The 116,434-nt window shown below is 43.2% G+C and overlaps 2 protein-coding genes, 1 long non-coding RNA gene and 2 pseudogenes across 9 annotated transcripts in view; 1 reads left to right on the top strand and 4 right to left on the bottom strand.

The window, feature by feature from the left end:
• Positions 1–6,927: 6,927 nt before the first annotated feature.
• LOC311108812 lies at positions 6,928–17,089 on the bottom strand. 2 transcript variants are annotated; one of them, XR_014610536.1, is made up of 4 exons: positions 16,915–17,089; positions 10,688–10,798; positions 7,685–9,218; positions 6,928–7,516 (listed from the first exon to the last, which is right to left on the bottom strand). It is a non-coding gene; the product is annotated as an uncharacterized lncRNA (long non-coding RNA). The 2 variants fall into 2 exon arrangements; XR_014610537.1 differs by lacking the exon at positions 16,915–17,089 and adding an exon at positions 11,032–11,050.
• A 1,619-nt stretch (positions 17,090–18,708) lies between these two features.
• LOC311110383 (chromodomain-helicase-DNA-binding protein 4-like) lies at positions 18,709–48,176 on the bottom strand. 4 transcript variants are annotated; one of them, XM_084153003.1, is made up of 42 exons: positions 47,979–48,176; positions 47,355–47,484; positions 45,842–45,951; positions 45,438–45,692; positions 44,831–44,949; positions 44,260–44,638; positions 42,026–42,173; positions 39,478–39,647; positions 38,942–39,175; positions 38,455–38,658; positions 38,003–38,211; positions 36,478–36,609; positions 36,260–36,359; positions 35,828–36,019; positions 32,912–33,112; positions 32,571–32,708; positions 32,182–32,303; positions 31,778–31,951; positions 31,359–31,500; positions 30,999–31,130; positions 30,690–30,807; positions 26,855–26,979; positions 26,478–26,570; positions 26,102–26,255; positions 25,921–25,944; positions 25,423–25,598; positions 25,035–25,224; positions 23,772–23,861; positions 23,577–23,668; positions 23,286–23,419; positions 23,013–23,157; positions 22,689–22,857; positions 22,426–22,485; positions 22,101–22,207; positions 21,626–21,875; positions 21,460–21,513; positions 21,137–21,346; positions 20,839–20,947; positions 20,179–20,311; positions 19,797–19,992; positions 19,077–19,246; positions 18,709–18,979 (listed from the first exon to the last, which is right to left on the bottom strand). In XM_084153003.1, exons 2-42 carry the CDS (start codon positions 47,416–47,418, stop codon positions 18,965–18,967), a joined length of 6,039 nt encoding a protein of 2,012 aa, XP_084009129.1. In that variant the 5' UTR covers positions 47,419–47,484; positions 47,979–48,176; the 3' UTR covers positions 18,709–18,964. The 4 variants fall into 4 exon arrangements, with proteins under 4 accessions (XP_084009129.1, XP_084009130.1, XP_084009131.1 ...); XM_084153004.1 differs by lacking the exon at positions 25,921–25,944; XM_084153005.1 differs by lacking the exon at positions 25,921–25,944 and having other exon boundaries at positions 23,772–23,858.
• Positions 48,177–61,740: 13,564 nt separating this feature from the next.
• On the bottom strand, positions 61,741–80,960 carry LOC311110422 (cell division control protein 42 homolog; annotated as a pseudogene). The gene is made up of 6 exons (XR_014615256.1): positions 80,872–80,960; positions 76,926–77,030; positions 64,543–64,615; positions 64,018–64,127; positions 63,201–63,398; positions 61,741–62,881 (listed from the first exon to the last, which is right to left on the bottom strand). The product of XR_014615256.1 is annotated as a cell division control protein 42 homolog (transcript).
• On the top strand, positions 80,945–106,398 carry LOC311110411 (gamma-enolase-like; annotated as a pseudogene). Its single transcript, XR_014615255.1, has 13 exons — positions 80,945–81,005; positions 83,034–83,223; positions 91,056–91,140; positions 91,363–91,457; positions 91,566–91,624; positions 92,317–92,386; positions 92,546–92,679; positions 92,942–93,164; positions 94,237–94,434; positions 94,868–95,069; positions 97,231–97,339; positions 97,748–97,806; positions 105,699–106,398. The product of XR_014615255.1 is annotated as a gamma-enolase-like (transcript).
• A 4,900-nt stretch (positions 106,399–111,298) lies between these two features.
• LOC311110431 (triosephosphate isomerase A-like) overlaps positions 111,299–116,434 on the bottom strand; it is a 12,954-nt gene continuing 7,818 nt past the window's right edge. Inside the window, exons 4-6 of the mRNA XM_084153008.1 lie at positions 115,498–115,583; positions 112,353–112,440; positions 111,299–112,001 (exon numbers count right to left, since the gene is read on the bottom strand). Of these exons, the coding sequence (XP_084009134.1) occupies positions 111,883–112,001; positions 112,353–112,440; positions 115,498–115,583 (293 nt within the window). The 3' untranslated portion in view covers positions 111,299–111,882. The remainder of the gene's footprint in view (positions 112,002–112,352; positions 112,441–115,497; positions 115,584–116,434) is intronic.

Raw genomic sequence — 116,434 nt, 5'->3', positions numbered from 1 at the left:
CATTATCATAATTTTCACAATTTCAGTATTATTCCAACCTCATAGTGTAAAAACATATACAGTATATATAAATCACAGGAAAATCATGTTTTGGACTGCACTGGCCCTTTAAGAGGATCAACAGACCTTATGGTCACTTAGCTGAGATTCTTTATCAGGTGTGCCTTTGCTTGAGAATATGAGTTAAACTCTGAAAATCTAAATGTGGTCAAGAAGTGTCAAAACCGTACATGTATAATTTCTCAATTATATACACATTCGGATATTCTGGATTGTATTATATGATTTTCGGATTGTGTATCTGTTGATTTGGAAAAGTGGAAAATACGCAGAAATTGCCAAACCTGAAACGGTCAATACTGATACAAAACCGGTTAATATTGATACAGAATTGTATTTTGTTGCGGTAGTGACACTTTTGATATTAACAAACGGTTGTATTGTTGTATACAGTGCATTCGGAAAGTATTCAGAACCCTTGACTTTTTCCACATTTTGTTACGTTAGTCTTATTCTAAAATTGATTAAATTGTTTATTTCTCCTCATATATCTACACACACAACACCCCATAATGATGAAGCGAAAACAGGTTTTTAGAAATTGTTGCAAATGTATAAAAAACGGTGGTCGATGGTCACTCTGACAGAGCTCCAGAGTTCCTCTGTGGAGATGGGATAACCTTCCAGAAGGACCACCATCTCTGCAGCACTCCACCAATCAGGCCTTTATGGTAGAGTGGCCAGACAAATGGACAGTACCAGCTACAAATGGACAGTACCAAAACAAATGATCTAATGATTCTGTCTCTTCGCAGCAAAATCTGCAGAGCTGGGAAGATTGTATCCCCCATATAAATGACATTCTATTGGTAGCAAGATTTTTATATAGTAATTAAAATTCGAAGTTTTGAATCCGGCGTCGTTTTGCGTATCAGTTCATAAACACTATGCCATGGAATCGGTACGTCAAAAATCTCTTCCCAACTATTTTGCAATCTATATGGGATGGCTGTCAATCCTTTGGTCCTTAAGTGAAACTGGCGCCTCCAGAGTGGTTCGAATCCAGGCTCTGTCATAGCTGGCCATGACCGGGAGACCCATGGGGCGGCGCACAATTGGCCCAGCTTCGTCCAGGGTAGGGGAGGGAATGGCCGGCAGGGATGTAGCTCAGTTGGTAGAGCATGGCGTTTGCAATGCCAGGGTTGTGGGTTCGATTCCCACGGGGGGCCAGTATATATATATATATATATATATATATATATATTTTTTTTTATAATAATGTATGCACTCACTAACTGTAAGTCGCTCTGGATAAGAGTGTCTGCTAAATGACTAAAATGTAAAAAAATAATGTAAAATGTGGTATACTTTCTTTATTTATCAGTTTTCTTTAACTAATTAGGTTCTTTAATGCAAGGCTGACAGACAAGTTCCTTACTTTTTCCCCCTTCCACTTTGCTCTTCCATTTTTGCGGTAATGCTGCAATTATTTGGTTGTAATTTTGGGTAGAGCAGACATTTCCATGTTTTTGTTAGCTGCATGTGTGACATAACTTCACCAGTCCTACCTATGATATCATTTACAAAGATTATACATTTTTTAAACATTTTGTATCAATTAGTATATTTGAGTTCAACCACAATATTTGTTGCAATATTTGTTGCATTATTTACATGAATCATCAGCGTACAATGACACCTTTGTTTTTAAGCCCTGGATTTCTAATCCCTTGATATTATTGTTGGATCTGATGGCCATAATAAATAGATATGCCGATAGTGGACAACCTTGTTTCACTCCTCTTGACAGTTTAAAACTTTGAGAAATAGCCATTATTTACTATTTTACACCTAGGGTTACTATACATGATTTTAACCCAATTTATAAGAGATTCTCCTAAATTGAAATGCTCCAGGCATTTATATATAAACCCCAGTCATACTTTATCAAATGCCTTTTCAAAGTCTGCTATTAATAGCAGGCCTGGTTTCCCAGATTTTTCATAGTATTCTATTGTTTTCAGTACTTGCCTTATATTATCTCCAATGTATCGTCCATGTAAAAAACCTGTCTGATTAGAATGAATAATGTCCGACAATACCTTTTTAATTCTATGCACTATACATTTTGCATCACAATACTGAAGTGTAAGGGGCCTCCAATTTTTTTAATGGACTGGATCTTTATATTTTCCACTTGTATCCTGTTTCAGTAATAATGAAATCAGACCTTCTTCTTGAGAGTCTGATAATCTACCATTTACATAGGAGTGGTTAAAACATGCTAATAACGGTCCTCTGCGTATATCAAAAAAGGTTTGGTATACCTCGACTGGTATGCCATCCAACCCTGGACTTTTCCCGGACTTAAAGTCTCTAATTGCATCCAGAACAACATTGGTTAGGTGTACCCATTAAAATGTTGAGAGCATCTTTAGTGTGCAACTTTCTTATTATATTTTTGTAATTTACCCTCCATTAGTCAGAACCTCCACAAACGTTTTGGGGTGTGTGTCAGCTCATGCATTTTAATCAACTTGTGGAACCCAATTAATATGACGTAAAGGTCTAATAATTTGTGCAATGCGACTGAAACACGGCCAAAACCAATTAAAATAAACAGATGCCACACCAGCCATACCCATGCCTCTAAAATACCATTAAATAAAAATCACATACATAACGTCCTTGTTTTATTTGTACAAAATCCATCATTGTAACAAAAAACTAACATCGGCTACTGCTCCGTTGTTTATATTGTTGTTGTCACTTTGTAAACAAATGCTTTTTCTTAGCTTCATATTATTTTTTGATGGTATGCACATCTTAGAGTGTGGCTTAAAGTTACAGGTCCAGTTCTGTCAGTCAGGAAACCCTTTAATACTGCCTTAAATAAAGCCAAGAGACATTAACGCCAGAAAAGCATCAAGCTAATGCTCATCAAGGTCAGTGTTGGGGATAATGTGGTACAATAGTAACGCATTGCAGTAATAGATTATTCATAAGTAACGGTGTAATATAAATGAGTTACTGTCTTCAAACATTTCAATATTATTAGTTACTTTTTAAAAGTAACGAGTCTTACTTTCAGAATTATATCTGTGTGTTTATATATATATATATATAGTACCAGTCAAAAGTTTGGGCACACCTACTCATTCCAGGTTTTTCTTTAAGACATCAAAACTATGAAATAACACATATGGAATCATGTAGTAACCAAAAAACTGTTATATTTTAGATTTTTCAAACAGCCACCCTTTGCATTATAATAATAATAATAATAATAATAATAATAATAATAATAATAATAATAATAATATGCCATTTAGCAGACACTTTTATCCAAAGCGACTTACAGTCATGCGTGCATAATTTTTTTTTTGTGTATGGGTGGTCCCGGGGATCGAACCCACTACCTTGGCGTTACAAGCGCCGTGCTCTACCAGCTGAGCTACAGAGGACCACGCATTGATGACATATTTACACACTCTTGCCATTCTCTCAACCAGCTTCACCTGGAATGCTTTTTCAACAGCCTTGAAGGAGTTCCCACATATGCTGAGCACTTGCTGGCTGCTTTTCCTTCACTCTGCGGTCCGACTCATGCCAAACCATCTCAATTGGGTTGAGGTCGAGGGATTGTGGCGGCCAGGTGATCTGATGCAGCATTCCATCACTCTCCTTCTTGGACAAATAGCCCTTACACAGCCTGGAGGTGTGTTGGGTATTTGTCCTGTTGAAAAACAAATGATAGTCCCACTAAGCCCAAACCAGATCGGATGGCGTATTGCTGCAGAATGCTCTGGTAACCATGCTGGTTAAGTGTGCCTTGAATTCTAAATAAATCACAGACAGTGTCACCAGCAAAGCACCCCCACACCATAACACCACCTCCTCCATGCTTTACGGTGGGAAATACACATGCAGAGATCATCCGTACACCCACATCACGTCTCACAAAGCCATGGCAGTTGGAACCAAAAATCTCAAATTTGGACTCTAGACCAAAGGACACATTTCCATCGGTCTAATGTCCATTGCTCGTGTTTCTTGGCCCAAGCAAGTCTCTTCTTCTTATTGGTGTCCTTCAGTAGTGGTTTCTTTGCAGCAATTCGACCATGAAGGCCTGATTCACACAGTCTCCTCTGAACAGTTGATGTTGAGATGTGTCTATGACTTGAACTCTGTGAAGCATTTATTTGGGCTGCAATTTCTGAGGCTGGTAACTCTAAAGAACTTATCCTCTGCAGCAGAAGTAACTCTGGGTCTTCCATTCCTGTGGCGGTCCTCATGAGAGCCAGTTTCATCATAGTGCTTGATGGTTTTTGCGACTGCACTTGAAGAAACTTAAAAAAGTTATTGAAATGTTCCGTATTGACTGACCTTCATGTCTTAAAGTAATGATGGAGTGTTGTTTCTCTTCGCTTATTTTAGTTGTTCTTGCCATAAATGGACTTGGTCTTTTACCAAATAGGGCTATCTTCTGTATACCCCCTACCCACCCACCTTGTCACAACACAACTGATTGGCTCAAACGCATTAAGGAAAGAAATTCCACAAAGTAACTTTTAAGAAGGCACACCTGTTAATTGAAATGCATTCCAGGTGACTACCTCATGACGCTGGTTGAGAGAATGCAAAGAGTGTGCAAAGCTGTCATCAAGGCAAAGGGTGGCTTTTTGAAGAATCTCAAATATATATTTTGATTTGTTCAACACTTTTTTGGTTACTACATGATTCCATATGTGTCATTTCATCGTTTTGATGTCTTTACTATTATTCCACAATGTAAAAAAATAAAGAAAAACCCTTGAATGAGTAGGTGGTCCAAACTTTTGACTGTTAGTGTATATATATATTTTTATTATTCTTTTTTAAGCCTAAGGGAATTCATGCTGTAGCTAGAGTAACTTATTTCTTAGGCTATCGTAAAGCCGAAAATCAAACAACGGGGCCAGTTCTGTCAAAGTCAGGAAACCACTTATTATTATAATGATGTGTTATGTAGGGGACTTGTGTGCCTATATGAACACCTCTTGGTTTGTTGGTGTACCCTCAAAACCTCTTCACGGTTGAAAGCCATGCCACATACTTGACATTTGAACGGCTTCTCTCCAGTATGGATGAGCATATGTAGTTTTCTATCTTTGCTGACATAAAAGCGTTTATCACACACGGTGCTACTCTGTTAAGTATTTATGCATAGTCACTTTAACTCTACCCACATGTACATATTGCCTCAACTGCCTCAACTGGCCGGTGCCCCCGCACATTGACTATGCAACGGTACCCCCCTGTATATATAGCCTCCCTACTGTCACTTTATTCTATTGTATATATAGCCTCCCTACTGTCACTTTATTTTTTACTTCTGCTCTTTTTTTCTCAACACTTTTTTGTTGTTGTTTTACTCTTACTTTTTTGTTTAAAATAAATGCACTGTTGGTTAAGGGCTGTAAGTAAGCATTTCACTGTAATGTCTGCACCTGTTGTATTCGGCGCATGTGACCAATAAAATTTGATTTGATTTGATTTGATTTGATTTGCATGGATACAGCCACTCTCCTGTGTGTGTCCGCCGATGACTCTGCAGCTGACACTTCTGCCTACAACCTTTGCCACATTCTGGGCACTTGAATGGCCGTTCTCCAGTGTGTGTCCGGGTGTGTAACCTCAATTCAACTGTAGATTTGAAACCCTTCCCGCAGAGGTCACATAGGAACGGTCTCTCGCCAGTGTGCATTAACATATGCCTTCTTAACCATACCAACTGAAAAAACTTCCCAGTCTGGGCAGATGAAAGCAGCATCTTTGTGATGTAATGTGTTGTTTCAATAGCTCTTTTCCATTGCAACTTTTCCCACAATGGGAGCAAGTGTGGGGTTTTCCTCGACATGAATCTTAGTGTTGTTCCAAGGTTTTTGCATCCCGGAAACTCTTTCCACACTCAGCATAGAAGTAAGGTTTTTCCCGTGTGAATTCGCTCGTGAACAGTCAGCTTATCGAGTGATAAGAATGATCGTTGGCACACATAACACTGGTAAGGAGTGGACTCATTTCTCTGATGTAAGCGCAGCTCAGTTATTTAAACAAAAGTCTTCTGACAAGAAGGGCAGGAAAACAGTCCTGTAAATTGTATGACAGTTGTGGCTCTTCAGGTCCATGCCGCAAGAGAACATCGCTTCACAAATGGTGCACTTCAAGATGTCAGGGCACTTGTTGCTTCTCACCAAAAGGAAAGTCTCAATGTGCCTTACCATGGTAGCTTCAAATTTAAAAGTCTTATGGCATATAGGACATGCTTTGGGAATAGTATTTTTATTAGAGGACTGTGCTGTAGTGGTGGGAACTTGAGAGGTTGTTGGTTCCTGGGTTGCTGTACTGGAAGGCTGAGGAATCTCATATTTTCCCTAGGAGCCAGTGACCATGCTGGCTTACTCCCATTTTTGTGCACTGTAACTGACAACCTCTTTTGCTCTGCTGGTGTCTCTTCATTTGACTGTGGGATACAAAAGCCTTCAAACATCAGGGACACTTAAAGCAGCTTTGGTCTGGGGCATGATGGTAAAAATAGTATATTTTCAAACTAGACGTTTGTGAAAAAGTCACATGGCATGTTTTGGAATTATTTGTATTTAAGGAAAATTCTGGAATGACACTAGCACAAGTTTTTTAACCTAGCTCCCTCCTTTTTTTCACAGTGAGAAATGTGTCCAGGTCAGAAAAAAATAGACACGCTCGGTTACTGCTTGGGCTTCATAGTGTTTGTCTGTGGTTGTACTTCAAGTCCTTTATCTTTAATTGGCACTGCTTCCAAAAAATTGACGCCATGGTCCTTTAGCTGCTTTGACATTTCGTAGTAGACTGTTTTTATATATATATATATATATATATATATATATATTCTCCAACTCTTGAAGTATCTGTTTGTTTGACCATACAGAGATCAGTGCTTTAGTCTCCTCGTGGGTCCATTTCCCTCCGACTAAGTTTTCATTTGACCATAGCTCCCTCTTATTGATGATTTCACTTGAAGGACAACCTCTTTTGTTGCTCTGGTGTTTCTTCAAAGCACTGAGGAAGGCAAAACCATTTAGACAGAGATGACACATAAAAATGCTTCTGCCTTTTTGAAATACAATAAGATGCTTTTTCAACACATATTGAAATAAAAAAAAAGTCTTATGGCATAGATGGCATGTTTTGGGATCACTACTTGCATTACTGGACTGTCCTGAGATCCTGTCCTTTCCATGCTGGTGTTCATTGGCCTCCTGTTGGTTCATCATCTCATCACACTCATTCTGCTGATGTTTTTGTAAGTCGTCCTGATGTTCAAAGCCTTCCCCACACTGGGTGCACTGGTGAGGGCTCTGCTCAGTGTGAGTTCTCATGTGTGTTGTCAAATCTTTTGCTTCAAAAAAACTTTCCCCACATAAGGAGCATATTTTGGCTCGCTTGCTTCTTTTAGAAGACTGCCCTGTGGTATGGGAAACAGGACGAGGAGCACCACCTGGTGTTGAGAGGAGAGAAGTACCATTGTTAAAGGACACAGAGGATAGAGATGTCACTCTCAACCTTAACTTGAGCCTTGGAATACATTTATTACACATATAAGTTCAATACATACAAAACAAATAAATAAATAAATATATTATATATATATATATGTTTTACTCACCCGTCATCAGAACATTGTTGGGTCAGCAGCACTACGGGCTTAAGTTCCAAATTACACGTTGTCAACCACCTGTTGGCAACAGTGGGTTTTTCTTCCAATATTCATACTGTGACATTGAGGACTGTGAAACACTTCATGCCCCTTTCTCTCTTTGGTTTGCTCTCCAGTGAGTGTCTTGTCTTTCACTTTTCTAGAAACCATTTCCTCATTTAGATGCTCCAACTCGACATCCACAGAAGGCCCTTCATCCTGATCTGAAGACATGACTTCATTTGAAACCTTGACAGTTTCCTTGGACCCAGGCATTTTAGTCATGGCAGCAAGAAATGTGTACAGTTCAGAAAAGAATGGACAGGTCACTCAGCCACTACTGCTTGGGTTCCTCAGTGTTTGTCTGTAGCTGTACTTCATGTCCTTTATTTTAGTTTGACACTTCTTCCAAGTCCTTTTAAAACCAAGGTCCTTTAGCTGCTTTGAAATGTTGTACATGTTTTTTTCTATAACTGTGCTCCAACTCCTGAAGAATCTGTTTGTTTGACCATATGGCGATAAGCGTCTTTGTCTCATGCAAGTTCCAGTTCTGTATCCGTCTGTCATCGTCTGACATTGTCGATGATGTTGAGGACATTACTTCTTTATCTGAAAGCTCTTCTATGGGCTGAAGGGACAAATCTGACTTGTCTTCAACCATCTGTTCACAACGGTGGGATATTCTTCTGATTTTCATTCTGCTGTGACATTGAGGGCTGTGAAAAGCCTCATCCCATTTCCTCTCTTCTGTTTGCTCTCCGGTGAGTGTCTTGTGTGTCTCTTTTCTGGAAGCCATTTCCTCATGTAGATTCTCTAACTTGACATCCACAGAAGGCCCTTCATCCTGATCTGAGGACATGACTTCTCCATCTGAAACCTTGGACCCAGGCATATCAGGCATGGCAGCAAGAAATGTGTGGAGTTCGGAAAATAATGGACAGGTCACTCGGCCACTACCGCTTGGGTTCCTCACTGTTTGTCTGTTGCTGAACTTCATGTCCTTTATATTTGTTTGACACTGCTTCTAAGTCCTTTTGAAGCCATGGTCGTTTAACCACTCCAAAATGTCGCTATACACGTGTTTCTAGAACTTCGCTCAAACTTCTGACGAATCTGTTTGTTTGACCATCCTCCGGAGACCAGGTCCATCCGACATTGTCGGCTGTTGTCGATGACGTTGAGGACATGTCTTCTCCATCTACAATCTCTACCTGTAAAACATCTTAAGCCAACTGATGTTGCAGTCTCTCCTCATAGTTGTTCTCTCCCCATTCCTCTGTCCTTCTATCCATCATTTCCACTGCCTTCTTAACCGTGTCCAAACTCATCCCCCGCTCCTTCTCTGCATTATCTTGCTCTATCAAAGTGTCCCTTTCATTTCTGGGTGCACATGTGGCTATAGACTGGCTATGTGAGCGTGCTTCATCAATGTCCATTTCTATCCTCTCTGAGAGTGAGTGAGACAGAGAAGAGAGGATGCAATCATCGACACAAAATGAATGACCTGAAAGGAAAAAGAAAACATACGTAATCAAATATTTGTATTTTCTTTGTATTATTTTGTATTTTTATCCCCTTTATCTCCCCAATTTCGATCTTGTCTCATCGCTGCAACTCCCCAACGGCCTCGGGAGGCGAAGGTCGAGTCATGCGTCCTCCGAAACATGACCCGCCAAACCACGCTTCTTAACACTCGCCCGCTTAACCCGGAAGCCAACCGCACCAAAGTGTTGGAGGAAACACTGTTCACCTGATGACCGAGGTCAGCATGCAGGCACCCGGCCAGCCACAAGGAGTCGCTAGAGCGCGACGAGCCAAGTAAATCCCCCCCGGCCAAACCCTCCCCTAACCCGGACGATGCTGGGCCAATTGTGCGCCACCCTATGGGACTCCCGATCACGGCTGGTTGTGATACAGCCCAGGATCGAACCCGGGTCTGTAGTGATGCCTCTAGCACTGCGATGCAGTGCCTTAGACCGCTGCGCCACTCGGGACGCTCAATATTTGTCTTTTCTAAACTAAAACCAAAACATAATTGCAATCTTAGGCCTAATTTCTCTGAAAAGAAATGCAACTACACTCTGCACACTGTCAATGTCCATTGTTTGACTGAATATTACCAGAGGCACGTCTTACAGATCAAAATCAAAACCACTCCATCAGTCTTAGAGACACATGTCGTCTGCGGCCGGTATAACAAGTGTCATTGATTACTGGGAGCTTTTTAATTGTGGCTGACTTGTGTGAGTCTCTAGCAGGTGGTATGCAACAATGATTCGAATGTAATCAATCTAATTTGCCACTGTATGAAAACAGAGATGGAAACATTTCAACAAAAAGCCTACCATTAGTGAACAAATGGTCATGGCATCTGTGGTGCTGGAGAAGGGTCTTCAAAGGCTGAGGTTGAGTCACAGACTGTGCACACTCCTTCAGCATAGAGGGGGCAGGTCTGAGCCATTTACATTTACATTTTAGTCATTTAGCAGACGCTCTTATCCAGAGCGACTTACAGTTAGTGAGTGCATACATTATTTTTTAATTTTTCATACTGGCCCCCCGTGGGAATCGAACCCACAACCCTGGCGTTGCAAATGCCATGCTCTACCAACTGAGCTACATCCCTGCCAGCCATTCCCTCCCCTACCCTGGGCCAATTGTGCGCCGCCCCATGGGTCTCCCGGTCACGGCCGGCTACGACAGAGCCTGGATTCGAACCAGGATCTCTAGTGGCACAGCTAGCACTGCGATGCAGTGCTTTAGACCACTGCGCCACTCGGGAGGCGCAGTCTGAGAACGGGAGGTGGTTTTAAATATGCAACAAATTAAATTGACCAAATAACAACAACAATGTATGGTAGACAATATGACAACATAATACACAGTGGGGCAACTTCCTGTTAGTACAACCAGATATCAACGACATCAGAAATTCAAGATTGCCACTATTGTCTCTTCCCAAATTGCACCTACCTGTTGAAATGTTGGTGTTGGAAGCAGCTTCTCCAGCCTGGAGAGGAACTCCCACATCAGAGTCTGCAGTGCTGTGTCATACATGGGGCCGAATTCTTCTGGAAAAACTTCCTAGAAGACAGGACATCAAATTACAACCGGTGTTTTGATCAGAAGCAATCGTCCAGCCGTCGTTTTGGCACATTTCCTTTCTAATGCATACAAGTTGAGGTTCAGCAGTACCGAGTAAGCCAGTAACTAGGATTTCAATGGAATAGGATGTGGAATCGATTGTGCATCCACTGCCGTTCAGTTAACCTCCTTGATTTAAATGTCTGTTTTATAAATATTGTTCTCACACCAACCTGGAAGAAGTGTTCCCTCTTATTTGGGTCATCTAGAAGCGTTTGGACAAGTTCCAAGAAGTTTGATTCTGATGCCTCGACCTCTGTATCTATCTACAGCAAGTATGTATAACACAGTTAGTAAATTAACCTAGCCAGCAGAGTTAGTGGTAAGAGGACGTTTGTGAACCCTTTAGGATTTTCTGTATTTCTGCATAAATTTGACCTAAAATGGGATCAGATTTTCATCTAATTCCTACTAATAGATAAAGTGAACCTGATTAACCAGTAAAAATCTGAGCGGTTGTTTTGCGCCCCGTACAGGGCCCGGTGAGGTTTTGAAAATAGAAAGTGACATTATTTGAAAGTTACAGGCCTTTTTTGGGGGGAAATCGAACTCAAATCTTACTGTCATAAGAATCCCCCCCAATGTCCATAAATGCTGCGCTATGGACATATTCATAGAATATGCAATGTAGGTCAAGTCACCAAGAGTGCAAACATTTAGTATGCATGGAAAGGGTCCACCCTGATGGTCATTGTAAAGCAATGCATTTCCTTCTCCATCCACATTACCTTGGATGCATCCTCCACATGCACCATTAAGCTAGCTCAAACGTTTACAATAGGAAAAGTGAATGGGAAAAGAAGTTTGAAGTTTCTTCACCTTTGTCTTATTTTTTTACTCCTTAACTCGAAAGCACTGACTGCTAAGGTAATTTTAAAAGATGTCATGCTTGAAAATCCGTTCAGCCATTTTGGCACAGTGACTCACTACCCAAACCAGACAACTGGTTTCAAGTGGCCAAGAGACGTCATGTGATCTCCTACTGCTGTCTAGTGGACGAACTGGGAATCAGACCGAGGATATATTTACATCAATGGATAGATGGAGACTTCAGCTTTCTCCTCATATGTATATCATTCCTGTAAGATGAAGGTATGGCACGTTGCACAAGCCCTGCACTTTTAAAGTGGATGTGTTCCAATGGGGATTTGCACATGTTTAGAACACCACCATTTGGTAAAAGACCTGAGATTTTAATTTATTTTAGAACAGTAATTGGTGACATATTTTATCTAGACTTTCAAATATCTTATTCCCCAAAATCCCCCCCCCCCCCCCCAAAAAAAAAAAAAAAAAATTACTGGTTTATTTGTTGAAAAAATAGCATCTTGGGCTCTGTAGTAGTCACATTGTTCTGACACCTTTACCTGAATCCCACAGTGTTTACCTTTCTAACAGTACTAAGCATGTGTTTGTAAGACTTATAGTTTAGAAACCTAAATGTACTTAATGAGGGTAGTGTACAATAGTATGCGTAATTTAGAAAATGCCACCAGAGGGAGTCAGAGTAACAATTAAACAAAACACACAAAAACGTGTACCTTTTCATTTCTTTATTGAGCAAATTGATCCAACATTCAATTTCTTTGTTGGAAAAAGTATGTGAACCTCTAGATTAAATCAGCTCAATAAAGTGTATTAAGGTTGTCAAAGGTTTAGAATTTGGCTTGTGTGGTCCTCTGTAGCTCAGCTGGTAGAGCACGGCGCTTGTAACGCCAAGGTAGTGGGTTCGATCCCCGGGACCACCCATACACAAAAATGTATGCACGCATGACTGTAAGTCGCTTTGGATAAAAGCGTCTGCTAAATGGCATATTATATTATATTATTTGTAACTCAAACTCGTTGGATGCATTTGCAGTTTTTGTTTTGGGTGTTTCTGGTAGGGTTGTGACAATTATGGAATGTTTCTGAACAATTCTACATTCATGTGGTTGCTACCATGATTATGGATAATCATGAAAAGACTGAATAATGATGAGTGAGAAGGTTATAGAGGCAAATTAAGATCATACCACCCAAACAATGCTAACCTCCCCTGTTATTGGTGAGAGCATGTTAGCATCCTTTCTGACAGACAATAAATACATGAAAAAGGACCTTCGTTTTTGTGTTATTTGCTTACATCAGGTTTCCTTTATCTATTATTAGGACATACATCACACTATATATACAAACACAAGTATGTGGACACCCCTTCAAATTAGTGTATTTGGCTATTTCAGCGACACCCGTTGCTGACTGGTGTATAAAATTGACCACACCGCCATGCAATCTCCATAGACAAACATTGGCAGTAGAATGGTCTTACCGAAGAGCTCAGTGACTTTCAACGTGGCACCGTCATAGGATGCCACCTTTCCAACAAGTCAGTTCGTCCATTTTATTTTCCCTGCTAGAGCTGCCCCGTTCAACTGTAAGTGACGTTATTGTGAAGTGAAAAATGTCTTTGAGCAACAACGGCTCAGCCGCGAAGTTGTAGGCCACACAAGCTCACAGAACGGGACCGCCGAGTGCTGAAGCACATAAAAATTGTCTGTCCTCGGTTGCAACACTCACTACAGAGTTCCTGCCTCTGGAAGCAACGTCAGCACAAGAAAAATGTAAGAACTGTTCATCGGGAGTTTCATGAAATGGGTTTCCATGACCGAGCAGCCGCACACAAGCCTAAGATCACCATGCGCAACGCCTAGCGTCGGCTGAAGTGGTGTAAAGCTTGCCGCCATTGGACTTTGGAGCAGTGTTCTCTCTGGAGTGACGCAAACCAATCTGGCATAAGCCTACAGTGAGTAGGGTATAATAAAGTTATAGCAGGCAGTAGTTGGTATAAAGTATAGTTGTAGGGGCCCCTACTGTAGAGGAATAATCAATGATTATGGCGTGTGAAATATAATATTTGACACTGAATCCACAGGCAATTTCTACAAAACAATGTGAAACAACTTTTTACAAGCCTGTTACATTGGAAGCGTAACTCTTCTTGCCAGGAATGAGCTCCCATTATTTTCAATGAAACCTTGGTGTGAGCAGTGCGGCTCTGCGAGTGTTGGTGCTCAGAGTAAAATTACGTTCTGGTTCTAGTTTCAAGAATTGGATGTGTGGCTCACGCCTGTGAACACTTAATAAAGTGGCTTATAAAATTACTGCCGGCATGCACTTCAGCAGTGGCGGCTCCTGAAAAAATTCTCAGGAGGGGCAATTTTTCTGATGATTTAGGTGACCTACACACATTTAAAAAAAGATATGTCCAGCAACAACATGAAGACAGGGGCAGCATATAAGTCAATACCAGAAGCATTTATTGACTGATCTCAAAAGTGTTGGCTTACCAGGGTTGGTGGAGCCCTCAGTTTCATCTTTGCCTCGCAAAGCTAACTCAAACACTCCGCAAAACTTCACACACTGGATTAGCCGGCTGAGGATGTGGCGGTTCTTGCTAATGTCGTAGTAAATATATTTGTTATAGTGAATATGGAATATGATATGTTGAGTAAAATGTTGTGCTAAGATCTATTTAGGTCAGGAGCTGGTTATAAGTTCTGTTCCTATCCAATAACAATGGACAAAAGGGTCCTATCTTGTCAGCCTTGTCAGCAGGTGGCCAAGGACAACACCCACGCCATAGGCCTCTCAGTTCTTCCAACTCACGAGTTCTTGCTCTGAGGACACACACACACACAAACACACACACACACACACATCATCACTGTTAAACACACACACACACACATCATCACTGTTAAACACACACACACACACACACACACAAAAATCCCCTCTCTTAGGCTGAACATTTGAAGACAGAGAACCCGACTCAGAGCCAATGCAACAGTGACAGTAGCCTGCAGGGGACCTCGCCCAACTCATCAGGACCAATCAGAAGATCAGAACTACTAGATTGAACCTACTTCATTTATTGCATAAAATGTCTGCACACAATGTTTCGGGGCTCTCTTCAGATAATAATAATAATAATAATAATAATAATAATATGCCATTTAGCAGACGCTTTTATCCAAAGCGACTTACAGTCATGCGTGCATACATTTTTGTGTATGGGTGGTCCCGGGGATCGAACCCACTACCTTGGCGTTACAAGCACCATGCTCTACCAGCTGAGCTACAGAAAGTGGATACTCATGGATGCGCATTGCAATTGTAAAATGTCAACACAATTGGAGACACCACGTCATTTTTGGAGACATGTTATTGACAGTAAACTATTGTAGATGCGACTGCTAACTAAATAAAACATTTTAGCTGGCTAGCTAATCATCTTAGCTAAATGTGGGGCAAACAATTCAGTTATTTACCGTTAATTTGAGGGATTGGGGTGAAAGAAATCGAGTTACATAGTGATACTTTACGATATACTGTATTGACAATATCGCAATATTTTAGCGCTAGTTGGCTGTACCTGCACCAAAACACCATTATTGTTCCTTCATAGCTTGTTCTCAATCTTTTCACATTGGGAGCAAATTTGTTTTCAGCACTTTTATTTCCATGACTGATCAAAACTCGTTCTCATGGCTTTCTGATCGCTCTGCAACAGACATATGGTGCGCAATAAAATCACAGTATCGAATCGCAATACGTATAGAATCATGAGACTCGCAATGCTGATGCATATATCTTATCGTGAGGTTCCTGGCAATTCCCAGCCCAAGTTCATTTGCCACAACAAATCTCTTCGCTAGCAAACGCGATGTCTTCTCCAAAACGGCAATGTGTCTCCAGCAATGTTTACTTTTTTGACGTTCTATGGCATCTCCACTTTCCAAGCATATATGACCACATGTAATATTTTGGTAAGTGATGCAAATAGTGAACTATGTAGGGCCAGGATGTAAAATATATGTAGCTGCAGCAATTTCTCTTATCTGATATGGTAAGTAATGGGGCTTAATTTATAGCTCCCTAAGAGTTTGACGAACGGGTCCGTGAACGCGATTCCAGATATATTTACCTCTGAATAAACTGCCTTTATTACACCATATCCACATCCAGTAAACTTGTGATTATCAACACTAACCTCATCGTTGTGGCGGCGGACAGCTAGCCTGTATCCCTCGTCATCCAGTTGAGTGAGTGGCAATGTCTTTTTTCGTTCGTACCAATTTTTGGAAAATCCTCGGGTGTAGGACTTTCCGCCTTTAGTAGAAACCTGTTGAATTATTAAATTTGGTCTGGGAGGTCCTAATTGTTTCGTTGCCAATTTATCTCCATTTGTTCGCCGACAAAAAGGAACTTCTTTCAAACAATCCACTCTTTTCTCAGTTACGTTCATGGTTACGTAACGTATGACGAAAGCGCGTAAGTGCAAGCCCACAGACACCCATTGAGATTGTATTGAAGGCTCTGAAATTTGAAAAAAATAGATTTTACATGGGAGTCTATTACAGACTTCTGGGCGATTTTCAACCTGACTGAAATCGCCCCAAAAGGGGGGGGAGCCATTTGAAGCACGACTTTAGCCTGATTCGACATTTAGTGGCAGTGTGGCACTGTGGCAGATCAGACGTATAGATTACAACACTGATAACTACTGTTGCCGTGATATAATTGATTAGAAAAAAAATCCCTTCCTTTTCCCGTTTGGCAGTGCGTCGCCCATATCGCCCTATTGAACAGGCCGCCCCTGCACTTCAGTGTAACAGACTGCTTTCACAACGCCTCGGTGTAGCAGTTATGTCATAGCCTACCCCTCATGAATTTGACACACCACTAACATAAAATATGTCCAACCGTGCAACGGAATTGCTAACTTTTCAGTGGCTAACTGGCTAGGACATTGTCAAGGAGGGCGGTCACGTGATTGCGAGGCAAGGGTCCCGGGTTCCAGTTTTGTTTGAGCTGGTGCGGGAGGAATTGGTAGAATACGGCTAAGCAAGCACAGTGACATCTGTTACACACAAACGCCCGATAACACTTGATCAAGTGTCTCACTGTGCTTGTGCTGCCTCCAGGATACACTTCCCAGGTAGCAGCTGAAAAACCTACAATGACAGGCTGTGTTTGCGACACCCCAGTGTAGTAGGTATGGTATCTCTCACCTGTGCTCATAGCCCGATGATGAGTTGGACTTTCTCTCATCAGATCAGGGATTATCTCCAACACAGTGGTTACAAACTCCTCCACCAACCCGTAGTCCATTTGTCTCTCCGCTGAACAACTTGCCATAGAGCTGCAGAGGAGGAACCAAAAGGCACAGAGGTGACAGAGGAAGAGGACGACCTGGTAGGAAAGTAAACATTTAGTGACTTTCCAGCTCACAGTTTTTGTTTGGCATGACAATGATCGAGTGACAAGGAGTTGACATGAGAGCACAGACAGACTGGCACTCAGGCTAGTGTTACTGCAGTATGTTGTCAACAGTGCAGTAATTTTGTAGCTAGTTCACTGCGTCCAAAATAATACATTTATACTGCAAATAACTGAAGTTTCAATACTGTTACTAGTGCAATACATTTTAATAAAGTAACTGAGTGCTGTTAAGTACCGTTAACTAGCTAATTCAACCAGACGCTAACCATGATAGCAAATTCAACCAACACTAGAAGGTCTTGATGTTATAGCTTCACATAGCTGAATTTGCTTACCATTATCTTCCTCATCGTTGAGTTCCTTAGACTGAGGCATATTAGGCTTGGAGGCGAGAAATGTGTGCAGTTCAGAAAAGGATGGACAGGTCACTCGGCCACTACTGCTTGGGTTCCTTAGTGTTTGTCTATACCTATACTTCATGTCCTTTATATTTATTTGGCACTGCTTACAAGTCCTTTTGAAGCCATGGTCGTTTAACCACTCCGAAATTTCGCTGTAGTGTTCTGTCTATAACTTTGTTCCAACGTCTGACGAATCTGTTCGTTTGACCATATGGCGATAAGCGCTTTTGCCTCCTCCCGGGACCATGTCCCTCCGAAATCATCTGCCAATGCCATTGTCGGTAATGTTGCTCTGGATTTGTTGATAGTAAGTTCCATAGCTTTCGCCGCACAAACACAAAGTTATCGACCGCTACTTCCGTTGAGACGTAATGTGATAACGTCATCCAATTGAATTATGGTCGCGTTCCAGGTCGTCTTCTTTGCAGTTGTGCTGTGCGTCAGAATATTGCCATCAAAATAGTGTTCTTTATACTCCCTCTATTTAAACAATGTCTGTGCAACACTAGACATTTTGAAGAGATTCTGTGTGCCTCCACCGGGTTCATGGGAATTTGATTTTACCTGGTAATAATTGATGTCATTTGAGACTTCATCCAAAGCAATTAACATCAGTGAGTGCATACAATTTCATATGGCTGGCCCCAGTGGGAATCGAACACACACAACACTGGCATTGTTGCCACCAAGCTCCTATCTGAGCCACACAGTACCACTAAGGTCTGGGCATTTCCTTTATCATATAAAAGGGCCCTACACAGCCTACGCCAGGGTTCCCCAACTGGTGGCCCTGTGTAGCTCAGCTGGTAGAACATGGCGCTTGCAACGCCAGGGTTGTGTGTTCGTTTCCCACGGGGGGCCAGTATGAAAAAATGTATGCACTCACTAACTGTCAGTCTGGATAAGAGTGTCTGCTAAATTACTAAAATGTTATTACAAGTCTTGGGTGGGTTACATAAAAGCACAGTATTTCCTAATCATCAATCTGTCTGTTACTTCAATGTCTAAATGAATTATCTTGACTGGAACAAAAAGAGGTAAAAACTAATATTCAGTCACTTATGTGATTAGATAGATCCTCCCTGTTCTGTATATTTTCATAGCCTTGCATATACACCATTGAATCATATTCCCTCCAAACCCCCCCCCCCCCCCCCCATCGCATGATAAAAACAAACAAAATCCTTTATTACATTTTTATTTAGGTCCCAAAAAAACCATCATAATAACATTATAACAATAATATTAATAAAGTCAAAACAAAAGGTAAAAATAAAATAGCTATTATTTCCACAGTGTCCAGGAGTCAGCCTGTAGGAACGCTGCAAGTCCATATTATATAAAGGGCCGTGGTTTCAAGCTTGGGCGCATCCTCTTCTGCTGTGCCGATCAGGAATGTAGAGGTGGTGGGGTTCAAGGGTGCCAAGCCTAAGCCAGGCTACTGTTGTGACAGCTGTAGAAGAAAGAACGCAACAACCCCATTACAAAACATGACAAGACTCGTATACAAAACATTAACACACACACTCCTCTTTGGGGTGGGTGCTTACCTGCGGTTGTTGAGGCTGTGGTTCGGGGCCTCTGCTGGCCAGGCGGCTCAGGATGTTCCTCTCGGACATCTGGAGTCTCACTGCGACTGGGGGTATCCGGGCGATGGTTGCCGGGAGACGGGTCACGTCTGCCTTCATGTCACTGAGCAGCTCCTCCAGCTGTTTCAGCACTGAGAGGGAAAGCGAGAGAGAGAATGAGAACCTGGAAGTGCTTGCCAACTTACACACACAAAAATAAATATATAAAAAGGGCCATGATTCCAAGCTTGGGCGCATCATCTTCTGCTGTGCCGAACAGGAATGTAGAGGTTTATAGAATGTAGAATGTTTATAGATTAACTGTAATATCTGGTGGTGGCCCACGGAATTGCAGGACTGATTATGGCAAGTTTATATTTGGTTAACTAGCTAGCTAGTAATATGATTTGAATGACGCAGCATATTCATTATTATTAACTTTACAAATCGTCAACTAAGCCTTAAGGTACTTTAGGTTAGGTTGAGAAATGTATTATGGTCTGTTTTATGTCAGCAAAGAGACTATTCTTCCTATTCCTTTGCACAGGGTCATGTTCAGTAGGCACAAAACAGTCAGACACAAAGTGAAATGGGGAGGTACCATAGGAACCATTTTAATTTTCCGTTGCCAACATTATTCTACAGTGTGCCCTAAATGAACTCGACCCATGCGTACTAGGCGAGTGCTGGCTGGCTAGCTACCTTTGTGCAGGACGGCGTTGGCGGGCTTGTTCCCCGACATGGATTCCTTGCTGAGGTGTTGGTGGGACTCGGCCAGACATTCCACCTCGCTGAAGCGCGTGTTGAGGGCCATGGAGGGGTGGGAAGGGTCCTCCGACATGTTGAGGTAGGCCGCCCGGCGAAGCTGCTCTTCGATCACCAGAGCCTGCTCCAGCAGCTAGGGGGAGGAAGGACGAGAGGAGATGGGGAAGCAGAGGGGTGGATAAGAATACATCAATTCAAATGCATGGCGTGTACATGGAGCACAACAAACCTGTATGCGATAAGAGTGAAAATGAGAACTGCTGACAAACATAAGAAGGGTTGGCTCATAAATGATAATCGTTAATAAAGGCCTTTATACCTTGAACCTCCTGGCCAGAAACTTGTTTTTTATCTCCAGGAAGTTGCCTCGGTTCATCTCAGCCTTGAAGGGCTCGTTGAGGATGGCGTACTTCACGTCGTTCTGGATGTCCTGCCAGCGCGCGTAGCCGTGTCTAGGGGTCGCCAGAGTCAAGGGAAAAACAAAACAGACTGGCCCCACTGTTTGCGGTATGACCAATATTGGCCTAATGTATGTGACCATTGACCAATACTTGAAGCTGGTCATAGTTAATAGATATGTTGAGATGGTACTTTTTGCTGCTACAGGCAGTCCACCGTGGAGCCAATTTTACATTTACATTTAAGTCATTTAGCAGACGCTCTTATCCAGAGCGACTTACAGTTAGCACATACATTATTTTATCGAACCCACAACCGTGGCGTTGCAAACGCCATGCTCTACCAACTGAGCTACATCCCCTGCCGGCCATTCCCTCCCCTACCCTGGACGACGCTGGGCCAATTGTGCGCCGCCCCATGGGTCTAATTTTCCAATGAGTGTTGCACCGGTTACATTTTGAAGAGAAAGATTTGACAGTAAATCACTGAGTTCTGTCATTTGGAGAGTGCTGCACTAATGTTTGTTTGCAAAGACCCACAGTGGGCAGCATAGTTTGTCAACACTGGTATAAAAGGATACTGTATGATGCCAGCCAGCAGCCAGTAGTCGTGGCGACGGTGCCAGATCTCATTGGTCTTCTTGGTGACGGTGGCGGCTCTCTCCTCGTTCTGCCATAAGGAGTGCAGCTCTGTAGGGGGGAGAACAGTGATTCCCTGAAGTAACAATTGAGACTTGAACTTGATACCATTGTAAATGCAGTTTAGTCCAAGAGTAGTGCTTAACATGTGTATGAAACCAACCGAAACTCAATTGAGACAGAGTTGAGATCTGTGCATGTGTGCGTATTCTTTCCCTCGTGACACTCCAGTCCTCTTACCTGTGAATCCTCCATCGGCGATGTTGAACATGAACCTTGTCTTGGCTTTCTTCTTCTCCTCACTGACTCCGGCCGCCGCGCCCTCCTTCACACTGTCCCCGTTCTGCAGCTTGGCCGGCTCCTCCGCCTTCACGCCATCCTTCACACTGTCCCCGTTCTGCAGCTTGGCCAGCTCCTCCGCCTTCACGCCCTCCTTCACCTCCTTTTGTTCTGCAGACAGAATCAGATAGAAAATGGGGTGAAGCAGAAACGTCAACCAACGCAAGGCACAGGACCGACAGTAGGGTAAAATGAGCGAGAGAGGAAATGGAGAGAGGAGCTACCTTTCTTTTCCTCTGAGGCAGGAGTGGTGTCCATCTTTTCAGTCTTCTCTTTTGCTGCAAATCCAGGAGGATGGAGAGAAAGAGGGGGAGACATTAGCAAACGAGTGTATAATAGAAAAGGTACTATGGAAAAATTGTACTGAAGCATATTTTATTAGGACATCACCTTTGGCCTCGGAGTCTTCAGATTTGACCTCCGACACGTCCATCTTGGCCTCTGCTGCTGGAGACTTGGTCTCCTCTCCTCCCCTCTCCTCTCCTCCCTCAGCACTCCTCTCTGCAGTCTCGTCATCCTTCTCCTTTCCCGCCTCTCCATTGGTAGGCTCTTCTGTTTCCATGGGCTCTTCTTCCTCTGTTTCCTTCCCTTTCTGTTCAGGGGAAGGAGTCTTCTCATCTTTATCAGGGATCGGAATTATCTGTAAGAGAGGAACATTTATTACAACCAGAAGCACAGAACACACAGACGTTTTAAAAAACTTACTAAACTAACCCTAAGCATTCTGGATAAGGAGTTCAATCTCAAACTTCACAACAATGATATACCGTGGTATCAATACCCCATGTACAAGTATGATACATTGGTTGGCTTTGGTTAGCCATTGCCCTATTCTAGTCTATTGACCAAGTGTATCATTCTTTACCTCTGGGTCTTCCGTCTTTCCGGACTCCTCCTTCTCCACCTCTCCGTCTTTCTTCTCCTCTTTCTCGCCGTCCTTCACAGCGTCTTCAGTCTTCGACGGATCGTCTGCTAAACCAACAGAACATCATATTTTATCCAATTTCCACATCGCTAAGCATTCATTGACAGTTCCACATTTTACACACTAAACACTCTTATTCTATTGTGGTTTCACTAAAACCAACATAGCAGCAGCAGTGCTTGAGTCAGTGTTTGACCCTGCATGTCAAGAGTCCTGGAACAGTGAGAGGGTGTGGAGGTAGACGGGGGGGACAGAGTTGGTTTACCTGGGGCGGGCGTGTTGGGTTGCGTGTCTGCGGGTGTGCCAGTGGAGGGAGTTTTGGGGGCTGGGGAGGGCGAGCACACAGAGGGGAACAGGGGTTAAAAGCATTACCGCAGCAGAGGGTCTACACTCTGCGAGACACGGTACGTACTTGCAGAGATTGGGGTTACAGGCCAATACAGCAGGGAAAGACGGATTAGCCATAGGAAATGCAGAAAGAGCAGGGATCAGGGAGAGGGGCGTGAAAGAGTATGTAGCGGTCTGTACCTGTGGCGGGCGTGTTGGGCTGTGTGTCTGCAGGCGTGCCTATAGAGGGCGTCTTCCCTGGGGAGTCGGGGTGGGCTCCAGCTGCAGCGGCTGCAGCTTTTTTACTCTCCTCCAGCTCCATCATCCAGGGCATGGACCACTGGCCGTTGACGTGCTCAAACTCCTGGACCTGGTCGAAAACATGGTCAGAACGCAGTCAGGACAGATAATGACACACAGGGTCATACGTCATCATAAGACCAGTAACACCGTTACACTTTCACTTAAAAGTATGACAGTTGAATTGAATTCCTCCAACTACCCCAAACAGGAACTGGGCTTTACCTTCTTGCGGATCAGTGACATCACACCGATGCGGGTGAGTACGTGTTGCCGCGACAACCCTTCACGGGGGACGCCGTCGGCGAAGGTCTCGGCCCCGTCGGCGCCGGGCTCACACAGGTGTCTCATGAAGAGCGAGACGTACGCCCTGAGAGAGACAAAGAAAGAAAGAGGAGAAAAGAGCAGTGGATCCGATGAAAAAAAAAGAGAAGAGAAATTCAACCAATATCAGGGCATTACTATTTTGATTTACACTATAACATGTTAGTTACTCACTTGAACTCTTTCTCAGATTTCCCGCGCAGGTCTCTGACCAGCCACTGGGTGGTGAAGGCGTCCTGGGGCGGCATCCCATAACGCATCACTGCATTCAGGAAGGCCTTCCTCTGGCGAACGTTGAAGCCCAACACCTGAACACCAGAGAGGCAGGGTTAGTGTTGAGTTAACAGGTAGTCTACAGATTGACCCCCAACCATCAGTAGATAAGCTAAATTGCAAACACATTCAGAATCATGCAGAGCATTGGTTCAGAGTGCAGTGATCGATGGACATTGATTGACAGCTGACCTCGATGTTGCCTCCCACTCTGGCCAGCAGGGGGGGCAGTGGCTTGTCCCTGTCGCCTCGCATACCTTTCCTGTTGGGTCTGCGAGAGTTGGCTGCACCGCCAGAAAAAAAGGAAAACATGAAAAGTTATTCTCTTAAGCTTCACAAACACACCACCGACAGAGACACCATCTGTCCACAAACACTTTCGCTTACCTTCTGCCCGCTCATCAAAGTCCTCGTCACCCTCCTCGGAGGCCACAGAGTAGTCCGAGTTGTTGTCTGATTGGTCATCCTGCCAATCTGCTTGGAGACAGAAGAGACACGGGGAGCAGTTTCAGTACACAGTCCAGAAACTTCCTTCAACTTATTAAAACAAATATTAAAAGATGAACATTCAAAAAGGGGGAGAAGATTCTACAAGGAAGTTGACTTCGAGTGAAAGGTTGACAACCAGAACCAGTACAGAGCGCTAGAAGGAAACCACCGTCACAGATATGGGGGTGATGTGTCTCAACTTGCCCACACATACACAAGCAGTGCCCGAGTGTGAATAGCTGACTCAAACCACGTGAGACATTGTTTAAGCTAGTATGTGTACAGTTAGTAGGCGAGAAGAGATGCACTGTTTCCCAACTCAAAAGAGGGAAGGGGTACAAAAAACACAAACCAAGCAAACACACAACCAGAATTTAGTCACACACGCCAACTCATTCTTCCATCTCTTGGGGTACTAGAATAAAAGAGTGTCACATTTTGTGGGGGCGGGTGCTGGCATTTTCTTCCTCTTGGTGAGGAGCCTGAGATAATGGTGGCCTTGCAATGCATTGTGGGTAGTGTTGTTCACGCCATTGCAATGCATTGTATTCAGGTATCAAAAGTTAACAAGGAAAGCGGTCTTTCCAACATAAAACTAACAAGGACTTGAACAGATATCCACTCATCATAATGTAATTCTGAATAGGTTGGATTATTATTGTTGGGAATAGAAGATCACTAACATATCTGAAGATTTACGCCGGGCTTAGTGGGTAAGAGCGTTGTGCCAGTAACCGAAAGGTTGCTGGTTCTAATCCCCGAGCCGACTAGGTGAAAAATCTGTCGATGTGCCCTTAAGTAAGGCACTTAACCCTAATTGTTCCTGTAAGTCGCTCTGGATAAGAGCGTCTGCTAAATGACTTAAATGTAAAATTTACCAGGCTTTCTGAGAATTGACACAGAGCCTTTCTGAAGAGGTAATGCAAATTAGATGAAAATTCCAATTCCCACCACAACTGTGACAGATGAAGAGGCATGCCTCATGCAGTAGGTAAGGAATAATCAAACCAGCACGAGCACCTGACACCACTCAGTTACTAAGACTTCATCGGTGACACTCACACCCAAACCTCCATGCTCCTACACATTGCATACCGCCATGCTTCTCTCACACACAGACACACACACATGTAAGTAAGTAATGGCGTTTGTTGTTGTTACCCCGTCTACTACCTCGGTCCTCCTGGGAACCGTCGTTGTAGTTGACCTGCTTGCGGATGCGCTTGCCCTTGCCCAGGTTACGGGCCAGGTCCTCCTGCTGCTGCTCATAGTGGTGCCTGAGCAGCTTCTCCCAGTAGTCTGGGTCTACACTCTCCTCCTGCTTGATGATCTCTCTCTGTACTTCCTCCTCCTGAGGGGGGCCAAGTGAGAGGGAGGGAGAGAGGTGCGAAGGTGATTCATTGATCAAGTGTGCCGGTGTCAAATGAGACATCGGTTACACACACTCACAACTTCTGGGCCACTTAGGAGTTGACCTTCTAAAAATGTAAAACGTCACTTTGGATCAAAGTGTCTGCTAAAATGGCGTATGACCAAAAAATACCCTTACCGCCTCCTCCTCGTCCTTGACCACATACTGGGCCACCTTGAAGGAGCCGAGGTACTCATTCATGCTTCCGATCTCCGGTTCCTCCGGGGTTTCGGACTCCTGGTTCCGGTCCAGCAGTCTGTCCACTGCCATGTCATCGTAGTGGATCACCTGGCTGTCCTCCTCCTTGTTCTCACCTGGGGAACATTATCATGACATTATGGACATGTTCCATCTAAACATTATCAGAACATGGTCTAAACATTATCAGAACGTGTTAAACATTTTCATAACCTTATCTTGAACAACATCTGCTCTAAACATCTTCAAATCATTATGATGTTATTAATCTCGGTTTACCCAGAATGAAAACCTTATGTAATCTGGTCAGATGCTCGATTAAGTTATGGGGGGGAAATGTTAGAAATGTTGATAATTTCACCTAATAAGTAATAAACAACAAACTATCAGCTTATTTGACTGTTCGTATCTGCTGGCCTTTGCTCGTTTTCTGTTCACCTGCAACACGCTTCCAGTAACCTGCTGTGGGCAGGTAAAAATAAAAAGAGGACATTTCATTGCTCACTTTCAAGCCAACTGAAAGGTGATTTGACAGACGAACAACCATCCACTCCACTATTCCACCTATCCAGCCATCCCCCCAGCCATCCATGTTTACAACAGCAGGAATTTTCTTTACCTTCTTTGTCCCCCTTTCCAAGCTCATCCTTGAACAGCTCCTCCGTGCCGAACTTGAGGATGTCGTCCAGCTCCTGTTTGGACATGGAGCCCGTCTTGGAGCCCAGACCAGGACGTACCACCAAGTGGGTCAACATCATCTTCTTTTTGGCAACCTGGAGAGGTAGGAAACATGGCCGTTTCAATGTCTGCATTGACTTTCTTTCTGCCCATATAGGCCAAGGAAATTAAATGAGTAGCGCTGACAGACAAGGCTCGGTTTCACACACAACATTCATTGGATCCATCAACAAGGTAGCATTTCTATGATACAGATTGTTGTGTTGCGTTGTGAAGAGGTCATTGTGATGGTGCAGGAGAGGTGACAGCCTCTTTACCTGAGTGATCCTCTCCTCCACAGAGGCCTTTGTGACGAAGCGGTAGATCATCACCTTCTTGTTCTGTCCGATACGGTGAGCTCTGCTGAACGCCTGAGTCGAGGAAGTGACAGAGACAAACTGTATGAACCTTTCATCCTTGCAACCACCTTAATAAACGTTTATATAATGGAGAACAAGGAGATGGTGAATGGCCCAATCCTAAAATCGATCCCTAAGCACTTGTTGAGATCGGATTGGATTGGACAGGTGTAAGCAATATGGTAATAGCTCCACCTTGCCCTCTGATAGGCTAGGTTCACCATATTACTTATACTAATCAAATTCTTGAAGATCATTGGGCTTGGGCCTGTGTGTGACGGTTCCAAGTGTGTTACCTGGATGTCGTTGTGAGGGTTCCAGTCGGAGTCGTAGATGATGACAGTGTCGGCGGTGGCCAGGTTGATACCCAGACCTCCAGCTCTCGTTGACAGCAGGAAGGCAAACTGCAGCGCTCCCGGAGCTTGGGAACAAACAGATCAACCACTCAGACCTATCACTATACCTATATATCAATCACTTTCTACATCAATAACTAGCTATATTTACATCAACCACTTGCTTTATCTTTATATCGTTCACTTTCCAGCGATTTTTCTGCATAGAAAATGCTTGGGTGGGCTGCTTAAGTGTTTTTTCAGGCCGCCTAAATCCAAACAGTGTAAAAAAGTAATTATAATTGTATTTTCGGGATGGAAAAACGCATTCAGTGTAAACTTTGAGCTGGAATCCTGAAATGGTGAAACAGTAATAAGTGTTCGATATTACAACAAGAAAGCAGTTACTACAAACAACGAACATGGTTTTTCTCCTCGGACATCATTGCACTCGCAATAGACGAGCACAATATGTACTGCAAAAATAAGTGTGTATGACGCTCCTCAGCTCGCCAACAATAACGGTGGTGGGGTGGCCAGTGGTGCCATATCCCCCTACTGAGAATTCCCTATTTAAACAACTAAAACCGGGTAAACTATCTAGAAAAGATAATGGACCTATATATTTTTTTACAATATAATCTTTGAGAACCACAATAAAAGCTAGACAGTCAGGGAGAATTAAACATTCCAAAAACTGCAACGAAGACGCAGAACTTCCGATGGCGCACCGTGTTATCGCTGGTTTTCTGAAAACCATATTAACTTGAGATTACATGCACCGGCGTGCTAAAACCAGCTTGATTGCAAGAACAAACCAGTGATTTAGATGACCGTACGTTGATATCAGACAGCTGCAACTTTCGTCGTCTAAATTCTCTATTACCACCCCAATGAAATAAAGACATATCAGGAGCATCGGAAACCCTAAGGCTGATGAATGTAAAATAGCTTACTATAAGAATAGGAGTAGCCTAGTAGTCCTACAGCCTATTTCATTCAAATGTTTCAGCTTAAAATGGCATTTCATTTGATTTTAAAAAAGAATACAGATTAGGCATATGGAAAAAATTAAGAGACCACTGCAAATTTTTCTTCAATCAGCATCTCTACATGTATGACCGCCATTCCATTCCAGTGTCTGTTGAATTCCAACACAGGCGCACCTCATTCTACTGAACTAGGTACTGATTAGGTGATCACCTGAACCAAATCTTATTTAACGAGGAAAAGTATAAAAAACACTACTGTGGTCATCACCATCCTCTTGCAATAGGACCAGCTGGATGGCAAAAACAGTGCTAATAGTACCTCTAAAGTAATATTAATCAAAAAAATAACTATTGACCATGCCAAAAGAGTTGAAAAGGAAAGTTTTGAGTGAGCAAAAGAAGGGTTCAATTCTGGCAGAGGGATACAGTGAGCGTCAGGTTGCTTCCATCCTTAAAATGTCAAAGACGGCGGTTCATAAGAACAAGATCAAGCAGCAGATATTGGGGACAACAAAGCTACAGACCGGCAGAGGGCGAAAAAACGACTCTCTACTGACCGGGATGACCGCCAACTCATTTGAATGTCACTCAACAACCGTAGGATGACATCAAGTGACCTACAAAAATAATGGCAAACAGCAGCTGGGGTGAAGTGCACGGCGAGGATGGTTCGAAACAGGCTCCTAGGTGCAGGGCTGAAGTCGTGCAAAGCTAGAAAAAAGCCCTTCATCAATGAGAAGCAAAGAAGAGCCAGGCTGAGGTTTGCAAAAGACCATAAGGATTGGACCGTAGAGGACTGGAGTAAGGTCATCTTCTCTGATGAGTCCAATTTTCAGCTTTGCCCAACACCTGGTCGTCTAATGGTTAGACGGAGACCTGGAGAGGCCTAAAAGCCACAGTGTCTCGCACCCACTGTGAAATTTGGTGGAGGATCGGTGATGATCTGGGCGTGCTTCAGCAAGGCTGGAATCAGGCAGATTTGTCTTTGTGAAGGACGCATGAATCAAGCCACGTACAAGGATGTCCTGGAAGAAAATGTGCTTCCTTTTGCTCTGACATTGTTCCCCAACTCTGAGGATTGGTTTTTCCAGCAGGACAATGCACCATGCCACACAGCCAGGTCAATCAAGGTGTGGATGGAGGACCACCAGATCAAGACCCTGTCATGGCCAGCCCAATCTCCAGACCTGAACCCCATTGAAAACTTCTGGAATGTGATCAAGAGGAAGATGGATGGTCACAAGCCATCAAACAAAGCAGAGCTGCTTGAATTTTTGCGCCAGGAGTGGCATAAAGTCACCCAACATCAATGTGAAAGACTGGTGGAGAGCATGCCAAGACGCATGAAAGCTGTGATTGAAAAGCAGGTTATTCCACCAAATATTGATTTCTGAACTCTTCCTAAGTTAAAACATTAGTATTATGTTGTTTAAAAATGAACATGAACTTATTTTCTTTGCATTATTCGAGGTCTGACAACACTGCATCTTTTTTGTTATATTTTTAATTGGAATTTGGGAGAAATGTCAGTTTATATAGAATAAAACAAAAAATTAAAATTTTACCCAAACACATACCTATAAATAGTAAAACCAGAGAAACTGATAATTTTGCATTGGTCTCTTATTTTTTTCTGTAGCTGTATATATATATATATATATATAAAAACTCATTTACGATTGACTTGATTTAGTTAGGCTACACATTTCAAATATGAAAAAAAAGGAATCTATTTTACACCCAATCTGATCATACCAGTCAATTTTCCTTTAAATACAGTTGTATTGGATTACATAAATTGGGGAAACTAATAAAAGAGTAGGCTACACCAACATTAGTTTTCCATTCATACAACGTGTCGGGTAAATTGCAATACTTTATTTCAGTTGTACAGAATGATTGTCAAATACATTAAAATCGCCCTTAGTCTGCTTAATAAGTAAGAATAAGTTATTCTGATGATAATACCGACCAGAGGGCGAACATACAGTATCTTGAAAGACTTTGGTTGGAAGGGGGACTACAAGTTAACCCCAACATCAGCTTTAGGGAGCATTAAAAGGTGACCAATATTGGGTGCAATTGAGATTGACATTTTAGTCATTTAGCAGATGCTCTTAACTGCATATATTTTCATACTGGTCCCTCGTGGGAATCGAACCCACAACCCTGACATTGCAAGCACCATGCTCTACCAACTGAGCTACGTGGGACCCCTGATCAGCTGTGCAGGTGATTTTAGCACATATTGACGATTTAACGAGAGATCAGCTGCCGATAATCTAGTGGCCATCCATGGTAGCAATAGGCCCTATGAATTCAGGATTATTGATTTTGTTATTATGTTTGAGCATAAGAAAACAGCATTAGCCATGGCATTGCAGAACATTAGCTTTAAAACTGCAAAACTCTTAGCGCCAAGGCAGAATGTTAAATCGCAGGAAATTAGCTTTAAAACTGAAACATTTCCATGAAGAAATGTGTAGAATTGCAGTAAATTGGCTTAAACATGCCAAACTGTATCTACAGCACCAATATAGTGGCCTCTAAAAATGTTCTTGCCCAGGAACCGGAACAAATTCAGCTGCACCGATGGGCCGACCACGCCCACCACCGAAACCACTTTTTGATTTCTACATCAATTATTATTTATATCAATCACTCTAGATAACAAACAATGATAGGATATATACACCTAATTTAGATCTAAAGACTCAACTATATAATAGTCACTCTGAAATTGTAGTATACTCATTAGTGATCTAGTAGAGTGAATGAGGAAGTCAGTGTGGGGTGAGCCTCACCATTGAATCTGTCGATGGCTTCCTGTCTCATGCCCCCGGTGATGCTTCCGTCGATACGCTCGTACTTGTAGCCCTCGTTCTCCAGGAAGTCCTCCAGCAGGTCAAGCATCTTGGTCATCTACGACAGAGGGAGTGAATGGGCGGTGAGTAAACAAATAAAGTTGATGCATGAGAGGCAAAATAATCTTCAAATCTATAACACAATCTACAAGAGTAAGCAGTGTCCATGTGAGGTTTGTGCTTTTTGTATCCAAGACCTTTGAAATGTTTGAATCCTTCTTGAATGTGTGTTTGTGTTGGTTAACTAACCTGAGAGAAGATGAGAACTCTGTGCCCTCCGTCTTTCAGCTTTCTCATCATCTTCTGCAATAGCGTCAGTTTCCCGGCAGACTTGGTGAGGGCGCTACCGTCGTACATCCCATTGGGCATCTTTGGGGCTTCCTGTATTGGGGGGGACCAATCAAGAGTAAGAGCCTCAGCTATATAGAGCCTTACAGCAAAAGACTACAAAAGTTATAATGCATATTCATGACACTGCTAGATGCAAATAGTATCTAAGACTGCATATACAAAATTAATGCCCCCCCCCCCCCCCCCCCCCCCCACCCACCCAGCCATCCCAATAGCATGGTCCATTCCCATTCAAATGTATTAGTATGTGGGTCGTACCATGGCAGCCACAGGGAAGAGGTAGGGGTGATTGCAGCACTTCTTGAGATCCATCACCACATTGAGCAGGGATACTTGGTTTCCACCACTGCGCGTGTTCAGGGCCTCAAAGTTACGGGTGAGGATAAATTTGTAGTACTTCCTAAAAAGATCAAGAAAAAGACAATAAGAAAATCCACATTTAATACCACTTCCACAGTCCAATTTTATTGTAAAGTTCTCATGAGTTGAGTAACCCAAGGGAAGATTGTGTTTAAGTAAAGTCTACGGAAGATAACTAATCATTCTAACTATATATATTTGATCACATCACCCCTTTAACCAAGTTAGACAGCACATAAAATTGGGTTGCCACTATTCAATTTACCCCTTCACCACACCATATCCCTCCCTCTATGCACTTTCCCACGCTCACTCACTTCTGCATGGGGCTGAGCTCCACCCTGACGATGAGCTCAGTCTTGGAGGGCATGTGTTTGAAGACGTCAGCCTTCAGTCTCCTGAGCATGTGGGGTCCCAGCATGTCATGCAGCTTCTTGATCTGGTCCTCTTTGGCGATGTCAGCAAACTCTTCCAGGAAACCCTCCAGGTTACTACAGAGAGAGGAAGATGCAGGAAAGTAAGTAATGGTTAACTCTATAATAACTGGTCTAAGATGAGTGGGGTGTAATACAGGTGATGTGAAGTGGTCGTTGAGATTGAGTGGGAAAGTAATGTTTGAGTAATGTGGTCAGAATGTGTGTGCACACACACACACACACACACACACACACACACACACACACACACACACACACACACACACACACACACACACACACACCTGAATCTCTCTGGCGTGAGGAAGTTGAGCAGGTGGAACAACTCTTCCAGGTTGTTCTGTAGAGGTGTACCGGTCAGTAGCAGCTTGTGCTGGAGAGGATAGTTGTTCAGCACCCTGAAGAACTGTAGGAGAGAGAAAACAGAGTGTTACTAAACTAAAAAAAGGCACACTTTTGTATTTCTCAATGGTACTTTCAGCCATACCAGTTTAGGTGAAGTTTCATTGTACAATGAGGATATCCAAATAATGAGAAATATAATTTGGGATGCCTCATTGCCCTTATTCAGGAAAAATAACAATTTGGAAGTATAAGGGAATATGTTGCACATAACAAAGAAACTACCTCCATAATGCAAGCCCTTTAAACCCTCACAACTATAATCTCTCACCTTGGACTGGTTGTTTTTGAGCCTGTGGGCCTCATCGACCACCAGACAGGCCCAGTCTATGGATCCTAGGATGGCCATGTCAATGGTGATCAACTCATAGGACGTCAGCAGCACATGGAACTTGACCGATGAGTCTTTCTACATGGCCACGACAGGGGGGAACGGTTCAAAACGTGACGCACACCAGCATATCATTGAAGGAGGGATGTTATCATGACATATTGACACAAAAAAACAGGTATTTCCTTACTTCAAAAGAACACTAACTTTGTTGAAAACGACAGTTCTATTTTATCTTTTTTTAAATTGTATTTTTACACATTTTCCCCAAAAATTCTCACCTTCATCTTAGAAGCTCTCTTGCCTCCACGGATGGCGTTGTTCTCGAAGGAGAACTCGTTCTCTCTGATGACGGCTCTGCTGTCCTTGTCTCCTACGTAGGTCACCACGTACATGTCCGGGGCCCACATCTCAAACTCTCTTTCCCAGTTAATGATGGTAGACAGGGGGGCGCTCACCAGGAACGGGCCCTTGGAGTGACCCTATGAGGGGGAAAGAAAACATTTAAATTGAAAAGAAGACAATTTGTATGGGTGGCCCCAGCGGGAATCAAACCCACTACCCTTGGTGTTGCAAGTGCCATGCTCTACCAACTGAGCCACAGCTAATTTAATAAATATAAATGATGTAACATTTATATTTGTATAATTAGAATGTTAAGATATGTTGTCAAAGGCATTGCATTCTACACTCCGACCAATAGGTGGCAGTAGTCTCCATGTGATCACCCCCCAAGAGTGTTGACAAAGCTCAAGCTTAATGTCGTCAGATTTCACCTGACATATTATACAAAATGGCTGGGCTGGTTGGTATTGTCTATAGGGCTGCCAAGTTGGCATTTCTGATCAGTTCCTATTGAAATAAATGGCTACCACTTCACCATTTAGCCTTAGCAAAAAAACATCAAACTTTTTACTTGTTGATAAATGTCATTGTTTAGAACCTATAGTTATTATCTTTTGAAAGTTCAAGTTGAAAGTTAACTAACACACTTGGGCACTCTTCAACACATGGGCATTTCTATAAATAAAATGGGGCCAATGTGTGACATTGGGATAAACATTTCAAAATGGTTTGAAACAAAAATATAAATGATTTTTATGCAGTTCCACATGTGTACTTAAGAGAAATATGTGCAAACTCCACCTATACAACAACAACAACAACATAGGTCTAGGACTATACATCCTTTAAGCAGGGTTCATACAGACATTGGCAAGTCAAATTCAAGGACTTTCAGGGCCTTTTTCAAGCACTTAAATTGTAATTTTCAAGGAACTCGATGTTATACAATTGTATAGTTTATATAATTGTACAGATAAAGCCTAATATATTGATTAATCCTTAATATACACTACATGGCCAATAGTATGTGGACACCTGTTCATCAAACATCTCATTCCAAAATCATGGTCATTAATATAGAGTTGCAGCTATAACAGCCTCCACTCTTCAGTGAAGGCTTTCCACTAGATGTTGGAACATTGCCGCAGGGACTTGCTTCCATTCAGCCACAAGAGCATTAGTGAGGTCGGGCACCGATGTTGGGTGATTAGGCCTGGCTCGCAGTTGGCATTCCAAATTACTGCTGCTACTCGCTGTTATTATCCATTTGCATAGTCACGTTACCCCTACTTACATGTACAAATTACCTCGACTAACCTATACCACCGCACATTGACTCAGTACCAGTACACCCTGTATATAGCCTCATTATTTTATTATGTTACTTTTTACTTTAGTTTATTTAGTAAATATTTTCTTAACTCTATTCCTTGAACTGCATTGTTGGTTAAGGGTATGTAAGTAAGCATTTCACACTAAGGTCTACAACTGTTGTATTCGGCGCTTGTGACAAATACAATTTTATTTTATCATCCCAAAGGTGTTTGATGGGGTTGAGGTCAGGGCTCTGTGCAGGCCAGTCAAGTTATTCCACACCGATCTCGACAAACCATTTTTGCATGGACCTCGCTTTGTGCACGGGGGCATTGTCATGCTCAAACACGAAAGGGCCTTCCCCAAACTGTTGCCACAAAGTTGGAATCACAGAATTGTATATAGAATGTCATTGTATGCTGTAGCGATAAGATTTCCCTTCACTGGAACTAAGGGGCATAGCCCAAACCATGAAAAACAGCCCCAGACCATTAGTCCTCCTCCACCAATTGTTACAGTTGGCACTATGCATTGGGGCAGGTAGCGTTCTCCTGGCATCCGCCAAACCCAGATTTGTCCATCTGACTGCCAGATGGTGAAGTGTGATTCATCACTCCAGAGAACGCGTTTCCACTGCTACAGAGCCCAATGGCGGTGAGCTTTACACCACCCCAGCCGGCACTCGGCCATGGAAACCCAATTCATGAATCTCCCGACGAACAATTCTTGTGCTGACGTTCCTTTACAATAACAGCACTTAGAGCTGACCGGGGAAGCTCTAGCAGGGCAGAAATTTGACAAACTGACATATTGGAAAGGTAGCATCCTATGACGGTGCCATGTTGAAAGTCACGGAGCTCTTCAGTACAGGCCATTCTACTGCTGATGTTTGTCTATGGAGATTGCATGGCTGTCTGCTCAATTTTATACACCTGTCAGCAACGGGTGTGGCTGAAATAGCCAAATCCACTAATTTGAAGGGGTGTCCACATACTTTTTGCCATGTAGTGTATGAGATATGTCCCAAGGGGCGGCGCACAATTGGCCCAGCGTCGTCCAGGGTAGGGGAGGGAATGGCCGGCAGGGATGTAGCTCAGTTGGTACAGCATGGCGTTTGCAACGCCACGGTTGTGGGTTCGATTCCCACGGTATGAAAAATAAAAATAATAATGTATGCACTCACAAACTGTAAGTCACTCTGGATAAGAGCGTCTGCTAAATGACTAAAATGTAAATGTATATGACAACTTACACTGCCATAAATGCAAGGACAAAAAAGTGATGTTTTATATCATGATTTTGGACAAATCCGTAAAGACAGCAACCACGATAAAGGTTTTAAATCAACTTCTGCATTTCATTGAATATAGCAACGTTTCTCCCTCATATCTTAAAGTAATGACGTAAAAAGAAATTTGTAGATTATTATCAATGACTTATCAACAGCTGTAACAAGTTGTCCAGCGTAGGAAATCCTCACTGGTACCCTAGTAAATAGAAAGACCCACTTTCACTCTCATTCTCCTACACACACATACCTCTTTGTAGAGTGAGTAGAGGAACACGGCAGTCTGCACAGTCTTGCCCAGTCCCATCTCGTCAGCCAGGATAGTGTCTGTGCCCTGTGCCCAGGAGAAACGCAGCCAGTTGAGACCCTCCAGCTGGTAGGGGTGCAGGTTGCCCCCTGTACTGTCCAGGTAGTCAGGCTGACGCTCAAACTTGATGGTGGGCTTAAGAGGGGGGGTGGGGGTGGAGAAGAACAGTGAGTTACTGTTGAAGTCAAGACACACTACTAAGCAGTAAATACGCCCCATTAGGGATTTATCATGTGATTGGAACAACAAAGCCGCAGAAAAGGAGAGGCTAAAAGGCCATTTTAACAGTAAGATACTGAACAATTTATGATGATCAAGAATACCTGATAAATCACGAGAAACCATATCTCCGATAAAAGTTACAACTCCACTTACGTCCACGACAGGGTTCTCAGGAGGCCGGTCCAGCCTCTTCGTCTTGCCTTTCACCTTGATCTTCTTCCCTGGTTTACCCTCGTCGCCCATCATCAGCTCCCTGAAACAGACGAGAGAGAATAGTGTTACCCTCGGAAACAGACAAGGGGAGAAAGAAGAAACTCCTTCTCCATTCCACCTACGCACTGTAGAGAAGGTGGCAATAATGCATTAGTCACCTGTGGTTCCAGTACTGCTGTCTGAAGACGTCAAACTCTGGGATGTCCATGTCCTCGGCCTCCCAGGTGGCCTGGTCGTAGGCCAGGTCTTTCCACTTGATGAGGTAGTGGACGTTGTTCTTCTTGTCCTGACTGCAGCTCACAAACAGACAAAACTTGGTTTGCAACTTTGCCAATTAAATCCGGTAGGTATATTATATATACACAAAAGTATGTGGACACCCCTTCAAATTAGTGGATTCGGCTATTTCCGCCACACCCGTTGCTGACAGGTGTATAAAATTGAGCAGACAGCCATGCAATCTCCATAGACAAACATTGGCAGTAGAATGGCCTTACTGAAAAGGTCAGTGACTTTCAACGTGGCACTGTCTTAGGATGCCACCTTTCCAACAAGTCAGTTTGTCAAATTTCTGCCCTGCTAGAGCTGCCCCGGTCAATTGTAAGTGCTGTTATTGTGAAGTGGAAACGTCTAGGAGTAACAACGGCTCAGCCGCGAAGTGGTAGGCCACAAGCTCACAGAACGGGACCGCCGAGTGCTGAAGCGTAACACTTACTACAGAGTTTCAAACTGCCTCTGGAAGCAACGTCAGCACAATAACTGTTCATCGGGAGCTTCATGAAATGGGTTTCCATGGCAGAGCAGCCGCACACAAGCCTATGATCACCCTGCGCAATGCCAAGCGTCGGCTGGAGTGGTGTAAAGCTCGCTGCCGTTGGGCTCTGGAGCAGTGGAAAAACGTTCTCTGGAGGAGGAATACTGGTCTGGGGCTGTTTTTCATGGTTCAGGCTCCTTAGTTCCAGTGAAGGGAAATCTTAACGCTACAGCATACAATGACATTCTAGACGATACTGTGCTTCCAACTTTGTGGCAACAGTTTGTGGAAGGTCCTTTCCTGTTTCAGCAAGACAATGCCACCGTGCACAAAGCGAGGTCCATACAGAAATGGTTTGTCGAGATCGGTGTGGAAGAACTTGACTGGCCTGCACAGAGCCCTGACCTCAACCCCATCAAACACCTTTAGGATGAATTGGAACGACGACTGCAAGCCAGGCCTAATCGCCCAACATCAGTGCCTGACCTCACTAATGCTCGTGGCTGAATGGAAGCAAGTCCCCGCAGCAATGTTCCAACATCAAGTGGAAAGCCTTCCCAGAAGAGTGGAGGCTGTTATAGTAGCAAAGGGGGGACCAACTCCATATTAATGCCCATGATTTTGGAATGAGATGTTCGACGAGCAGTTGACTGATTGGTTTAAATTATTGCTTTGACCAATGGCACATTTGCACCATGAGAATAAAACCTTTACCTGACAAACAAAACATGCAGAGTTAATCAAGTGTGCAGGAGTTCTCCTTTCCATTGAAGGCAAAATCCTGATTAGACACTCTTTTTACAAAGTGTACGACTAGGTGTCTGGCCTTGCAACTAAAAATCTGCTTCTATTTTGGAAATGTTAACTCTCAATGAGACTAAAATGCATTTGAATCACATTTAGGAGCCAGTCCTTGAGTCTAGTCTGACCTGTGGTTGAGGATGCGGTGGATCATCATCCAGGCAATCTTGATGCCGAAGCGGTAGTACTTCTCCTCCATCTTGGCGTAGAGTGGGTCCTTGGCCTTCCTCTTGGTGCTCTTTTCCTCATCGCCCTCGCCGAAGTCTATTGAAGGAGGCTCGTCCATGTCGTTCTTCCTCTGGTAGTTCCTGAACATCACCTGACAATGCAGCTCCAACTGGAGACAGGGAAAGGGTGGGTGAGAGAGGGATGTGTGTGTGTTCTCGAACGTTGGCGCAACATTCTCTTCTCTAATCCATTTCAGCGAGAAAGAAGAGTGTCTGTTTGAATGTCTGTTTCTGTGTGTGTGTGTGCGCCTGAGAAGCAAAAATTAGATGTGCAACAACTCAACTGAGAGTAGGTGTTTACGAGTGCCATTTCCTCTAACGTAGTGGCCAAGCGTAAGTCTTTGTGTACATACCTGCAGCTCAGACACCCAGGAGCAGTGCCAGTAGGACATGTTGCTCCACTTGGCGAAGAACTCCCTCTCAGGGCGCCCAGCAAGAGGGGTGGGGTCGGGCTGGTCAGCCAGGAGGTCTGGGGGGCGGGGGATGGGCGTGGGCGGAGGGGGGTCGCCCCAGCGCCACGTCAGAATCTTCTGCACCTTGCCCTTCATGGGTGGACACTGAGGAGGAGAGGAAAGTGTCAATGAATAGGTCACAAACGTCTTAAAAACCACTCAACTGATCATAATGACATGGTGAAAACTCCTTATCTACAGATAAGCTAGGTAATGTTACATTGTGTTTAATCATTTAGTATTTTTGTTTTCCCATACACAACCCAAGGGGGTAGGGGATAGGTTACAATTTGGGAGGTAGAATTCACTTTACCCTGTGTAACTGGCTGTGCCCCGTGTCAATGACCCTCCGGGTCCCACCCCATTGATTTACTCATAGTTCACTCACAGTGCAGCGGGGGCAGATCCACTCTCCGTTGGGGATCTCAGGCAGGGGCGGGTTGAGACAGTGTATGTGGTAGGAGGAGGGACAGGAGTCGCAGCAGAGCAGCTCGCCACCATCCTTACACACCCTGCAGAACTCCATGTGGTGGTCGTCCTCCTCTGGCTCGGCCTCCACCTCCTCCTCCTCCTCTTCTTCTGAGCCCTCCTCCCGCGCCTCCCACTGTTTGCCCTCCTTCTCCTGTGGATGGGAGAGGGAAGGGGTTAATGTGAATGGTAGTAGAGCAACGGGAAAGGGTTAACTGTTTGACTGGTAGGGGAGCGAAGATGGTTATGCACTGGAGCAATTTGAAAGGAAATAGTACCAGCATATACCACATTACTACAAGCTAGTGGTTTATGATCATTGACTAATGGTTGTCAATATGAATAGCTCCTCGTTACCCTCGACCAAACTCCAATTGATCATTGGCTGACCAGTAGCATATTGCCCTGTCACTTACTCCACAGAACCATTCATTGGCTGAGGAAGGTGTCACTCACGCAGTGTGGGCAGCTCCAGGTGCCCTCTGGGGCGTTCTCCATGTCAGGGTCCAGACACACCATGTGGTAGGCCCTGGGACAGGTGTCGCACAGAATGATCTCCCCTCCCTGCTGGCACACCTCACAGTAGTCCTGGTGGTCAGTCTCATAGCCGTCACCATCCTCCTCAACTGGAGAGAAGGAATAGGAGGAGAGAAGTGGGTGAGAGCAAATCAAACTAGATACGGTACTTCCTGAACAAAACTCCACCAAAAAAAGAATGCCCTTTCAACATTATTGTTGTTGTTGTTGTTGTTTGACGAGCACCATAATGAAATACCAGTAATCAAATCAAATTTTATTGGTCACATACACATATTTAGCATCTGTTATTGTGAGTGTAGCGAAATGCTTGTGTTCCTAGCTCCAACAGTGCAGGCTATAACACTTTAGCGGTTACATACTGTGAGGAATCCATAGCAGGAACGCACATTTTAATCAATCAGAGTGTTCGGCCGAAACTAACCATTTAAAAAAGTGCTGTAGAATGAAACATTATGGAATGCACATCGTTTTTTGTCTCTCCCTTTTGCTGTGTAGGTGGAGTACGTCATATGCAATTGCATCTAGGAAGCATTTCAAACTTCTGGGCAATATGTATCGATGCTCTGACGGAAAAGATTGTCTGCTGAATGCGCCAAAAGGTGTGACAAACTATTTAAAGGAAATAGACGCTGGATGCTGCCCTACTGAAAACGTATAATCTTCTAGTGACTCATAAGATTGGACATGCATACACGTCCAAACTACAGCTGTAGAGTCTAGCAACGCAAGACCACTTTTTATTGGGTTTGAGACATACTGCATCACAGCCATGGATGATATACATACACACAACTTCTTGGGGTTGAGATATACAGCTCTGGAAAAAATTAAGAGACCACTGCAAATGTTTCTTAAATCAGCATCTCTACATGTATGACAGCCATTCCATTCCAGTGTCTGTTGATTTCCAACACAGGCACACCTCATTCTACAGAATTAGGTACTGATTAGGTGATCACCTGAACCAAATCTTGTTTAACGAGGGAAAGTATAAAAACCACTGCTGTGGTCATCACTATCCTCTTGCAATAGGACCAGCTGGATGGCAAAAACAGTGCTAATAGTACCTCTAATGTAATATTAATCAAAAAATAACTATTGACCATGCCAAAAGAGTTGAAAAATAAAGTTTTGAGTGAGGAAAAGAAGGGTTCAATTCTGGCTTTACTGACAGAGGGATACAGTGAGCGTCAGGTTGCTTCCATCCTTAAAATGTCAAAGACGGCGGTTCATAAGAACAAGGTCAAGCAGCAGATATTGGGGACAACAAAGCTACAGACCGGCAGAGGGCGAAAAAACAACTCTCTACTGACCACCAACTCATTCGAATGTCACTCAACAACCGTAGGATGACATCAAGTAACCTACAAAAAGAATGGCAAACGGCAGCTGGGGTGAAGTGCACGGCGAGGACGGTTCGAAACAGGCTCCTAGGGACAGGACTGAAGTCGTGCAAAGCTCGAAAAAAGCCCTTCATCAATGAGAAGCAAAGAAGAGCCAGGCTGAGGTTTGCAAAAGACCATAAGGATTGGACCGTAGAGGAGTAAGGTCATCTTCTCTGATGAGTCCAATTTTCAGCTTCCCCAACACCTGGTCGTCTAATGGTTAGACGGAGACCTGGAGAGGCCTACAAGCCAGTGTCTCGCACCCACTGTGAAATTTGGTGGAGGATCGGTGATGATCTGGGCGTGCTTTAGCAAGGCTGGAATCGGGCAGATTTGTCTTTGTGAAGGACACATGAATCAAGCCACATACAAGGTTGTCCTGGAAGAAAATGTGCTTCCATTGGCTCTGACATTGTTCCCCAACTCTGAGGATTGGTTTTTCCAGCAGGACAATGCACCATGCCACACAGCCAGGTCAATCAAGGTGTGGATGGAGGACCACCAGATCAAGACCCTGTCATGGCCAGCCCAATCTCCAGACCTGAACCCCATTGAAAACTTCTGGAATGTGATCAAGAGGAAGATGGATGGTCACAAGCCATCAAACAAAGCCGAGCTGCTTCAATTTTTGCGCCAGGAGTGGCATAAAGTCACCCAACATCAATGTGAAAGACTGGTGGAGAGCATGCCAAGACACATGAAAGCTGTGATTGAAAAGCAGGTTATTCCACCAAATATTGATTTCTGAACTCTTCCTAAGTTAAAACATTAGTATTATGTTGTTTAAAAATGAACATGAACTTATTTTCTTTGCATTATTCGAGGTCTGACAACACTGCATCTTTGTTGTTATTTTGACCAATTGTCATTTTCTGCAAATAAATGCTCTAAATGACAATATTTTTATTTGGAATTTGGGACAAATGTTGTCAGTAGTTTATAGAATAAAACAAAAATGTACAATTTTACCCAAACACATACCTATAAATAGTAAAACCAGAGAAACTGATAATTTTGCAGTGGTCTCTTAATTTTTTCCAGAACTGTTGATCATAGCCATGGAAGAGAGAGACACACACCTGCAGAGTACAGACCCTTCTTCTTCTTGGGCTTGCTCTTGGGCTTCTTGGAGCGGCTGCTGCGGCTGTTGGAGCCGTCTGACACGGACACGCTGTTCATGCTGGCGTCGTCAAAGTCACTCTCCACGTCAGGCTCATCCTCTTCACTCTGATAGGAACAACCAGAGAGAGAGAGAGCGAGAGAAGGGTTAGGAACTTTATTTTCATGAGAAATGTCTAGGTTGAAGGCCTCTATGCCAAATGACAAAAACAAATATACATCTTGTCATCATCAACAAAGTCAAAGTGAGCGAGAAAGAGGTGACTAAACAGTAGGGCTGGGAATTAACAGGGACCTCACGATACGGTAGTATCACAATACTTCCATCCCGATACGATATGTATTACCACTCTATATGCATTGCGATTCGATGCTGTGATTTTATTGCAATTCGATGTTCCAAACATATTGCTCACAACATACAGTGCCTTGCAAAAGTATTCATCCCCTTGGCGTTTTTTCCTATTTTGTTGCATTACAACCTGTAATTTAAATGGATTTTTATTTGGATTTCATGTAATGGGCATACACATTATAGTCCAAATTGGTGAAGTGAAATTAAAAAAGTTACTTGTTTCCAAAAATTCTAAAAAATTAATACCGGAAAAGTGGTGCGTGCATATGTATTCACCCCCTTTGCTATAAACCCTAAATAAGATTTGGTGCAACCAATTACCTTCAGAAGTCACATAATTAGTTAAATAAAGTCCACCTGTGTGCAATCTAAGTGTCACATGATCTCAGTATATAAACACCTGTTCTGAAAGGCCCCAGAGTCTGCAACACCACTAAGCAAGGGGCACCATGAAGACCAAGGAGCTCTCCAAACAGGTCAGGGACAAAGTTGTGGAGAAGTACCGATCAGGGTTGGGTTATAAAAAAATATCAGAAACTTTTAACATCCCACGGAGCACCATTAAATCCATTATTAAAAAATGGAAGAATATGGCACCACAACAAACCTGCCAAGAGAGGGCCGCCCACCAAAACTCACGGACCAGGCAAGGAGGGCATTAATCAGAGGCAACAAAGAGACCAAAGATAACCCTGAAGGAGCTGCAAAGCTCCACAGCGGAGATTAGAGTATCTGTCCATAGGACCACTTTAAGCCGTACACTCCAGAGCTGGGCTTTACGGAAGAGTGGCCAGAAAAAAAATAAGCAAACACATTTGGTGTTTGCCAAAAGCCATGTGGGAGACACCCCAAACATATGAAAGAAGGTACTCTGGTCAGATGAGACTAGAATTGAGCTTTTTGGCCATCAAGGAAAACGCTATGTCTGGCGCAAACCCAACACCTCTCATCCCCACAGTGAAGCATGGTGGTGACAGCATCATGCTGTGGGGATGTTTTTCCCAACGACAGGGACTGGGAAACTGGTCAGAATTTAAGGAATGATGGATGGCGCTAAATACAGGAAAATTCTTGAGGGAAACCTGTTTCAGTCTTCCAGAGATTTGAGACTGGGACGGAGGTTCACCTTCCAGCAGGACAATGACCCTAAGCATACTGCTAAAGCAACACTTGAGTGGTTTAAGGGAAACATTTAAATATCTTGGAATGGCCTAGTCAAAGCCCAGACCTCAATCCAATTGAGAAGCTGTGGTATGACTTAAAGATTGCTGTACACCAGCGGAACCCATCCAACTTGAAGGAGCTGGAGCAGTTTTGCCTTGAAGAAGGGGCAAAAATCCCAGTGGCTAGATGTGCCAAGCTTATAGAGACATACCCCAAGAGACTTGCAGCTGTAATTGCTGCAAAAGGTGGCTCTACAAAGTATTGACTTTGGGAGGGTGAATAGTTATACAAGCTCAAGTTCTGTTTTTTTGTCTTAAAACATATTTTTCATCTTCAAAGCGGTAGGCATGTTGTGTAAATGAAATTATACAAAATAAGTGATGAAAACAAAGTGGCTCCTTATTTAAAAAGAAGATGGAGAACAAGCTTTGAAGGAAAAATACAGTAGTTTTGGTGCAGGTACAGCCAACTAGTGCAAAAATAATATTGCGATATTGTCAAAACGATACATCGCCAAAAATAATATCCTGATATATAACAGTATCAATTTCCCCTAAACAGGTGCAAGGGGGGAGAGAAAATCAGAGGAGGAAATGGTTGCAAATGGGGGAGAGGTACATAGAGTGAGGTGACAAAGGAAAAGGAAGGAGAGGAAAAGAAAGTGAAAGCACTTACCGAGGAGCGTTTCCTCTTGCTGTTGAAGCCTCCTAGCTTGATCTTGAGTGGAGCTACCTTCTTTGTAGCCACCTTCTTCTTCTCTGCAGGCTTGGGGGTCGGCTTGGATTTCTTACGAGCATTAGGACCTTTGCCCTCTTTGGTCTTGGCCTTTTTCAGAGGCGGGGCGACTGGTGGCTGGGGCTCGGCGACCGGGGCGGGAGCGACCTCCGCCACCATGCTCTCCACGGCGGCAGACACGTTGGCCGCGGCCAGGGCGGCGTTGGCCGCGGCGGAGCCTCTCAGGGGGTTGTTGGTGCTGAACTCACGCCACTTGGCGCCCAGTACCATCATCATCTTGGACACGGCGATCTTGGGGTTCTTGGCCGCGATGAGGGGTCTGAGGGAGAGATGGGGTGGATGGTGAGTAATGAGGACAAAAATAAAGGAGTGAAACGGTAGACGAGATCAGGGGAAGAAAGGAGACTAAATGTTTGAGAGCAAAAAGTTGAACAGCAAATGAATGGGGGTAAGAAAGAGATGCTTAAAATACAATTCATGCAGCAAGCATTGATAAGGACAATCTCGTTACCTGACATATTGGCTGAAGGCCTTATAGTTGGTGAGGGAGCGGTAGTCCTCTTCGCTGAAGATGTGGTCAATGTCCTCCATTCCCCAGTCATCCAGGAGCTGAGATGACGTCTTAGGCTCCTAGATGAGACAATTCAACATGAAAGTTCGCTTAAAAGTGGTTATTTTCCTGTCTTTTCCTTACTGACTGGCCTATTGTGGTGGGATTGTGTTCAATAACTACTAGGTCTTTGTTAACTATTGCACGACTTTGGACAAAGCACTTTCCTGCCACCATTGGGGACCATCGGTTATTTTAAACCGCATGCAGTTATACCATGTGGCAAATGTTTGCCTTGACAAAGTTTCAATGGCAGGTAGTTCTGTGTTGCCATGGTGACAGTATGTCCTTGCATAAATGCACTTACCGCTACCAGGCACCCTAGTGGTAGTCAACTCTCAGCATGGTAGTATTGTCAACTTATCTACAGCTAGAGATTATAGGTAGCTTTTTCAATCACTTTCTATGGAGCTACTAATTCAATTAACACCATGAAATATTATTTGGTCAACTTTAATGGCATCTCCCCACCTCCACAACTCTCTCCATCCTCAAACTAAACTCTCACCGAGCTATCGTCATCATCGTCCTCATCGTCCTCATCCTCAGGTTCAGGGTCCTTCCTCTTGTCCTTTCCTCCACCGTTTCTGTCAGTGCTGGTGCTGCTCCTCTTCTTCTCCTTGGAGATGCTCCCCCTGTTCTTCTTCTTCTTCTTCCCCGGGTTGTAGTCGCTGCCCTCGCTGTCCGAGTGGGGCACCGCTCGCTCCTCGTCCCTGTCCACCTCGGGGGTCTCCATGGGCTCGGGGGAGCTCATAGGCACATCCTGGAGGGGACACAGGGGGGTTATGACGTACGCACATTGTCTTCCGACAGGTGGCGTGTGTCCCCCACCGAGAGGTAGACAAACAGGACATGGTGCATCCCAAGAACGTACAGATATGATAGAGACGTGGTCATATCACAGTAGCCTACCTCTCTGCGAGAGTTACGCCTCTTGCTGCTTTTGCTCTCCCGGCTCCTTTTGGCCTTCTTCTTTTTCTTCACCTTCGGGGCCTCGCTCTCTGACATCTCCTCTTCCTCATCTGCAATGAGGTCAGAGATACAGCTTAATAATAGCTGTAACGAAGAATGTCAATTCAATATCCTTGCAACCTTGGTAGCGGCAAAGTCATATGGAATGGGGTTCCAAAGCCTATTATGTAATTGCTCATGGTAGATGTAAGCGAATGGCTTTTGGCATTGAAATCAGCACCAAGTAGCCATGGTCTGACATGCGATAAGCCGTCTGTATGTCAAAATGAGGGGGGCTGGATGACTAATTAAATGCCATGTCATCATTATCTGGGTTATGGTTGATTCCAGTATTTGGATTTGAGTAAGGTCATACATATATGGTCAATGATTTGTGAGATGTTTGAATGCAACAAAAAAATGCTTATTATTTTCTGTAAATTAATGCGAGGGGTTGCATAACTATATCAGCTAGCTACTATCTAAAGGTGGCCTGGTGACGCCTGCTATGTCTAAAATCTGAAAGTTCCATCGCCTTATCTTCCCCCCTCAAGGATTCTAATGGAATACGCATTGCCGTCATATCCGAACCTGTTGTGTAAACAAATTAGCCAGCTAGCCTTACGGTTTTATTGTACTTCGCCAGCTAAGTACAATTCCGTTACATTTTCCAGAAATGTATAGATAAGGTGAATGACTGCATTTATTTCTACCACGCAAAGCGGCGCTACCATGCACCCGATGATAGGAGGAGAAAGTCACCGTCGTCATCTGCCATCTTTCAAGCTAACTGGCTGGCTCCATCTTGTCATCGGCACGTAAAAATACCGGTAACATTTGCTAGGCCGCAAGAATATGCCGGTGGGTCGGCATGATTTTTGTAGCTAAACGTTGAAGTTCTGTAAGTTGCTTCGGTATGGAAAAACATCTGGCCGTTTTGCAAACTTACATTTAAACGGCTAGCAATAAAACTGAAACAAAACGTTAACTAGCATTGTTAGCACACGCAAGCTAGGATAACGTATTAGCTTCGGCCAGCCAGTCAGCTAACGTTACTGTTAGCTAGCTACAGCAGTCACTCAACTAACAATGTAGTTAACCAGCTAACAACTAGCTTAGAGGCTGGTGTCCACTGTTCCAGCAACTATTTAGCTAGCTAGCCAAACACTTTTCCATAACTAGTTGACCAACTAGCTAAGACATTGTGATTATGCTAGCTTAGCTAACTAACCACAACCAGCATCAACTACCTACCTACTGTACAGTACGTTAGCTAGCTATAACGCTACCAGTTAGCTAGTTATCCATATATTCAAATTCACGTTACCTTAAAGTTATTTACTTAGTGCAAAGCCATACATGGTATATTTGGCTCAGTTTTACGACTAACTCGCATTATTTACATAAAGTATAGAACATTATAGAACAATCCATTTCGTTGCAATGAACAGGTAATTTGTTGAAGTGGTCCTACCTTGCATTAGAGACCGGTCCTCTGGGGCTCCAAAATCATCCCTATCGTCCTCGCTTCCAGACATAATGCTAACTTTAAATTTAGTTAGCCAACTAAAAAAAGTTTTTTAATCCGTTTTGCATCCGGAGTCCTGTCCCAGTCATGAGTCCGTCCAGGTCGAGCGTGGAGTCAGGGAGGACAGGTCCGCAAGGTGGTGGAAATAAAATAAACAAAAAGAAAACCGAAGTGAATATTCAGAACTGATTTCGTGCATTTAACAATATAAATATATGAAATGCCTCTAAAGTAGGTAAAATAACTTCTGATGTCAATTGTTTTAGCCAATACTAGGCTACTCAAGATTATCAACCTTTCAATCTATGCGTAGTCTCGATACATATAGCTAGCTAGTTAGCCATTTGACATGCCATCGTCGTGCTGCTAGCTTGCTACTAGTTTTTCGTCCCACACTTGGTTAGCTAGCCCGCTAACTCTTAGCTCAATCACCGGTTAGGTTCAGAAACACGAGTCATCCATTCATCCCAAAACATAACTATCAATAAATGACGAATTTCAATAATTGAATGGTCTAATGTCACAAATACAATTACAAACAATGCAACAAACTACAGTAACGTTACTCACCAGTTGAATGGTTCCACTGTTTGAAAACAGAAACAACGAAACGGGATATTTGTCTTTCTTTCAACAGTTTTTCTTTTTGGGTTACAATAGCTAGTTAGTTCCAATAATTAAAATGCAGTTTTTGTCTTATGTTGCCTGGCGATGCACACGACGTCGCCGTCTCCCTCTCTCGCACTAAACACCCGCGCACACACACACAAAGAGATCAGGGGGCAGACATCCCATAATAACCCCCCCACACACACACTCACCCCTCCCCCACTCTGCATAGTTACCTTGCAACATACAGACCATAATAATCCACCCCCCTCCTCCCTCACATTCAGTCTCTTCCCCATTCCTCCGTGCCCCCCAGCAACCAACGTTACTATGGAAACACTCACCCCCTCCCACCCAACATCCCATAATAATAATGAGCATAGTCACTGACATCCCACAATAAGCATAACTCCAAAAAGAGAGAGGGATGAAAAAAGACTCCACATGGAAACTGCTCCACATGACTGCATTTAACTTCAGTGTCACAATCTACATGAATATAGAGAGGCTGTACTGTACAGGCTAGGAGCATATTTCAGCATCTACTGACACAAAGCATGCAGACACATATGATATATAGGAGCCATATGAACACTTATAAACCATACATTCCTTGTGGAGGGTCACCACAGGGCACACTCAGGTAAACATTGTACTGTGATCTTTGGGAGACCCATTTGAAAATAATTTGATTCCAATGAGTTGCTCAACCCAACCATGATTTAATCTACACACAAACCAAACCACCATGAGTCAAATAAAACACGTTGTTTCCAGTCAAAGCAGACACAAAGACGAAACAGAAGTGCCATTAACTCAGGGAAACCCTGGTGTAATGATGGCCTTAGGTATATTGATAGGTCACCATGCATCATAGACACAGACTAATGAGGCCTTATTCAAAGCCATGTCTCATTCAGACCTCTGTATCTTCAAAGCCAAAGCATTGATAATGTACAATATGGATATGAAATGCAGGCTTACGCAATTAGCTCATAAGTGATGCAATGGGCCTTTATCAGTACTGGCAAAACGACACACAATGCATCTACCACCATTTGTGTTGCACTGTGGCAAATGTAGTTTGTGTGAAACACGGCATTTAGCACAGCCGAAGTTTAGACCTTTACAGAAATCCATCCAGGAATGTACATAAATTAAAGGGGTTACGGTTTTATTAATTACTGATATAGTCAGGGTTCAAACCATTCTAATTAAACTTCAGCCTATTCAGGAAGTAAACTGAAATGGAAAAATTACCCATTCTGACATATCCTATTATTCTTCAAGTCATTAATTGAATTTGAATGAGTTTTCTTGAATGGACTTGAATTTCAATTATTTGACCCCACCTGTGTGGATATGATTTGTGGATAGGCCTTAACCTTCAACCATGTACTTTTCCAGATCAGATTCTGGGTTTTGTAAGAGGACATCCATTCAAGTATATCAATACCTTGTGTTAGAAGTGTATAAACTCTAGGCCTACATTTAGTTTTTCACACAATCCATTTCCAATGGACCCTTCCACAGTCTTTCTGACTATCCTTCAACCTTCTCTCTCGCCCTTAGCTCATCACTAAACTAAGGACCCTGGGATTAAACACCTCCCTCTGTAACTGAATCCTGGACTTCCTGACGGGCTGCCCCCAGCTGGTGATGGTAGGACACAACACATCCGCCACACTGACCCTCAGCACGGGGGCCCCTCAGGGGTGCGTGCTTAGTCCCCTCCTGTACTCCCTGTTCACTCACGACTGCGTGGCCGCGCACAATTCCAACACCATCGTTTAGGTTGCCGATGACACGACGGTGGTATTCCTGATCACCGATGACGGTGAAACAGCCTACAGGGAGGAGGTCAGAGACCTGGCAGTGTGGTGCCAGGACAACAACCTCTCCCTCAACGTCAGCAAGACAAAGGAGCTGATCGTGGACTACAGAAAACTGAGGGCCGAGAACGCCCTTATCCACATCGACAGGGCTGTAGCGGAGCAGGTCGAGAGCTTCAAGTTCCTCGGTGTCCACATCACTAAGGAATTATCATGGTCCACACACACCAACACAGTGTGAAGAAGGCACAACAACACCTCTTCCCCCTTAGGAGGCTGAAAAGATTCGGCATGGGCCCTTAGTTCCTCAAAAAGTTATACAGCTGCACCATTGAGAGCATCTTGACTGGCTGCATCACCGCTTGGTATGGCAACTGCTTGGCATCCGACCACAAGGCACTACAGAGGGTAGTGTGTATGGACTATTACATCACTGGGGCCGAGCTCCCTGCCATTCAGGACCTATATCAGGCAGTGTCAGAGGAAGGCCCTAAAAATTGTCAAAGACTCCAGCCACCCTAGTCATAGACTGTTTTCTCTGCTACTGCACGGCAAGCGGTACCGATGCAACAAGTCTGGAACCAACAGTACCCTGAACAGCTTCACCCCCAAGCCATAAGACTGCTAAATAGTTAGTTAAATAGTTAACCAATAGTTACCCGGACTATCTGCATTGACCCTTTTTGCACTAACTCTTTTGACTCATCACATACGCTGCTGTTACTGTTTATTATCTATCCTGTTGCCTAGTCACTTTATCCCTACCTATATGTACATATTTACCTCAATTACCTTTTACCCCTGCACATCTACTCGGTACTGGGACCCCGTGTATATAGCCAAGTTATCGTTACTTATTGTGTATTTATTCCTTGTGTTATTATTTTTCTATTATTTCAAAATTTTTCTCTGTATTGTTGGGAAGAGCCCGTAAGTAAGCATTTCACTGTTAGTGTACACCTGTTGTTTACAAAGCATGTGATTGATTGATTGATTCACCGCAGTCCTTTCTCTATATCTCTCTTTTACCCTATAGTTCCACACCTTCATATATATATGTATACTCTCTCTCTCTCTCTCTCTCTCTCTCTCTCTCTCTCTCTCTCTCTCTCTCTCTCTCTCTCTCTCTCTCTCTCTCTCTCTCTCTCCCCCCTCTCTCTCTCCCCCCCTCTCTCTCTCCCTCCCTCTCTCTCTCTCTCTCTCTCTCTCTCTCTCTCTCTCTCTCTCTCTCTCTCTCTCTCCCCCTCTCTTTCTCCCTCCCTCTCTCTCTCTCTCTCTCTCTCTCTCTCTCTCTCTCTCTCTCTCTCTCTCTCTCTCTCTCTCTCTCTCGCTCGCTCGCTCGCTCTCTCTCACTCACTCACTCACTCACTCACTCACTCACTCACTCACTCCCTTTGTCCCGCTCACACACTAGCCTCTTCCTGGTTTCTTGCTCTCTCTCACGGTGAGGCAGAGTGCCGGCACAAAGAACAGCGGAAATGAAGAATGAAGCACATGCACAATCCTAAATTCTCTATCTCTTCTATCTTACTCGCTCTCTCTCTTTCCTCCCCTCCCCCTTCCTCTCCTTCACTGTGGACACAGTGTTTGTGTGTGCAGGGAGGGGGGGGGGGGGTAACATCCCATAATCACCAATCAGAAGGATATGGGGTGGTTGTCAAGGATACCCGCACGCAGCCTGCCCCTCCCCCACACAGGCGGACGCACCACTAAACATCCCATAATATAATTTCTGAGTAAAAAGAAAGTACAGACCATAATATTCCTTCCTGTCCCAGTTGTCGCTATGGAGATAAGCACTCGCGAGGGGGTGGGGGTTACAGGCGGGGTCAGATTACCACGTAAGCCAAAATACAGACCATAATACTCCTTTCACCCCCCCTCACCCACACCAGTCCCCCTCCCTCCACACCCCCACACCCTCTCCATTCCAGAGATCCTTTAATGTTATACTGTCACTAGGCAAAGGAGTGCATATAGATATGATCATACACACCCACTGATATAAGCAGAAAGCACACATACAGACAGATAAGAAAGCAACTGCTTGACGGACAGTCGGACAGGTAGACACACGTGATGCCGTGTACATAGGAGGTATTGGCTTGATAACCAGACAATGCACATGCTGCATTGTGAAAACAGAACAATATGCCCTATTTCTGTCATGGACAAAAATAGGTATAGCCTACCTATTTGCATAGCCATTATGATCATTCATTACCAGCATCCTGAGCAGTATGTGTCTTCAAAAATAGGATGAATGTAATTCATCTGAATGAATCTATTGAGATAGGACAATAGCAGAGACAGATAGTCAAGGAATAGAATACCGTTGATGCCAAGTTCAATTTCACCTGTGGTACAAGAACTCTGAAAACCAGTGCAATGATGATGTCTCTTTTTGGTCAATATTACTTCTGGAATTCAATGTCAAGGTTTCACTCTGCTATTGAACACTGCATTTCATTGGCTTGTTGAAAATGATCCTTTGTTGTTATCAATGGGGCGAATGTATGAATATATACATTCTGGTTTCATAGAGCAAAGATCTCCGACCCTTGCTCGTCTATGTGAAGAATAGTGATACGGTATGAGCAGAGGACATACTTTGGCAGATTTCTTCCCATAAGCCCAGACTGAGTTTCCCAGAAAGACAACTGTCTCTCTTCTGAGTCCCTCTCTGTTTCTCAGGTCTGTCTCCTTTTTTATTCAATACACACCTGAGGATAAACATCCCATAATATGAAACATGCCGTAGAGCCTTGATCTCGATGCATACGCAGGGCTCCCTTGGTAACACAGACACATTCTCAGGCAGGGAGGAGGGAGGGCCACAGCACAGCACTCAAAAACAGGCCTAGGCCAGACCATAATATTCAACCAAACACCCACCCACTCCCTCCCAAATCCCCCTTTCCCTCTTCCCTTTCACACCATCCCTCCTCCCCCATCTCACCCCACCCCCCTCTCTCCTCCCCCCTTAGTTCCCACCCCCACCTAACAACGCACGGCATCCCATAATATGCAGAGCTGCTGCCCACCATCCCTCCCTTTCCCACACCACTGCCACTCCATAATAATCTAAGTGCTAATTCGCCCTCCCCAGCTCTGTCTCACTACTGTCTCCTTCGCACTCCTTACAGAGTACAGTGCGTCTTAAAAAAAACAAAAAAGATCTGAAACTGGGGGCACACAGGAGCCCCAGAGCTCAAAATACACTGCGTGCCGCCCGTGACGTCTGCAACGAACTTCATCATGCACAAGGGTTCTTCTCTCTTATTTTTTTTCTCTTTCTCAGGCAGCCTTTATAAAACCACAGTATGGTTGAATGTGTGCACACACCACGGTTATAGGCTACATCGGGCCCCATTTTCAAGCGTTGGCATAGGTGTACAATGGGCATGTCACAATCTGTGTGATTTCCTCCGATTGTTTGTGCTATTTGGGAGCTTTTAAAACCTGACTGTCTGAGAGTCACCTAAGGGAGATGGCCAATGGCCATAGGGGCTGAATGGGTAAATGGTGTAATGGACCCTATTATAAGAATGCCATGGAGATCTGACTGTCCTTACATCCAGAGAAAGGTTGCTTTCTCTCTGCTCCCAGTTCCACTCAAGAGGCCTAACACACACATCAACATTTATCTATACCCCCCCTCCCCCCACCATCGTCTTAACAAAACAAAGAACATCCAATAATATCACCGTTGGACGCCTCGCCATCACAGTATGCATGGTAACCGGTTATGTCAGAGATAGAGGGACTGTGACGCTTGGACTGTACTTTCGACATACAAACCAACCCATGAGCCTTTAGGCAGTTCACATACATACTGTAAACAATGAGTATTTCCCATAGGTGCAATGTATATGCTATTGTTAACTGTGTAAATGTCTCCATGTATGTTTTTTAAAAATGTTTACATTGTATATATCACCAATGTAAACAGGTATTGTCCTTTGGATGCAGAAGTTGATTCAAGAGAGATATGCCATTTCTATTTCCCAATCTTTTTTTGACGTATCTTTGTATAGGCAAACCTTGTGTCCTCTGAGAGAAGAAAAACTGAGAGGTTAGGTTTCTGTCCCATAATTCCTCTCTTCTGCCCCCCCTCCCCCTCCCCCTTCCCCCCACTGTTGCCCATGACAACATTCTTATAATGAGGTCAAATGGCCATCCCATAATATGCACTAACCAATCTGACTCAGGCAGTGTGGGACATACAGCAGTCATCATGTCACTAGCTAACACCACCCACTTGACTACACAAGAAGGCTGACGTCTAATTTCTCTGTGGACAACTAAGAATCCCTTATTTCACGAGACCCTTCTTGAATCCTTAACATAAAAGAGAGCTGACATCTGTACTTTTCTGGATTGTATTTGACAGGTAGTTGATTGTCCTACACAAGTTACAGAAAGGCAACTATCAATACATGTTTTTTTAGGTGGAGTAGTCTATGGGAGCATTCACTAAGTGGGCCAGACACTACAGTAAAAAGGGTCTCTAGGACTAATAAGATCGTATCCGGACACTTGGGTTGTGTGACGAGTGACTCTCCGGATGTGATGATATTGAGAAATGTGCATTCTCGATGATTTACACATACAGTGCATTCGGAAAGTATTCAGACCTCTTGACTTTTTCCACATTTTGTTACGTTTCAGCCTTATTCTAAAATGTATTAAATAAATAAAAATCCTCATCAATCTACACACAATACCCCATAATAACAAAACAGATTTTTTGACATTTTGCAAATGTATTAAAAATAAAAAACAGAAATATCTTATTTACATAAGTATTCAGAACCTTTGCTTTGAGACTCGAAATTGAGCTCAGGTGCATCCTGTTTCCATTGATCATCCTTGAGATGTTTCTACAACTTGATTGGAGTCCACCTGTGCTAAATTCAATTGATTGGACATGATTTGGAAAAGCACACTCCTGTCTATATAAGGTCCCACAGTTGACAGTGGTTGTCAGAGCAAAAACCAAGCCATGAGGTCGAAGGAATTGTCCGTAGAGCTCCGAGACAGGATTGTGTCGAGGCACATATCTGGGGAAGTGTACCAAAAAATGTCTGCAGCATTGAAGGTCCCCAAGAACACAGTGGCCTCCATCATTCTTAAATTGAAGAAGTTTGGAACCACCAAGACTCTTCCTAGAGCTGGCAGCCCGGCCAAACTGAGCAATCGGGGGAGAAGGGCCTTAGTCAGGGAGGTGACCAAGCACCTGATGGTCACTCTGACAGAGCTCCAGAGTTCCTCTGTGGAGATGGGAGAACCTTTCAGAAGGACAACCATCTCTGCAGCACTCCAGCAATCAGGCCTTTATGGTAGAGTGGCCAGACGGAAGCTACTCCTCAGTAAAAGGCACATAACAGCCCGCTTGGAGTTTGCCAAAAGGCACCTAAAGGACTCAGACCATGAGAAACAAGATTCTCTGGTCTGATGAAACCAAGATTGAAGTCTTTGGTCTGAATGCCAAGCGTCACGCCTGGAGGAAACCTGGCACCATCCCTACGGTGAAGCATGGTGGTGGAAGCATAATGCTGTGGGGATGTTTTCCAGTGGCAGGGACTGGGAGGCTAGTCAGGATCGAGGGAAAGATGAACGGAGCAAAGAACAGAGAGATCCTTGATGAAAACCTGCTCCAGAGCGCTCAGAACCTCAGACTGGGGAGAAGGTTCACCTTCCAACAGGACAACGACCCTAAGTACACAGCCAAGACAACGCAGGAGTGGCTTCGGGACAAGTCTCTGAATGTCCTTGAGTGGCCCAGCCAGAGCCCGGACCTGAACCAGATCGAAAATCTCTGGAGAGACCTGAAAATAGCTGTGCAGCGACGCTCCCCATCCAACCTGACAGAGCTTGAGAGGATCTGCAAAGAAGAATGGGAGAAACTCCCCAAATACAGGTGTGCCAAGCTTGTAGTGTCATACCCAAGAAGACTTGAGGCTGTAATCGCTGCGAAAGGTGCTTCAACAAAGTACTGAGTAAAGGGTCTGAATACTTAAGTAAATGGGATATTTCCGTTTATTTTTTTTTATTCAAAATTTTGGACACCTACTGATTCAAGGGTTTTTCTTTATTTTTACTATTTTTTACATTGTAGAATAATAGTGAAGACATCAAAACTATGAAATAACCAAAAAAGTGTTAAACAAATCAAAATATGTTTTATATTTGAGATTCTTCAAATAGCCACCCTTTGCCTTGATGACAGCTTTGCACACTCTTGGCATTCTCTCAACCAGCTTCATGAGGTAGTCACCTGGAATGCAGTTCAATTAACAGGTATGCCTTCTTAAAGTTAATTTGTGGAATTTCTTTCCTTCATAATGCGTTTGAGTCAATCAGTTGTGTTGTGACAAGGTAGCCCTATTTGGTAAAAGACCAAGTCCATATTATGGCAAGAACAGCTCAAATAAGCAAAGGGAAATGACAGTCCATCATTACTTTAAGACATGAAGGAGAGTCAATGCAAACATTTCAAGAACTTTGAAAGTTTCTTCAAGTGCAGTCGCAAAAACCATCAAGCGCTATGATGAAATTGGCTCTCATGAGACCGCCACAGGAATGGAAGACCCAGAGTTACCTCTGCTGCAGAGGATAAGTTCATTAGAGTTACCAGCCTCAGAAATTGCAGCCCAAATAAATGCTTCACAGAGTTCAAGTCACAGACACATCTCAACATCAACTGTTCAGAGGGGACTGTGTGAATCAGGCCTTCATGGTCGAATTGCTGCAAAGAAACCACTACTAAAGGACACCAATAATAAGAAGAGACCTGCTTGGGCCAAGAAACACGAATAATGGACATTAGACTGGTGGAAATTTGTCCTTTGGTCTGGAGTCCAAATTGGAGACTTTTGGTTTCAACCGCTGTGTCTTTGTGAGATGCTGTGTGGGTGAACGGATGATCTCTGCATGTGTAGTTCCAACCGTAAAGCATGGAGGAGGAGGTGTTATGGTGTGGGGGTGCTTTGCTGGTGACACTGTCTGTGATTTATTTAGAATTCAAGGCACACTTAACCAGCATGGCTACCACAACATTCTGCAGTGATACACCATCCGATCTGGTTTGGGTTTAGTGGGATTATCCTTTGTTTTTCAACAGGACAATGACCCAACACACCTCCAGGCTGTGTAAGGGCTATTTTACCAAGAAGGAGAGTGATGGAGTGCTGCATCAGATGACCTGTTCTCCACAATCTCCCGACCTTAACCCAATTGAGATGGTTTGGGATGAGTTGGACCGCAGAGTGAAGGAAAAGCAGCCAACAAGTGCTCAGCATATGTGGGAACTCCTTCAAGACGGTTGGAAAGGCATTCCAGGTGAAGCTGGTTGAGAGAATGCCAAGAGTGTGTAAAGTTGTCATCAAGGCAAAGGGTGGCTATTTGAAGAATCTCAAATATAAAATATATTTTGATTTGTTTAACACTTTTTTGGTTACTACATTATTCCATATGTGTTATTTCATAGTTTTGATGTCTTCACTATTATTCTACAATGTAGAAAATAGTAAAAATAAAAATAAAACTTTGAATGGGTAGGTGTGTCCAAACTTTTGAATTGTACTGTATGTAAATGTGATATTGCTGTTTCTTATTTTTTATAAATTTGCAAAAATGTTTAAAAAAACTGTTTTTGCTTCGTCATTATGGGGTATTGTGTGTAGATTGATCAGGGGGCAAAAAATTATGTAATCAATTTAGATTAAGGCTGTAACGTATCAAAATGTGGAAAAAGTCAAGGGGTCAGAATACTTTCCGAATGCACTGTAGGCCTACAGTAGGAGTGGGTACAGGCTGTTAAGAGGCTTAGGTTGGGACAGAGATCTTGAATGTAGCCTCACTTGTAAGGACAGAGACTTTACCTTCAATGACCCTATTGTGATGTTGAAAAACATTCAATTCATAAAAGATAAGAAAATGTCATATAAAGTGCAGTGGCTCTAGTTTAGCTTCGTAATGGAGGGAAATCTGTCTGAGGGAGAGGTACGGTGACAGAGAGTTTAGAGACCAGTATGTCAGACTGATACACATTACTGTGACATAAGATAGCACTACACATCATTCTGTTTAAGAAATGGAGGTGAACTGAGACCTCCATTTGTCTGTAAAGGCTATTTGTGGCTCTTCGCTTACTCAATCAATTATTCGTGGAGTGGGGTTCCTCAATGTATTTGCCATCCAGGGTTGAGTTTCACCAAAAATATCATCTTTACCACTAAGATCATACCATTGGTATGCACTACATGGATGAACAGTGATCTTAATGCTAAAGATTATCTTTGTTTTTGGGAAACTCACCCGATAACTATTATTTTCACTTAATCATATCACACAAACCAACACACTCCCATTTGCTCTGTTTAAATCTCTCCACTACTGTTTCTCTCATGGAGACTAAAGCCAATGGTTCTTCATTTCATCACTTAATTTCATTGAAATGAGATCCATTTTAAATCACCAATCAAAATGGGACTTCAGTGATGAGCTCCTCTCAAAACAGATGGCATACCTCCCCCTAGTGGCAATAAGATGTAACAAATTAACCCTCAACCTTCCACCCAAGAGGTTACTAGTTACATTAGTATTCATTCACATTTACATTTTACATTTGACATTTTAGTCATTTAGCAGACGCTCTTATCCAGAGCGACTTACAGTTAGTTCACTTTGTCCATCCACTACAAATACTGGTTCCACTGGTTTCATCAACTTGTGTCAGCGCTATTAACCTCTGAGAAAATTATACTTGTATGGCGGTTGTTTCCATTTAATATTAATGAAAATGCATGCATTAATTACATACATAAAAGCTTGTTGACTTTGCTACAGACCCTCATTAATCCCTCATGATGAGCAGGGTTCTCCTTTGCGCCATAAGGAAATTATTAAACAGCCCAGGATAGATAAACTTACTGAAGGACATTGCATGTTTGTTTTTCTATATATCTTCTGATTCTCAGAAGTGCTTGCATTGCTTGCTCTGGATTCAGTGAAAGTTAAATAAATAGTATGAGACATGACTAGTAACTTCACCCATCACTAACCAAGTGGTTATATTTAGCATGTTCACTATACCAAGAGATAGCGTGGATCTAAACACTATTTACTCAAAAGTGGAGAGTAGTTTATAAGCAGCTACTTTGTTTCTTCACCACTTGTCTCTCTGACAGCATTTTTCCAACTAGTTTTGATATTCCTCTCTGGACACTTTTCCCCAACTTTTTCAATAGAAGGGACTTACCTGAAACTATAACAAGCAGATTATGCAGTTACTGACTCAGTTTAAAAACTCATCCTCATGGAATTCCATTATTTAATAGAGAGGCACTAACTGAGTGACAAATAGATCAAGTCAAATAGTTGTTTGATGTGTGTGGGTAAAGCCTGCAAAACAAGGATCGCATAATGGCCAACGCACACAGCCAAGACAACACAGGAGTGGCTTTGGGACAAGTCTCTGAATGTCCTTGAGTGACCCAGCCAGAGCCTGGACTTGAACCTGATCGAACATCACTGGAGAGACCTGAAAATAGCTGTGCAGCGACGCTCCCCATCCAACCTGACAGAGCTTGAGAGGATCTTCAGAGAAGAATGGGAGAAACTCCCCAAATACAGGTGTGCCAAACTTGTAGCGTTATACCCAAGAAGAATTTAGGCTGTAATCGCTGCCAAAGGTGCGTCAACAAAGTACTGAGTAAAGGGTCTGAATACTTAAGTAAATGGGATATTTCCGGTTTTTGTTTTTATACATTAGCAAAAATTTCAAGAAAAACGTTTTTGCTTTGACATTATGAGGTATTGTGTGTAGATTGATGAGGAAAAAACTATTTAATCAATTTTAGAATAAGGCTGTAACGTAACAAAATGTGGAAAAAGTCAAGAGGTCTGAATACTTTTCGAATGCGCTGTATATACACACTGAACAAAAATATAAACACAACATGCAACAATTTCAAAGATTTTACTGAGTTACAGTTCATATAAGGAAATCAGTCAATTGAAATAACTAAATTAGGCCCTTATCTATTGATTTCACATGACTGGGCAGAGGTGGTCCCCTGTAGCTCAGTTGGTAGAGCATGGCGCTTGCAACGCCAGGGTTGTGGGTTCGTTTCCCACGGGGGGCCAGTATGAAAATGTATGCACTCACTAACTGTAAGTCGCTCTGGATAAGAGCGTCTGCTAAAATGACTAAAAATGTTTTTAAAAATGTGGGCCTGGGAGGGCATATGCCTACCCACTTGGGAGCCAGGACCACCCACTGGAGAGCCAGCCCAGCCAATCAGAATGAGTTTTTCCCCACAAAAGGGCTTTATTATGGACAGAAATAGTCCTTAGCACCTCTCCCTCAGACGATCCTGCAGGTAAAGTAGCTTGATGTGGAGGTCCTGGGCTGGCGTGATTACATGTGGTCTGTGGTTGTGAGGCCGGTTGGACATACTGGCAAATTCTCTAAAACAACATTGGAGGCGGCTTATGGTAGAGAAATGAACACTAAATTATCTGGCAACAGCTCTGGTGGACATTCCTGCAGTCAGCATGCCAATTGCGTGCTCCCTCAAAACTTGAGACATCTGTGGCATTGTGTTGTGTGACAAAACTGCACATTTTAGAGTGGCCTTTTATTGTCCCCAGCACAAGGTGCACTGGTGTAATGATCATGCTGTTTAATCAGCTCCTTGATATGCCACACCTGTAAGGTTGATGGATTATCTTGGCAAAGGAGAAATGCTCACTAGAAGGGATGCAAACAAATTTGTGCACAAAACCTTTTTGTGCGTATGGAACATTTCTGGGATTTTTTTTTTCAGCACATGAAAACAACACTTTACATGTTGCGTTTATATTTTTGTTCAGAATACACACATATATTTAAGCAATAATGCCAGAGGTGTGCTATTATAAACTGGTTACCAACATAATTAGAGCAGTAAAAAAAAAAAACGGTCTGATATACCATGGCTGTCAGCCAATCAGCATTCAGGGCTCGAACCACCCAGTTTATATGGCTATTGTAGCTGGAAACGGCTGATCTTTAATGGAATATCTACATAGGCGCAGAGGCCCATTATCAGCAACCATCAGTCCTGTGTTCCAATGGCACGTTGTATTTGCTAATCCAAGTTTATCATTTTAAAAGGCTAATTGATCATTAGAAAACCCGTTTGCAATTATGTTAGCACAGCTCAAAACTGTTGTGCTGATTAAAGAAGCAATAAAACTGGCCTTCTTGAGACTAGTTGAGTATCTGGAGCATCAGCAATTGTGGGCCAGAATGGCCAGAAACAAATCACTTTCTTCTGAAACTCGTCAGTTTATTCTTGTTCTGAGAAATGAAGGCTATTCCATGCGAGAAATTGCCAAGAAACTGAAGATCTCATACAACGCTGTGTACTACTCCTTTTTTGGCCCAGAACATTTGTGGGCAGAACTGAAAAAGCGTGTGCGAGCAAGGAGGCCTACAAACCTGACTCAGTTACATCAGCTCTGTCATGAGGAATGGGCCAAAATTCACCCAACTTATTGTGGGAAGCTTGTGGAAGGCTACCTGAAACATTTGACCCAAGTTAAATAATTTAAAAGGAAATGCTACCAAATACTAATTGAGTGTATGTAAACTACTGACCCAATGGGAATTTGATGATAGAAATAAAAGCTGAAATAAATCATTCTCTCTACTATTATTCTGAGTGGTGATCCTAACTGACCTAAAACAGGGACTTTTTTACTAGGATTAAATGTCAGGAATTGTGAAAAAGTTAGTTTAAATGTATTTGGCTATGTTGTATGTATGTAAACTTCCGACTTCAACTGTATACACATACATGCTTTATGGGGAAATTGAGAATAGTTCAAGTTAGAGACCATTTTCAAGTTAAAGTAATTTTTTTATTTCAAACAACCGGATGAGGATGCTTCAACAGAGCTATTATTGTTACTCATAACCATTATTGCTTTTTGCTGTTATTACTACTGATATCACAACCAGCTACGTAGTCATTAGTGGCATATTATGATTGTTATGTCAAATGAAACCAGTGACACTCAACACATTGGCACACAACCATCAAAATAATAACAAAAACATATAAAAAACAATTCAAGTGTCCAAATCGCTAACCACTAGGGGTATCCCCGGAAATAAAGAGCCAAAAAAATATATAATACTCTTATTATCGTCATTAATACACCATAATCTCCAAAACAATAAATGGAAGAAAAAAAAGGAAGTAAGTTGAAATTCAGTTCATGTTAGGGGGCAGTGAAAACCAAGAAGAAAGAAGCGCTTGTAGTTTTCATTGGAGCGGTGATGGCAAATAGTGGGTGAAGAAGAAGAGTTCATCTTGGAAGAAGCAGGATTTTCAAAACTAAGGCGGACAATTTGAAAGAGAAAAAGCAGTTGTGGGTTGAAGGGAGTAAAGGACCGGTGTGTGTGTGTGCGTCTAGATTGCGCAGTTTAAGCTAATTTTTCCAGTCAGTTTTAGTATCATCAAACAAACACAAAATAAATTCCACACCGTCTCTTCCTCTTCTTGTCTAACTTATTTTGTTTGTACTGTAACTTTAAGGCAATAGAGGTTTCAAAACCTTGTCTCTTCCCTATATTGCTCTGTCGTTCTCCTTTTAAGAAGGACTATACTGGTTAGGAAGAGAATTGATCAGCTTGTTACAAGAAACATAGATATACATTCTATTATATATTAGGATGTATTTCTATGTCTCTGTTTGTTACCCATCCACCCAACATCGCCCCTCCCCACCTCTATTGCTGAAGGCACTATTAAACGAATGTCTCACTTGTCCTCTTGCTCCCTCCCCCTACACCCCTTCCAGCTTTCTGTCTGTTCCCCATGTCCGCCTGTCTCTTTTTTTCCTGTTATGTCTTTCCCCTGGTTCTTTGGCCCCATTTAAAATGTTTTATAAGAGTGCGCAGCGTTTCTTGGGCTTGGTCTCTGGCGGCTCCAGCGCAGCTAGGATGGCCTCGTCAAACACGTTCTTCAGACCTCGCTGAGAGAGAGAGAGAGAGAGAGGTCAATTTACTAATTGATCCACTGTCCTAATTTCAAAATGTCCACAGTTGCAATTTGAAATGCTGTCGACAGTAGCCATCATCCGCTAGTAGTTCCTAGTGAGTAAATATGACATCTATCAAAACAAAGGAGGACAGAGGTCGATAGAGTGAGAGGAAGGTACTTTTCAGAAACCATTCAAGTCACTTACACCCACCATTTCCTGTTTACCTGAATGAGGGCCAGAGACTTAGTAGATAGAGATTGTATCTCTCGCCCACATGTACACACGTACACACACACGCACCCACACAAACCTGGGTGAGGGCGGAGCACTCCACGTATTTGACTGCCCGGAGGTCCCGGGCCAGCTTGTCTCCACTCTCAGGGGCCAGGGGCCGCTGCTTGTTCTTAGCCAGCTTCTCCACCGTGTTGCTGTCGTCCCTCAGGTCCATCTGGGTGCCCACCAGCAGGAAGGGTGTACGCGGACAGTGGTGGGAGATCTCTGGGACCCACTGTGGGAGAGGAGGGGGGCATATTAGGATCCCACCCGGGTTCTGATCCTGCTGTATATTATGGCCATTGAGTATGGGAGTGTTTCATGTTATATATAATTTTATAAACTGGATTGTTCGAGCCCTGAATGCTGATTGGCTGAAAGCCGTGGTATTACAGACAGTCTACCACGGGTGTGACAAAATATATACTCTTCTAATTACATTGGTAACCAGTTTATTACAGCAATAGGGCACCTCTGGGTTTGTGATATATGGCCAATATACCACGGCTAAGGGCTGTGTCCAGGCACTCTGCGTTGCGTCGTACATAAGAACAGCCCTTAGCCGTGGTATATTGGCCATATACCACACCCCCTCAGGCCTTATTGCTTAATTATGCAGGTGTGAGTAATGGCGAGAGAGAAAAAGAGAGGGGAGAGAAAGAATACTAACCCCAACACACACGGAAGAGGAACACAATGCTATGTTTACAGAGAAACACAGGTGTAAAGACATGGGCTAGAAAAAAGTCACAGGTGTGTGTGTGTTTGTATCTGGGGGTGTTGGGAAAGGCCGAAAACGAATGTCCGTTCTAACCAATGGACAATAAAGTTATATTCCACACACACACACACACCTTCTCACGGACGTTCTCAAAGGAGGAGGGCGATATGACAGAGAAACACACAAGGAAGACATCTGTCTGGGGGTAACTGAGCGGTCGCAGTCGGTCATAGTCCTCCTGACCTGGGGAGGGTGACAGAGTGAGACAGCAACATTTTTAGGATTTTACATCAAGGATCCCTTTCATATGCAAGAAAAAGCCTAAATAAGCAACTACACAATGGGCTCTACATTATCTAGCTAATATTTGAGCTCAGTGGACTAACACATCAGTAGACTAACCCACAAACACAAAAACTAGTTTAGACACCATGGTACATGCTATCACTACATAGGCTAGTGCACAAGGTGAGTTACCCATGCAATGTTAAACGATTAGATGCCTGGCGAGAAACACGATCCATAATGCCCACGTAAGCACCATGTGAAAATAATACAGGCAGACCATGGTGAGTGAGAAGAAGGTATTACAAGTCGAGGCTCAAGACACTGTAGTTAGGAAGCGCTCATGTAGCAGAGAGCGGCCATTTTGTTTTACCTGCTGTATCGAACAGCCCCAGAGTGTAGGGCTCCCCTCCGATCATCACTGTCACCGCATAGTTATCAAACACCTGAGGAAGAGAGAGAGAAAAATGATAAATCATTAGGGATTTCAACGTAACATGTTGAGTTTTGATCGATTGATTTTATTTGCCAGTTAAAAAAACACACACTACAGGTCAAAAGTTTTAGAACACCTACTCATTCAAGGGTTTTTCTTTAATTTTTACATTGTAGAATAATAGTGAAGACATCAAAACTATGAAATAACACATATGGAATCATGTAGTAACCAAAAGAGTTAAACAAATCAAAATATATTATACATTTGAGATTCTTCAAATAGCCACCCTTTGCCTTGATGACAGCTTTGCACACTCTTGGTTTTCTCTCAACCAGCATCATGAGGTAGTCACCTGGAATGCATTTCAATTAACAGATGTGCCTTCTTAAAAGTTAATTTGTGGAATGTCTTTCCTTCTTAATGCGTTTGAGCCAATCAGTTGTGTTGTGACAAGGTAGTGGGGGTATACAGAAGATAGCCCTATTTGGTAAAAGACCAAGTCCATATTATGGCAAGAACAGCTCAAATAAGCAAAGAGAAATGATAGTCCATCATTACATTAAGACATGAAAGTCAGTCAATACGGAACATTTCAAGAACTTTGAAAGTTTCTTCTAGTGCAGTCGCAAAAACCATCAAGTTTTTTTTTTTGGGCTTTCACGAGGACCACCACAGGAATGGAAGACCCAGAGTTACCTCTGCTGCAGAGGATAAGTTCATTAGAGTTAACAGCCTAAGAAATTGCAGCCCAAATAAATGCTTCCCAGAGTTCAAGTAACAGACACATCTCAACATCAACTGTTCAGAGGGGACTGTGTGAATCAGGCCTTCATGGAAGAAGAGACTTGCTTGGGCCAAGAAACAAGAGCAATGGACATTAGACCGGTGGGAAATGTGTCCTTCGGTCTAGAGTCCACATTGGAGATTTTTGGTTCCTACCACCGTGTCTTTGTGAGACGCGGTGTGGGTGAACGGATGATCTCCGCATGTGTATTTCCCACTGTAAAGGATGGAGGAGGAGGTGTTATGGTGTGGGGGTGCTTTGCTGGTGACACTGTCTGTGATTTATTTAGAATTCAAGGCACACTTAACCAGCATGGCTACCACAGCATTCAGCAGCGATACGCCATCCCATCTGGTTTGGGCTTAGTGGGCCTATCATTTGTTTTTCAACAGGACAATGACCCAACACACCTCCAGGCTGTGTAAGGCTATTTTACCAAGACGGAGAGTGATGGAGTACTGCATCAGATGACCTGGCCTCCACAATCCCCCAACCTCAACCCAATTGAGATGGTTTGGGATGAGTTGGACCGCAGAGTGAAGGAAAAGCAGCCAACAAGTGCTCAGCAATTGTGTGAATTCCTTCAAGACTGTTGGAAAAGCATTCCAGGTGAAGCTGGTTGAGAGAATGCCAAGAGTGTGCAAAGCTGTCATCAAGGCAAAGTGTGGTTATTTGAAGAATCTTGATTTGTTTAACACTTTTTTGGTTACTACATGATTCCATGTGTGTTATTTCATAGTTTTGATATCTTCACTATTATTCTACAATGTAGAAAATAGTAAAAATAAAGAAAACCCTTGAATGAGTAGGTGTTCTAAAACTTTTGACCGGTAGTGTATATACGCAGTATACATTTTAAAAACATGACAGGGATATCACAAAAAAGTCTGCCTTATTTCCATTGTAGTCCAGGAATAAAAAAGTATGTGATGGAGATTGAAAAGTCTCGCTAGTTGTTGGTTCCGGATGATGGAAAGGGAGTTGAGGCAGTGGGCTGGAAAGGCAGTATAGCTTGAGTGAAGGGGGCATTGTTGGTACATCCAGGGAGAAACAAATGCAGTCTGACAAACAGGCCCTAAAGCTCTTTGTCAGGGCACCCCACTGGTTTCGCTGACCTTCAGTTCCTCCACAGAAGCCGCTTCTCCGCAGGTACTGGTACTCCATTGCCGAAAATGTGGCACCCACCTGGGTAATGCCATGGCTGCTGAAAAAGCGCTCAAAAGCCACCACACAGACAGTAGTTAGGAACCAGTCCTTTAGCCTTCTCTGCCATCCCTGGACATCGCATGCAGTTGTTGTTGTCTTTCCAAGCAGATGAAAAAAAAACAACAGCGCTGCATTATTTACATCCAAATAGCCAGCTAACTAGGTAGCTCACTAGCTATCAAGCCAAACAAGTAGGCATTTCATCTCAGATCTGCAACTCTGTGAGTCAAGACAACCAGATGTAGGTGAACAAAACCCAGAGCAATCAAAACCCCCCAAATATTAGTTTTTTTATGCAACAAAACATATATTTTTTAAATATCAAAACATGTACAATATTTACAGAGGTCTCTGCCTAGGCTATTTCACGGTGCCATGGCAACCACAGAACTGTCTGATTGACATTGAGGCAGTGCTTAAAGGCCAAAAGTTGCTCAATACTTTATTTTTGATGTTCCTATCCGGTGTCAGTATGACTGTGTTAAGTGTCCTCTTTCACTATTAGATATCAGATGAGTGTGTGGCAGGTTTTGCCTCATTCCAAACCTCTGGAAAGTCTTGTACTATACAGCAGAACAGGGTTACCCAACTGGCGGTCCACGGGTGATTTTATTTGCCCCCCCCCCCAAGTTTTCTGAGCAAAAACATGAATAATTATCTATATGTTTTTTACTTGTTGGACATATAATACTAAAAACACCAGCACATCAGCTCCAAGTGATTTTAATCTGGGAAATCTGTTCCAAAGTATTCCCACACATAATAGACAGATATATTATATATACACAAATGTAAGCAAGGTTTGAAATTATTATGTTTTATTCAAATATTATATCTGACCGGGCTTCTTGCGGTCAATTTGCAGTCTACTAATTATTTGTAATTATGTTCTGGCCTCCTGACCAGCCGCTCAATAAAAAAATAATTTGGGCCGTAGCTGAATATTAGTTGGTGATCCTTGCAGTAGAATGTCTTGTACTATACAATAGAGAGTATTTTACCATTTCTTTCCAGTGCCAAGTAACACAACTGAGATGGTAGCCTATGATTAAAAAAGTAAGCCATTTCATCTAACATATCCAGGAAATGCATGATTGATATTTTGATGTGCAATTTGTCAAAATAGGATCCAGAATTAAGAGATGTTTTGGCTCTTCAGATCATTTTCCAACATCTTTGTGCATATACAGTGAGGGAAAAAAGTATTTGATCCCCTGCTGATTTTCTAAGTTTGCCCACTGACAAAGAAATGATCAGTCTATAATTTTAATGGTAGGTTTATTTGAACAGTGAGAGACAGAATAACAACAACAAAAATCCAGAAAAACACATGTCAAAAATTTTAGAAATTGATTAGCATTTTAATGAGGGAAATAAGTATTTGACCCCTCTGCAAAACATGACTTAGTACTTGGTGGCAAAACCCTTGTTGGCAATCACAGAGGTCAGACATTTCTTGTAGTTGGCCACCAGGTTTGCACACATCTCAGGAGGGATTTTGTCCCACTCCTCTTTGCAGATCTTCTCCAAGTCATTAAGGTTTTGAGGCTGACGTTTGGCAACTCGAACCTTCAGCTCCCTCCACAGATTTTCTATGGGATTAAGGTCTGGAGACTGGCTAGGCCACTCCAGGACCTTAATGTGCTTCTTCTTGAGCCATTCCTTTGTTGCCTTGGTCGTGTGTTTTGGGCCATTGTCATGCTGGAATACCCATCCATGACCCATTTTCAATGCCCTGGCTGAGGGAAGGAGGTTCTCACACAAGATTTGACGGTACATGGCCCTGTCCATCGTCCCTTTGATGCGGTGAAGTTGTCCTGTCCCCTTAGCAGAAAAACACCCCCAAAGCATTATGTTTCCACCTCCATGTTTGACGGTGGGGATGGTGTTCTTGGGGTCATAGGCAGCATTCTTCCTCCTCCAAACACGGCGAGTTGAGGTGATGCCAAAGAGCTCCATTTTGGTCTCATCTGACCACCACACTTTCCTTTCACCCAGTTCTCCTCTGAATCATTCAGATGTTCATTGGCAAACTTCAGAAGGGCATGTATTTGTGCTTTCTTGAGCAGGGGGAACTTCCGGGTGCTGCAGGATTTCAGTCCTTCACGGCGTAGTGTGTTACCAATTGTTTTCTTGGTGACTATGGTCCCAGCTGCCTTGAGATCATTGACAAGATCCTCCCGTGTAGTTCTGGGCTGATTCCTCACCGTTCTCATGATCATTGCAACTCCACAAGGTGAGATCTTGCATGGAGCCCCAGGCCGAGGGAGATTGACAGTTATTTTATGTTTCTTCCATTTGCTAATAATCGCACCAACTGTTGTCACCTTCTCAGCAAGCTGCTTGGCGATGGTCTTGTGTAGGTCTACAATCTTGTCCCTGACATCCTTGGAGAGCTCTTTGGTCTTGGCCATGGTGGAGAGTTTGGAATCTGATTGATTGATTGCTTCTATGGACAGGTGTCTTTTATACAGGTAACAAGCTGAGATTAGGAGCACTCCCTTTAATAGTGTGCTCCTAATCTCAGCTCGTTACCTGTATAAAAGACACCTGGGAGCCAGAAATCTTTTTGATTGAGAGGGGGTCAAATACTTATTTCCCTCATTAAAATGCAAATCAATTTATAACATTGTTGACATGCGTTTTTCTGGATTTTTTTGTTGTTATTCTATCTCTCACTGTTCAAATAAACCTACCATTAAAATTATACTGATAATTTCTTTGTCAGTGGGCAAACGTACAAAATCAGCAGGGGATCAAATACTTTTTTCCCCTCACTGTATAAGCTATATTATTCACCACCTGAGGAAGTGGAAACTCAAAACACTTAGCTAGATTGCTAACTCTAAATATGATATTGCTGCTAGATAGCCATGTAGGCTAATTGATTAATCTAACAGTAAATCTAGGCTAATGTCCTACAAAAACTTTCCAGCGCTAGGCCTAGACTACTTGATGTAGTCCTATTCACTGCAAATGGAACGCTCCGCAGGCGATTCAACTAACTATAGCCTGCTCCGATTGTAAAGTGGTGCCATGAACTCAATATTAAAAGGTGAGAAATATATGACATACTCACAAAGCTGTGACTCTCCTATGTACACTGAACAAAAACATAAAACACAACAATTTCAAAGATTTTACTGAGTTACAGTTCATGCAGTTCAGAAAATCAGTCAGTATCTGGTGTGACCACCATCATGCAGCGCCACATCTCCTTTGCAGAGTTGATCAGGATGTTGATTGTGGCCTGTGGAATGTTGTCCCACTCCTTAATGGCTGTGCGAAGTTGCTGGATATGGGTGGGAACTGGAACACGCTGTCGTACACGTTGATCCAGAGCCTCCCAAACATGCTCAATGGGTGACATGTCTGGTGAGTATGCAGGCCATGGAAGAACTGGGACATTTTCAGCTTCCAGGAATTGTGTACAGATCCTTGTGACATGGGAGTGTGCATTATCATGCTGATGGAGGCAGATGAACGGCACGACAATGGGCCTCAGGATCTCGTCACGGTATCTCTGTGCATTCAAATTGCCATCGATAAAATGCAATTGTGTTCGTTGTCCATAGCTTATGCCTGCCCATACCATAACCCCACCATGAGGCACTCTGTTCACAATGTTGACATCAGCAAACCGCTCGCCCACACGACACCATATATGCTGTCTGCCATCTGCCCGGTACAGTTGAGACTGGGATTCATCCATGAAGAGCACAGTTCTCCAGCTTCCCAGTGGCCAACGAAGGTGAGCATTTGCCCACTGAAGTCGGATACAACGCCGAACTGCAGTCAGGTCAAGACGCTGGTGAGGACGATGAGCACACAGATGAGCTTCCCTGAGACGGTTTCTGACAGTTTGTGCAGAAATTCTTCGGTTGTGCAAACCCAAAGTTTCATCAGCTGTCCGGGTGGCTGGTCTCAGACGATCCCGCAGGTGAAGAAGCCAGATGTGGAGGTCCTAGACTGGCATGGTGACACATGGTCTGCGGTTGTGAGGCCGGTTGGACAGACTGCCAAATTCTCTCAAATGACGTTGAGGTGGCTTATGGTACAGAAATGAACATTCAATTCTCTGGCAATAGCTCTGGTGGACATTCCTGCAGTCAGCATGCCAATTGCACACTCCTTCAAAACTTGAGACATCTGTGGAATTGTGTTGTGTTGTATAAATTATTAACTTTTTTTGTGAACAATTTCTTTATTGAATCAATAGCAAGGAAATAAGGATCACAATACAACCAACATTTTCAAAACTGGATGGATTCTTTTAGATTATTTATTTCCACAGAGTGCGAGTTCACAGTAGTCCTACATAATTACATTTATTAGGATCCCCATTAGCCGACTCCAATGGCGACAGCTAGTATTACTTGGGTCCGACACATAATGAAAAATACATTACAGACAAAAGACTTTACATACATTTAAAAACATTAACATGTATATTGTGTGTGTGCATCTATCAGTTACACATACATGTCAGTACATACACACAATAAGTAGGTCACATGGGGGAGAGGCGTTGTACCGTGAGGTGTTGCTTTATTTGTTTTTTTTAAACCAGGTTTTCTGTTCACTTACAATAATGTACATTTCCTTGAAATTTGTTCTGGACCTGGGGACTGTGAAAAGACCCCTGGTGGCATGTCTGGTGGGTAAGTGTGTGTGTCAGCACGGTGTATAAGTTGACTACGCAAACTATTAGGAATTTCCAACACATTCATGTTTCTTATAAAAACAAGAAGTGACGCAGTCAGTCTCTCCTCAACTCTTAACCAAGAGAGACTGGCATGCATGCTATTAATATTAGCCCTCTGATTACAATGCAGAGCAAGACATGCCACTCTGTTCTGGTCCAGCTGCAGCTTAACTAGGTATGTATTTGTAGCACTTGACTATATGACTGGACAATAATCAAGATACGATAAAACTAGAGCCTGCAGGACTTGCTTTGTAGAGTGTGGTGAAAAAAAGCAGAGCATCTCTTTAATACAGACAGACCTCTTCCTATCTTTGTAACCATTTAATCTATATGGTACAGGTATGGATACAGGAATATGGTCATGCTGTGGCTAGGTTCAGTTTCATAACCTAGGCCAATTTCCCATTATATACACAACACATGAAAACCCCTCACTTTGGTTCCCTTGACAGAACAGTCTATGACACTTAGAGTGTCAGGTGGTCAAAGGGAACCATGTTGTCAACTAAGTAAGCCCTGATTTATACCATATGTACGCATGGAAGAACTACAAGTAGCTACGCAAAATGGTACGCATTCTTGTGTTGCGTACGTAGGGTACCAATGGGCTCCCGAGTGGCGCAGCGGTCTAAGGCACTGCATCTCAGTGCTTGAGGCGTCACTACAGACCCCCTGGTTCGATTCCAGGCTGTATCACAACCGGCCGTGATTGGGAGTCCCATAGGGCGGCGCACAATTGGCCCAGCATCGTCCGGGTTTGGCCGGGGTAGGCAGTCATTGTAAATAAGAATTTGTTCTTAACTGACTTGCCTAGTTAAATAAATAAAATAAATTCAGAATGTTTCACTGCGTTCCTCTTAAGGTGCCTCCCTGTAGAGGCAATGAAGCCACCTACTGTTCAGTAAGAATGAGAAACTGTCTGACTCATTTATATGTGCTGATGAAACAACTATGCTTTGTCCCAAATGCAGCTGAATGGCATTGCCATTTCTCATGTTGTCTCCGTCACACAATACTGCGTAGACAGTGACTACCGTAGCGCAGGTTCATGGGCAGTATCATTTTCAAGCTTATTTTTAGGTCAGCAAACTTTGAAGGAAATTTGTAAAAAACACATTCTCTCTTTAGCCCAACCAGTGTTTCTCCCACCATTACTTAGGTGGGGTGCAAAAAGTGACTGAAAATGGTGTAGGCAGTTCTTGACATTGCTTTGGAAAATGTGGACTAGTGTGAAACACTAAATCACTGCTGGCATTCTATATAAAAAGGATGGCTGTCTTATGGCTGTCACCTGGGAATGAGCAACAGTGTTAACTACTATTACTTTAGTGTGGCGCATGAGGGACATTCCTTTAATTTGGGTGGGAGATTCCTGACATTCCTGCCTTGTGTAGTCACTAAACCACCAATTTACCTTTTTCCCTGGCTGTCCACTCCCTGTTTCATCTCAGGCCTCATCCTAGTACACTTGAATTTGAGCCTCACTGGGCAACAAGGAGAGGACCATTGAGATGCACCCACAAGTACATTTACATTTAAGTCATTTAGCAGACGCTCTTATCCAGAGCAACTTACAGTTAGTGAGTGCATACAATGTATATATATATATATATATATATATATTAATTGTTTTATACTGTCCCACCTGAACAAATATGCATAAATACTTTTTTCAATACAGAGACCTGTTCTGAATGGACCCGAGGACGACAGGTTCTGTATAGACGTGGTTGGATCAATGAGGGAAGCAGCAGAAAAGTCAATTTCTAAGCTATTTTATTAACCAGAGCTGATACAGCATGAGGGAGAGCAGGCGGAGGAGGGGCCTTGCGGTGTGTGTACAGTGACCGGGAGCAAGGTAGAGGCAGCAACCAACCGAGCCGACTGGCGCTAGTAGACTAAACTTCTAGCTTGTCATAGCTAGGTTATTTATCATCCTATATGATTACGTAGTACCTCTCTTGACTGCATCAAACCGTGGGAGAAGGTAGTTGGTCCTCTGTAGCTCAATTGGTAGAGCATGGCGCTTGTAACGCCAGGGTAGTGGGTTCGATCCCCGGGACCACCCATACGTAAAAATGAATGCACACATGACTGTAAGTCGCTTTGGATAAAAGCGTCTGCTAAATGGCTTATTATTATTATTATTATTATTATTATATTATTATTATTAGTTGGCTAAAATAGCTAGCTAAGAGCTAGCCTGCGAGCTAGTCTAATTGAGTCTGTATGCGTTTTAATAATAATAATAATAATAATAAGCCATTTAGCAGACGCTTTTATCCAAAGCGACTTACAGTCATGCGTGTTTTCTTCCTGTCCTACAGTTAGTTACAAATAACACCTCCATTCAAATGATTAAATAACTGCCTACCTGTTAACTCTTGTTCGTTATAGTATATACTTCTCATTTAAACTAATTCCATCTTCCATTGATTAGATAATCTCCTAACTTGCTTTGCCACACACGGAGGCTCTATGACTTGGCGCTTTGATGACTTGTGATTGGCCGACAAAAACAACAAGCTACACGCGCCACTCTGCATAGGCTATTCTCCTTGAGCAGTGGAGAACATACTATTAACTTTTTATCCACAACTCTGTCGATCGCTGTTGTAATCGACTGTGAAGCCAACATTTTGGTATCCACCAATTATGGTTTATCGATCCCACCACTCCCCATCAACAGAATTCCCGGCTGCGCCTCACAGAAGGATATCTTGAAATTAAGATTAGAATTTTGATTACAACGTGCGCATAACTGTAGTTGTTTTAACAGAATACCCTACAATGTTTTCTCAGCTCAGATTTACTCTCAAGGCAACTTCATACAACGCAGCGTAGGCATTGCCTATAGTGTTTTCATTTTTTGACATTTCTTTATGTATTAATTCGGGTACACAGTGCGTACCGAACAGAGGTACCGGTTCCGTACGAATGCGTGTACCCTTACAGCCCTACCCACAAGTCATGCTTGCTAGAGTTGGGGTGCATCTCAATGGTCTAAAATGTCTTCCTCTCCTTGTCACCTCTCCTTTAACTGCACTGAAAATGACTGAATACTAGTGCTGCACTGTATACCGAAACTTCTGTACTTTTTCGATACTAGAACATGAAAAACGGTTTGGTACTTGGTTTGTTACTTTCGGTACTTCTATCAAATGTGTCACACGTCGTCTACTGATTGAGAGAGGATCAAGTCTGTCTATCAGTGAAGCTGATGTCACCTTATAGCGCGAGCGTACTGTGCCTGCTCCACTTACTCATTGCTAGCTCTAGCCTGTCCTGAGGAATCACTGCACTCACTGGGAGTTATGGCTGTATCATGTTAGCTCCACACTCTTGCTGCACAGAAGTTAACACACTAATAATGCAACACGGCATATAGAAATGTTGCAACTGTTAATTACTGTTCGCAAAACAGTCCCATTAAAGGCTAGAACAATTTACAACGCAAGAAGATACCGGTAGCTTCCAGCTTTGTAGGCCAACTTTCCTTGCTAGTTTACAGCTGAAGCTAACATCAATTCACTACCCTAGTACTGTGTTTGTGATAATATGCAAACCATAACGCTAAATATGCTTATTTCAAAGCTGATTGTCACCAAAAACCATACAGTCACTGCCAAAAAAACGTTATTCATTGGGCAAGTTCATTTTGCGTGTCCCGGGTGAGTGGAGATTTCTCCTTAGGATCAATGGAATGGTCGAAATGAGCAAACCTCGCCGGCCCGGGGCACCGGGCAATGTAAAAAAACAATTTACCCATTCACTTAGTCTTCCTCGCCTAGGTCACGTCTCTCTCACTGTGTGTGTGAATGATGTCATTAGGTCTTAGAGACAGCGCACACTTTTATAAAATAAGAGATTGCTTATTTTATGCCAATGTTGTTGATCAGTACAATAAAATAAGTCCCAAATGGAAAGGAAACAGATTGTTTTTCATCTGTGCACTTTGGCTAATATACTGTCTTTTTTTGCTGTGGTATCATTTTGGTATTGAGTATCGTGATGGTATCGATTATCGTGATACTAAACCTGGTATCGAAGTCAAACTTCTGGTATCGTGACAACACTATTGAATTACTGAATACTGTCTGAATATGAAAGAACTGGAGAGGTGAAAGCAATTTCCCAGGAGGTAGGCTATATATCATAGGCCTATTTCTTTACACATCAGTGCTGAAAGACGAAAGCGAGGAGACGAGGAAGACACTTTCGACTATTAAGATGCAACTATGGACTTCAGTCTGCCAAACACCCTTGGTCAACTTATCCGTTATCTGATCCAGAGAGAGAACAGTCTCGGTCTCTATTGGGTTGAGAAACCATGGGAGGCCGTGCTTCTTAGGGCAGTTCAAGTTTAGACATAAAAACAGTGAGGCGTTGGGGCATGCAGTGGAAAGGCGCGGCAGGCAGCACACATTGAAGAGCAACCAAGCAAAGTCAAAAACACATCTCTGATCACCATGACAATAATGTGTTTGGACAGAGCTAGGCCTAATACCATGGAGAATGGTGGGTAAAAACAAAACCTGCCTCTACAACAGCGACTGTCCACACTATACCAATATTCAGATGTTTCAACTCCCAAATGCAGTAGTACAAGGACTGTATTCACCAATAAATTAGGTTATAAGAATGCACTACATGCATCTAATATAAGCCTACACTAGGCCAATTGCAGGTAATCTCAGCCTATTTCTGTACATGTAAGAGTATTTAAATACCTACCAAATCAACCAGTAGTTGTCAACACTGTGCATTGTTTGAGGATTTTGAGTCATCTGCTTAGAATTAAAAATCGTAAATTGCCACGTGATTCTTATGAGAAGAGTGCACTGTACTGAGTACAGAAGGACAGACAAACATCATGGAGACAATTGGGTCTGTTTTACAGGCCAACAACATGAACACACCCAGTTGGGCCTGACTGGAAAGAGGACTGAGTCGACAGACTCTCTCTGCCAGGCTCTGGTACAGCACTGTGCTGATAACTGATTACCCAAGTTGGTGAGCTATAGGATTAGGCTACCTCAGGGATGGACAACTGGCGGCCCCCTTTTTGAAGGCCCTCGGATAAATCCCCCCATCCCACCCCCAAAATAATGTTGTGGGTTTTTTGGGAACTCAGTCAACTTAATATTGCGAGTTAGAATAGTAGAATACACAAGGTGCAATTTCTACAGTTTCTCTCTTGTTATGTCAGTCACTGATAGCTGATATGGGCTAACTGACAACCAATTCCATACGAGTTTGGCTCTTCCTCAAAGGGGTGCTCTTTTCAGCAAGAAAACAAATACCTTCTCTTATCAAAACCCATTCTATATTTGAGATTCTGCACAGATCAATGATTGGCAACTCCAGCCATAAAGAATTACAGACAGTGTGTGGAGGCTTTTGTTCCTGTTCAGCACTAAACACACCGGATTCATTCAATAGTGGTTTAAAATGGATTAGTTGAATCAGAAATGTGTTAGAAATGGTCTGGAACAAACGGCACAAACTGCAGTGGCTCCTGTTGCATACCCCTTATCCTAGACACTTGACAAACCCTGACACTTGGCCATGCCCCACTCAAAGACCTTTCTTGACAACACTCCAATCAGTACCACTCACCGTGGGGACGTATTCCGAGGGGAACTTATTGGTTGTGTAGGAGATCAACAGGCAGGTCTTTCCCACTGCACCGTCACCCACCACCACACACTTTATGGTCTGCATCTGGATGGATGGAGGGAGGGAGACATAAACAGGGTTGAATATACTTATGCGAGTGAAACTTCAGACCAATCGGGGAAGACAAAAAAAATCTGCAAATGAACTGTCTTTTTGGTAGCTGTAGTCATAACTTAGAGAAGAGGTGTATCATCTTTGGTTTATCACACTAAGAATGAGAGCGAGAAGATAATACACATCATGAGAGGGTGGGCATGAGAGAGAGCAGACACCACCATTGTATGACCCATTGGCCACAGACCCAACAGTGCGTTTGTGAATAACAAGTGGTAAGAATTCCACGCATCTTGATAGCTCAAGTGCACACAATAGGCTGTCAGACAGTCCAAACAGGGGAGGCTGTGTAATACACCGTTTACAGCACAAGGCCCTGTGACCAGTATGTTGCTGAGCAGTACACATACCTGTTCATTTGGTAAATTAAAGGACAATTGCAAAGGGTTTACACAAAGATGAAGAGGTGAAGCGAGAGGCTCCACTCCCATCAAAATCTGTCCACGCGAGATACAGAGATAAACAGACCAAGTGGGGACTTGTATTCAGGTCTGTAGCTAGGTTTCCATCCAATTGACGACCAATTTTCATGCGAATATCCCAAAATCTGTATAAAAACAATATGCAAATGTTTCCACCTGAGATGAAAAATACCAGATAAATGGGTTTTCATCGCATTTTCAACTCTGATGGTTTTGTCACAACAAATGTTGCGTTATATAGCGAATGTGCCCACTCTGGTCTTGGCACGTGCGTTCTAGCCAACAGCGCGGAGATACAGTGCGGGTAGGCTACCTACACGATTAGATTATTATGGATTATTTCACCATGTCACCAGAATAAGACCCTCAATATTTATTGAAAAGGAGCATCAATCTCATCACCTTGCACTTTCACCACCCTGTGAAGTTCATCATAACTTATTTCATCTGTAGCCTAATAAACTGCATGCTTTCCTGAGTCGTAGTGGGAGGACCACACAACATAGTTTACTTCAATATGATGGTTATTATAGTTGTGCATTAAAGGGTTTCCACCTTGTCTAGCGTTTGTTTTGTCGTCATTTGGAAAGTGTACCGACAAATTAGCTGTTTCCATCACGCCGGTCTTGACATGTTTTATCCGACATGTACTTTACACGCATAAAAAGGTTGGATGGAAACCTGGTTTATGAGTGTGTCAGATTTGGGCAAACTAAAATGTTTTATTGCTAATTTGCTAAGTGTGGTTTATTTGATATAGGCCTAATAGAAGTTTCGTAATGCTGTTACGAATGTACTGACATAAGTATACACGTGGAACCTCTGCAACTTTTTTTATATCGGAGTTGTGTCTGTTTACATGCGTATCCGCCCTGCTGTATCAGATGAGTAGTTTGTTTGCCCCCTAACTCAGGTATGTATATTGCATTGCCCAGAAACAAGCCATTGTTTACAGATACATGGCTCATTGTGGAAGTTTCTGTAACCTGGCGTCCTTGATCAACCAAATCTACACTATTCGGTTTCACCAAAATAACGTTTCAGTCAACAGAGCCATATCCAAAATCTGTAGGAACAATATTTACGATACGCCGGGTTGAATGGGTCCTTCGCCAACAAATACAAGTTTAAAACACGTTTTTATTCAGGGTCTCCCATTTTGCGCCTGTGAGCTGCCATTGTAGTTCATTCTAGATCACGCAGTTTCGCGAGAGTAAACTACCACGTAATTTACCACTCCTACAGGCGGAAAATGGGAGACCCTGGATAGAAATGTTTTAAATGCTTATTTGATAGCGAAATACACATTCAACCTGATGAATTGTAAGTATTGTTCCTAGAGAGATTGGATATGCCTCTGTTGACTGGAAATGTTATTTTGGTGAAACCAAATAGTTTCAATTTGGTTGATCAAGGACGCCAGGCTACAGAAGTTTCCGCAACAAGCCATCTGTCTGTAAACAATGGCTCGTTGCAGGACGAAGCAGGTATGTCCACACTCTTGTACCCTCTTTTCATTATTATAAACAGGGTTGTTCGAGCCCTGAATGCTGATTGGCTGAAAGCCGTGGTATATCAGAGCATATACCACAAGTATGACAAAACAATTATTTTTACAGCTCTAATTATGTTGGTAACCAGTTTATAATAGCAATAAGGCACCTCGGGGGTTTGCTTAAATATATCACCGTTTTTTAAATGCCATTTCTAATCAATGGTTCACCCCAGATATTTGTGTACCTATGTAACGTTTGAAACCACGCGACCAGCATGTTGTTAAAATGTGTAGGCTTAAAATGAGTGGGTGTGTCAGTTCTGGAACCATAACCACGGAAATAACCACGGAAATAGGGGTTTGGTCTGTCGGAGCCCTGTTGCGACAACGACTCCCATTGTTAAAGGCACTACATGGTCAATATGTTTTCGCAGAAATCAGAGCAAACATACTTTTTGCGCGTCGTGGAGCAGCGCAGAGCGGTTGTCAAGGAAGTGAGTTTGTATTTATACAGGACCTAAACGCGGAGCTATACCAAGCCCTCCGCATTGTTACAAAATTTGAGAGGCCAAGGCGATGCGGTACAGAGCTCAATTTGGCCTCTGCGTGCCTCCAGAGGACCCGCCATTGCGTCACACCATCCATACAGCTCCTCAGACTACATTTTCGGATCAAGCATAAATTGGCTCTTAGAGCAGAGAAGACCAACTCGTCATTAGTGGTCCTCTGTAGTTCAGCTGGTAGAGCACGGCGCTTGTAACGCCAGGGTAGTGGGTTCGATCCCCGGGACCACCCATACACAAATGAAATGTATGCACGCATGACTGTGTCGCTTTGGATAAAAGCGTCTGCTAAATGGCATATTATTATATTACATAGAGTATCTCTTGTTTACATCAATGAGGGTCTTATAATTTTTAACGGTTCTGGGCTGGGCTAGGAGTAAGACAGAAGTAATTAACAACAATACTAATTCTAAATGCTGTCCAATAAAAACAGACAAAACATTCTGCCTTGCAGAGGTCCTGAGACCCGTTCCCAAAAAATATGGCATCGTTTCAGACTGTGAATAACGCTAACTATTAGAGGAGGATTGCAGGCAAGCAAACGCTGTGGGAAGTAGGCTAGGCAACCTCTGACTTTAAATAAGCACATTTTTTCCTACGAATTGTTATTCACTATACCATAACAGGCATGAATAATATGGGCACAATTATAGCTAGCTTACTAACCAGCTAACGTTAGATAGTTATTGTTAGCACTTTCAAACCTTGCTAATTGCTACATTGTTGCTTACTAGCTAGCTAGCGTCACTTCCGCATACAAAGTTCGAGGTAAGGTGAAGGTAGCAAGCTAACTAGCAAATAAAAAAAGCAAAACACTCATGGAAAGTTTTTAATCATACCAAATCTCAACTAGAGCTTGCCAAACCGACTAAACAGAGCGTTTTATACCTGGCTACCTATCATAGCTCGCTAGGCTAACGTTAGCTTGCTAGTTAGCTAGCTAAATCTCAGAAAAGGCCTGTAAAACCATTTCGCCTCAATCATTTTCAGTGCCATGTCATTTAAAAAAACATAACGAAGCAAACTAAACAAAAAAAAATGTTATTTTCCCAATCTGCTATGTAGACACTTTCAGCACGTAACGTTAACTAGTTAAAAACAAACAAAAGCTAGCTAACGTTCTTAGCAGCTGGTTAGCTAGCTGTCAACTGCTAATGCGGTTCTTTTAAAAATAAATACATACACTAAGTTGTTCCAAATATAAAAGTTAATTTGTACTCTTTCTACATAACATACATTTCACGATTTATCTTATACAAATCAGACGTAGATTGCAAAAGTTTACCTACCTTATCAATCCACCACAGGCGTTGTCACATCTGGGATTCGCTCGCGAGAGCTCACTGTAAAGAAGGCGTTTCATACAACCCAGCCCCTAAGATTCTTGAGGTTCATCCATATGTGGCTCATCAAATGGCATTTAGTGAGTATATCTTCTACCTTTTTATCTACCCTCCCGCTTAGTTATATAAGAAAATCTAGAGAGCAAAAGAGAGACATCCTCCATAGAGACTACATACATTGTCCTTGGTAAGTGGTGAGACAACCTTGAATAGCTTTTATTAGGGCAGGCAGGTGATCTTCAGTGGAGAGGGGTTGACATTGGTAAAACGTTTTTCACTAAAAATAATTAATAAATCTGCAGTATTGCTTTACTGATCAGTGCACATTGAGAGTCCGTACATGTTCAGAGCAAGCCCGGAACTGCCTAGCGGTGAGTCATGCCACAGGAGATATGAGTTAGGTGAGGTGAGTACTACTGAATGCTATTCTAGCAGGAGTGAGTAACACATTATTTATTTTTTCTTCTAACAAGTGGGCTACTTTGTGATTGTAGTGAATTAGGGGAAGGATCGCTTGCCTGGCTACGCAGACTCCTTGCTCTGGCCAAACGCTAGACCACGCCCACAGAAGTAGTCTTGATCGGAGTACCTCCCAAAGAGATAGATAGAGGACTCATCTTTGTATCTGTGACATTAAAGCGTCTGTGACAGCATGGGCAGCAGCCGTTGAGTCTATTTCCATTTTAAAGTAGTCAATTTTCTTCTTAACGATTGGCCCATGATGACCCGATTGGACATGACTCCAACTGGGTCATCAGGAGGGATCAGCCAATGAAGCTAGAAGTCCCACTCAGTTGACTACATTAAAATGGTGGAATCCCTCAATGGCACTGCTCTTGCTAAAACTGCTTTTTGGCTAGTAGAGGCCTCTATCATTCTCTATGGTACTCCCCTACACTTCACCAGAGTGGAAGAGGTGAAGGGATAAATGGGCCCAAAATCTGTCTTCTGTTGATCTTGTCCAGCAGGTGGCTCTTTTATTTTTTCACTCACCAAGCAATGAGTTTTTGTATGTGGGTCAATTTGGTCAACAACATTTTTTATGTCATAAACCCCTCCTATTTCTACAATTTATCTTATTAAAGGTGCATTATGCAGAAATCGCTCCGCCATTTCCTGTTTGCTAAAATTCTAATAGTTTGCCTAATTTCAGTTTATGTGACAAAACAAGCAATGTGTAGAGAGTCATCGTACCATCTAAACCGCTGTCAAATATATTTTCAGTAACCAAAAATATTGTATTTTCATCTGTTTGAAGATGGCAAAAATGAAATCATGGGAAGCATAGAAATAGCGCAAATAGAACAGTTCTACCGCTTCTTAGCCTTGCTTTCAATCAGAATGACAGATCTATAACTCACATATCTATGTGGATTTTGTTGGTCGCCCAAAAAGTTACATATTGCAGCTTTAAAATGTGATTTTAAACCTTACCCTAAACGTAACCACACTGCTAACCTTTTGCGTAACCCCAACCTTAAATGAAGACGATATTTCTTTTTGATATAGCCCATTTTAGGACTTTGTGGCTGTGCTATCTAGTGGAAACCAGGTAAAGCGGCGGTTTGAAAATTCGTCATTGGCTTTGATACTCTGATTGGTTAGAGACAATCCAACACCCTTCATTCCCTTTCTCACCACAAACAACTTCAATGATGGCAGTCTCTGACTAAAGTATGTAGTGAACGACAGAGTATGGGTGGTCCTCTGTAGCTCAATTGGTAGAGCATGGTGCTTGTAACGCCAGGGTAGTGGGTTCGATCCCCGGGACCACCCATACGTAAAAATGTATGCACACATGACTGTAAGTTGCTTTGGATAAAAGCGTCTGCTAAATGGCATATTATTATTATTATTATATTATTATTAGCAGCGGAAGAATTTAGTGTGAGTCGTCAGGCTAGAGGATAGCAGGGATGGGGCATGAATCTGCAGCTACAAGACAAGCCTGATACCTGTCCTGTACGTACCATAACATTCAGACCTCTTGATGGCAGATCGCAGTATAGAATAGATCTTTATTGTCAATTTTCTCAAGGCCACAATGGCAATAGGTGGCACCTAAGGTATAAATGCCATCTCTCTCCCTCCACTTTTTTTCTTGTCAGCCCTGGGATTCAAACCGGCAACCCTTCGGCTACTGGCCCGACTTTCTAACCTTGAGGCTACCCACACCACCCCATACAGGATTGCTGACATACAGGGACGCTACATAAGGTTGGACTCTCTCAGGCAGCAATGGGAAGATGACCACAAGAGGGCACTGAAGTATGGGAAGCTGTGTGGTAGCAGCAAAAGGTGGGTGCAATAGTCTCTAGACTACACACTCCGTCCAATCGTCAATAGTCTCTAAAGTGGTGTCCTAGGCTCTCCTTGTCACCTTTCCTACAGTGCCTTCAGAAAGTATTCAGACCCCTTGATTTTTTTCACATTTTGTTACGTTACAGCCTTATTCTAAAATGGATTAAATAAAACAAAAATCCTCAGCAATCTTCACACAATACCCCATAATGACAAAGCGAAAACAGGTTTTTAGAAATTTTTGCAAATGTATTAAAAAAATAAAATAGAAATACCTTATTTACAAAAGTATTCAGACCCTTTGCAATGAGACTTGAAATTGAGCTCAGTTGCATCCTGTTTCCATTGTTCATCCTTGATATGTTTCTACAACTTGATTGGAATCCACCTGTGGTAAATTCAATTGATTGGACATAATTTGGAAAGGCACACACCTGTCTATATAAGGTCCCACAGTTGACAGTGCATGTCAGAGTGAAAACTAAGCCATTAGGTTGAAGGAATTGTCCGTAGAGCTCCGAGACAGGATTGTGTCGAGGCACAGATCTGGGGAAGGGTACCAAAACATTTCTGCAGCATTGAAGGTCCCCAAGAACACAGTGGCCTCCATCATTCTTAAATGGAAAAAAGTTGGAACCACCAAGACTCTTCCTAGAGCTGTCCGTCCGGCCAAATTGAGCAATCGGGGAAGAAGTGCCTTGGTCAGGGAGGTGACCAAGAACCCGATGGTCACTCTGACAGAGCTCTAGAGTTCCTCTGTGGAGATGGGAGAACCTTCCAGAAGGACAACCATCTCTGCAGCACTCCAGCAATCGGGCCTTTATGGTAGAGTGGCCATACGGAAGCCACTCCTCAGTAAAAGGCACATGACAGCCCGCTTGGAGTTTGCCAAAAAGCACCTAAAGTCTCTCAGACCATGAGAAACAAGATTCTCTGGTCTGATGAAACCAAGATTGAACTCTTTGGCCTGAATGCCAAGCGTCACATCTGGAGGAAACCTGGCACCATCCCAACGGTGAAGCATGGTGGTGGCAGCATCATGCTGTGGGTATGTTTTTCAGCAGCAGGGACTGGGAGACCAGTCAGGATCGAGGGAAAGATGAACGGAGGAAAGTACAGAGAGATCCTTGATGAAAACCTGCTCCAGAGCGCTCAGGACCTAGACTGGGGTGAAGGTTCACCTTCCAACAGGACAACGACCCTAAGCACACAGTCAAGACAACGCAGGAGTGGCTTCGGGACAAGTCTTTGAATGTCCTTGAGTGGTCCAGCCAGAGCCCGGACTTGAACCCCATCGAACATCTCTGGAGAGACCTGAAAATAGCTGTGCAGCGACGCTCCCCATCCAACCTGACAGAGCTTGAGAGGATCTGCAGAGAAGAATGGGAGAAACTCTCCAAATACAGGTGTGCCAAGCTTGTAGTGTCATACCCAAGAAGACTCAAGGCTGTAATCGCTGCCAAAGGTGCTTCAACAAAGTACTGGGTAAAGGGTCTGAATACTTATGTAAATGTGATATTTCCGTAAAAAAAAAACGGTTTTTGCTTTGTCATTATGGGGTATTGTGTGTACATTAATGAGGGGGGAAAAAAACAATTTAATCAATTATAGAATAAGGCTGTAACCTAACAAAATGTGGAAAACGTCAAGGGGCCTGAATATTTTCCGAAGGCACTGCATATCTGAACTGATTTAAAAGAACTAGACAAGCGACAGACAGTGGCTCATAGACCACATCCCCCATATTGCTTTTATCAATCAAATTCCAGATCACAATGAAGGATACAGAGACAGGAGGATTTGGAAGCTGCTTCAGACCATTGATATGAAGACACAGTTCATTATATAATAAGACCGTTGGGTTTTAAACTGTAGTAGCATGGCAGAATACAAACAAGAAGGACGTAAGACATTTGGACAATGTGGAGCTAGTGTAGTGTATCTGATAAATTAGGTAGAATAGGAATTCTGCATTCCACATATCTTTCGATACACCTGCATACAAAGCTACCCATGCATAACCTACACACTGAACAGCTGTTGGCACACCCCCTCATCATCCAGAATCCACCTATAGAAAGTGTCCATGAATCTCGACTGGAATCTGGAAACTATGGAGGATAATTAGAAGCTAGAGCGTTAACACCAATGCATTATTTCAAATAATGGCTTCTCTCTCTCTCTCTCTCTCTCTCTCTCTCTCTCTCTCACACACACACACACACACACACACACACACACACACACACACACTGCCCTAGGAGAGGAGTCCATGCAGACTCCCTTTGCTGTCACACTGGCTCTCCGTCCACTGGCCTCCCATACACCCCTGTGCCTCCCCTGACATCTGCAACTCTCTGGCTCCCTCTCTCCTCACAAATAACACAGACGCACACAGACACACACACACACAGAGCTACCCTGCCTCCCACCCCCACATTCACACACCCCACACACACATTCTAAAAGGAAGAGAGGTAATGAGAGGAAGGAGGATGGGACAGGAGCAGCTGTGTGGACTGAAACAGAGGTTGGAGAACCAGACGTGTGACCAGAGGGCGGAGGACATGTTGTCAATCAACCATGATTAAAATAGTAGTTGGATAGAGGCACTTTCCCTGTACAGCTCTCTCTCACTGTGTCTGCTCTTTGCCCTTCTCTCTCTCTCTCTCTATCTGAGTGAGATGGGTGTCAAGGACGTTGTTGTTGTATTCCAAAGATAATCCCATTTTTACTTGGCTATTTAATTATAGATCTCTCACTCTCCTCTGTCTAGGCATACTCCCTTTAAACATGCACGCGCGCACACACACACACACACACACACACACACTGTTTCACCCTCAGCTCCACCATCAAGCAGTCCTAAAACATTAAACTCCTCCAGTAATCAAGAAATTGCAATTTTTAAGGACATTACTTTTCATGGATGGTTTTGCATATAAGCACATTTTAAAGCAAAATACATTTGAAATGTGTTTGCATTTCTTACGTGTAATCGTTCTCTTACCGTTTAAAAACACATTTTTCAAACAACAAGATAATAGTAGTAATTTCAATATATGCTTGAATGGGGAATACATTAAATGTTTCCAAATCCACTTTGATGCTGTAACAGTGCAACATTGCCATTCACAGTGCTTAGTGCCTATACAGTTAGTCATATATAAGAAGTGGTATACACTGTAGGTTCATCATTGCTGAGCCTGTGTTTAGTATAGATGATGCAATTGTGTACAGTATATGGACGGTGCCTTATATACTGACTACACAGCCTTTACAGCATCATGAAAGAAAGAGACAGATGGGAGAGAGAGAGGGAGAGGGAAAGAGAGATATGAGAGAAGAAAGAGGGAAAGAGAGATGAGAAGAGAGAGAGAGAGAGAGGGAGAGAGGGAAAGAGAGATATACATAAATATGCCATTTAGCAGACGCTTTTATCCAAAGCGACTTACAGTCATGCGTGCATACATTTTTGTGTATGGGTGGTCCCGGGGATCGAACCCACTACCTTGGCGTTACAAGCGCCGTGCTCTACCAGCTGAGCTACAGAGGACCATGAGAGAAAGGGAAAGAGAGATGAGATGAGAGAGAGGGAAAGAGAGAGATGAGAGAGAGGGTTAGAGAGAGAGAGAGGGGAAGAAAGATGAGAGAGAGGGAAAGAGATGAGAGAGAGGAGAGAGGAGAGAAGAAAGAGGGAAAGAGAGAGAGGGTTAGAGAGAGAGAAAGAGAGATGAGAGGGAAAGAGAGATGAGAGAAGAAAGAGGGAAAGAGAGATGAGAAAGAGAGATGGGATAGAGGGAGAGAGAGAGAGATGAGAGAGAAAAATAGATGGGAGAGAGGGTTAGAGAGAGAGCGAGGGAAAGAAAGATGAGAGAGAGATGAGAGAGAGAGGGAAAGAGAGATGAGAGAGGGAAAGAGAGATGAGACAGAGAGGAGAGATGAGAAAGAGGGAAAGAGAAAAGAGAGATAAGAGAGAGGGAAAGAGAGATGAGAGAGAGGGAAAGAGTGGTGAGAGAGAGGGTTAGAGAGAGAGAGAGAGGGAAAGAGAGATGAGAGATAAGAGAGAGAGAAAGAGAGATGAGAGAGAGGGTTAGAGAGAGAGAAAGCGAGAGAGATGAGAGAGCGAGGGTTAGAGAGAGAGAGAGAGGGAAAGAGAGATGAGAAAGAGGAGAGATGAGAGAAGAAAGAGGGAAAGAGAGAAGAGAGAGATGAGTGAGAGGGAAAAGGAGATGATAGAGAGGGTTAGAGAGAGAGAGAGAGAGAGAGAGAGGGTTAGAGAGAGAGAGAGGTAAAGAGAGATGAGAGAGGGAAAGAGATGAGAGAGAGATGAGAGAAGAAAGAGGGAAAGAGAGATATGAGAGAGAGAGAGGGAAAAAGAGATGAGAGGAAAGAGAGATGAGATGAGAGAGAGAGAGAGAGAGAGAGAGAGAGAGGGGGGGTTAGAGAGATGAGAGAGTGATAATAGAGATAAGAGAGGGGGAAAGAGAGATGAGAGAGCGATAAGAGAGATAAGAGAGGGGGAAAGAGAGATGAGAGAGAGAGAGGGTTAGAGAGATGATAAAGAGGGAAAGAGAGAGAAGAGAGAGGGAAAGAGAGACGAGAGATTAGGAAAGAGAGATGAGAGAGGGGGTTAGAGAGAGAGAGGGAAAGAGAAATGAGAAAGAGGGAAAGAGAGATGAGAGAGAGGGAAAGAGAGATGAGAGGGAGGGAAAGAGAGATGAGAAAGAGGGTTAGAGAGAGAGAGAGAGAGAGAGAGAGAGAGGGAAAGAGAGATGCGAAAGAGGGAAAGATAGATGAAAGAGAGATGAGAGAGAGAGAGGGAAAGAGAGATGAGAGAGAGGGAAAGAGAGATGAGAGAGGAGAGAGAGGGAAAGAGAGATGAGGGAGAGGGTTAGAGAGAGCGAGAGAGGGAAAGAGAGATGAGATGAGAGAAGAAAGAGGGAAAGAGAGATGAGAAAGAGGGAAAGAGAGATGAGAGGGGGAAAGAGAGATGAGAGAGGGGGAAAGAGAGATGAGAGAGAGGGTTAGAGAGAGAGAGGGGGAAAGAGAGATGAGAGGGAAAGAGAGATGAGAGAGGGAAAGAAAGATGAGAGAGAGGGAAAGAGAGATGAGAGGGTTAGAGAGATGAGAAAGAGGGAAAGAGAGGAGAGAGGGAAAGAGAGATGAGAGAGGGGTAAAGAGAGATGAGAGAAAGGGTTAGAGAGAGAGAGAGGGAAAGAGAGATGAGAAAGAGGGAAAGAGAGATGAGAGAGAGAGGGAAAGAGAGATGAGAGGGAAATAGTGAGAGAGAGAGAGAGAGAGAGAGAGGGGGGGTTAGAGAGAGAGAGAGAGAGAGAGAGAGAGAGAGAAGGGGGTAGACAGACCCTTTCCACTTCTTCCCTCCCCTCTCTATTTTTACAGCTGATTTGCAGTTCCAAATGCAGCACCCTGTCTTTTTCTCTCCGATCCACCTCTCTTCCATCCCTCTTTCCGTCTAATTAATCAAGCCTCCCCACTCTCTTCCCCCTCTCTCCTCTTTTCTCAGCGTCTTCTTGTGAGTCATCCCGTCATCCCCTCCCCCTTCTGTCACACATTTGACCCCCTCCCTCTGATTTCCTCCTCTCTGCTCTCCCTCTCTCTCTCTGTTTCCCCCCCTTCCCTCTCTGTTTCTCTCCCTCTCTCATCCATCTCTCCAGTATTTTCTGGCTTTCCCTATTAGGCGGAACACACAGACGGCAGGTAACGATGGAACATCCTCATTCTCTTCTCTCCCTCTTCCACTCTCTTTTCTTCATTCTCCAGACTGCCTTCCGTCATCCCCTGTTTTATTCCTGCATCTTGTATTGATTGCCTCCCAGTAGCAGAGATGTGCTGTGTTGGACTGGGTCACGGTGATGATGATGCTGCTGCTTGCTTAGTTCTGTATGTGAGGCATTACGGTTGTGTATGCTAACTAGTGTCAGTCCTGCCTGGCTCTGGGTTTTATTGATTCACTGTGAGTGAGTGTGTGTGTGTACTGTGTGTACGTGTGTGTCAGTTTGTATTAGAGCATTTGCGTAGTATCTGGGTTCTTTGAAGGTGCCTCAGTGCATGATCTGTGTGTGTGTGTATGTATGCAGAAAATGTGATTGTGTTTGAGCTAGTGTGTGTGTGTGTGTGTGTGTGAGGCAGGGAGAGGAAAGGAGAGCTCTACACGTCTGTGTGTGTGTGTTTGAGAGACGGTGAAGGGGAGGGAGAGAGCCTTGAATGTCTGTATCAGTATGTGTACGAGAATGTGTGTGTGTGTGTGTGTGTGTGTATATGTACAGTGAATGTGTGAGAGAGAGGAAGAGGGATAGTGTCTGCAAAAGTGTGTTTGTGTGTGTGTGCCATGCGTTAGACTGTGTCTGTGTCGGCCTGTGTCCAATCGGTGCCACTCCTGCGAAAATAAGCCTTCTGCGTCCCTCTCTCTCCCTCCCTGCTCTCCTTTTTACCCAACCATCCCTCTATCTCTGAATCTCCTTTCTTCTTCAGCCAAAAGGAGAGATTTAATTATTTATCTATTTTTCTCCCCATCGTCCCACCCCTCCCCTCCCCCTCCTCCCTCCCTCCCCTCCCCTCCCCTCCCCTCTCCTCCTCTCCCCTCCTCCCTCCCTCCATCTCCCTCTATCACGCTCTCTCTGGGTATTTGTGCTGAGCGCTGCAATCTTCAGTATGTGCTGTGTGGACATGGGTGTCCTCATACTGCACACTGCTGGGAGGGAGGGGTTATATAACTTACAGCTGCACTCATATATGAGTCACGATAATGTATGGGGCTGATTGGCTGAAAGTGGATAGGGATTTCTGCATATGGTGGCACCATTAAATTACAAGCATTTAAATGAAGAACATAAGGTTAAGTAAATTCATAGTCACTGAAAAGTATGGGGCTGAAAGGAATGTATAATATATTTCTGCATCACAAACATTTCAGTGAAAAACCTACAGCGACATTCATACATTTATAGACAGCAATGTATGGGGCTGACAGAATGAGGGGGTTGTCATAGAATAGAGCTGTAAGTGTACAAGGACTTATTATATATTTCAGTTGTCATTTCAGTGACATTTCAGTTGCTGTAACATTTCAGTCTTTCTGTGAAGACAGGAGATTATATAGCTGTGCAGTTCTGTAGGGATCCTTGTTATTTTGTTTATCAAAATAAATGAGCAATTAGCAACAATGACTATTAGAGGCATAGTACTATTAATAAGGAAAATTATAATGACATCATATGGTACACCATAGGGCAGGGATGGGCACTCATCATGAGGAGCCGCAGAGGCTCACGGGTCTGCGTACCCACATCCATACCCACACATGCAGTGAGAGTCGGCCCTTTTAGCCTGTGGATTTATGGATAATGCTTGTCGTGGGGGGCTGGGCGCTGACAGTCCAATCTTGACCAATGGCAGTGATGGATTCCCTGTGTCTCATGAAGTCGTGAGCCAGGTGACTAGGAACGATGTCGTCATTTAGCTTGAGTCACCGATCATCCACAGATTCCACACCTGATAGCGGTATAGTGTCTGAGTGAGCCATGTTTTAGCATCATGGACTTAGAATATATTTGAGTCTGATCCTTTACCATGGTAATAGCTCCATCTAACCTTCTGGTACACGATGCATTGTAAAAAATCAAAATCAATTCAATTCCAACTTTAAATCATGATGGCTTATAGCAATCGTAATGTCACTCTCTGCACACTTCATTTGCACTCCCATTATGCACTTCCTTCCTGTATGTGCAAATGCAATGGTAAAAATAGAGGCACTTATGACCTCTCTCCCTTTCTCGACCCCCTTCTCTCTCTCTCTTTCACAGGATGTCGATTGTGAGCATAATTGCGAGGGAGATCCTAGACTCCCGGGGAAACCCCACTGTGGAGGTGGACCTGTGCACGAGAAAGGTGACCCCTCTCATGCCTGTCTACAAAGCTTAGCATCGCACCATACAAAGAGCGTAAAGATTAGCCAAAAATCTATGATAAATTTTTAAGAGCATCACCGTCTAAGGCCTATTCTTTCTCGTACTATTTCTGTATCATTCCCCTCTAACGTTACTCTCTCTATTGCCATCTCTTACAACTCCCTCCCCTCCTACCCTCTCTCCCTCTTTCTGTCTCTCTCAGGTCTTTTCAGGGCTGCAGTGCCCAGTGGAGCGTCCACAGGCATCTATGAGCTCTAGAGCTGAGGGATGGAGACAAGAGCCGCTACAAGGGCAAAGGTTTGTTTGTTTGTTTGTGTGCATGTATATCTAATGCTTGAGTAACAGAATGATGTTTGTCTGTCCTTCACCATCTTCTCTCCTATCTGCCTTCTTTCTCTGCTCTAGGTGTACTCAAGGCAGTGGGCCACATCAATGACACTCTGGCTCCTGCCCTCATAGCATCGGTGAGTGCATATTGATTTGCAGATAACCAGTGAGAGAGAGAGAGAGAGAGAGAGAGAGAGAGAGAGAGAGAGAGAGAGAGAGAGAGAGAGAGAGAGAGAGAGAGAGAGAGAGGAGAGAGAGAGAGAGAGAGAGAGAGAGAGAGAGAGAGAGAGAGAGAGAGAGAGAGAGAGAGAGAGAGAGAGAGAGAGAGAGAGAGAGAGAGAGAGAGAGAGAGAGAGAGAGAGAGAGAGAGAGAGAGAGAGAGAGAGAGAGAGAGAGAGAGAGAGAGAGAGAGAGAGAGAGAGAGAGAGAGAGAGAGAGAGAGAGAGAGTAGTGGAAAATACATTTTAGGACGCAGTCAGCCAGTAAAAACGCATTGCTGCAACGTACGAAAATCACATTGCCATTGTACTGCACTTATAGAATGTACATATAGAAATGAGCTGAACATCTTACAACTCAATGATGTTGTACTCTGATCTATACAAGCAAATCTGTTACATATATGATATGTGCAAGAGGTAATAATTTAGAGGGTAAGGCTTATAGTTCAAAGGAGGCTGCAAATATGAGATATTTATTGTGTGCAGATATGTTGCGGGTTATGCCATCCATTTGTTGAATTAGAGAATTGATCCTCGATAACTTACCAATATAATGAATATATTAATATGCTTATTAATTAGTTGTATAAATATGATGTGTCCCATAGGGTATCAGTGTTGTGGAGCAGGAGCAACTGGACAACACGATGATCGAAATGGACGGCACAGAGAACAAGTGTGAGTCTCCAGGTTCCTACCAAAGAAACAGATAAAATGTGTCAATATGTATCCCCCGATCAATTGAGGTCCAGCATTAACTGAGAGAATGGGCTTTTGTCTGAACCCAGATTTTGGTAGCCCTTTTGACATTTTTCACATTTCCTTCCTCGTCGACAGCTCAGTTTGGTGCAAATGCTATCTTGGGAGTCTCCCTGGCCATTTGCAAGGCTGGTGCAGCAGAGAAAGAGGTCCCCCTGTACCGTCACATCGCTGACCTGGCGGGAAACACAGAGCTGGTGCTCCCAGTTCCAGTAAGCCACACTACTTCTATGACGGTCATATCAGAGAAGGAGGTGTAGCAGTAGCATAATAACAATAATTCAATACTGAAACAGTCATTGTGTAAATGGCTTTACCAAAATGGTATGTATGATAAAAATAATATATACTGTATATGAAACATTGGTATATATATGGGTGAAAGATATATGGGAAATTGAAGCACTGTACCGGTACCTGCTGAACATGGGTATTGGCCTAACTGCTAATTCCCCTGTCTCATCTCCTTCACAGGCGTTCAACGTGATCAACGGAGGCTCCCACGCGGGCAACAAGCTAGCCATGCAGGAGTTCATGGTACTTCCTGTCGGGGCGGAGTCTTTCAGGGACGCGCTTCGGGTGGGCTCCGAGCTGTACCACACGCTCAGGGGGGTGATCCAGGAGAAGTACGGCCAGGACGCTACTAATGTGGGCGACGAGGGGGGGTTCGCCCCCAATATCCTGGAGAACAGTGAGGGTAAGTGCAGCAGAGCTGATTTAGAACCACAGTCCTGTGACCTGTAAGCCCAGTTGTCACCCTCGGTCTACAGGGATTTTATTGTTGATATAATGGTTAAGACGTTGGATTCCCGAGCGAGACATCTGCGGTACAAATCCAACCATAGGATGTCCATGGCACTTTACTTCTATCTTGGGTCGTGTTCATTACGTATCAAACACAAGAAAGCAGTCTGGACTTCTCCTTTTAGTTTTTTGTTTTAAAACATTTTGCTGTGTGCCCCACTGAACACGACACAAGTTCAAATTATACATACTCTAGGGGGCAGTGAAAATAGTGGACTGTACCAATGTTAATATTTTCAACACTTTTGGTTGCCCACATTCTGTATGGGCATTTACACAAATAGACACATATTTTCACCCACAATCTAGTCTTTGCTGCAATGTCTATGGGAAAACAGCAGCCATAAATCTAACATGGTGTTAAAGATCAAATCATAATTCTAAGGTGGTACGCTTTAATGAGTTTCCAACCTGCCTCTGGGACAGTGTCTGCCCATCTGTATGTTTGTGAAGATGTGTCCTCCTCAAGGCTTGCTTTTCTCTCATTTCCCAACAGCAAAGGCAATGTGTATCAGATGATCTTTGAACTAACTGTGTGATAACCCTGGGCCTTGGGGAAAGAATGATGCCGCTATCCCACTATTGAAGAAGTAGCTAGGTGTGACAGGAAGTCGAAACCCTGGCAAGATCAAAAAGAAGTGTGAAAAGCCTGAAGGAATGTCAGCTGTAGCCTCTTAGAATAGATTTTGGTCTGCAGTATCTCTCTAGAATCAGTGTGTATTCTTGCAACCTTTCTGCCTCACTCTCAAACCCACTCCAGCTTGGATACTTGACTATTTCTGCATTCAGCAACACAGCAGCATCATCTCACCAAACAAGCAACAAGACAAGTAGGCTAAAGCAGAAACAGAGTGGTTCACAGGCTAGGTAGAGTCTACCCTTACACCCTTCCTCTCTCTATCTCCCCCCAACACTTATCTTCTTTCTTTCTTTCCTCCCCTCCCTCTTTCCGTCTCTCCCCTCAGCGTTGGAGCTGATAAAGACAGCCATCGAGAAAGCAGGCTTCACGGATAAGGTGGTGATCGGGATGGATGTAGCAGCGTCCGAGTTCTACCGCGAGGGGAAGTACGACCTGGACTTCAAGTCTCCTCCGGACGCTGACAGGCACATCAGTGGAGAGGAGCTGTCAGACATCTACCAAGGCTTTGTTAACGACTACCCAGGTAGGCAAACAGTCACCTGACACCTATTGGATTCCTAATTCAATCTAACATGAATTTGATTGATTGATTTTATTTGAGAGTTAAAAAAATACATATACACACAGTGCATACATTTTTAAAAACTAGACAGGGATAACACAAAAAAAAGTCACTGACTTAAAAAATAAATTAGATTAAATTCAAATCCATTCAATTAAATTATAGAGGCAGCAGACTGATCCTACATTTACATTCAATCCCATAGAAATTGGAGAAAATAGATGTTCAAGGTCATGTCTACCTTCATGTTGAAAGATCCCACGACACATTTCCTCTTACAATACTATGGCTGTCTACTGCTTTGCTCCCTATAGAAAAACCTCAGTTCCAAACCACGACTGAGTACATGACCCAACTGAGTGTGCACTCCACTAAACCCTTCTCCCCTTTGTAGTGGTGTCCATCGAGGACCCGTTTGACCAGGATGACTGGGCCGCCTGGTCCCGTCTCACTGCTTCCGTGGGCATCCAGGTTGTCGGGGACGACCTGACGGTGACCAATCCCAAGAGGATAGAGAAGGCTGCCGAGGAGCGGGCCTGCAACTGCCTACTGCTCAAAGTCAACCAGATCGGATCTGTCACTGAAGCCATCCAGGCGTAAGTGACCCATGTCACATGACCTGTCAATCAATCACTTTGATATAGATATATAGATGTCAATCATCAAGCCAATCTGTCAATCTCAGTCACTTGGCCAGGCTAGGTTGTCCTTGAAAAAGAGATTACCAGGTAATATATTGGAGAAACACTATGATGCTCTATAACAAGGTTATGTAGCCCTTATGACGTACATAGGGTTCAAGTAAAGTGTGACGTCAGTCATACACATTTATGTAGCAGTCAATCATCAGGTCTGTCTCTTGGCCAGGTTGGAAGTCCTTGAGAAAGAGATGTCAATCTCAATGGTAGTTACCTGCTTAAATAAAATATAATTTAATGAAGAAAATAATGAGCTTTTTTTACATTCACATGACCATCAATCAGCCATATTTATATAGCCAACACTTTACTTCCATCTACAGTGCATTCGTAAAGTATTCAGACTCCTTAACCTTTTCCAAATTTTGTTACGTTAGAGTTATTCTAAATTGATTAAATACATTTCTTCCTCATCAATCTACACACAATACCCCATAATGACAAAGTCAAAACAGGTCTTTATACATTTTTGCTAATTTATATTTTAAAAAAAGAAACATAATTTATTTACATAAGTATTCAGACCCTTTGGTATGAGACTCGAAATTGAGCTCAGATGCATCCTGTTTCCATTGATCATCCTTGAGATGTTTCTACAACTTGATTGGAGTCCACCTGTGGTAAATTCATTTGATTGGACATGATTTGGAAAGGCACACACCTGTCTATATAAGGCCCCACAGTTGAAAGTGCATGTCAGAGCAAAAACCAAGCCATATGGTCGAAGGAATTGTCCGTAGAGCTCCGAGACAGGATTGTGCCGAGGCACAGATCTGGGGAAGGGTACCCAAAAATGTCTGCAGCAATGAAGGTCCCCAAGAACACAGTGGCCTCCATCATTTTTAATTAGAAGAAGTTTGGAACCACCCAAGACTCTTCCTAAAGCTGGCCGCCTGGCCAAACTGAGCAATCGGGGGAGAAGGGCCTTGGTCAGGGAGGTGACCAAGAACCCGATGGTCACTCTGACAGAGGTCCAGAGTTCCTCTGTGGAGATGGGAGAACCTTCCAGAAGGACAACCATCTCTGCAGCACTCCACCAATCAGGCCTTTATGATAGAGTGGCCATACGGAAGCCACTCCTCAGTAAAAAGCACATGACAGCCCGCTTGGAGTTTGCCAAAAAGTACCTAAAGGACTCTCAGACCATGAGAAACAAGATTCTCTGGTTTGATGAAACCAAGATTTAACTATTTGGCCTGAATGCCAAGCGTCAAGTCTGGAGGAAACCTGCCACCATCCCTACGGTGAAGCATGGTGGAGGCAGCATTATGCTGTGGGGATGTTTTTCAGCGGCAGGGACTGGGAGGCTAGTCAGGATCGAGGGAAAGATGAACGGAGCAAAGTACAGAGAGATCCTTGATGAAAACCTGCTCCAGAGCGCTCAGGACCTCAGACTGGGGCAAAGGTTCACCTTCCAACAGGACAACGACCCTAAGCACACAGCCAAGACAACTGTTTTTGCTTTGTCATTATGGGGTATTGTGTGCAGATTGATGAGGGGGGAAAACGATTTCATCCATTTTAGAATAAGGCTGTAACGTAACAAAATGTGGAAAAAGTGAAGGGGTATGAATACTTTCCGAGTGCACTGCATATACCTGTCAAATGTTGCAACACTCATTGCCGTCAATCATTGACATTTTACAGCTATCCATCATCTATAACTGTTGTCATCAATCTTAACCGTAAGTACTGCCAACAGTCATTCAAAGTTGTTCAATTAAAATGTATTAATATAGCCATCAATCATTACATTTACTTTATTCTCCTTTTAGTACCCTCATGCTTATTCTACTCTCTCTCTCTCTCTCTCTCTCTCTCTCTCTCTCTCTCTCTCTCTCTCTCTCTCTCTCTCTCTCTCTCTCTCTCTCTCTCTCTCTCTCTCTCTCTCTCTCTCTCTCTCTCTCTCTCTCTCTCTCTCTCTCTCTCTCTCTCTCTCTCTCTCTCTCTCTCTCTCTATATATATATATATATATATATATATATATATATATATAGCTATATATATATATATATAGCTGCCTGACACCTTCTCTTGCTCTCTCGGTCTCTCTCTCAGGTGTAAGCTAGCCCAGGCCAATGGATGGGGAGTGATGGTCAGTCACCGTTCGGGAGAGACAGAGGACACTTTCATCGCTGACCTGGTGGTGGGGCTCTGCACTGGACAGGTACACACTCACTCACTCACTCACTCATTCACTCATTCACAGAGACATGCGGAGCGTTCCATACAGATACAGAAGACCCCGACCATTATACAAATCTGACCACAACATTGTATCGCTTTCACTAAATCTGTTCTAATTCTCTCTCTCTCTCTCTCTCTCTCTCTCTCTCTCTCTATTAAATTAAATGAAATTTGCTTTATTGGCATGACGTAACAATGTACATATTGCCAAAGCGTACTTTGGAGATTTACAATATTAAAATAATAAATATTGTCAAATATATACAAATCTGACCACAACACTATCACTTTCACTAAATCTGTTCTAATTATCTCTCTCTCTCTCTCTCTCTCTCTCTCTTCTCTCTCTCTCTCTCTCTCTCTCTCTCTCTCTCTCTCTCTCTCTCAGATTAAGACAGGAGCACCATGTAGATCTGAGAGGCTGGCCAAGTACAACCAGCTCATGAGGTCAGTGGTCAAACATTATCCTCTTTAGCTATCCCGCCAAATTCTACTCAGTGGCTTATATTGCTTCTTGAAAAAAATTAGAAAGCATACTGCACCTCAAAACCATAAATCATTATTTTTCCATAATAAATACTGCATCGCAAAGGAATAATAATATACTTGTATGTATATACTTGTATGTGTATTATTGCATGTAAGTGTAAAGGACGTCACACTGCTTGCTTAGCGAGTACCACTTCCTCCCGATACGGCACATACGATAATGGCGCAGAAGGAGATGGCTGCCGTTTTACAGGCTGCTAACCAATTGTGCTATTGTGTGTGTCTTTTCGCATTATTTGTAACTTATTTTGTACATAATGTTTCTGCCACCGTCTCTTATGACCGAAAAGCGCTTCTGGATATCAGGACAGCAATTACTGGACAAAGATTTTTTCTTTAACGAGTCGGAGGCAAAGGATTTTCTTCAGACACCCGACAAGGCCCAAATCCCCGTCATTCGCATGAGAAAGAGACGGAGATATCGGGGACGTAGGTCGGGGTGCCTTGTAAGGATCCGACGGCGAGTGCGTAATCTGCCTCTACCATCAGTCCTATTAGCCAACGTACAATCATTGGAAAACAAAATAGACAAACTAAGATCACGGATATCCTACCAACGGGACATTAAAAACTGTAATATCTTATGATTCACCGAGTCGCGGCTGAACGACGACATGGATAACATACAGCTGGCGGGATATACACTGCATCGGCAAGATAGAACAGCTGCCTCCGGTAAGACAAGGTGGTGCACGTAATCTAATATTAAGGAAGTCTCAAGGTTTTGCTCGCCTGAGGTAGAGTATCTCATGATAAGCTGTGGACCAAACTATTTACCAAGAGAGTTTTCGTCTATATTTTTCGTAGCTGTCTATTTACCACCACAAACCGATGCTGGCACTAAGACACTCAATGAGCGGTACCGGAGCGCCAAGTCTAAGTCCAAAAGGCTTCTTAACAGCTTCTTACCCCCAAGCCACAAGACTCCTGAACAGCTAATCAAATGGCTACCCGGACTATTTGCATTGTCCCCCCCCCCCCACCCCACCCACTCTTTTACGCTGCTGCTACGCTATGTTTATTATCTATGCATAGTCACTTTAACTCTACCTACATGTACATATTACCTCAATTACCTCGACTAACCTGTGCCCCCGCACATTGACTCTGTGCCGGTACTCCCTGTATATAGCCTCGCTACTGTTATTTTACTGCTGCTCTTTAATAATTTTTTATTTTTATTTTTTACTTACCTATTTTTCTTAAAACTGCATTGTTGGTTAATGGCTTTTAAGTAAGCATTTCACTGTAAGGTCTACAACTGTTGAATTCGGCGCATGTGACAAATAACATTTGATTTGATTTGAATTTGATACCTGGCGTGAAATCGGGACCTCTGCCTCACAAACACACGTGACCGTCCGCCCTCAAGCGTCTTAGAGGATCGCGCCTCCTCAAATGAGATGACGCAAGCGGGACACTTAAGGCTGATGAGTAGGTTTTACACATCCCCATGTGCTACACAAACATAGATGAACATATACTGTAGCTATACTATGTAGAGACCAACGAGCTACTGGTCAACAATCCCTAAAAGTAAGAATAGGATTAGGACAACGTTGCCCCTAGACACTGATCTAACGTCAGTTTTACCTTCCACCCTCAATAGTTCAAGGTCAGGTTAGCACTCAGTTACTGTAAACTGAACCTAGTCCTGTATCTACATATAAGGACAACGTTCACCTTGAGTGTGACTGTAGCCAAGAGCTTAGCCAAGAGCGTATTCCCACATGTCCCATTCTAAACAAGCGTCACCGAGCTAATTGCTGTGGCGCGCATGCTAACAACACGCCAGTGTCACCCCATGTGTGAGAGCCAGTCAGAGCACGGAGAGCACCTGGGATCTGCTCAGGGTAATCCAATTGGCCTCTTAGCAGGACAGAGGAGGGAGGGCCTCTTACCCAATCACAGCAGCATTAACTGATAACTGCCACTATAACACCCTGATCACTGGGTTAATGGTTTCAGGTAGAAGTTACAAGTTGTACAGATCTAGAATCAGATTGCATGACCCCTAATAACAGCTCCTATAACCCCTGATGATCACTGATAATAGTTGCAGGTGGAGGTGTATGTAACCAAGATGGCGTAGCAGTGCGGTCGTGTTCTTTGTTGTGTGTCCGTGTAAATAGCCAGTTTTTTGTATTTTTTTGTATTTTCCGTACATATTTCCCTATCACACTTTTCATCCTTCTACTAAATATACTTTCCTGCAACCCGCCTCACTCAATGTGGAACGGATTCTATTATTTACTCACCTTTATCTAGAATCTCCAGTTGAAACTAGCTAGCCAGCTAACTAGCTACTTGCTATTAGCCACCGTTAGCGGTTTTCACCCAGAACATCAGATTTTCTGCCGGAATAACTGAACCACTGGACCCTAACACCGGATCGCAACTAGCTAGCCGCAACCGAATGGATGTTGCTGTAGGCTAATCACCACTGCCCCCGAAGCAAGCACCAGTTAGCCTTGAGCTAGCTTCGAGCCAGGCCCATATCCAGGCTATCTACCTCTTTGTCTACCGGACGGGAGTAGCCAGCTAAATAGCTACTTGCTATTAGCCACCGTTAGCGGTTTTTCACCATTGTCCGTGGCCTGCACTACCTACCAGCCAGCTCTAGCCTGGACTATTATCGGCCAGTCTGCACTGTCTGCATAGCGCGTTATCAACCCAGAACATATCGGATTTTCTGCCGGAATCATTAAATCACTGGACCTTTAACACCGGATCATCGCAACTAGCTAGCTGCAACCAAATGGATGTTGTTGTTGGCTAATCAGCCTTGTGCTAGCCTCGAGTCAGGCACATCTCCCGGCTATCTACCTCTAGAGTCGACACGGAGCCCCGCCGATCCATCACGACTGGTCTGCCGACGTAATCGTCTGTGGGCTTCCCGTTGCGACGACCACGAAGATCCATCTGCTAGCCCCGGCTCGCTAGCACACGCAAACAACAGCCATGCTTCCTGCTCGCTGTGCTGTAGCACCAATTCGAACTGCTCTCGGACTCACATATTGCTGTTCACTGGACCTTATTGATCACTCAGCTGCACAGCTGATGCCTGCTGGACTGTTCCTTTACACGGTACCCTGTCCTGTTTATCTGTTTAGCCTCAGCCCAAACTTTCATCGCCATTACCAGTTGTTGTCTTAGCTCTTTCTAATAACACCTGTGATTGCTTTATACCTCTCTCCCATGTCAATAAGCCTTGCCTATTGCTGTTCCAGTTAGTTCTTATTATACAATTTCAATATAGAACCCCAAGTCATTCTCAAACTGCCTCAAATAGCTCCTTTGTTCCACCCCCCATACACGCCGAAACCGGCTCAATCGGTGCCTCCAGTGATGCTATCTCTTTCATTGTTACCCAACGCTTAGGTTTACCTCCACTGTACTCATATCCTTCCATTGTGCTCCCGAGTGGCGCAGTGGTCTAAGGCACTGCATTGCAGTGCTAGCTGTGCCACTAGAGATTCTGGTTCGAATCCAGGCTCTGTCGTAGCCGGCTGCGACCGGGAGACCCATGGGGCGGCGCACAATTGGCCCAGCGTCGTCCAGGGTAGGGGAGGGAATGGCTGGCAGGGATGTAGCTCAGTTGGTAGAGCATGGCGTTTGCAACGCCAGGGTTGTGGGTTTGATTCCCACGGGGGGTATGAGAAAAAAATATATATGTATGCACTCACTAACTGTAAGTCGCTCTTGATAAGAGCGTCTGCTAAATGACTAAAATGTAAATGTAAATGTAATATCCTTGTCTGTACATAATGCCCTGAATCTATTCTACAACGCCCGGAAATCTGCCCCCTTTATTCTCTGTACCCAACGCACTAGAAGACCAGTTCTTAAAGCCTTTAGCCATATCCTTATTCTAGTCCTCCTCTGTTCCTCTGGTGATGTAGAGGCTAACCCAGGCCCTGCAGCCCCCAGTATCACTCCTACTCCCCAGGAGCTATCATTTGTTGACTTCTGTAACCGTAAAAGCCTTGGTTTTTTGCACGTTAACATCAGAAGCCTCCTTCCTAAAGTTTGAGTTATTCACTGCGTTAGCACACTCCGCCAACCCTGATGTTCTAGCAGTGTCTGAATCCTGGTTTAGGAAGGCCACCAAAAATTCAGAAATGTCCATCCCCAACTACAACATTTTCCATCTAGATAGAACTGCCAAAGGGGGTGGAGTTGCAATCTACTGCAGAGCTCTATCATACTATCCAGGTCTGTGCCCAAACAAACAAAAATCCCCCTTTCCAGAAATAAGTCTCTCACTGTTGCCGCTTGCTACAGACCCCCCTCAGCTCCCAGCTGTGCCCTGGACACCATATGTGAATTGATTGCCTCCCATCTATCCTCAGAGTTCGTACTGCTTGGTGACCTAAACTGGGATATGCTTAACACCCCAGCCATCCTACAATCCAAACTAGATGCCCTCAATCTCACACAAATGATCAAGGAACCTACCAGGTACAATCCTAAATCCGTAAACATGGGCACCCTCATAGATATCATCCTAACTAACTTTCCCTCTAAATACACCTCCGCTGTCTTCAACCAGGATCTCAGCGATCACTGCCTTATTGCCTGCGTCCGTAACGGGTCCGCGGTCAAACGACCACCCCTCATCACTGTCAAAAGCTCCCTAAAACACTTTAGCGAGCAGGCCTTCCTAATTGACCTGGCCCAGGTATCCTGGATGGATATCGATCTCATTCCGTCAGTAGAGGATGCCTGGTTGTTCTTTAAAAGTGCTTTCCTCTCAATCTTAAATAAGCATGCCTCATTCAAAAAATTCAGAACTAAGAACAGATATAGTCCCTGGTTCTCCTCAGACTTGACTGCCCTTGACCAGCACAAAAACATCCTGTGGCGTACTGCATTAGCATCGAATAGCCTCCGCGATATGCAACTTTTCAGGGAAGTTAAGAACCAATATACACAAGCAGTTAGGAAAGCAAAGGCTAGCTTTTTCAAACATAAATTTGCATCCTGTAGCACTAACTCCAAAAAGTTTTGGGACACTGTAAAGTCCAGGGAGAATAAGAGCACCTCCTCCCAGCTGCCCACTGCACTGAGGCTAGGAAACACTATCACCACCGATAAATGTACAATAATCGAGAATTTCAACAAGCATTTTGCTACAGTTGGCCATGCTTTCCACCTGGCTACACTACCCTGGCCACCAGCTCTGCACCCTCTGCTGCAACTTGCCCATGCCCCCCCCCCCACTTCTCCTTCACACAAATTCAGACAGCTGATATTCTAAAAGAGCTGCAAAATCTGGACCCCTACAAATCATCTGGGCTAGACAATCTGGACCCTTTCTTTCTAAAAATAGCCGCCGAAATTGTCGCAACCCCTATTACTAGCCTGTTCAACCTCTCTTTCGTAACGTCTGAGATCCCCAGAGATTGGAAAGCTGCCGCGGTCATCCCCCTCTTCAAAGGGGGTGACACTCTAGATCCAAACTGTTACAGACCTATATCCATCCTGCCCTGCCTTTCGAAAGTTTTTGAAAGCCAAGTTAACAAACAGATCACCGACCATTTCGAATCCCACCGTACCTTCTCCGCTATGCAATCCGGTTTCCGAGCTGGTCATGGATGCACCTCAGCCACGCTCAAGGTCCTAAACAATATTATAACCGCGATCGATAATAGACAGTACTGTGCAACTGTCTTCATCGACCTGGCCAAGGCTTTCGACTCTGTCAACCACCACATTCTTATTGGCAGACTAAATAGCCTTGGTTTCTCAAATGACTGCCTCGCCTGGTTCACCAACTACTTCTCAGATAGAGTTCAATGTGTCAAATCGGAGGGCCTGTTGTCTGGACCTATGGCAGTCTCTATGGGGGTGCCACAGGGTTCAATTCTTGAGCCGACTCTTTTCTCTGTGTATATCAATGATATCGCTCTTGCTGCTGGTGACTCTCAGATCCACCTCTATGCAGACGACACCATTTTGTACACATCTGGCCCTTCATTGGACACTGTGTTAACAAACCTCCAAACGAGCTTCAATGCCATACAACCCTCCTTCCGTAGCCTCCAACTGCTCTTAAACACTAGTAAAACTAAATGCATGCTCTTCAATCGAACACTGCTGGCACCTGCCCACCCGACTAGAATCACTACTCTCGACGGGTCTGACCTAGAGTATGTGGACAACTACAAATAGCTAGGTGTCTGGTTAGACTGTAAACTCTCCTTCCAGACTCACATTAAGCATCTCCAATCCAAAGTTAAATCTAGAATCGGCTTCCTATTTCGCAACAAAGCCTCCTTCACTCATGCTGCCAAACATGCCCTCGTAAAACTAACTATCCTACCGATCCTTGACTTCGGCGATGTCATTTACAAAATAGCCTCCAACACTCTACTCAGCAAATTGGATGTAGTCTATCACAGTGCCATCCGTTTTGTCACCAAAGCCTCATATGCTACCCACCACTGTGACCTGTACGCTCTTGTTGGCTGGTCCTCACTACATATTCGTCGCCAAACCCACTGGCTCCAGGCCATCTATAAATCACTGCTAGGCAAATCTCTGCCTTATCATTGGTCACCATAGCAACACCCACCCGTAGTATGCGCTCCAGCAGGTATATCTCACTGGTCATCCCCAAAGCCAACACCTCCTTTGGCCGCCATTCCTTCCAGTTTTCTGCTGCCAATGACTGGAACGAACTGCAAAAATCTCTGAAGCTGGAGACTTATCTCCCTCACTAACTTTAAGCATCAGTTGTCAGAGCACCTTACCGATCACTGCACCTGTACACAGCCCTTCTGAAATTAGCCCACTCAACTACCTCATCCCCATATTGTTATTTATTTTTGAAGATATGAAGCCTGAAGCACACCTAAGAAAGACAGAGATGAGTGTCAAAGAAAAAAAGAGAAAATTAAATATACAACGCTGTATACAAAAGAAGCGACACTCCGACTGATGGCTGACATGGACAGACTAACTACATGCTGACTGAGAAAAAAATAATCAGCAGGTATATCTCACTGGTCATCCCCAAAGCCAACACCTCCTTTGGCCGCCATTCCTTCCAGTTTTCTGCTGCCAATGACTGGAACGAACTGCAAAAATCTCTGAAGCTGGAGACTCTTATCTCCCTCACTAACTTTAAGCATCAGTTGTCAGAGCACCTTACCGATCACTGCACCTGTACACAGCCCTTCTGAAATTAGCCCACTCAACTACCTCATCCCCATATTGTTATTTATTTTTCTCATTTGCACCCCAGTATCTCTATTTGCACATCATCTCTTGCACATCTATCATTCCAGTGTTAATACTAATTGTAATTATTCTGCACTATGGCCTATTTATTGCCTTACCTCCATAACTTGCTACATTTGCACACACTGTATATATATTTTCTGTGGTATTTTTGACTTTATGTTTTGTTTTACCCCATATGTAACTCTGTGTTGTTGTTTTTATCGCACTGCTTTGCTTTATCTTGGCCAGGTCGCAGTTGTAAATGAGAACTTGTTCTCAACTGGCTTAGCTGGTTAAATAAAGGTTAAATAAAATAAAAAATAAACACAGATCTAGGATCTGATTTCCCATCCACAGAAGCGTTAACCATTAACGGCTACTATAACTCCCTGATCACTGAGTTAATAGCTGCAGGTAGAAGTCGCCCCCTAACCTAACCACAGATCTAGGATCAGATTTCCTGGGCTTTTACTTTGAGGAAATAGATGTCAGATGCAAATTCAGTTCAGATGCATTTACCTGTTTTCTCTTTCCCTCTTTGTCCATTCTGTTGGTCTCTTTAGGATCGAGGAGGAGTTGGGGGATCAAGCTCGCTTTGCAGGCTATAACTTCAGAAACCCCACTGCCCTGTGAGACACACATCACCGTAAAATATATGCACAGAGCCACTAAGCTACATGAGATGCACAGTTACTCTGATTTTGAGACACAAAGACAGATGGACAGATAAAGAAATAAAGAGACCGACCAACCGACTGACAGACACAAACGTGCACATAGAGACACAAAAGTGTAGATATGAAGCCTGAAGCACACCTAAGAAAGACAGAGATGAGTGTCAAAGAAAAAAAGAGAAAATTAAATATACAACGCTGTATACAAAAGAAGCGACACTCCGACTGATGGCTGACATGGACAGACTAACTACATGCTGACTGAGAAAAAAAGAATAAACATTGTATTGCAGTTGTTTGCTCTCATTCACCCATGATGACACAGACCTGCACTCTCCCTCCTACATCCCCCTCTCCTCTTTCCTTTCCTGGCTCTGCAGTCATCCCTCGTTCTTGTTGTTGTTTCTTGGTTACTTCCACTCTCACTCCTGGTGTTGCTATGATTGCAGAAATTGGCCTGATGCTTGAAGTCCCTGTTTCCCCTTTGCCTACTTTCCTTTGTCAATAGAATTGCTGTGTTGAAAGACAGAACGCCTGTCATGAAAATAATATGTGAAATAAAATTAGGGTAATTTACAGTTTCAACCACACTGGCATTGTCACTTTATTTATTAATATCAGCTTACCCTCTCCTAATCTTAATGTCACACAAAAATGACCTTAGAGCAGCATATGGGGGCAATTTCTCCCTACATCATATATAGCCTACACACAAATGTAAATGACTGAAATGTTAAAACCTTTTCTGGTTCTACAACCAATGCACATCTTTGTGCTGTACTTGTAGTTCTCAATGTAAGGCACTGGATGCCACAGTATGCGCCCACTGTCCCACACAACTTTCCCATGCAGTACTCAAATAAAATACAGAACAAATGACAAACACTTGCTGTAACACTATTTTATGTTTGGCAAGTGAATTGATTATACCATATTGTTACCATTTGTAAACTATTTAGCTAGTGTAATGTTACTGTATCTTAGCTAACAATTATTACATACTTCAGGATTTTGGCAATGAAGCCCTTTATCTACTTCCTCAGAGTCAGATACACTGGTGGATACCTTTTGTATGTCTCTGCGTCCAGTATGAAGGAAGTTAGGCTGCATTTACACAGGCAGCCGAAATATATATATTTTTCCACTTATTGGTCTTTTGACCAATCACATCAGGTCCTTGTGATGGAAATGTTAAAGTTGGTGCTTTTCTATTCTATACATTTCTATGTTCCATTCATGTGATTTGCTATAAACCAATTTCTGTGTTCATGCTCTGTGTTCATGCAAGTGACTGACTGAACATATCCTCACTATCAGTAGCTGCAATTTGGCAGTATGCCCAGACCTTGTTTTGAGAACGAAAGATATCTCAGTTTCAAGGTCTCAGCTTAGAGAGAAGAAACATTGTGAAGTATTGGTCGGTCACATGAATGAAACAAAATGGTAATGATGTATTTATTATGCTAAATCATGCAAATATAACTTGTCTGTGTATAGCCGTATATAAGACAACTGCTGGGACGGCCTCACTATGGTGCATTGAGTTGGTTGGAACTTCTCCAGCGCGCTGACAATAAAGGATGATTAATTTAAGATTATCTTCGAGTGTCCCTGTGTAAGAATTTCCACGACAATATGGCGTCATGAACCGGATGATTGATTCTGCCAGCGAAGCTTTCCAATTGGGTTCTGCAAGGAAAACCGGTGGCACATTTTATGAAGCGTGAGGGAAATTCCTGTCTGACCAAAAGAGGACGAGGACCCGCCCAGACCAGACCGTTACTTTGAGCTTCCCAGGAGGAGACACATAATCTGCAAACAATTGAGGGACGGCAACTGATTTCAGTAAGTCAATTTAAATGAATTTGTATAAAAATGTAATAAAAATTATAAAACCAATGAAAAGAAACATAAAGATGTAGAAGGAGGGTACCACTAGCCTACAAAATAATATGAGGTGTTTTTGAATACAGGGTGTTATTTACATATATGGGAAGCGACAAGACTACAGAGCCTATAGAGACCATAGCATTTATGACTATATAAGTTATTGATACTATGGATGCTGAGGACTGTAGATGATGAGGGACTATAGATGCTGTAGGGACCATAGATGCTATAACTATAGGGACTATGGATGCTCAGGGACTACAGATGCTCAGGGACCATGGATACTGTAGAGACTATAGAGGAACCGTTGAAGATACAAATGACGTGGAAGAAGGCTAGAGCTAGGGCAAGTAACGGTATCATGCCCCGCTGACAGCTGTCTGTAGGCATTTATTAGAGACGTCTACGTGGTCTGCAGCCACTGGTAGAGAACAGCATAAGGTGCACTCTGTGCTATTTTATATGTATAGTGAAGATACATATGGTGCATAGCAAGTAACGACAAGAGAATCGTTGACGATGCACATGGGGTAATGAGGGAGATTACCGAGTGTGTTTGGGAATAGTACTAATTGAATGTGGATGTGAAAGCTGTGTGATTGTGAGATATGACATATTAAGCTGAATGAAAATTGGATAACGAGCTGATTGATTGAAATTTGGATATTAAGATAATAAGATTGATTGGAATTTGGAAATTATTACTATTAAGATTGAAGTTTGTATGCACTCACTAACTGTAAGTCGCTCTGGATAAGAGCGTCTGCTAAATGACTAAAATGTAAAATGTAAATGTAAATTTGGCTGATTGAAATTTGGAGAATAAATGGATTGAAATTATTACTTTTAAGATTGATTGAGAAATGTAGCTATAAATTACTGAGTGAATGAGAGCTGTCAGGGGACTAGCTCCGGTGTGAAAGAGGATTACTGAGTGCATGAAAGAATGGATACCCCAACCAGTTCTGTGTGAGCTGAGTTTTTAGATCTATAACGTTATCTAGGGGTTCTGTCCACCACCGCCCATCGATCTACAGGTAGTGAGCACTGACAGGAGAAGCCATTGAAAGATATGTTTACCTCTCGGGCTGCTGCGCTGTGATTGTTGCTGCGGTGTGGAGGTGAAAATCTAAAGCTTTATAATGTCATAAAGGGATTCTGTATGGAGATATGAAAAGAGAAAGTACTATTTCCAAATATGCTGTTAAATAGAACACTAGTGAAAATGTAAACCCCTGTATGAATAGAACACTGGTGTAGAGAAGGAATTTGTGATGTAGCAGAAATGTATAATGGGTTACTAGAGATAAAGTAACATAATATTTATATAATGGGTTACTAGGGATCTGATGAAGTAACATCTACCCATACGTAGATGTACATAAGTGGTGTAAAAGGTATTCTGTTCAGAGTGGTCCCTTTATGGATCATTTGATGAAAATTAGGTTAAAGCATTGTTCGGGACTTGATTTGCCCCTAACCAATACAACTATACACGCTTATGAGATTTCCTCCACCCTGATAATACATTTTGAAATAAGCCCATACCCTGTAAAATAGAACCAATGATTTTCTGTATTCACCTACTCAACCGTTTAGCGTGCTAGGTAGAGACTTATTATGGACAGAGCATGCCATCTACAGGGGAATATATATTGATTGAGTTAATACATATTGATCCCTCCAAAGCATTACATATAAATCTTAAAATAATAGTAATTTAATAAATGTTGAAGCAGAAATTGAATATCCAACAGAGATTGGTAATAAAAATATAGAGTAACTTTTTGAAGGTATACTAAAATACAAACAATGTCTTCCAAAATGGAGAAAGTTATCATGTTTTTTTGTTTTGTTTTAAACCTTGAAATAGAGGGAAAAGCAGAATGTTGTTTGAGAGTGATCCGTGTGTTTAAGCAGTAGTGATTGAGGTCTTCCTATATGGAAGGAAGTCCAAGTTGAGGGAAACAGATATGGAGACTAGTGAAAGTAACAAGGTGAATGGTAATTGGCTTTCAGATAGCAATCCAATAATGCAACATTTTAGTAATTTGAAGAAGTAAGACAGAGGGATTGAGCATTGCGACTTAAATTAGAGGCCGCTCACTTTTCAAGGCCTGGTCCACTGCTCTCGTGTTTAAGCCATCTGGTGTTTGGGTTAAGAGATAAGCTTCCTGTGGAACAATAGATAGCCGCCAGTACACACTGAACTCAAACAGATAGAATCTCCTTTGAGGGAAGCTAAAATGTAAGTGATTACATTAAAATGTAATGATTATTATGATAAGAGGATGGAATGTGATGGAAAGTGATAAGAGGATGGAATGTGATGGAAATTGTAATGTTGGTGCTTTACAAACCTATACATTTCTATGTGATTTTCTATAAACCAATTTCTGTGTTCATGCTCTGTGTTCATGCAAGTGACTGACTGAACATATCCTCACTATCAGTAGCTGCAATTTGGCAATACGCCCAGACCTTGTTTTGAGAATGAAAGATATCTCAGTTTCAAGGTCTCAGCTTAGAGAGAAGAAGCATCATGAGGTATTGGTCTGTCACGTTATGAACCAGTATTGGTCGGTCACATGAATGAAACAAAACGGTAATGATTACTTTATTATGCAAATATAACTTGTCTGGGTATAGCCGTATATAAAACAACTGCTGGGATAGCCCCAGCAGAGCTCCTGATTGACATGTACTATGGTGCATTGAGTTGGTTGGAACCTCTCCAGCACGCTGAGAATAAAGGATGATGCATTTAAGATTGACCTCGAGTGTCCCAGTGTAAGAATTTCCACAACATCCTTTTCAGAGCTGAATTGATTGGTGTAAAGACCAATTAGTGAAAACAAAGATCAGAATTGTGTAAATGCAGCCATTGAGGTAGTTTCATGAGCCAATGCTAACTAGCATTAGTGCAATGACTGGAAGTCTACAGGAACAGCTAGCGGTTCCCCATAGACTTCCAGTCAATTGTGCTACACTAGTTAGCAACTTAATTAAATCTGCACGCAGAGACAACATTTTCATCTGACTCTGGGGAAGTAGATAAGTGTAGCCAACCCAATTTAAGTATTCCTTTAATTGGGTTGGCTACACTTCCAGGACTACAAGATAGCTAGCTAGTTACCTTGGAGGTTTCTCTGAGGATCTGATGAGAATTTGAGGAAGATATGTAACTTGTTACTCTGATCTTAAAAGTGGCATGCCGCTGCTAAATTAATACAGGGGAAACTGAAATCATGATTGTTTAGAATGGAAAGTGGAGGGTGCTCAACTAAGGTGAGTAGAGGTGCAGACAAAACATTTGCTCATTGTAAAGGTTCTGATGAAGGCCATTGATGAAGGCTGAAACATAAATATGTTTTTAATAGTGAGTGATCGTTGCACCTTTTCCATCGTTTTGTTTACAAGAAAGTGTTATCCAGTGTGCTTTTGGTGGATGGAAGGAGCCATATTTCTGCAAGTCATGCAGTAACTGGAGAGACTTGTGTTGGTTTGAATAAATTCTGCAATGTCTCAAGGTCGACGACATGACAATAAAAAGCCATAGAAATGGAGGACAGACTCAAAGGAGGGAGAACACAGGCAAGTTCACAGCACAGACAACCATTTATTCAAGTAGTCTTCAGCCTTGTGGGTTTGTCTTGACAGTCATTTTCTGGAAAATGTTACTGACATGTGATTCAACCAATAGGAGAGAGAGAGAGGGACTAAACCAAGCATGTGCATGACTGTGCTTCTAGTGACACTGCAACTTGTACAGCCACTAGCAATACACAAAGTCGTGGTCCCCTTACAGTAGTGAGTGAGCACATATCCAGTGTGGAACATCAAGTGCAGTGCTTATTAATATATCAGAAATATATATTTTAGATTGTATATAGTTGATATATTAGTTGTTAGGAACTTGCATCCAAAGGGCCGTTCAATAATAAAAGTCCCATCCTCAACACACAGAATACCATCTGGATAAACCAATGGTGAAATCAACTGGACTTCTTAATGTGGGACTTTTACTGTGGCGTGCCCCTAAACTACAGTGTAGTACAAAGTGAGTCAAATAGTCCCTTGTTGACACACAAAAACACAGGTAAGACATTGTCACACAGAGACTCTGGGAAGAGGGACAGTCACAGGACACTACTAGCAGCAGGTTAGGTTGCTCTTGTGCGCTCTAGGCACGTGCATTGATGATGTCAACAAACTCGGGCTTGAGGGAGGCTCCGCCCACCAGGAAGCCATCCACATCGTTTTGGGAGCCTAGCTCTTTGCAGTTGGCACCAGTCACTGAGCCTGGAGGAGAGGGGAGGGACTTTGGTAAAACATTTTTTTAATTTTTTTATCACAAGTGTGTGTACATATGTAAGGTTTATAATATATGAAAAGGTTTAGGAACACAAATATTATTCTCAAAAGTTCAAGATACCAATGTACATACCTACCAAAGTCATTTATACATGCTCTAAGGTCCATTTGATTGTCAGTGTTTATTTGACCCTAATTCTATACAGCCCAATACATATTTGTTTAGATTTCCAATCTCTGGGGATTGTCTCTTAGCTATCAGCAGCCTTCTAGAGAATGTATAAGACCCTCTGAAAAGATAGGCTTCCCAGTGCTGGGTTCAGTGTGTCCCCTACTGACCTCCGTAGATAATGCGGACGGAGTTAGCCACGGCGTCAGAGACGTTGGCCCTTATCCACTCCCTCAGCTTCTCATGCACCTCCTGGGCCTGGGGCGAAACGAGAAGTTCACACACACACACACACACACACACACACACACACAGGAATTTACAGTGCATTTGGAAAGTATTCAGATCCCTTGACTTTTTCCACATTTTGTTACGTTACAGCCTTATTCTAAAATGGATTAAATAAATGTTTTCCCTCATCAATCTACACACAATACCCCATAATGACAAAGTGAAAACAGGTTTTTAGAAATGTTCGCACATTTATAATTTTTTTTTTTTTTTTTAATACCCTATTTACATAAGTATTCAGACCATTTGCTTTGAGACTCGAAATTGAGCTCAGGTGCATCCTGTTTCTATTGATCATCCTTGAGATGTTTCTACAACTTGATTGGAGTCCACCTGTGGTAAATTCAATTGATTGGACATTATTTGGAAAGGCACACACCTGTCTATATAAGGCCCCACAATTGACAGTGCATGTCAGAGCAAAAACAAAGCCATGAGGTCTGGGGAATGGTACCAAAAAATGTCTGCAGCATTGAAGGTCCCCAAGAACACAGTGGCCACCATCATTCTTAAATGGAAGAAGTTTGGAACCACCAAGACTCTTCCTAGAGCTGGCCGCCCGGCCAAACTGAGCAATCGGGAAGAAGGGCCTTGGTTACTCTGACAGACCTCCAGAGTTCCTCTGTGGAGATGGGAGAACCTTCCAGAAGGACAACCATCTCTGCAGCACTCCACCAATCAGGCCTTTATGGTAGAGTGGCTTAAACGGAAGCCACTCCTCAGTAAAAAGGCACATGACAGCCCGCTTGGAGTTTGCCAAAAGGCACCTAAAAGGACAGACCATGAGAAACAAGATTCTCTGGTCTGATGAAACCAAGATTGAACTCTTTGGCCTGAATGCCAAGCTTCACGTCTGGAGAAAACCAGGCACCATCCCTACGGTGAAGCATGGTGGTGGCAGAATCATGATGTGGGAATGTTTTTCAGCGGCAGGGACTGGGAGACTAGTCAGGATCGAGGGAAAGAGAACGGAGCAAAGTACAGAGAGATCCTTGATGAAAACCTGCTCCAGAGCGCTCAGGACCTCAAACTGGGGCGAAGGTTCACCATCCAACAGGACAACGACCCTAAGCACACAGCCAAGACAACGCATGAGTGGCTTTGGGACAAGTCTCTGAATGTCCTTGAGTGGCCCAGCCACAGCCCGGACTTGAACCTGATCTAACGTCTCTGGAGAGACCTGAAAATAGCTGTGTAGCGACACTCCCTATCCAACCTGACAGAGCTTGAGACGATCTGCAGAGAAGGGAGAAACTCCCCAAATACAGATGTGCCAAGCTTGTAGCATCATACCCAAGAAGACTCGAGGCTGTAATCACTGCCAAAGGTGCTTCAACAAAGTACTGAGTAAAGGGTCTGAATACTTAAGTAAATGTGATACATTTCTAACAACCTGTTTTCACGATGTCATTATTGGGTATTGTGTGTAGAGTTATGAGGAAAAAAAACAATTTAATCAATTTTAGAATAAGGCTGTAACGTAATAAAATATGGAAAAAGTAAAGGGGTCTGAATACTTTCTGAATGCACTGTATAGTAAATAGATACATGCACACCAGATCTCTCATGGACCAGGTCTCTTGAAAAATGTATTCTCTCAGACTAGCCTGGATAAATAAAGGTTAAAAAGGTCCAATGCAGCCATCTCAATATCAAATAATTCCTGGTTAACAATTAAGTACCTTACTGTGATTGTTTTTAATTAAAATGGTAAAAATAAATGTTTCTTAGCAAAGAGCAATTTCTCAAGCAATCATTTTGCTAGGACTGTCTGGGAGTGGTCGGAGTGTGGAGGGGAAAACTGAAAACTAGCTGTTATTGGCAGGGAGGTTTGGAACTCACTCTCTTATTGGTCTATGAACTAATTTATCGCCTGGTGATGTCATCAGGCAGGCTAAAACTCCATCCCACCCCCACAAAAAATGTCAGGCAGTATTTTCAAACAGCTATTAGAATGAAAGGGCATTATCATAATTTTCACAATTTCACAGTATTAATCCAACATCAGTGTGGAAATATACATAAAACACAGGAAAATCAAATTTGACTGCACTGGGCCTTTAAAAACACTACTCTACTCTTGCAGCAGAAATAAAATGGTGCTCACTATAACCACATTTTGCACAAACCACTAAACAATTTCTTCAAACGATACAAAGAAAACAACAACATTTTACATTACATTTTAGTAATTTAGCAGACGCTCTTATCCAGAGCGACTTACAGTTAGTGAGTGCATACATTCTTTTTTTCATACTGCCCCCCCGTGGGAAACGAACCCACAACCCTGGCATTCCAAACGCCATGCTCTACCAACATCCCTGCCGGCCATTCCCTCCCCTACCCTGGACGACGCTGGGTCAATTGTGCGCCGCCCCATGGGTCTCCCTGTCACGGCCGTCTTATGACAGAGCCTGGATTCGTACCAGGATCTCTAGTGGCACAGCTAGCACTGCGATGCAGTGCCTTAGACCACTGCGCCACTCGGCCATGGAACTATTGTTGAAGATGTACTTATCTACATATCTCCCTAACAATTATAACAATATTTGTGAATGCAATAGACTGTGTAAGCACAGAATGCACAGTGCATGGGCAAGTTCCTGGGAATAAAGACATGCGCATAATATAGTCTTGATAGTGAGGGTAATGAATGCGTTTCTAGTGAGTGTACGGCAGGCCTAAACATCAAATCAAAATTGTATTTTTCACATGCGCCGAATACAACAGTTGAAGACCTTACAGTGAAATGCTTAGGTCTATGAAGATTGATGGAAGCAGGCCATGCCGAGATGCCAACTGACATTTGGTGCCTTTCACGTAACAATCCCACTCACTGCACCTGCAGTCATGTTCAGACAACTTGGCATCTCCTAAATTTTCCAATACTTTTTCAATGCATGCGATTAAGCAAACCAATATGAATTTCCCACAGAGCAGCTTGTAACTATTAAATAACATAGCAAAGTATGCATTTTGTAGGTAAATAAGTAAATATTGTTATGAAACGGTGATGAGTAGTACCTGCTCAGGTGAGGCTGTCTTGCCGGTACCGATGGCCCACACAGGCTCGTAAGCCAGCACCACTTTGCTCCAGTCCTTCACGTTGTCTACAACACAACAGCTTATTATCAAGATAATGGACGGCACTGTATGTAGATAATGATAAGGTATGTTGGCCTACCACTAATTGCCTTAAATGTATAATACAATATGTGGTAAGTAAACCAATTGAATGGAATGGACCCTAGAGTTAATTTCTTAGGTCTCTGGCAAGGTTTCTCATCATGCAACACCACCGTTTAGTGAACTACTTCCAACCCCTTTGACTACTTCCTGAATAAGGGGCACACAAGTTCAAGGCAACATCCAGGCATTTGAGACTAACATTTTCCACTTAAACCGAAATAGCGGCAAAACCTTTTTGGAAGGTGTACAACAGGGCTACAGTGGGGGAAAAAAGTATTTAGTCAGCCACCAATTGTGCAAGTTATCCCACTTAAAAAGATGAGAGAGGCCTGTAATTTTCATCATAGGTACACGTCAACTATGACAGCCAAATTGAGATTTTTTTTCTCCAGAAAATCACATTGTAGGATTTTTAATGAATTTATTTGCAAATTATGGTGGAAAATAAGTATTTGGTCACCTACAAACAAGCAAGATTTCTGGCTCTCACAGACCTGTAACTTCTTCTTTAAGAGGCTCCTCTGTCCTCCACTCGTTACCTGTATTAATGCACCTGTTTGAACTTGTTATCAGTATAAAAGACACCTGTCCACAACCTCAAACAGTCACACTCCAAACTCCACTATGGCCAAGACCAAAGAGCTGTCAAAGGACACCAGAAACAAAATTGTAGACCTGCACCAGGCTGGGAAGACTGTATCTGTAATAGGTAAGCAGCTTGGTTTGAAGAAATCAACTGTGGGAGCAATTATTAGGAAATGGAAGACATACA

Source organism: Coregonus lavaretus, assembly GCF_964263955.1.
Source record: "Coregonus lavaretus genome assembly, chromosome: 3".
Taxonomy (NCBI): domain Eukaryota; kingdom Metazoa; phylum Chordata; class Actinopteri; order Salmoniformes; family Salmonidae; genus Coregonus; species Coregonus lavaretus.
The sequence above is the reverse complement of the archived record's forward strand: the minus strand, read 5'-3'. Positions and strand labels throughout refer to the sequence as shown.

Bases quoted from the DNA above. Each gene is read 5' to 3' on its own strand.
- LOC311110383 (XM_084153003.1), bottom strand. From the start codon at position 47,418: ATGTCTGGAAGCGAGGACGATAGGGATGATTTTGGAGCCCCAGAGGAC. The intron at 23,420-23,576 runs GTCAGCTGTCAA...TCTGGTGTTCAG, and splicing joins GAGTGGGAGGCAACATCGAG to GTGTTGGGCTTCAACGTTCG. The intron at 23,158-23,285 runs GTGAGTAACTAA...TGTCTCTCTCAG, and splicing joins AAATCTGAGAAAGAGTTCAA to GGCGTACGTCTCGCTCTTCA.